We start from the raw sequence: 144,179 nt of genomic DNA on the forward strand, positions 1-144,179 counted from the left end.
TTCTTTCTCTGACCACTCATTCTCAGCCTTCTTTTCTGGTTTCTCTTAGCCTCTCACCTGCCTGAATATTAGAATCACCTAGAGAATATAAAACTAGTAAATTAGTAAAAACTACCGAAGCCTGATCACTACTGCCAGCCTCATCGATATTTTTTAAAGGTTCATCAGGGATATTTTATGAATTGCCAGGGTTGAAAACCATTAACTTAATTGTTCTTCCTTGTGGAAAGAAACTTTTTGACTTTGCACACTTATTTAGTACCCCCAATTCTTCCATCGCCTCTTTTTCTCAGAGAACAATAGATGCCAATCCATGGAAGCACCTTCACCTCACTACCACCTCATCTACAAACTTGCTTTCACCCACCTTCTCTCCCTATTTTCATAAAGCAAAAGAAGTACAACTTTCCCCAATCAGGCTAATCTCTCCACCTGGTACTGGACTCTCCCTGTCATCTCGTGCCTCCCTAAGGACTAACTGTAGTTATCTGTTTATATATCACACTCATCTTATTCCCATTTACCAGTGTCTGGTTCATAGTAAATGTGGTAGAGACTTCTGTCTATTTAGCATCCATTCTCACATTCTTACTTTCTAACAGAACCTCTACATTATTGAAACAGCAATGGACCTCATTGAAAGACACATTTTCCAGCCTCTCTTCCCACTAAGTGTGGCCATGTGACTGAGTTCTGTCCAATGAGAACTACATAGAAGATGTTGCAGAAATTTCCAGGAGTTTTTTGAAAGGAGAGACAGACAAAGAGAGAAATATTTTCCTCTCTTTCTCCCCCTTCCTCCTTCCTGGAAAGCGGACATGATAGCTAGTACTCCAGCATCCAGATGGGACCATAAGGTAACCTGGAAGATAGGAGCCATGCATGCGCTGAGGATGATGGGGCAGGAAAATGGAAGAAGCCCACATCCCTGATGAGTCTGAGGAACTGCTCTAGAGCACTTGTCTCTACTTTTAGATGAGACTAATTTTTTAAATTAGTTATTTATCATCATGTTATTTGTATCTAAATTAATCCTGGTGGATGCAATAGGTAACCAGAAATTATTTTTTCAAAGAATGGATGGAGTACACCCTTATGGTGGTCATCTATTATCTCCTGAGTTCCTCTTTTCTGGGAACTATCCCATTCCACTTATCCATATGTTCCTTCAGTGTCACCATGGTCAGCTGACTGCAATTGGTTGGTATGAGGTATCCTAATCTAAGCCAACCCAATCAAAGGTCTTCCCAAGAACTTGCCTCTGGTCATAACAATTGGGCTAGGGTGCACATCTGACCTAAGCTGGACCAAAGGAAAGGCTTTCTCCAGGAATTCTGGAGAAACAGACTCTGTCTAGTGACAGGATTTTAGATGCAAAGTTCAGAAGCTATTGTCAGTCATGTTTTTCTCCATGTGACCAGAATAAAAGGAAGACGGTCTGCATACAGAGACCAAGAAGAATAAACAGATGAACAGAAAGGGGCGAAGAGGAGAGATGGAATGAGAATCTTAAATGAATCTGAGTACCTGGTTTTCATTGTTAATAATATTTGATCACATTCATGACTAACAGTTAAGAAGCCACCTTTATTATAGTATTCTTTTTGCTTAAGTTACTTAGAGTTGTATTTCTGTTATTTATAATCGAGGGTTCTAATTAACATAATCTCTTAGACTTAAAAAAAGAAAAAAAGCTTTGTATTTTGCTCCCAGGATCTATATGATTTTTTAAAATAATGATTAGCAATGATACTGTTTGTTTGTTTTATCTTATATATCAGTTTACCTGAAATTAAACAGGAACTACTACACAAACATATATTTGATGTTGCTTTCAATAAATTGTTACTAGAGTTAACCTCAAGCCATCCTGACAGCTTCTCCCCACATTAACCTCTTTGCAATTGCAGACAAAAGAATGGGCAATAAATGTAATTCAGCTTGCAGAAAACACTATAAATTTTAAAAGCCTGTGAGTACTGGATTGCATTATCACCTCATCGTGCAGCCTAATTAGAAGTCTAAACTGGAAATGAAGTTCTGTTTTTATTTTTTAAATGTTTACAATTTTTATTTTTTCCATCTCAATAACTATGCCTCAGTAAAGAGTTGCACATTACCTGAGAAGAGGACAATCTTTTAATTGCATGACTGAGTTTCACAATGTGAGTAAAGTATAGTTAACCAAACTGCTTAAGCGACCTGATGCAAATTTCCTTTCTATGACTACGTAAACAAAAATCTTTTGCACAATACCAAGTTTTATGTGGTATAGTATGTAAAAGAGAAAGCACCTTTTCTGTGTTTGTGCAGAAACTAGATAACCTTGTCATAAACCCGGGAAGAAATGACTTCAGTGTCACCTCCCACATTTCCTGCTGTGAATAGACTTAAGGGCTACTAGATGCCATAACCATTAACATACAAACTTGACAGAAACTAAATCTCAGTGCACAAATTGAAAAAAACAAGTATTTCCATACGTTATTTAATTTCCCAACAACTTGTGAGGTATTATCATCATCACTTGAAAGCTGAGGAAACTGAGTCAGAGAGATGAATCATTTTTCTAGGGTCACCTAACTGGTAAGTGTTTGAGTTTAGGTCACTTCACTCATACCACGTGCCTAAGTCAGCACTGTGCGCTACTGTGAATTCCTCAAGGTATGAAAGGTGCTGTTTAGATAGCGTCTTTAAATTAACATTTGCCATGCCATACTAGAATCTTGGTAGTAATAATGTATATACACCAAGAATATAGCAGTTAACCAAGAGTACGTTAAAGTCAGCAAGTGTGTGTAATAGAGGAATTACAAAAGGTACACCTGTGAAACATTTTCAGATTCAGCAATAATAAATCATTTAGAATTAGGCTTGACTGCCAAAATATTACACATGCACCTGGACGGAGTCCTATGCCAAGGGCAAGTATAAGGGGATATTTGCTCTCAAGATTATTATTGAGACATTTAATATAATTTTAACATGGGCTGTAGATTATTTTTAAAATGGTATAAACCTAAAAGCAGCAAATTAACAGGACAAACAAATAGAGACTCATGGACATGGACAATAGACTAGTGGTTACTAGAGGGTGGGGGGAAGGAGGAGGAGAGTGGCAGTGGGGTACAAGGGGTCAAACATGTGGTGACGGAAAGAAATCTAACTATGGGAGGCGAATGCACAATGCAATATATATATGCTTTATTGTTAAATTGTACACCTGAAACTTACTGGATTTTGTTAACCAATGCCACCATTAAAAAAATAATAAATCAATAAAAAATAAATAAAAAGTAAAATATAAAAAGATCATAAAAATAATAAATAATAAAAAATAAAATGCTATATTGATGTTAAATTCCCTGCATTTGATACCTGTACTGTAAATATTTAAAAACATATCTTTATATGAAAACACACTGGTATATTACAGCTAAAGGGCCATAACATGTGCGAGCAACCCCTCTCAACTAGTGAAGAAATTGTATCATGGGAGAGAGAGAGAAAAAAACAGAAATGACAAAATGTTAAAAATAATCTGGTAAAAGGTATATGGGAATTCTTCATATGTATTATTTTCACAATTTTTCTGTAAGTTTGAAATTATTTCAAAATATAAGGTTAATAAAAAAGAGCACTAGGCTTAGACCCAGGAGTCCCAAATCCCGGTTCAGATTTCCCTCTGTAAATCTGAGCGACATTTGTCATTTCATATAATCTCTGTTGTCTGTGAAAAATACAGCAGTTATTTGTTTTAACTATGGATTGGCATTTCTTTATACGAATAAAGCTCAGCTCACCCGTCCCCCTACAATAGGTTGGTTCAACTTTTCCTCTATCACAAGCAGTGTTACAGTGAGTAGCCGTATCCATGCTTCCTTGTGCTCATGTGCAAACTTATCCTAGAGTTGATCCTTGTGTATCAATGGGGATAACCTCAAGAATATACGATTGAGTGAAAAAAATCACAGTGCAAAATGACATATTAATATGATTCTATTTATGCAAATTTGAGACACATACATGATTAAAGTACAAAAACATACACTGGATTAATATATACCAACTTCACCTGAGCTTACCTCTAGGGGAAGGGAGGAGGAGGATAGGGTAGGGTGGGCTTTAGTTATATTTATGATATGTTATTTTTCTAGAGATAGGGCAAGAGTGAGAGCGAGAATGAGAACGAGCAAGAGAGAGAGAGAGAGAGAAGGGTTCAGCTAAAGAATCTCTCAATCCCTTCCAGCTCTAATGGTCCATATTTGAGTTAGATTTGTAACCTCAACAAACTTTATAAACTTTAGCCTGCTTACGAGTGTGCATAGACTTAAATAGAATTTAACAAGCACATATTAAGAAAATACTTTATAAAAGACACTTAGCTACCTACCAGGTAGTCAGAGATAAATAAAATGTGGTTTGGAATGCTTTGAAGGAAAAAAGACTTTGATGTTGTATTAAAGAAAAAGCTTGATTAATAATTTCCTTGAGGTAATGGAACTTAAGCTACAATGAAAAGCAGTAATGAACATGGGGGTAAGGGCGGGCTTTGGTTAGAAAAACGCTTTTAGCCATATATTCCTGATGTGAGAACAGGAGCTTTTCATCCTTAGCATTGTTGGCTCAGTGAATCGCCTAAGGAAGTTACACCCCAGAAGGAAACACATTGGAATTGACTGGTCTTCCATTAATAGCTACAATTGAATGGCATATTTTGAAACTGCAGAAAAACACGAGCAAAGAAAAAATATTTTCAACATAGGACTGATATAATTTAAACTAAAATAAGTGGAAATTTGGTAATTCTCCAGTGAATTTCTGCAACTCGATAACCAAACTGGATAGTTCAAGCAAAATATGCCTCTATCACAGCGGACACGCAATGACAGCAAAACATCTCTCTCTACCTCTGAGGGTCACTTCGTGAACAGAAGAGGGTTTTATTCTCAGGTCTCTTGTGGACAAAAGGGCAGAAAACCTGACTTAAATGAACTTAAATCATAATAGAAATTTATTGGATCAAGTAACTAAACATCCCAGGGGTAGATTTAACTTCAAATACACCTTGACCAAAATGCTAAGGCAATGGCATCAAGACTAAGTTTCTCCCCATCTTTTGGCTTGTGTTTCTGCGATGTTGGTTTCATTTTCAGGTTTTGTATGGTGACCACAACAACCCCAGACTCAGGTCACTCTTACTATTAGCAGCCCCAAAGGGGAAAAAAAAGATGATCTCAGCAGAGTAGCTCCTACACAGATTCCAATATTTAGGGTACTTGGCATAACCTGTGTCACATGCTTATCTCAAAACTAATTAATTACTGTTGCCAGGGACTGCAGTGCTCTTGTTGGCTAGGCCAAGTCACACGCCCACTGAAGGACTTAGAGGTAAGGGTTAGCACTGCTTTCAGTATGTATAGGCATGAGGTGTTCTCAATTAACATTTCTCATATTTGAATGAATTAAATTGCCAAGGTACTTTTAAAATGCAGATTTTTGATTCATTAGGTCCCCAGTATGCCCAGAGCATTTGCACTTACAAGGATCCTGGCCATATGAAACTATCTAGATGCATACCAAATTGCTCCTTAAGGCTTGCAAGTGTAGTTACTTGCAGGGTGGACCAGCTACGTAAATTAAAAGGCCCAGCGCAAAATGAAAATGTGAGGCCTCATGTTCAAAGGTTATTAAGGTGACAACAGCACATTAAATGAAGAAGAAGGCTCTTCTAAGCTTGGGGCCTGTGTAACTTCACAGGTCAGACACCCACAAAGGCGTCCTGATTGCAAGCTTCTGTTCCGGTGAGTTTGTGCCCACTATAGAATTGCTGTGAATACTAGGAGAGAGGCAGAGGCAGACCCCATGGTCCTTCTCTGTTCTTCTCCAAAACAGATTCGACATCATCTTTCAACAAATGTTGAACAGTTATTTGAAAACCATCTCCCTGAAGGAGCACCAGTTATTAGCCTGCTTGTGGAGCTCATGTATCTCAGTTCAATTCTCATCAGAAGAGCCCTGCAACACTTACCTCCCTTCTTACAGCCATTGATTTTACTCCCACATCAGGCTAGATATTCTTGCTGTGTGTCCCCAAAGCATTTTATACTGTCACAATCATAGAATTTAGTGCATATTATTTCTGTTAACTAGGTTAGTTGTCTGTCTTCCCTCCTGAACCATAAGTTCAAGGAGGGTAGAGACAGTGTCTACTCATTTATCTTTGAGGCTTCTTTCTCTACTGTGGTGCCTGGGACAATGTTTTATAAATACTGATTAACCGAGTCTACTATTATAGTAATAGTTAACGCTTTTGGCATTGTCATACATTTAAATGTTAGCCATATTAGTGGGTGAATGGTGCTATCTTATTGTGATTTTAATTTGCACTCCCTTGATGACTAATGAGATAGAACGCCTTTTTCTTTATTTATTTTCATATGACTACCATCTGTATTAGTTGGCTAGGGGTGCCATAACAAGTACTACAGACCGGGTTGGCTTAAAAAACAAAAACTTATTTTCTCACAATTTCAGAGGATAGAAGTTCAAAATCAAGGTATCAGTGGGACTGGTTTCTTCTGAGGCCTCTGTCTTTGACTTGCAGATGGCTGTGTGCTCTCCCTGTCTTCACATAGCCTTCTCTCTCTGTGTGTCTGTGTCCTAATGTCCTCTTCTTATAAGGACACCAGTCACATTGGATTAGGGCCCTCCCTGACGACTTCATTTTAATTTAGTTGCTTCTTTAAAGATTCTATCTCCAAATACCATTACATTCTATGGCACTAGGAGCTAAGACTTCAACATATGAATAACAGGGGTGACACAGACATGCATAACACCTTCTTTCAAATCTCTTGTCTATTTTTCTTTTGAATTGTCTGCTGTTAAGAGCTCTTTATATATCCTGGATTCTGTCCTATTTGGTCTCTTCTTTCTACATGTATAGTTGACCTTTTTATTTTGTTCCATATGTCTCTCTCCCTACTCTGATGTAGATATTTTATTCTGACCTATATTCAAACTTACTTATTTTCTATTTAGCTGCATCTAACCTATTACTAAATCAATCCATTCAGTTCTTACTCTGTACTTTTCAGTTCTAGAATTTCTATTTATTTTTATAGTTTTCAGCTCTCTGACAAAATTCTTCATTTTGTTATTTACTTTCTTAAATATATTCTCATTGTTATTTTAAAATAATGTTTAAAAACGCCAATATTTATATCTCCTGTGGCTCTGTTTCTATTTTCTTTCTCGTTTGAGTCTATTATTTTTGTAGGCTTCGTTACTTTTTATTGAATCCTAGATATGATACATAAAGAATTATAAAGGCAGTTTGAGGCTCTGTGTTGACTTTTATTGATGGCAGGAAGTTTGGCCACAGGTGAATCATCTTAATGCAATCTGAGGTTAAAATAATGCAAAGCTAGGCCTCAGTTCTTCTGAAGCCTATTTCCCATTCACATTTATTCTTAGAATGAAGCCCTTGAGAATCCCAACTGAATGCCTAGAGTATTTTCCAGGGAACCTTTTCCAAGCTCCATCTTTCTGTTCCTCTGTATTTTGTCCCTATAGCTCATGGGATTCCTTGTGGAACTTCTCAGTCAACACTTTTGTCAGGCATCTCTAAAAGGAAAGAGAGTCCAAATGCCAAGAACTCTGAGAAATAAGTGTCTGTAGTTTAAGCTATTCAGTCTGTGGAATTTTACTATAGAAGGCTGAGTTGCCTAAGACAGTTGACTTGCATATGAAAGAAGTGTTTGTAGGCAAATTGCTGTCTTAGGAATTGCCTATCCCTAGGAGGCAAAGTCTCTCCCTGGGTTTACAAAGCCCCCAAATGTCAAAACATCATAAAATACAGAAAATAAAAAATATGATTAATACAGACATATAGACAGAAGTAACCAGAAGCATAAACAGTAGATAGAAGTTGAGAGAGAAGGAGACAGATTCTGAAATTACTTCCTTCTTTTCAGAGCCAAATTTCTTGAGAGACTAACTTACATTTCCTGTTCATTTATTTCTCATTTACTCCTCACCAAATACAATTGATTTTTCCCCTTACCTCTAAAAACTCCTCTTATGCAGACAACTGACTTCCTTTATACCAATTCCAATTGATACTTTATGTCATCTTCTACATGAATCTTTTCTGTTCCCTCTCCTTCTACAGGTAGAATTGGTCTCTCTTGCACTTGGTGCTCTTTTGTACCTTAGGGAAATTTTAATCAAGCACCTTAAATACTTCACTGCATATATTTGTTTATGTATATACTTCTTTTAGTGGACTGTAAGCTGCCAAATTCTGAATTTCTATTGTTAATGTTTAGAATTGCTTCTATTCTGAATGTGTAGAACCTAACACAGAATGGGTTCCCAATAAATCTTTTACAAATGAATTTAATGACTAAAAGTACTCCTCTGAGGCAGAGCTTACCCTTTTGAACTGTTAAACTAGCCTTCTTAAACTACCTCCTCCCTCAGTTTCCATGGCCTCTTTTTCTTTCCAGTTTTAATACCTCTTACTTGTTCTTGTCTATCTCATTGGTTTTTCACATCCCTTAAACACTGGTGTTTCTACAAGTCCCAAGAACTTTATGAAATCTCCCTGGATGACCTCATATATTTTCATGTTTTCAATTATCATTTTCATACTGATTACTTCAACATCTATATGTCTTGGCTAAATCTCTCGTCAAAGTTCCAGACTTATATAGCCAGTTGCCTACCAAGCATCCCCCCGAGAGACCCCCGAACTGCCACAAACTCAGCATGTCCAAAGCTGAACTCATTATTCTCTTTCCCAGACCTCATCTTCCTGCAGGTTGTTTAATCTCCCAAATCATCCTAGACTCATTTTCTCTATGACATTCCATTCCATAATCTCATGGTCAAGTCTTATTTTAAAGTTTGTTCCTAAATGTCTCTTAATTCCGTACTCTTCTCTGCATCTCTCTGCTCCACTCTTAGAATACCCATTCTCTCCTTCCTCCAAGTTATTCTCCTCTCTATTTCAGGAGTGACTTAAAAAGATGATTAGGTCAATGTTTTCAGTACTTCAATAGCTCTCTATAGACTTCAGGATAATTATTCTTTTCTAAACATAACATGCCTCTTCCTTAGTCCTCTACGTGAAAGACCCTTCCCATCCTACCAGCCTGCCAGCCTCTTGCCCATGTAATCATTAAATTAACTTTGATGTGTGCCTTCTATGTGCAAAACTTTGGGCTCATGTATCCTTCTTCAAAAAACTTCTCTGATTTGTTTCCTCATTTCACAAGATGGTCACTTTTATAGAATTTATCAAATTCTTTATGATGATTATTTATTTATGTGTCTCTTTTTTCCCCTCAACTTTACTGAAGTGTAATTGAGAAATAAAATTGTAAGATATTTAAAGTATATAACATGATGATTTGATATACATACACATTGTGAAAGGATTCCACCCTCCATCTGAACTAATCTCACATATTTATTTATTTATTTATTTTTTGTGAAAATATGTAAATCTACTCTCTTATCCAATTTCATAATACTCAACACATACCAGGCATTTGACAAATTGTCATTAATGGAACGGATGGCTAACTCTTTCATGAGTTCTCACAAAGGAAAAATGAGTATGTCGCAATCTGACCCACTCTACATTTCAGCTCATTTCCCAGCATTCTACTACATGAATCCTTATGTTTCACAAAAATTATTCAAACCTTCACAAGATCAACCTGCACTTTGACTCCTTACTTCTAACCACACAATCTCATAGCTTTGGATGATATTTCCTTGTTCCTTCTAGCCTGCAAAATTCCTATTCATTCTTCCACACCCACCTGCATCTGTTAACATCCTGCATCTGTTTTTGATTTCCTCAGAATGAGTTATATACTTTTCTATTATTCCCATGGCAATGTGTACATTCTAAAATTTATTCTTGCACATTTGCTGGAGTTTCAAAACATATCTTTATATTTGTTTTCTTCACCAAAATGGGAAAAGATTGAGGACAAGAAATGTCTACCCATCTTGGTATTGTCAGCAACTGGCACTATAAATGAATGAGTGGTTGAACGGCTAAACAAAGGTTCAGATATGGGCTTTAGGAAGATTAAATTGGCTGATGAGTAATTAGAAGTATGATACAAAGGCAATGAAGACCTGAACTAGGATGCTAGCAGCAGTGATAGACGTACTAAATATGTCAAAGTAGCAAAGTTAAAAGGATTTGACAACCAAGCAAAAGTTAAGAAAACAAAAAAGAATTAACTCCAAGTCAATTTTATTCAGTTATAAATCTTTCGGAAAAATATAAAGAAAGCTAAGGATATTCATTCCTGAAAAAAAAATGCACATATGCTCATTCACAAAACCTTTCTTGCATATTGAATCAGGAGATTCCTTTCTTAAACATTCTCCACTCACATTGACACACAAGGACTTTAAAGTTGTGAGATTAACCAACCTCTCAACAACTTGAAAAATATCTCATGTAGAGGAATGGAGGGAAGTTGGGTTTTGAGAATACAGACTTTATAACATGCATGGTTTTGACTACTCTAGAGAGACCCTTGAGGAGCATGACGTGTGTAATTTCTAAGGTTGCTGAAACGTATTTGGATCCTGAGGCACTGCTATATAACAGCAAGTCACTTAGTGGTTAGCCCAGCTAAGTGCCTAGCAAATGAGACTAAACTTCTTTATACATGAGCCCTAACAAAGTGAAAAATATCAGCTGTGAGGTGGGTATATGCAAAAGAAACTCATGACTTTAAATTTAATTATGAATCCAGACAAGCATTTCCTTATGTGAGAATTAGTAGATATATTCATTCATCTTGAATATCCAAATTTATTGTATTAAGTTTGAAATTCTAATGGACCACAGAGGTAGAGATGCTCATTAGATGGTTGAAATTATTATTGGAAAAGAAACTGAAATTGAGATAAAGATTTGAGAGTTATTCCTGCCAAGAAGTGAATTTCATACTTCTAAGTATGATACTACCAAGCATGATAGGCAGAATTCTAAGGTAGCCCCATGATTCCCATTCCTTTGTATTCACACTTTTGTATAATCCTCTCCTCTTGAATGTGGGTGGAACTTGTAACCTGTTTCTAACCAACAGAATATGGTAGAAGTAATAAGATATCACTCTTGTAATTATGTTACCTTCTAGGGCAAAAGTGAAGGTATTTTGCAAATTTGTTAAGGTCCCAAATAAATTAACTTTGAGTTAATCAAAAGGGAGGTTATCTTGGTGAACCTGATCTAATCAGATGAGTGCTTTAAAAGAGGGACTAAGGCCCTGTCTGAGTTCAAAGAGATTCTCCTGCTGGCCCTGAAGAAACAAGCCACCTTGAGTTCTACGGCTGCATAGAAATTAATTTTGCCAACAATCCCGTGAGCTTGGAAGAGGACCCCAAACTTCTGATATCACAGCCCTACTCCAATAACTTGGCTACAGCCTTGTAAGACCCTGAACAGAGAACCTAGCTGAGCTGTGCCTGGACTACTAACCCACCCGAACTGTGAGATAATAAATATATGTTGTTTTAAACTGCTACATATGTGACAATTTGTGATGTGGCAGTATAATACTGGTGTACTAAGGGTAAAAGAATATGAAGAGAGCCGAAGATGGTCAAAAAAATTCTGACGTATATGCCTATATTTGAGTGACTGGGAAAAGAAATAGGGACAGTAATGCGTATGTAAAGGAGTGCCGGTCAGGTGGTGTCTTACTCAGTTTGAGATGCTATAACAAGAATATCAGACTTAAATGACAAGGATGTTTGAGTTATGGGTAGCTTAAACAACAACATTTATTTCTTACCGTTCTGGAGGTTGGAGGTTTGAGATCAGGGTGCCGGCCTGGTCAGGTTTTGGAGAGAACCTCTTCTTGGTTTCCTCACAATGAGAAGAGAATTGAGTCGCTTATAACAATTTACCAGAACAAGATTGGTATATAAAAATCATTACTGTCGCTCGGTTCCAGCAATATCCAATTAGAAAACATAATGAGAAGATTTCATTTATAATATCAATGAACAATAAACTAAGTTGGAATTAACATAATAAGAAATGCCAGACCTTCAATGTAAAAATTATTTATAAAATAACTATAGCATACATATAGCCTAAAATTTTTAAATACAGAAAGAAATGTTATTTAAAAATCCCTTTCCCCAGCCACTTAATTTCCTTCTTCAAGGGCAGCCATTCATGGTGCCTTATGCTTTCTTTCAAAGATATCCTAGGTATACACAGGCAAATATACATTATTCTCATTTTTTTACAAAATGATAGCATAGTAGCACATTGCTCAGCATTCCACTTTTCTGCACATATAAATATATCTTGGAGATAATTTCATATCAGAACATGTGAAATTGCCTCATTCTTTTAAAGTGTAGTACTGTATTCCATTTACATAATCAATCCCATATAAATGGAAATTGGTACAAAAAATGCTAGTGTGAAAATCCCTGTACAAACAGCATTTCCCACATTTCCATATGCAGAGTATCTCAAGTTCAAATTGATTGAAGATGAATTTTTAAGTCAAAGGATATGTATGTTTAAAATTTTGATAGAAAAGCTAAATAGGCCTCTACAGAGGTTGTAGTAATTCACTTTCCTACCAGAGATGTAAGCTGTTTTCCCTAATGTACTCTCCATCTTAGTGTTGTTTAAAAACTTGAACTTTACCTATATGTTAGGTAAAAAATGGTTTCATACAAATGAAAATCACAAAGATATTCGCATACTTCACATACGCTAGAATGGCTGTAATCTCTGTTCATGGTAGGAATTTTAAATGATGCAGCCACCTTGGAAAACAGATGGGCAGTTTCTCAAAAACTTAAACATAGAGTCACTATCTGACCCAACAATTTCACTCCTAGGAATATATCCAAGAGAAATGAGAACATATGTTTCCACAAAAATTTGCACACAAATGCTCATAGCAGCATCATTCCACCAAAAGAAAAAAACAAAATATCCATCAGCTGCTGAGTGGATAAACAAAATGTAGTATGTCAATACAACAGAATAACGTTATTTAACTATGAAAAGGAGTAAGATACTGATACATGCTATAATACAGATGAACCTTGAAAACGTTATGCTAAGTAAAAGAAACCAGTCACTAAAGACCACATATTATATGCTTCCATTTATATGAAGGTCCAGAACAGGCTAATCTATAGATGCAGAAAGTAGATTAGTTGTTGCTTAGGATCAGGAATGATGGAGGGGTTGGAATTGGTAGCTAAAGGTTACAGTGTTTCTTTGGGGGTTGATGAAAACTGTCTAAAATTGATTGTGGAGATGGTTGCACATCTCTGCAAACATATGAAAACCATTGAATTATACACTCAAAATGGGTAAATCATATGCATATGAACTATACTTCAATATATCTCAAGGTGTTACAAAAAATACTATATCTCAAAATGTTACAAAAAATGGTCTAAGTGTAGTTTTAATTTCTATTATTAGGAGTGAAGTTGAACATCTCTTCATATATTTATTAGCCTCTCAGATTTTTCTCTCTGTGAATTGTCTATTTATATTCATTACTAATTTTCTATTCATTTTTTTCCTCTTACGAATTTATAGGAGTTCTTTGTACATTTTGACTACACTGAGATGCTTTACAGATTGGCAAAAATTAGAAAGTAGGTGTGGTCAGCAGAAAAATGGCACCCCAAAGGTATCTACATTATGTAAATGAGTGTCAGTGGGGTGGGAAGGGGAATAGGACTGGAAATGAAGAATAAGTGAAGAAGAAAATACAACAGAACAAAAAGCGTAAGGGTGTATGAACTATACTTACAGAGAGAGAGAGAGAAAACAGAAATAAATTCAGAAATGAAAGTGGAGATGTTACAACTGATATCACAGAAATGAAAAGAATCATAAGACAGTACTTCAACAATTATACACCAAGAAAATGGAAAACATAGAAGAAATGAATAAATTCTAAAAACATACAACCTTCCAAGACTGAATCATGATAAAATAGAAAATCTGAACAAACTGATTACTAGTAAAGAGATTTAATCGGTTAAAAACAAACAAACAAACAACTTCCCAACAAACAAAAGTCCAGGACTATACAGCTTCACTAGTGAATTCTACCAAACGTTCAAAGAAGATTTAATACTAATCCTTTTCAAACGTCCAAAGAGCAGAAGAGGAAAGAACTCTTCCAAACACATTTTATAAAGCCAGCATACTAAAACCCTGATACTAAAACCAGACAAGGATACCGCAAGAAAAAATAATTACATGCCAATATTCCTGATGAACATAGATACAAAAATCCTCAACAAAATATTAGTAAACTGAATTCAACAATGCATTAAAAAAATCATACACTATAATCAAGTGAGGTTTATTCCAGGGATGCAAGGATGGTTTTAACATTTACAAATCAAACAATATGATACACCACATTAACAAAATGAAGGAAAAAACCATATGATCTTCTCAACAGATGCAGAAAAAGCATCTGACAAAACATCCATTCATGATAAAAACTCTCAACAAACTGGGTATAGAGGGACCATATCTTGACATGATAAAGGCTGTTTATGACAAGCCCACAGATAACATTATACGCAATGGCAAAAGGTTAAGAGCTTTTCTTCTAAAATCAGAACTAAGATAAGGATGTCAACTCTCACCATTTTTATTCAATGTAGTACTGGAAGTCCTAGCCAGACCAATAAAACAACAGAAAGCAATAAAAGTCATCCAAAGTCTCTACTTGCAGATGGTATAATATTATATACAGAAAACCTTGAAGACTCCACCAAAAAGTGTTAGAACTAATAAATGAATTCAGTAAAGTTGAAGGATACAAAGTTAATACACGATAGTCCCCACTTATCTGTGGGAGATACATTCCAAACCCACAGTGGATGCCTGAATTGATGAATAGTATCTAACCTTGTATATACTATATTTTTTCCTATACATACATACCTATGATAAAGTTTAATTTATAAGTTAGGCAGAGTAAGAGATTAACAACAATAACTAATAATGAAATAGAACAATTATAACAATATACTGTCATAAAAGTTATGTGAATGTGGCATTGTTAAATAAAATAAGGTTACTTGAACACAAATACTGCAATACAACAGTTGACATGATAACAGAGATGGCTACTAAGTGACCAACGGGCAGGCAGCATATACACTGTGGATATGCTGAACACAGGCACAATTCACATCCTGGGTAGCAGAACTGGATAGCATGAGATTTCATCATGCTACTCAGAATGCTACTCATTTAAAATTTATGAATTATTTTTGGAATTTTCTGCTTAATATTTTCAGACCACGTTGACCACAGGTAACTGAAACAGTGGAAAGTAAAACCATGGATAAGGAGGGACTAATGAACAAAAAATCAGTTAATTTTCCGTACACTAATAAGGAACTATCAGAATGAGAAATTAAGAAAACAATCCCATTTACAATTTCATCAGAGAGAATAAAATGTCTAGAAATAAATTTAATGAGGAGATGAAAGAGCTATACACTAAAAACTGTAAGACAGAAGAAACTGGAAAAGACACAAATAAATGGAAAGATATTCCGTGCTCATGGATTAGAAGAATTAATATTTTTAAATGTCCATACTATCCAAAGAAATCTACAGATTTAATGCAACCCCTATCAAAATTCCAATGGCATTTTTCAAAGAATAGAACAAAATAATCCTAACATGGTATGGAACCACAAAAGACACCCAAATAGCCAAAGCAATCTTGAGAAAGAACAAAGCTGGAGACATTGAGCTTCCTGGTTTCAAACAATATTCTATATTACAAAACTCTAGTAATCAAACAGTATAGTATTAACATAAAAACAGAGACATAGATCAATAGAACAGAATAAAAAGCCAAGAAATAAACCCATGCACATATGGTCAATTAATTTATGACAAAGGAGTCAAGAATATACAATGGGAAAAGAATAGTCTCTTTGAAAACTGCTGTTGGGAAAGCTGGACAGCCACATGTGAAACAATGAAACTAGATGGCTGTCTTATGCCATACACAAAAATTAACTTGAAATGGAGTAAAGACTTAAACATGAGACCTGAAACCATAAAAATATTCCCGTGAGAAAAGATACATGATAAGCTCCTTGACATCAGTCTCAGTAATGATTTTTTGGATTGGACACCAAAGCAAAGGCAATAAAAGCAAGAATAAACAAGCAGAACTACATCAAACTAAAAAGCCTCTACACAGCAAAGAAAACCATCGACAAAATGAAAAGTCAATTTACTGAATGGGAGAAAATATTTGCAAATCACATATCTGATAAAGGCTTTATTATCCAACATAAATTAAGAACTCACACAAATCAAAAGCAAAAAAAATCTAATTAAAGATTTGACAAAGATGTAGAGAAAAGGAAGCCTTGTGCACTGTTGGTAAGAATGTAAGTTAGTGTCAACACTATGAAAAACAGTATGGCGATTCCTCAAAAAATTAAAAATAAAACTACCATATGATCCAGAAATCCCATTTAGGGGTTTTTATCTGAAGAAAACAAAAACACTAACTTGAAATGATATCCGCACCCCCATGTTCACTGCAGCATTATTTATAATAGCCAAGATAAAGGAGCAACTTAAGTGTCCTTCGATGGATGAATGAATAAAGAAAATTTGGTATATATAGACAATGGAATATAATTCAGCCATAAAAAAGAAAGAAATCTTGCCATTTTCAACAACACGGATGCATCTTGAGAGTGTTATGCTAAATGAATTAAGTCAGACAGAATAAGACAAATACCATATAATCTCACTTATAGGTGGAAGCTAAGAAAAGCAATAAAGAAAATTTGATATATATAGACAATGGAATATAATTCCATCGCTCTTGGAAACAGAGAACAGATTGGTGGTTGCTAGAGGTGGGGGAATGAAGGGTGGGCAAAATAGGTGAAGTGGATTAAAAAGTACAAACTTCCAGCTATAAAATAAAAAAAGTCATGGGATGTAATACACAGTATGGTGACTATAGTTAATACTATTATATTGTATATTTGAAAGTTTGCCGATAGTAAATCTGGAAAGATCTCATTTTTTCTAATTGTGTGTGGTAATATTAACTATGTTAATTATGGTCATTGTTTCACTATATATGTACATCGAATTATTATGTTGTACACCTGAAACAAATATGTTATTTATCAATTATATATCAATTCAAAAAAAAAATCATAAACATGTACTTCCCTGATACTGAAATTCTACTTCCAAAATTTATTCCATGAAATAGCCACATATATTCAGAAATAAGTATATAAACTATATGAAGGGTGCTTCTGGCAATGTTATGGGTAATAATAGAAAATTACAAGTTAAAATATCCATTAAAATGGAAATAGTTTATGAATTGTGGCCTATTTCTACTACAGATGTGATGAAATTTTTAAAGAAAAGTATGAGGTAGACTTATACACCTTGACATGAAAAGAACTCCAAGGTGAATAATGCTAGTAAATGAATAATAAGTATATTATGATCTCAAATACACCCACATAAAGAAAGGTGTATATTTGTGAATACAATTAATAGAAAGTGAGTGTAGAGATTAAAAATTAACAGAAGATCCAGCTCAAAGTTGTGTTTGCTTGGAGTTTTGCAAAAATTGAAAAAATAGAAAGTGTCACTATCAAAGAATGGTGCAGAAGGACTGATAGAGATTATGAGAAGAATAAAATCTCCTTAAACTAAAAGTTGACAATTGCTGAGTTTGTGATGCAGGTGGAAAAAGGAATCGTTTCTATTTTGTTCTTCATTCTTTTGTATTCTTAACTGTTGCCCAACAGAAAAAATAATGTACTGATGTATTAATTTTTTAAAAAGGGGGGCATATAACTTTAAAAGACAATTGCATGCTGTGTACTCCATGTACTGACAATTATACTCAACATAATTCTACACATCTAGGGCAAGGTTAACAGACTTTTTCTGTTAAGGACCAGATAGCAAATATTTTAGCCTTTGTAGATCAAATAACACTTACAATATCTAGGATTCAGTAAAAAAAATTACTAGATGAGCAAAGAACCACAATTAATGTGGTTCATAAGTAGGAGAAAAATTAAGCAATAGAAATAAACCCAGAAATAGTAGAAGTGATAGCAATAGCAGACGAGGACTTACTACAACTATTATCATTGTACTGAATGATTTAAAGAAAAAATGGGTAATAAGAGAAATGGAAACTATAAAAAATGACCAAATGGGATTTCTAGAGCTGATAAATATTTTAACATCTTATGTAAAACTAATCGGATCCATTTAACAGATTTGACACTGCAGAAGAAAGAGCAATAAATTTGAAGACATAAGTGATAGAAACTATCCAAACTGAAGCAAAGAGAGGGGGAAAAAGTTGGAAAAAAAAATTAAAAAAAGAACAGAGCCTTATTGACCTGTGGGACAATATTAAGCACTCTAAATCTGTATAACTAGAATCCAGAAGAAGGAGCAAAAGAAACATTTTGAAGAAATAATGTCTGAAAATTTTTCCAAATTTGGCAAACACTAAAAAAAATCACAGCTCTAACAAGCTCGACAGACCCTAAGCATAATAAACACCGAAGAAACTACACAAAGGCACATTGTAATATAATGTTGAAATTCAGAAGACCTTTTTTTAAAATTTTATTTATTTATCTATCTATCTATCTATTTATTTATTTATTTAATGGTGACATTGGTTAATGAAATCCAATAAGTTTCAGCTGTACACTTTAACAGTAAGGCATATATATGTTTACACTGTGTGTTCACCTCCCATAGTTAGATTTCTTTCTGCCACCACATATTTGACCCCCTTTACCTCATCTACCTCCCCACTTCCCCCTCCCCTCTATCCTCTGGTAACCACTAGTCTATTGTCCATGTCCATGAGTCTCTGTTTGTCCTGTTCATTTGTTGCTTTTAGGTTTATATCCCACATACAAGTAATATCATTTGATTTTCAATTTTTTCCATCTGGCTTATTTTGCTTAGCATGATTATCTCGAGGTCCATCCATGTTGTCGCAAATAGCAGTATTTCATCTCTTCTCATGACTGAGTAATATTCCAATGTATATATGTACCACAGCTTCTTTAGTCAATCATCTATTGTTGGACACTTGGATTGTTTCCATGTCCTGTCCACTGTGAATAATGCTGCTATGAACATTGATGTACAAATATCTTTTTGGATATGGGTTTTCAAGTCTTTGGGGTAAACAACCAGTAGAGGGATTGCTGGATCGTATGGTAGGTCAATTCTTAGTTTTCTGAGGAACCTCCATACTGTTTTCCATAGCAGCTGTACCAATTTGCAGTCCCACCAGCAATGTATGAGGACTCCTTTTTCTCTACATCCTCATTTGTTATTACTTGTCCTGTTGATTATAGCTATTCTAACAGATGTGAGATGGTATCTCATTTCCCTAATAGCAAGCGATGTTGAGCTTCATTTCATATGTTTGTTGGCTATTTGTATGTCCTCTGGGGAGAAGTGTCTGTTCAGATCCTCTGCCCATTTTTTGATTGGATCATTTGTTTTCTTTGTTGTTATTGAGTCATATGAGTTCTTTGTACATATTGGATATTAGGCCCTTATCGAGGCATTGCTTGCAAATATATTTTCCCATTGAGATGGCTGTCTCTTTACCTTGTTGATGATTTCTTTGGCTGAGCAGAATTTTTTAGTTTGATGTAGTCCCATTCATTTATTTTTGCTTTTACTTCTCTTGCCTTTGAGGTCAAATTCATAAAATCCCCTTTAAGTCCAAGGTCCTTGAGTTTCTTTCCTATGTTTTCTTCTATGCATTTTATTGTTTCAGATATTATATTCAGATCCTTCATCTATTTTGAGTTAATTTTGGTGTGTGGTGATAGACAACAGTCTAGTTTCATTCTTTGCAGGTGGCTTTCCAGTTTTCCTAGCACCGTTTATTGAAGAGGCTTTCCTTTCTCTTCTGTATGTTTTTCGCTTTTTTGTCAAAAATTATTTGTCCATATAAATATAGGTTTACTTCTGGACTCTCAATTCTGTCCCACTGGTTCATGTGTCTGTTTTGCTGCCAATACCATGCCGTTTTGATTATTGTTGCTTTGTAATATAATTTGAAGTCAGGCATAGTGATGCCTCCAGCCTCATTCTTTTTTCTCAGGATGGCTTTGGCAATTTTGGGATCTTTTGTGCTTCCATACGAATCTGATGATTTTTTGTTCTATTTCTTTAAAAAATATTGATGAGATTTTGATGGGGATTTCGTTAAATCTGTATAATGCTTTAAGTAATATGGTCATTGTAACTATGTTGATTCTTCCAATCCAAGAACACGGAATAACTTTCCATTCCTTTTTATCTTCTTTAATTTCTTTTAATAGGGTCTTATATTATTCATAAGAGAAGATCTTGAAATCATCAAGAGGAAAAAGATATTATATACAGGAAAACAAGACAAGAGTTTAACTGACTTCTCTTCAGAAACAATATAAACCAGAAGACCATAGAATAGTATCTTTAATGTGCTGGTGAGAAAAAAAAAAATCTGCCATTTTATGTACAATAAAAAAATTCTTCAAAAATAAAAGTAAAATTAAGACATTTTTAGACAAATAAAAGCTGAGAAAATGTATCAGTGGCACACTTGCACTATAGAAAATGTTAAAACAATTTTTTTTAGGTGGAAGTGAAATGATACCCAGTGGAGACTTTGATCGATACAAAGGAATGAACAGTGCTGACAATCATAAATATGAGGGAAATTATTTTTTAAAAATTTTTCATTTTCTGGTTTTCAATTTCTTTGAAAGATAGTTAAAACAAACATAGTAGCAGTGTATTGTGGAGTTTATAATAACTATGAAAGTAAAATGTACAGTAGAATAGCACAGGAAATAGAAAAGCAGAAGTATACTGTTGTAAATTTCTTACATTATACACTATTCGAAGGTAGACTGAGAATAATGAATAATATCTATTTGTAAAAATTCTCAGACATGTGAAAAGATGTTCATAGTGAAGGTATATAGTTTGAAGCAGTGAGATAGCCTTTCTCATATGTTACAGTGATAAAAATTACATAAGATGGATAGTATTCACTGTTAGTGATAATGTGGTGTAGTAGTAGGAGTGTTAATTACTAAGTTTGGATAATAGTCTGGTATAATTCATTAAAGTGGAAAATCTCATATCCTTTCATTTAACAAGTCACATGTGGGATTCTATTGCACACAAATAAAAGCACTATATGTTTGTACATGTATATATGTAAGAATATTTTTATTTTGGTAAGTGTGTTGTATTTCTGTTTGTGAGAAAATTGGGAAAAACTTGAAAAACTATAAGTAAAAGAATAGTCAACTAATCTTAGTACATACATAAGATAGAATACTTGCAGTTATTGAAAAAATGAGTTAAATCTATTATGTATGTTATGGAATGAAGTTTATGTCATGTAGTAAATAAAATCAAAAGACAGATGGATAGAACGATGGAGAGCGTGGCTCAATTTTTCTTTAAAACAAAAAAGACTATCATGGTTTGATACACCTATAAATGCATGAAGAAAAAATGTGGACAGATTCTAACGAAACCATTACTAATCCTTTTCTACTAGTCAAACACAATGGAATAATATCAAATTTTAATAACACAATGGAATAATATCAAATTTTAATAATTTGATATTACTCCATTGTGTTTGACTAGTAGAAAAAGATACTTAATTGAGATTCTTTCTGTCTTAGGTTTAGCAGATTTCAAGCCAAAATCAAAAACTCTAATACATCGCCCAGTAGACAGTAGTGCTTCAGATCTGTAACTTCTGATGTCTCACGTTGTTCTCCCTTCCGAAGGGGAGCATTTATTGTTCCAGTTCTATCACTACACATTGTGGGTGTGGGAGTGGGATGCAGGTAATGTGTGTTCAGGGATTATAAGCAGTGGACCAAAGTAGTCATATCTCACTAGCTGCTGCTGCTCACTACTCAGAGAGCTTAACTCTGAGCTGGATGCAGTGACAAGACAGAATTTGGGGTAGTCTCACTTGGGAAATCAGAGAGTATTTTCTGTGTATGGGTAGCATGAAGTTAAGGGATATTTGGAGCCTAAAATACTGAAATATAGGAAGGAATGTTAATGCTCACTAAGCATCCATGTTCTAGAGTGTTCTCCATTAGGCTTTCATTGAAGACCTCTCTAACAAAATAAATTTATAAATTAAGGAACATATGCGTGGTTTTGTGTAAGAATGTGAGAAATTTATCTTTTACATGAATCACTCTCCTCTTTATAAGAAACTACAAAACACTTTCTCTTGGGCAACCAAAAGTTCTGCCTCTGATGATCAGGTTACAAGCCATTAAATCATGAAATCTCTGAATCTTATAACTCATATGTCTCTTAGATTTAGCTGTTGAATATAGCAGAGCTAGATTGTGAATCAAGCTTATATTATGTGCAACCTTGTGGCTGTCAGAGTTTTATGAATATGTATTTATAACTGGTTATAATGTCAGTGTTTTAAATTTGCTTCATGTTCTCATTTTACTTTTTAACCTTTATTTTCATTTAATAAGGTCTCTGGCAACCTAGAAATGCATTGCTCCTACCCAAGACATGGCATTTTCCATGTGGTTTGTTCATCTATAAACATCTGTGCTTGCTGAATGTCAGTTGCGAGAAAATTACAACTCTGCATTTAAGAATCTTTGAGGGTTATCGGTAGTCTAAGAATCTATCTCTATACTATTTTATATAAGTCTTTCAACAGATGACACTTCAAATATATTTAGTAGTTAAAGTGGTGTTCCATAAGTGTAACGCTTTAGACAGATGAGTAAAATAATTGAGTGAAAACTTTTAGAAATAAAACTTTTGTAAAGTGAAGCAGCAAAGATGAATAATTAATCTTAGATTCTGATCTTTTTATTAAAAGTAAAAAGTTAAAATGCATGTAAAACCTTACCAAGCTTAGCTGGTGCCAGCATTTGTCCAATGCCCTTAATCCCTATGCTGGCAACCGTCTCTTAATAATTTATTCTGACAAATGACACTTAGTTGTTCACAGTACAGTGTGAGTAAGTATTTTCAGAACTTTTGGTATCAACAGTAAACAAAAATAGACATTCAAAGGAATGGAAAAGTACCAGAAATGGAAACTGAACTCGTATTTCCTTGAAAAGACTTCATTACTGTTACTGTGGTTATTCACTTAATTAAGCTTTTGATTTGCAAGTACAGTCATCTAGCTACAGCTGTGTTGAAGGCCATCTCATACCCATAGACTTAAAAATCATCATCTTAATAATCACAGGTTGGTACTTAGTTTGTTTGTTAGGCTCTTGCTTCAGGAGGCATTCTTCAGTGTCTAGGGCTTGTTCTCAGAAAACACAGAAGCAAGATCTTCTTTTTCTCTAAATAGACAGGCAAGCACTGACAACAACTATGTATCTTCTAGGGAAACTCCTCAGATATTAAAAAAAGGAAGAGGAGAAGGAAGAGAAAGAAGAAAATAGAAAGGCCTCTACAGATAGTTAAATTCCATGTGAAGGATCACTGACTTGCTAAGAAAAACTATCATTTTCCACCAACATTTTTAAAACTGTTGAAAGTTTTAAAGATTCAGCACCACTTATAACCATGGATGACCAAAGACAGTGAGATCTCTCCAGAACAAGTCAATTTGACTCAGTAAATATTTGTTGAGCACCTGTCTTGTGTCACTCACTGTATCAGGCGCTGGAGATAAGGAAGCAAACTTGACAGATGTGGTCCTTGCTCTTGCAGAGCTTACAATACAGAAAAGATGGCGGGGGTGAGATAACTACTGTTATTAATAGCTATTAGCACAAGTCTTCCTTTGGTATTTAATCTTAAATAGGATGATATATTGATGGACCTAGAAGATGTTAATTCCTCTAAAAATATTTATGTAAGATGGTCATCTTCTGACTTATCTTCATCTAGGGAAAAAAAATAGAGAATAATGAAGGCTATTGTTGCCTGCAGCTTATTGTATTTTCATAACTCATTTTTCTTGCTTAACAATCAGATTCAAGTTCAATACCTCTCATCTGTCCCCTTAAAGAAAGTTGTGCAAATGCATTTGGAACACCATCTTGTACCTGAGTTAGCACTTTTGTAAGATACTGCAATAAAAGTTAATAGACCAGTGGTCTTTAAACATTTTAGATTGTGCACTCTTTCAGTTTATGTGACAGTTCTTTTTATTTCTTACTGGTACATAAAGAATGGTATGTCTATTAGTTGATGAAGTCCTAGATTCAATAAAATATTGTCATAAGGGCATCGCTGTCATCCCCACTGCATTTTGTGTCGTTTTCCCTCTTTCTTTAGAATCCCACTTACACGGGACCATTTAGGGTCGGTGACGTGCCCTCTGTTAAATGTTAATTTCTTTCTTATTTTTTAGACAGCTAACAAATGAAAGTTCTGATATTTTCTTCCCACAGTCCAGTCCTGCACACAGCTCACTTTGGAGACCATGACTTAGGGTGCAGTAAGAGCTGAGCGCTCCAGAGAGCACAGAGGAAGAACCTCTCTGAGGATAGTCCTCTAATGAATGTCAACAAAGTGTCACTTTTCTGTGGCTGTGAAAGCCGAGAACATGATTTTGGCATGCTTATCGTACTTTGGTGCAGTCCCTGCTCACTCTTAAGAGACAGACTTTACTCTCCGCAGAAGAACCTAGGTGTGGAGACAGACTGATTACCTTGCTCAAAGCGACACCAGCACAACCCATCGGCGGCGGAACGGGTCCCTGGCCCGCTTGCCCCGCTGCGTGGAAACCGCAGGCGCCGGCGGGCCGAGCGTCAGACAGCCGAGCGCTGCAGCTGCTCCCCCTGCGCCCGGCCCCACGCGCCGCCACGTCGGTTCGCCCCCGCACCGGAGCGCCCACCCCTGGGCTCTCCTAGGCGGGCGCGGCGGCCGGAGATGGGGCGCTGTCACCGAGACGCCCCAAAAGCCCACGTGCGTCCCAGAGCACCTGGGCCACCAGGGCCGTGTGGGCCCTCGGCCCGCAGGCAGACGACGCGCGGTGAGTGACCAAGGGCTGGGGTAGGGCGGGGGTGCTGGGGACTCCAGGATACCCGCCCAGGCTTCAGTGCTCCGCTTCTTCGCTTTCTCCGAGGGCGGGGTCAGGGTGGTGGTAATGATGGCCTCTTCTCATTAAGATCCTCACTTTCTGAGCGCTGATGTTCACTTGAGGGTGCTGAGTTTGGATTTGGCCAGATAGAGGAGAGGAGGTGCTGGGATTGAACTATGGACGCAGAATCATGGGAGGGATTGCGTCTAGCAAAGGGAAGAGGGCATCCCTCAGGGTTCAGCCTTGGTCCAGGCCCGCAAGCGTGACTCGCATCTTGAAAATGGACCTTCTATAAGGTATTGAGGATCTTACTTAGTCTTAGGTGGGGATGAATTATCCCTTTCTCAGCAGCACTTTCCTGTGGCCTCTTTAGACAGACCAGGAGTCCCTGCATGGTCGGTTCCTTGGAGAATGCCCTGGGGCAAGCCGCCTGGCCAGCCTCAGTTTTCTCATCTGTGAAATGTTTCTTTAGGGAGGCCTTTCTCACCTGGTTGAAGGGCACTAAATATAAGCATTGTAGAAGATTAAAGTCTTATATATATTAAGGTCTAGATATAGGTCTTACAGCAGTAACCCAAAAGCACGTGAAAAGACCTGTCCCTGGTATGTCTAAAGAATAGGGCACAATTAGTCTTTACCCTTTTTTTTAACGAGATAATTGTTACAATCACCTATGTGTATATCCTGTGTACATAAAATTTGTTGAGCATCTGTTATGTGCCTGGCCCTTGGGCATACATTGTTATCCTATTTAACTCTTTCAACCCCAATGAAGTGGTTATTAGTATTCTCATTTTACAGATGTGGAAACGTTTGAACTTTCACCAAGAGAGTCTTACAGTTTTCTGGCTCCAAACTCTGTGTTCTTTGCCTTCGCACCTCAGGCTTATAACATTATAGCCACCTCCACTTGGGCAAACAAACATTAGGTTATCATTTCCCATTAACAAGGAATGGTAGAGTGTCCTATTTCTCTGCCCAGCATGTAACTGAAAAGGCCTTAGTGGCTAACATCAGAGACTCTCCTCCCCATTTTAATGTGAAATCTTCAATTTAGTACTATCACTTTTTAGGCAGAAAAGGCTCTGGTAGAGTTTGCAACATTCTTTTTTTCTTGTCTCGTGTTTCTTGAATATCATGATGTTTACATAGGATGGTAAATTCCCAAATTTTGGCAAACACTGAATCTTTCCTGGATTAGAATGAGTTCTTGTGTGAAAAAATTCTGAAGCACATGTAGGATTTTTATGGAAGAAGAAGCTTGTAAGTACAGCAGATGTTGCATATCATTTCTTGGTTGTGGACTTATTTTTGTAGTACTGCATCTACTTTGTTCTCTAGTTAATTGCTTGCCATCTTTGTAGTTATACTCACAGCAGTGCTCTCAACTTCTACCTGTGAATTTGTGCAGACTAACCTGTAAAGAAACCCAAATTCCAAAGAAACTTTGCTCTTGGAAACTTGTAGTGCTCTTTGCTAATAGTAACAATGGTTTTTAAAAATACAATATGTGTTGAACAACTATTATGTTCAATACATTGTGCAGGTCACTGTAGTGAATATAAAGAAATATAAAACCCAGTCCCTGTTGTCAGGAAGTTAAAACTGTTTGGGGAGACAATTATGAGAACACTTAGTGTGTCACAAATAATAAGTGGCATGAAGTCACTTATTATATAGGAGTTATGAGTTTTAATCAACTTAATCTTTCAGTCATGAGCCAGATGAATGGGCAAAGAGAGAAGTCAAAAAGTAAGGCTGTCTAACTTAATCCTAACAATATTCTTGAAAAGTAAATGATATTATCCGTTTTCTGTAATAATAGCAGATGATAATTTTGCTGTATACCGGGCACTGTGATAAGAGTTTCTCACTTAACCCCCATTAGTAATCCTGTGGTGTAAGTGCTATATTTATTTTAATTTTACAGAAAAGGAAACTCAGATATGAAAGTAGTTCTAATTCTAAATTCTTCTCCTCCTCCTCCTCCTCCTCCTGTGTGTGTGTGTGTGTGTGTGTGTGTGTGCGCGCGTGCGCGTGTGTGTGCGTATTATCTTGGTCACCTTGCAGATTTTTCCTCCTGTACAATAGAGATACCAATAATTATGTAGTAGAAGACCAAACATTAACAACTCAATTATATGTTCTGAATTGTGATAAATTGCTAGGTAAATGCCTATAAAAGATTAAGATTAGAATCTTAATTTACTTGGTTAGTACTTGGATGGGAGACCACCTAGGAAGACCAGGTGCTGTAGAAGTTTAAAAAAAATTACAAAAAAAAAAAATCTTAATTTATATCTCTTTTGCAGTGATATGTAGAGGAAAAGAAAAACATTAAGTAAAATGTCAGGCAGAGGTGCTGAGACCTGGGGTTGTTAGTGTAGATAATGCAGTTGACTTCTCACTTTATGAAAGAAACCTTGAGAAGCATTGCAGGATGGCAATCACTAGTAATAGTCCGTATTCCATCCCTGTTCCCACAGGGTCCCTCCAATTATCTTAAGATAATTGTGAAATTCCTAGAAAACTCTAAAGACAAAGTAATTGTGATGTGCTCTAATAGTTCTAAACGTATCCTATCATTTTATGAAAAGAGTCAAGGGTTGATGTTGCATCATAAAGCAGAACTTGCTAGGATTTCACAATTTTACCCAAGATCCAAGGGTAAACCCCTGAACCTCAGATAGAGACCTCAAGGTTCAAGATGTCCGAGGAGACACCTTTCTAATAAACTAAGGAAGAAAAGTTAGTGAAAGAGATTTAATTTTCTCAATAAATGTTTTGTCATTTTTCAATCAAGGAAAAGAGACTCTGAAACGTGAAGTCACTTGCAATAGTGAAATGTGAATTGAAATGTGAAGTCACTTGTGATAGTGAAATGTAAAGTCACTTACGATAGAAGTAGAGGAACAAAAATGACGCCCAGGCCGTCTGGCCCCAAACACTATGCTCTTTCTAGTTTTGTCATCCTTTGCAGTAGAAGTTGGCTTATTGTTTTTATAGCTCTCAAAGGGTGCAGAGGGTGAAAATAGAGAAGGTTGGATTGTTAAAACTTAATTGAACAAGTGTCGTGAATATTGATGTCTTGTGGAGCTAATCAAAGAAGGGAAGGAGAAAATGTACCAAATAATATCAGTTGATTTGAAAGTACCTTGTTTCTTCAAGACTCCATCCATGTCCTGTTTCTTCTTTCTTTATTTCTTTTTTATTGTTCTATTGTGGGAATGCTTGTTCGATTTATAAGGCAGTTCACAGTACAAATGATTCAGGGGTTGGGGCAGAATAACATCTCTAATACATTTTAAGTTTAACTTGTTTATACACAACATTTCAGGTGCCTGTTTATTGTGTCCAGTGTGACATATCTGATATGGAGATAAAGACAAACGGAATCAATAGAAAGAACATTCCAGAAAGACAGAAAAGAAAGAATCAAAGTATAAAGGGATCTTTGTTGAGAAGAATTAGAATGAGGTCATAAAGAGGGAAAAGGGAAAACATTCTTACTGAAATAAAAATGTTTTAAAGTGCCAAAATTACCCAAACTTTAGACGTCTACTGAAATTGAGCAAGAGAAGAAAGTTCCTGTACATGGTAAAATGAGGACTCAGTGAGATGAGAGAAAATTCAAGAGAGCCTCAACAGCTGCATACAAAAGGAAAACAGGTGTGTGTCCAATTCTGCTCATGCAAAGAGTCTTGGGACTATTGGGTAGAAAGATTAAAAAAACAGAGATGGTTGATGTGGTATTACTTTCTCTTCCCCTTCAAGCCATCTAACATGGCATGAAGGGGCTGATTTGATCAGGGACTGACATTTGCCAGGATTTGTCTATATGCCACAGCATGTTAGATTTTTCACCAAATGGTAGACTCAGGAAGGAAAAAGGAGACGTTGCTTCAGTCTTTTTTTTTTTTAATGACATAGCTCATGAAAAGTCATAGAGAACAGAAGGTTGGCCCTAATGGCTAAGTTGTAAGTTAGCTCCTTGGTGGATTTGGTTTTCCTTTTCCATCCTCGTAGTGGAATGGATCACTAGATATGCACTGGGTTTTGTTGTTTCATCCTCTTTGGGTATCAGAAATAACAGTTCAAGCTTCTGAAGATTAAAGCATTAGGCATTATAAATGCTTTACTAAGTGGCTGTCATTAAGATTGTGTGTAATACACATGGTGCCTGGAACATAGAGATCAACAAAGTGTAGCATTACTATAAAAGGTAGTAGTAACATTAGCTTTATTTTCAATATTATGCTGCTACTGTTGCTACTGGTCAGAAGCAGTCACATGTGCATATCAGAAGTAACGTTGGATTAAAAATCTGGAGACCTACGTTCTGATCTGGATTCTGCTATTAATATGACCCTGGACAAGTTTCCTCTTTTCTCTAGGCCTCGATTCATCTGTAGAATGGGAAAGGTAGAAGAGATTACCTCCAAGTGTTGTCTTTATACTGACATGGTACCAGTAAGATGTGTGTAAGTACTTTTGCCAGAAGGGAAGGATTTTGTACCCTGCCTCATTGAGTCAAGTGGGTAATTAACAGCATGCCTTTGTAAGGCAGCCAGCCTTGCCGCACATTCAGAACACTCGTTGGGTTGTTCTGCAATGGCCCAGACTCAAATGCCAGCTGTTGAGAGGGGAGGGGAGCAGCAGGCACATGATAGTTAATAGCCAACCTTTGAAGTTCCTTCTTCCTCTGACTTATTAAATTATTTGATAGCCAGGGTTAAGAATAAAGAGTGACTAACATATGATCTTTTACCTAGCCTAACAAAACATGCAATTCCAGCGCACTGAAAGCAGTGATTTAAAAAAGAAATGCAAAACAGGACGCTTATTACTCTTCCCCAGACTTTGTCCAGGTCTGTATTTCTTACTGTACCCATTGCACGAATGAGGAAATGGCACTCTTACAGTTACTAACACACAGTGGAACTGAGATTCACTAGGCTTTCTCCCACAATACCATGCTGCCCCTTCAACTTAATATGATGCTACAGAAGAAAAGTAATGTGGAAGTAGAAAGTGTTTCTGCCTACATGAAATTATCACCTGTGGTAAGGGTTTTTCCTAGCCTGGTAAAATAAGATTTTGAAGTAGTTGCATATTTTGAGCTTCCTGGAGCAGTGGGGGAAGAGACGCACTGATGGATAATTGTTGCCTCTGCCTCCTGCCAGTATCTCTATTTCTGGCTATTCCCACCCTCCTCATTGAGACATTGTTTTCACTGTCTGGAAACTGTCATAATTTGAGTAATGAGTCAATGACATAGCACACTCATATTTTTTATGATTCAAGATAGAGTTGTAGTTTTAATATCGACCCTCCAAGCAGGCTGTATGAAGGATGTTTACAGTTGATAGGAGGTTTCATTTTATTGGAAGATACCTCATTTACTTGAAGGTCTTTTGGGGTTCTGAGTTTCTTATAAATGGAGAAGCTATTTTACCTAATAATCGGAGAAAATGAGCAAGTTTGTGTTTAGATCAAGGTACTATGTAAACTCAAATTTATCCTCTATTTTGCCTATTTCATATATAGCTATGTATATATACATACATGTTTCACATATACTCATTGAAAAATTTTTCATAATAACCAATTCAATATTTTATTTTATTTTTTAGGCGAGGCAACCCTTAGTTGACCTCACAGATTGCAAGGACTTTGTCAACTTACAATCTCTTATTTTTTATTTTATTTTTTACACCTGCAGCACCTGGTCTTCCTAGGTAGTCTCCCATCCAAGTACTAACCAGGCCTGACCTTGCTTAGCTTCCGAGATCAGACGGGATCAGGCTTGTTCAAGGTGGCATGGCCGTAGACACCAAATGAATATTTTACTATTTGGAGAATGTTACATCTTTATAAATTGCAATGCACATTGAAAGATACCTAGCAGATACCCTTTACAGTTAGAAAGCGGAAACCTATTTGATCCCTATGTATCTGTTCATTCAGTTATCTTCTAGTTTAATTCATAATTTTCTTTATGGAGAATATTCCAAATTTTAATGAAGCAGCTAAGGTAACAATAAACAAAAACTTATTAATGGCATCAGCCACAATGTAGCAGAATAAGATTTAATATAGTTTTAACATAGTTACATTAAGCTAAACAAGAAGTAAAATAGATGAACACAGAAAAATCATTTAAGTTTCATTCAGTTCAGTACATGCTTACTATGTACTACAAAGTGTGGCCTCTGCCCATGAAGAGTTTGCAAACTAATGAAGGAGACAGGTAGATACCTAAATAAATTAGTTCTACTTATGGCAGACACTAAGATAATAGAATTCAGGATGCTATGGAGATCCTAGTAGGAGGCTTCAGTCTTAACATGAAGTCATAAGTAAGGCTTTCTAAAATCCGACAACTTCTTTCTATCTCTACTATTATAACTGTGGTCCACATCACCATTGTTTCTTACCTGGGTCTATGCAATTGCTTCCTATCTGCTGTGCTTGCTTCCACTCTGACCTCCATACGAAGGGCCAAGACTAGCTTTTTGTTTGTTGTTTTTGTGTATGTGTGTTTAATGTAATTCATATCTTGTAACACCCCCAATCCAAACTCATAAATAAATAAATAAAATCTCTAATTAAACATCAATGGTTTTCCATAGATCTCAAGGTAAAATCCAGGCTCCCTTCCATGGCAAACAAGCGCATAGTAGATCTAGTTCCTGCCTTCTCCAGTTTCATTTCATGCCATTCTCCCCAGAGTCCTTTCCCTAGCCACTCTGACCTTATTTCTGTGCCTCACCCACAGCAAGCTTGTTGCTCTGCCTCTGGCTTTGCACTCACCATTTTCTGTCAGGAAAATTCTGAGTTTTCATTGGCCTGCGCCAATCTCAGCCGAAGCTTCACCCCCTAGAAACACCTTCATTGATCAGCTTCTCTCCTTTCCAGCCTCTTTCTCCCTTTAGCCTCTCTTATGTTCTTCTTCTATTATTATCCGAATTTCTTTTTTATTTATTTCTTTGTCTGTCTTCCTACTCCAGAATGGTTCCATGAGAGCCAAAACCCTGTCTGTCTTCTTCTGCACTCTGTCCCAAGCTCCTGACATATAGAAACTGCCTAACACATATTTGTTGGATGAACGACTGAATAAAAGGTTGTCTGAGCTGTGTTGGGATGGATTGAATAAGACTCAACCAGTTGAAGAACAGTGAAAAGGTAAGAAAGAGAATGGCACAAGCAAAGACACATAAGCATGAATTAGCATTCAATGTGCAGAGAAACAATAAGCAGCTCAGTGTTACTAGACAGTTGAGCGTCAGCAGAGAATGATGGTAGATGTGTCTGATGATGAAGACAGGAATTAGCTCATAGAGGCCATTGCAAGCCATGACCTTGGACTTTATGGATTAGAGAGAAAGAAACTCGGAATTCTATTTAGTTCAGTGTTTCTCAAACATTTTTAACCAAGACCCACAAGAAATACATATTATCTGCAAATTGAGATCCATTCCCAGACTTTAGAGGCCACCGTATTTCTTGGCTCAGGGCCCCTTTCTCCATCTTCAAAGCCTACAGCAGAAGGTCCAGTCCTTCACACATCACAGCTCTCTGCCTTCCTCATCCACTTTAAAGGGCCCATGTAATTAAATAGATTGAGCCTTTTTGGATAATCCAGGACAATCTCCCCATCTCAAGATCCTTAATTTTAATCACATCTCCAAAGTTCCTTTGTTATGTAATGTAATATATTCACAAATTCTGGGGATTAGTGCATAGACATTTTTGGTGGGCCATTATTATTGCTACCACAGAGATACAGGGAGGTTTAGGGAATTTACTATAGTTCTTATTCTTCCCTTCCTCCCTCACTCCCTCCTTTACTCCCTTCTTTCTCTTAATAATCGTTTATTGAGTATTCTTTCCCCGTGCTAAGTGCTGGCACACAGCAGTGAGCAAGACAGTCAACGTCCTACTCTCATGGTAGCTTAAATTCTAGCACAAAGATAGATAACAAGCAAGTAATCAAAAAATAAACAGAGTAGTTACAGATTATACAATGAAGGCAATAAACAAAGTAATGAGTAGAAAGTAGCTAGCTGGGCAGGACCACTATGGCTAGGTGGTCAGGGAGGGGCTCTTTGAGGAAGTAACACATGATATGAGATCTGAGGGATGCAAATAAGTCAGCCACTAAGAAGGGGGGTGGTGGAGGATTCTAGCAGAGGAAATGGAAAGTACAGAGTCCCCTGAACAGCAAAAGGCATGTCTTATTCAAGGAACAGTCTGAAGGCCAGCATGAATGGAGCAAAGTGAGCAGGGCAAAAAAAGCAGAGCGAATAATGGTGGCCAGACGGGAGAGGTGAAGCCACGTAGTGGTTGAGCAGTCGTGTGTGGTAAGGCCTTCGGATTTTATTCTAACAGCAATGGGGACCCATTAAAATGTTTTACATAGTGGTGGTATGAAGAGGTAACATAATCTGATTTATATTTTTAAAAGGTGGTCAGCTATATGAAAATGACTTAGAAAGGGGCTACTTTAGTCATCTGGGGAGAGAGAACAGTGGTTTGGACTAGGGTGAGGATGGTAGAAAAGGAGAGAAGTGGATTGATCTCTGATATATCTAGGAGGTTAAAATTGACAGGACTTAATGTTGGTTTGGTTGTAGGAAATGGGGAAGAGGGTAGAATCAAGGATGACTTGTAGGTTTTTGAGCAACTAGGGATAAAAATGTTATTGACTGAGTTAGAAAAGGCTGAGGAAAGAACCACTTTGGAGAAGGGAGACTTAAAATTTGAACTGAACACATTAATTTTGAGTAGTCTGTTAGACATCCAAGAAGTGATGCCAAGAAGACAGATATGTGAGACTGAAGCTCAGAGTGATTGATGTCTGAGTTGAGGATATGCATCTGAGAGACTTTAGCATACGGATGATATCTAGCACTGGGTGAAGAAGAGATCCCCTGGGAGAGAGTAGAAATAGAGAAAAAATAATGTCTTGAGTGAGCTGAGGTCCTGCAAGAGTTAAACATCAGAAGGAGAAGGAATAGCAACCTACAAAGACAATTGAAAAGATGCTGGTATTATTGGGGGCTACCCTGAGTGATGACAAGGCTAGAGGTAGAGGAGTCAAAGGAGCAAGTGGGCACTTTATTAGAAGCCCACAAGAGCAAGACTGTTGTGTCTCTAGTACTTAATGTTGTGACTGGCACATGAAAGGTAACCACCACTGTTGAATGAATAAGTGAATTTAATGTTGTGACTGGCACATGAAAGGTAACCACCACTGTTGAATGAATAAGTGAATTTTTCTCTCTCGTATGTTCTGGCACATTACTAGGTTATGGGAATAAGTGAATATTTGTATTGGCTGGTTCCCGATGGCGTGGCATCACAGAACTTTCCAGCCTACTTTATGAATTTTTGGTTCACCTTTAATAGAATTTAGGGAATTTGCTGATGACTAGTAGAGCCATTCCTTAGGTTTATATTTGGAAATAGTCGGAAATCACCAGTTTGCATTTTCCAAACCACTTAAGATGACAATACTTAGTAAAATGGTAAATAATAAATAAGCAAGCAAAGACACAAATAAAATTGAACTTCTATAGAAAACCCAAACAACCCCCTTAGTACCCTTGGAATTCTTTTCTTACTGCCAAAGAGATCAGTCTTTTACTAATTTCAAGGGGAATTATGAGCCACTTTTTAATCTCCTGCTACTTCCAGAAGCTCATGACTAGATAAAAAATTCTCATTAGTCTTGAGATTTCACACTACTGTTTTGACTATGATAATGCAGCCTGTTTGGAAAAAAATAGTGTAGAATTGAGGTTCAGAAGGTTAAGTAACTTGCCAGTAGTCTCAAAGTATTTAAACCCATAGGCCATGTCTCTTCTCCTACCCTTTACTGACCCCAAGAAGCTTAAGTGACAGGGATTAGAGGTGGCTAAAATGTTCAATTTATTAATTTTAAAGGTATATTTCATTATTTTAAAATAATGAACAAAATCTTAACAATATGGAGAAAATTAAAGGGGCATTTTAAGCCCTTCTGAATGATGTTGGTACTAGTATTTTCTGAATATATCTAACATGAGTACATCTGTCTTCTCTTACAAGGAAAAATATAGAACTATTCCGGAGGTGACAGTTCATGGCACATACAGTTAGAGTGTGCTATTTGGAACTTATTCTTAACATCATGTTGCTGGTGGTTAAAGGAAAAATAGGTAAGATATTTCTGTAATTAAATTTATGGAAGGCTTAGGGGTTTCAATTCTCAGTTACAGATGAAATATGCATTTGTGGTAAATGATCTGATAGTTGGTCTTTTATAGTCAGTCTTTTGTTATGTGAGCAGATAAGTCTGGTTCTATGTATGTAACTAATATGTATTTTATTTAATTTATACTAATGAGTAATGTATGAGTCTGATCATAATATTTCCTCTTAAGAAAGTGACTAACTAGGTAATTAAGCTCAGCATCATGAATGAATGTTTTACATTATAGTATGTTTTAAAAGAGGATTTTCATGGGTGAATTAAGCTATGCTAAATAATGATAATAATGGCATTTTCTTTGCTTTCTCTATTGGGAGCTTTTTGACTTTCTGGCTCATTAGAATTAAAGATCAAAGAAGCAGAAAACAAACATATAAGTGAGATAAGAGAGAGAAAGAACTTAGTTTTAGTTCTGAAAATAGAAGAACTTATTTTAAATGAATTCAGTACTTCCTTTATTTGATTTAAATAACTTTTTTTTTTAATTAATTCCTATCTATGGTAGTTGATTAAAGCAATTTTACAATTATCCCAAAAAGACTTTCAGTGGAGGCTTTGATCACATCTAAAACTTCATAGTGAGTCTCTATTCCTGAGGTTCTTTCATGGGCAATTACTAAGTACTACCCAAAACTGTTAATTCTGAATAGCTGTCATATTTATTTATACAAAAACTTCTGGAGAGTAAAAATGACCTTTCTTTGAAATAAGAGTCGAATGTGGTAACTTGCGTATAGTATATATTATGGAGCACTCTTTTAAAAAGTAGAATACATTAATATAATTTCATATTAGCTGTGTCGGGTAATGGTTCATCCAGCCCAGGGCCTTATATCTTAAAGGAATACAAAAACATAGCATGATGAGACCTAATTTCCAGCCTTGTTGCCAACTACAAACATGCCAGAGCCCCGGAATATTTTCTGTTATAAAATAATGTTATAGATTACACATACTTGATGCCACTGATATAGCAAAAGAGAGAATAATTCCAAAATCTGCCCCTTAAAGTTTGTAATGGCCTTTTTAAAATGGTCTCTTTTTTTCTTTTTTGGTATGAATATTGAAGTAAGCATTGTAAATCATAAATGGTGATGGAAAGAAATGTGATTTATTCTGGGAAGTACATTTTAGTAGTCTGGTGAATAATTTACATATAGAGAGATTGGCTTTTCCTGGAACCGTTCTTGCATGTTCTTCCAACCCTATTTTCTCACCACTTTTCTATTTATAGCTCTGGTTATAGTATCATTGTTTTGAGAAGGATGCATATTTGAATTCAGATACAGTTAGACTCTAATATGGTTGCCTTCTGTTCTCATTGTGCATCACCAATATAGCCAGAACAATGGAGGTTATGTATATTTCCATGATTTAATGAGGGTAATTTTATGGGAAATTGCACAAACCCTCCATTTTGAAATGGTTTTCTTATGTGCCAACTGTGTTGCATTTGTGTCTTACTGCAGATGTGTGTAAGAGAGGAGATGTGACTGTGAAGCCTTCCCATGTAATTTCCCTTGGATCAGCTGTCAATATTTCGTGCTCTTTGAAGCCCAAACAAGGCTGCTCTCAGTATTCCAGTTTTAACAGGTTAATCCTTTACAAATTCGACAGAAGAATCAAGTTACAGCATGGTTACTCTCTCAGTTCTCAAGTCTCCGGTCTTCCTCTGGGTACAACATTGTTTGTCTGCAAACTAGCCTGTAGCAGTAGTGATGAGATTCGAATATGTGGAGCAGAGATCTCAGTTGGTGGTGAGCATTCCATTCTGAATTCTTAAAAATTGGTGATCTTTTGGTATTCGTCATGTGTTAAGCAGAAATCCAAATATAGACAGTGTCCTTTCTTCTCCCACCACATGGATATATTTTATCTTGGTAGCAACATAAGCATCTCAATGTGAGAAGTCCAAAAATCAATAAAATTGGAGACTTATTTGGCAAGCCTTTATTCTCATAGCCCCCCTCTCGCTCTCAATCTCTCAATTTCTCTATGTCTCAATCTCTCTCTCTCTCTCCCCCTCCCCCCCACCCCACCCCATCCCCCCACCCCTCTCCCCCTGCACTTTTGGCCATTAAGACCTTTAGCTGTTGTGCTTGGACTCCAGTGGCAGGAAAATAGAACTCCGCAGCTGAGTCTTCTTGCCTTCTTGACTTAAGAGAATTTGTACAAAGCTATAACCTCCTAAAAAGAAGAAGGAGATGTCTCTTTTGACCTATGCAACCCAGGCTGACTACTCAAGACTGAGAGCACTTCTTCTCTCTCTAATTTAATGGACAAAAAATAGTTCTTCCATCCACACTCATTCCTGACCGCAGGTTATCATACTTAGCAGAGGTTAAAAGAAAACTATCATTATATTTATTATCTTTATCTGGGTTTTCTAGAAAACTGTCTGAAGCAAAATGGGTGTGCTAATACTTCATGAGGGGAGGGGAGTTGTACCGCTCCAAGGAAGCAAGAGTGAGGGAGTGACCGAGGAAAGTAGCAGAGCAAATACAAGATGCTTAAGTTACTGAGCGGGTCACAGAGTCAACAGAAAATATAGCTGATTGCTTGTTCACTACAGACGGTCTCAGGAAGAACGTATGGAAATACAATGACAGAGGAAAGAGAAAAGAATTTAACTGTTTGGTATTGGTCAAAATTCACCCACAGGGCATCGGCTCCCCCATACTGCTGGCTTACACTGCTTGTCCCTCCAGGTAGCTTCTGGGGTTGAGAATAAGATGTCAGAGTTGCCATCTGCAGCTTAAGCCACAATGCACAGGGCGAGCTAGCAGAACACCTTCCTTCAGCTTGCAGCCTGCAACCTTATAAGCTCAGCCAAGCAAACCAGTGAGCATGCTCTGTGGTTTCAGGGAATCTCCAGAGTGGCAGGTGAGAGGCATGAGGAGAGTAGGAGGAATTGCTACAATAGACTGGCCAGGGTACAAGGACAGGGTCCCTGTCATAAAGATAGTGATATAGGCCTCAATGAGGCCCTTTTCGGGAAAAAATAGGAACTTCTTTGTGACCTGTAAGGATATGGTTGGTGCCAGGCAGTCTTCCTGGAGGGTCACTAGAAGCATTGAACAGAACACCAACCAATGGCCAAGCAAATCATTGCGGGATAAGGAGACATAAACTATGTCCAGTACTCCTCTTCCAGCTCAAGGACTCCTGTTTACACCCCTTATGGGTCATGTGCTCTCAGCTCAGAGTCTGTGATGTCCTCAAAGGAGCCTGAGCTTTGAATTCCAACCCTGTCACTAGCAGTGCACCCTTAGACAATTTCAATTCTCTGAGCCTCAGTTTCCCCATCTCTGTTCCTCATCTCTGTTATGATCCTATAATAACTGCAGTTATTAGATGACACTTAGTTACAAAGTGCTTAATCTGGTACCAGGCGCATAGGAGGTACTTAGGTGAGTGCTAGGGTTTCTCTTTCATCTAGTTTTACTCTTCTTCATGTGTGTGGCATGCTAGGTAGCATGCCTCCCTTAAAAGAAAGTATAAGCATTGGTTATAGACAAAATGAAAAATTTTCTAAAAAAACACCAATGGTCCTCAGCTCCTTCATTCTAAGAACACCTGAATATTTCACCCAGGTAATTTGTCATTTTACTGAACCAGCATTACATATTTGTGTTAGGCATTCCCCGTCCTGTGATGTCAATTCCAGGGGTCCACAGTGCTGTTGGTGTTTTGGGGTTTTTGTTGTTGTTGTTGTTTTATTGTGTTTTTTTTAGTAGGCTAACAATATCCTTGGAAGTCTGTATCGTTGCTGATGTCCTTAGCCATTTTGTTCTATTTCCTATCTTTGCTCAGATACATTAGAGTGCTACAACTCCTTTTCATTTTTTACTTTTCCATCCAGAGAAAGCAGATGTATTTGTTACAGTTTGCAGCACTGGACGATCTAGGGAGATGGTGAAGGGTATCTGTCGTGGTGCAGCTCAGCTGGGTGGAGCTGCCTGAATGTTGCTTGAGCAATGTGCTCAAGTCATAACCACACCATCAAATGGCTGCTCTTTGAGCAAGTTTAGCACCTTTGAGGTCAAGGACTGACTGGAAGCAACACTTTTTTCTGAGTATGGCTAGTCATTCCAAGAAAAGACACAATGAATGTTGGTTTCACCTACTATAGTAAGCTTAATCCTATTCAATGAGGGAGTAAGCAGCCCATTTTCTTTTTTGTGATAGTCCATAGTGCCATTGCATATCTTGAGAAGGCCTCTCATAAAGTTGGCTAGCTCTTCAGCACTGGAAATGGGGAAACAGCTTTTAAGCCTTTTCTTCCTTGTCCCCTTCTGTGCTTATGTTGCTCTGCTGCCCAAAGCTCATCCAGACTGTGTAGAAACTAAGCAATCAGTACTCTAGTTTAACCTCATAGGATGGCTCCACAAACTTATTTAGGTATTCAAGGCAATAAACAAAAGACAATGGAACTTTACTTGGTTGTTTCTAATATATGTTTGGCTGTTGATTATTTCTAAAATCTATTTTTCTAATACTTTTTATTTCTCATAATAAGTGGGCTTTTAAAAATAATAACAATTTATTGTATTATAAACTATTTTAATTGTCAGAGGCTTTGATTTCTGTCCTTTCCTTGGCATCAGCTATCATACATTTGCATTGAGGAGAATTAGGTCTGGTTCCCCTGGAACAGACAGTCTCTGCCAAAACCAAGTCCTGGGCTGAAGCAGATGCCTTGATTTCATTGTCCAGGGAATCCAGATTGAGAAAAGTGATTTGTGGGTTAAAACTGTTGTCTTTAAAATGAGAGTCTCTGCAAAATTTTAGGAGTAAAGGTGAGAATGAGGACTAACTTTGTCATTATGTAAAAGTATCAAGTATTTTATATCTCATTTGGTCATCAAAAGACCATATGAAGGGTTAGGGTAAAGATGGTAGTTTTGAATATGTGCATTTACTTTCATTCTCCCTGAAATAAAGCCAAGATGTAATAAGGAAAGTTTTCTAAAGGCACAAACCCTAAAGAACAAAAGAATGGGAGGAGAGACACATCAACAATATTTCAGAAGATGGAAGCAGATGAATCAGTGACAACTGGCTTAGCCCTCAGCTGGCAGTGAGAAAGGTCAAGATGCAGCCTGATTTCATGCAGAAGCTTCTACCTGAGAAAGACTCAGAAATTGATGATATACTTCTGGGAGTAAGTAAAAGTGGGGCTAAAAATGAGAATGTTGATTGAAAATCGATTTACAACACAGATTCTTAGATCCCCTTCCCAATTCTATGGAGCCAGACAGTTATTGCTCATTAGCATAAGACTAGAAGCTTGGTATAAGAGGGTCTCTGAACAAGCTTCAGCCAGCTTGGTTGAAATTGGTAGTACCATACTGAAAAACAGAGGTTCTAAAGGGATATTTACATACAGTTCCCTTCAGGCTTGTAACCTCCTCCAGGCAGATTTGAAAATTCTTTTTAGGCCAAGAGGAGATATCTAAAATTATTGACAAGAGTGGTTCTCCAGAAAACCTAACCAGATCATCCTGGAGTGAAACCCAGAGACAGCAAATGCCCCTCAACTGACACAAACTCAGAGCTCCAGTCTGTAATTTAGTGTCTCGCTCCTATATATGAGTAAAAATACAAGAATCTAAGGAAAATATCTAACACAAAAGACAGAAATCAAAACAAGCATGTGGAACAAAGTATATAAGCAAGGTGGAAGAAATAAAGTATATTCAGGGAGAAGAAGTGTTAAAAAACAAAAAGCTATCCTTGATACCCTTAGAGAATTAAGAGAAAATATTGCATACAGAACAAAAATAGAATGCTATAGAAAAGGAGATATTCAGAGAATAGAATATGTTTCTCCACACTGCCCCCCCCAAAAAAACAGAAATGAAAAACTCAATAGGAGAATAGAAATCTAAACTGAGGAGGTTTATCCCTCATAGTAGAGCAAAAAGATCAAGAATTTTTAAATATAAGAGATAAAATATAAAATTAGAGGAAAGTCCAATCAATAGAACTAGGGATTTTTAGAAAAAAAAAAAGGAGAGAATCTCAGAAAAATAAAGCAAGAATGCTTCTCATTCTAAAGGAAAAAAGTTCCCATAATGTATGAACTCTGAGAATCCATAAGAATGAATGAAAATGGTCCCTCATTAGGCACATCTTTATGAAAATTCAGAATAATGGGGACAAAGAGAAGATTCTACAATCTTCCGAAGAGAAAAAATAGACCATTACAATGGTTCAAGAATCAGAATGGCTATAGGCTTCTCAACAGCAACCTAGAATATAGAAGACAAAAGAGCATAGTCTTCAAAATCCTGAATGAAAATGCCTTTAAACCTAGAATTATATACTCAGCCAAAGTATCAGTAGAGTGTAAGGATAAAATAAAGACATCTTTAGCCAAGCTCAAAATATTTCCTCCCCTGCACCTTTTCCCAGGTAACTACTGAAAGATATATTCCATTAACACATATAATTAAATCAAGAAAGAAGAAAACATTAGTTCTAAGAAACAGAAGCTCCAACACAGAAAAAAGAAAGCATTTCTGGGACATTGAAGATTGGCAACCCCAGAATGACAGCTGTGTACCAGGTGTAGAGACAAACTCATTGTACTGGAAAGTTCACAAGGCTCCAAGAAAGAGCTCTTCAAGAAGATGAAACTGATAGAATTCTCAATGCATCTGAAGACGTCGAACAATGATTCAGATAATTGGCTCGAGAGTTTGGAACCATACTACTACTAATAAAAAAAAACTAAACAGTGGAAAACAAGAGAATTCATTATCAACTCAAAGATTTTAAAAAGTACATAAAATTAAAAGTTAATGTAGTATTTAATGTGGCTCAGTCATAAGTGGTATATACAGATGTATAAAGTATATATATAAACATATATAATACACACACAGAAAAGTTTATTCTAGGAAAATAAAATAAACAAATAAACAAAACTATGTGAGCCACATATTATTATGGCTATTTTATTGATAAAGAAACCAAAGGCCTGAGAATTTAACTTGGCCAAGGTCACACAGTACCTGATCTCTGGTGTATGCTAAGACCAAAACAAAAAAACTAAAACCAAAACAAAACAAAACACTTGTTCCATCAATTACAGCTTTTTTTTCAGTGCAGACAATATCTAGGGCTTCAGTGGTATACTTGTTTTATCTCACTCAGAGGAAACCTCTCGCTACATGTGGGTCTAAGTATGAGGGTAAAATAAGATGACTGTTATATCTGAGAAACTCTTAGCTTTGGGTCCTGTCTTTGACTGTAAAATGTCTTCATTTAAAAATGTGCACCTTATGGTAGAAAGGATTATGTCTACTTGTACACCTTGTTATTTCCACAGCTAGCACTGTGCCTACTTCACAGAAGGTACTCAGAATCTATGTACATAAAGAATTAATTTGTAAATGTTTATAAAGTACTCCAAATGATGATGCAGAAATTAAATTTAGGTGGTACAGTCTGGATATGACTAGAGCCAGTGAGCAGAAATGTCTTGGCTGCAAATTTCAGGTCAATAGAGAAAAAGAGCCCCTAATTTTTAAAGATTCCTAATATTTTAGTAGGCATCAATTTGAAAAAATAAACTCATCATCACTAGGATAGTGGACTTAGTACTGGATGTTCAACTGTCAAGGAGAATAGTAGAATACAGTGGTGAAAGGCTTGGACTCAAGTCAGCTGCACCTTGGCTGGAGCCTTCGTTCTGCCACTTTGTTGTTTTGTAATTTTGGGCAAGATGCTTAACTTCTAAGTTTTAGTTTCCTCTTTGATAAAATGAGAGTAATAATAATATGTACTGGATGTAGCTTACTATGAGGTCTAACTGAGAAAAACCATACATAAAACACTTAGCATAGGACGGCATGCAGTAAGTGTTTGATCCATGTTCACTGTTATGACTCTTGTTAGTAAAAGAAATTCATGTCTCAAGGCAGATCTGAACTTGTTAGAATTTAAAATAGTTTTCACATTGTCTGGGTATGGGAGACTTAGGGAAAGTATTGTTATCTTGTTGACAAATAATAACAATGTGATTGAAATACCACTTGTGTGCCATTTAAAATATAAAGTTTTGCTCTTTATTTTTAAAGTTGTTCCAGAACAGCCTCAAAACTTATCCTGTATACAAAAGGGAGAACGTGGAACTGTGGCCTGCACCTGGGACAGAGGACAAGACACTCACCTATATACTGCATATACTTTACAGTGAGTGAGAGGCTGTTTTTGCAGCTTTTTTTCTGTTAGATGACATTTAGAAATATCTAACAGTTCTACTTTTACCAAGAAGAAGCAATAAACACCTCTAGATAATTAGATACTTAAAAAAAAAAAACCCTAGTGTTCATCAGCTAAAACAGATTCATTCATATAAAGTGTGAGAACTGATGTCTTAGGTCTGACGTCTAACTCAGTTCTCTTCAGGGCATTCGAGGCCCACATTATGAATGTTCTTCCCTGCTCTAGTAGGGTTAAACTGGCTGCATTATACTCCTTCCCTCTTTTGCCTTTGCAAGCTCATGGGTCATGATATATAGACTCTTCCTTGTGGTAGCTTTCCATTAGCTTTGCAGGAGTTTCTTTTCAAAGCACCTTTGTCTGACCTGAGAGTTCACAAAGAGAGTCTGGGAGATTCTGTTCCTTGGAGTTGATTCCATAATCCCACCCAAAGATCCAGCTGTGCTGCACTATGCCTAAGTGAGCAGGAGATGGGGGAAAGGAAGTAGGGCCCAGGGTTCTTGTCTGTGCTGGGAACTGGCACTTCTGTGCAGTAAATGCCAAGGTGGCCTTGGAGCCTTTGGAGAATGACTGCGTCTGCTCTAAGGAGCCAAGATATCAGCCAGGGTTTTGGGAATTCGGGCAGTGTAGGTATGGTTATTCATCTATACGAACATCAAAAAAACAATCTCAGTCCTACCAAAAAACGGGTGAGAAAATAAATATGGTCCTGTTTATGAGCACAGAATATAAAAATTCCCATAGCGTATCTCTTTGTAATAACACTGACCTTAAAAAAAAAAGTCTAGAACTTTAAATATTTGAACATTTTGTTCTTTTGTAACAAAAGGAGAAAATAGCACAGAGTATTCTGCTAAACATAATTGTCTTTTATTTACAGGTTAAATGGACCCCAAAATTTAACTTGGCAGAAGCCATGTAATGACCATTATTGTGACCATTTGGACCTTGGAATCAACTTAACCCCTCAGTCACCTGAATCCAGCTACATAGCCAGAGTTACTGCTATCAACAGTCTTGGAAGTGCTTCTTCACCTCCATCCACATTTACATTCTTAGACATAGGTACATTTTATTTCGCTTTTTGTGTGTGTCATACCTTGGCATATGAACATTATTTTTAAAATCATTCAAATGTTCTCTATGTGATTATTCCAAAAGGGGTAGTCATTGATTGAAAGTGGCCAGCAGGCATAGACAAAGAATAGACATTACTTTGATACAAGTAAAAGCATGTATGATCCTAGAGCTATATAGACATGGCTGTGTAAAATGGGATATTCAACATTATTCTATCTATTGGAGAAATAAGAGCCCCCAGCTTCAAATCCCATGAAAGCACCAGCTGCCAGTGATACCATCTGACTGAGGCAAGGGTCCTGTGAGGTTATTCAAGAAGCTCGGTGTGGGCCCTTCTTGGCAGAGGTGTTTTTTACCCCCATAGCTACTCCATTGTTCTGAGTTTGGTTACATATAGGTCTACTGGGCTAGAGCAGCTGGTGCAAACTGTAAATAAAATGTATCAAAATTTAAATGCATCTTACTCTGAGAATACTTACCTCCACTCCTCTCATCAGCTCAGTTGCTGGAATGAGCCAGGCCCAGCACATTTCTGAGCAAATATAACTGGCCCAGTTGAATCAAAGGCCAGTTTTAGGCATTCCCAAATTCTGCCCATCCCAAGTAGGACTGGGCTTTTGGGTGGCTGAAGTTTCAGCCTCACACTGTGTGTTTCTCTTCTGTCTTCCTATAGCATCTCTTTGCATACATACTGCTAACTATAAGTCTTGACATAGGCATTTACTATGCATTTTCCTATGACACTTCTTCCCATCCTACCTTCATCACTTTACATAAACTATTCGTCTCTAAGCCACCTTCTTTTCCTCTTACTCTTTTCTTCTATCCTTCTATTGCTATGTCCCTTTTCTGTGACTTTTCCTACCGATATTTCTTCTCCTCCTAAGGCGATCACCACAAGCCACCTCTGCCTTCTCAGCCATTGGAATTCTCAAGTTTGGCACACTGGTTTTCTTTAAATCATTGGATTAAATGGAATCAACATGATCACCAGTGTTGGTGGTGGGCCCTACTTCCTTTTCCCCATCTCCTGCTCACTTAGGCATAGTGTAACCCAGGTGGATCGTAGGATGGAATTATTTATTTGGTAAAAATGAAGGTAGATTAAGGGCAATTATTTTAATGATTTAGAAGATCAAACTTTTTTCTAAAAGCCAGGGACTTCTCTCTTGTTTATTTCACCAAATGTGATGGCTGTGCATCTTAGAAATGAGTTTTGTTCAACTCTTCATAGCTCATTTCAATACATAAGGCAATTTCCAATCCTGGAGCCTGAATCACACTTTTTTGTTTGTCCTGGTTACCAGTGAGGCCTCTTCCTCCGTGGGACATCAGAATCAAATTTGTAAATGCTTCTGTGAGCAGATGCACTCTTCAGTGGAGAGATGAGAGGCTGGTGCTGCTTAATCGACTCCGATATCGGCCCTGTAGCAGCAGGTCCTGGAATATGGTAATGGTCTTTAGACTTATGGGGGGAAACAAGGAGGGGTTTTTAGTATTACTGCACAGATCTCTGACTTTTTGTACCAGCAAAATATGGACTTTAAGAATATTTATCCCAAAAGTATATACTGGAGATATACCGGAAATTCATATACACCTCAATTTATTTAAGAAATATCTTAAAATCTAATCATTGATTTTAAAATTTTTTAAGACACAAGCAGTATTAATTTTTTATAATTTATTTCTAGTGAAGGACGAATTTCTCCTTATTATTCTACTCCCTGCCTCATGATTACTTTTTAGTAATTTTTTAACATATTGGAAAGAGAAACATTAGAGAATGTCCACAGAGGCTTATATGGAATTTAATATTCCAAAGATAAAGCCACACACTTTGATATAATACTAGATATTATTTTTTTTACAGTAAAAAGTATAGGATTATAATTCCTTCCAAGGCTTTTGTAAAAATATAATAGCTTATAATGACAAAGGATTAGTTTCATGTATAGCTGGTGCTCGAGAAGTATAGTAATTAAACTTTTCTTACATAATTATTCTTTTATAATTATTCTTATATAATTAAAATTTTCTGTTTGAACCCAAGTTCTTAATCTGTGTTAAAATTTGCATCACATTTGAATTGTGACCAAATAAAATAGAATCTCTAGTATAGGAACTTCAACAAGGCCTTTTTGAAAATTTGTGGTTTTCAACCTTTACTCCTTTTTCAACTGGTCTCATGATCCCCCTTGGAGCTCATATAGATGGTTCTTAATCTCAGGAGGTTTTTGGTTTTGTTTTTTTGAGAAACTTTTATTTCAGTTTAACATTATGTGCATTCGATAACCCAGTCATTGATATTTCTTCTCATTGAATGACAGATCTGAAAAAATAAAAAGCGTTATCTGATCTAGTTTTTTATCTTTATGTTAAAATTCTTTAATTAATTTAATATTAATAGGAACCTTTAAAAATCTTGTCTGATCCAAGGTTAATACTACAAATGCTAAAGGAAGACATGATTTGTGGGATCTGAAACCGTTTACGGAATATGAATTTCAGGTGTCCTCCAGGCTACATCTTTATAAAGGTAGCTGGAGTGACTGGAGTGAATCGTTGAGAGTACAGACACCAGAAGAAGGTATGTGTCGAGAAAACAATTATAAAGTGAGACAAGGGGGATGGAAAGGAGGGCAAGAGGAAGGTGCAGGAATTTCCTTGGAGAATCTCTGATTCACTGATAGGGAATCAAAAAGTATGATTGTACTGATTAACAAGCTAATTTTGACATGAACTTAAGGACTGAAACTGTCCAGGGAAATATGTTTATATTGCTAAGAAATTTTTAACATTACGTAAGTCTTACTCCTGTTTGCCACATGTTGTCATGTTAGTTAAAAACTGATGCCTCAGTAATGTTTGATTATAATTTATTTCTATTTCATTTACTACCTCAGTAACTCTTATGCCACAAAGCAAAATCAATAATTCATTTAATTCTCTTATTGTTAAACCTTGGTAAATTTTACCTTTTGGATTCTATAAATACTATTATGGCTTTATAAGCCAAACCAAAAGCTAGAAAGAAGGATGACTCTGGAGACATTAACATTTTAAAGTAAAACTTGACATCTAGCCACCTTTCTCCTCCAAATATTGCAGCATTGTACCTCTTTGATAGTCACCGCTCAGACAAGTGCCATCAGACTGCCCAAAGCTATGAAAAAGATATCAAATATATTTTTCAGTCTTTTGGACTTTTCTTTTTAGTAATTATTGGGGAGATAATTTATTGAAGTCTAGTTAAATATTTTTTGAAGTAAAAGTGCTTATGTAAACTTTATGCCAGTGTTAACAAATCTTTGGAGACACAAAAAATAGCCATCTGAATATTAGTTTTCAGAAGCTCTCAATTAGTGATATAGCATGGAGCTTTTCATAATTTATATAAATTTAAGAAATTATTGACAATCCATTGCTTTATTATCTGGAGATTTTGTAACATTAATGCTTATTCGTGAAACTCATGGGTGTGTGCATATGAGCTAGCCTTGTGATTAAGTTACATTTATTTTTTGTGAGGTACTAATGGTTTTTGGTAACTGATGATACTTATCAATGATACCTCAATAACATTCAAGGACCTAAAGGGCCTATTAATAAAATATAAGTTGTAGAATAATTGCACATTCTTCCTTTCTCTATAAATCGCATTTCTCTATTTTAAAAAATAATGTTTAAAAATGAATTCATTCAACAAATTAGAATTATTTCTTCTTATTTTATGATAAAAATCTCAATGTTGAGTCATTTTCCTCTCTGCTTAAATGTATGCCATTTTTATAATCCAGGGCTTATTCTTATTATCCTTTTATTACACATAGTCAAAATAATGTGTTTTTAAAAATAATTTATAGATTATATTTTGTTTATATATAGTACAGATAAAATTCTTGAAAATGGGCCATATTTTATGTCCAAGTCCAAAGCAGTAAATTGGCTGAGGAATATTTAAGTTATATCACATTAGGCTAAACAAGGGAAACTCTGGGCTTATTGATTCTTGTCTTTTTTACTCATATTTGATAATGACCTGTTTAGAGATGTGTGAAAAGGTTTTTCTTTTCTTTTAAGTGTTTATCTGTTGCATTAAAAACCCTCCAAGGTAGGAGGGTAACTTTCTCATATACTATGAAACAAATTACTATCATAACAATGAGTGTAACATTTTAGGGTTATGAACTCGCAGATGATTGTGAATTGAATTAAGGGAGCTTGGCTTATTCAGAGTAAGCACAGGCATTCATAAAGAAAGAAACCCATCCTCTGAGATATACCACTGTTACCAAGCCCTGTTGGCTTCCTTTCAATGTCTGAATCTCCCTTTTTGGTGTTTGATCTTCCTGTGGGTTGTTGTAGGATCTCTTTTCTCTTACTCTAAGCTACATGGTTGTCATCACTTACCACTATTTCTGTCATCAGTTTCTTTATGAAACACCAAAAGATGTAAACCTAAAAGTGTGAAATTTTTTTAACACGTCCTTTAATTCTTTAAATATGTACTCATATATAACTTGGCATTTAAAAAAATTACTAGTAAGCTTTTTTTTTTTTTAGTTACTCCTTAAAACTGAATGATCCTTTGCTAACAAAACAGAGCAAAACTGTCTCCTGGTGGATTGGGCACAGTTACTTATGTCAGCAGAGAATGAGGCCAATATTTACGCCATGTGGCCCTTTCCTGTGTCATTAAATTTATCTCCGGGCATGATCCTCCATGAAAAACACTTTTTGAATGACCACTAGGTAAGGGGCAAGAAGAGAGAAACCACTTTCTGCGTTTGGAAAGACAGTCCCACAATCAGTATCCGTCAAAGGCAGGCCTAATACAGGGAAGTGAGCAACCATATTTCGCTTCTATTGGGAAAGCATTCTTGAGTTTGGGCTCCATAGTGTTCAGACTTGCCTGAGAACGCACCCAGGTACTGGAGGAAGGTGATCTCTCACCACTCAGAACACCTAGAAAGGGTCTCCAAAATAAAGATGAAGGAACCATTCCTAAGAACTGTTATTATCAATTAGGCGTTGTCTATTCATTCACTAATTTAAAAGTCTTATTTGCATGTTTTGGTCTTGCTAAACTCTGCTGTGGACACAATAAAGAAAGTGTTACATGCTCATATTTGTGCCAGAGCTGTAAAGGAGGAGCCCTTCCCCATCACGGGTGACCAGTGAGAGATCCCCAAAGAGGGAGAATATACAGAATTACCAGCTGCAGCCACCTCTCCTCATATGGAGAAGCTAGGCAATTTGTTCATTTGTCATTTAAAAATACTGCGAAAATTGGTTAAGTGTGAACGATTAAATGTTAGATGTTATTTTACCACCTTGGTTAGCAAGCATTTCATAATAGTCTAGCTTAGGGATTAGCAAATATTTTCCCTAAAGGCCCAGATAGTAAGTATTTTTGGCTTTGTGGACCATACAATCTCTGTCACAACTACCAAAATTTGCTATTGTAGTGTGTGGGCAACTATTGACAATATATAAATACTCAGACAAAGCTGAGTTTCAATAAAATTTTATTTATGGACACTGATATTTTAATTTCACATAATTTTCACATTACAGTAAAAATGATTCTTCCTTTGATTTGTTTTCAACCATTTAAAAATGTAAAAACCATTATTATTAGTTCACAGGCTGTACAAAAAGAAGGAATGTTCAAGATTTGGCTCGTGGGCCATAGTTTGCTGACTCCTAAACTAGCTAAACTTGAAAGTATCATTCTTAGGTATTTTTGCCTAAGGCTTGAGGGAATGAAGATCAATGGCTATTTACCCTTCTGAAGAGATTAATGTGCAAATATTTTTACTTAGATGTCAACAGACATCCCAAACCTCACATAGCCTAAGCAAAAACTTAATTTTTCTCCAAAGGAAAATGTTTCCAAAATACTTCTGTTTTGCTCTTTTCTAGCTCAGTAAATGACACCACATCTTCCTAATTACTCAAGTCAAAAATCAAGAAATCATCCTTAAATTTTGTTTTTCTCCCATTTCCCCACATGTTCAGTTGACTCTCTTTACGGAACATATTCAAAATTTGTTCATTCCTTCCATGGCCGCTATTATCATTCTAGTTTAAGCTACTTTCTCATTGCAGAGTATAACAACAAAATGAACAAACATTATGAACACTTATGAACCGACTATTCAACTTAAATATTGTAAAATTACCAGTATATTGTTACCTGTGTTATGTCCCCTGGAGGTAACCACTATCCTGGATTGTATATTTATCATCTTCATGCTTTTTTCATAGCTTTCAGAAATGTATGTATCTCTAAACAATGATTAGTTTTGCTTGTTTTTCAGCTTAACCAAAATTACATCCTATGTGTAATCTTTTGCAACTCACGTTTTTTCCCATCAGCACTCTAACACAATGCCTCCATTGACTTTAGTGTGGATGCAACATCCCTCTTTCTATAACAAGCTCACTCTTCACTTGTGATCTGGATGTTAAAAGGTTACGTTTCTAAAATAAAAATAAAATAGATGGAGGCGAGTACTCAACCATGTCAGATGTTGCTGAGGAGTCCAATGAAATAAGAACAGAGAAGTGGCCATTAGATTTGTCAACACAGAGTTTATTGCCAACCAGGAGCAGTGTCAGCAGAGTGATGGGCACAAAATCTCAGCTGGTATGGGTCGAGAGTGAGTGTGACGTGAGGGAATAAAGACTGACAGTTCATAACTCTTCAAGAAGTTTTGTGAAGGGGAGCAGAGATGCAGGGCAGTAGCTAGAATAGGATGTGGTATTAGAAAATCCTTTGTCTCTCTTTGTTTTTGTTTTTAGGATCTGAGACAATATAGTATGTTTGTAAGGTGATGATAAGGGCCCAGGAGAAAGGGAGAAATTAATGATACAGGAAGAGTGGGAGAGAGGTCCTTGATAAAGCAAGAGAGGATGGAATCTAAAACTCAGGTTACTGGATTGAACTTTGATGGAAGTAGAGATGCTTCATTAACAGTAAAATCAGTGGGGGTGCTGGGTTAGGAAATTGATGGAGAAGTTTGAAAGTTTTGTTGGTGGGAAGATGAGAGAATCCCTGCCTGACTACTTTCTTTTGCTCAGTGAAGCATGAGGCAAAGTATTAGTTGAGAGAAAGAAAGAAATTGAATGTGGGTAGGTGGAGGGACTCACAGTACAGCCTTTGAGAAGGAATGCCCATGTGGATGATAGGCCATCAAAAATAGTGACAGAAAGAAATGAAAAGAGTTAAAAAGTGTTAAAACTCATCGATCAAAGGGAGGGATGGAGGAGTCTGTATAGGTCTTCCCAAGGAGGCACAGCAGATGATAACATCCGAAGGTGAGAACCCTCCCACTTTTAATCAAGTAGGTGTTTGTAAGATCTGTTTGAATTGAATTGTTTGGCACTAGATTTTAGATAAATATATCAAACCTAAAGAGTAGACATCAAGGAACCAAGGCAGTGAATGACTTATCTCTCTCTTTTGCCCTACTTAGAACATGACTTGGACCACAAAATTTGTGTGCATTTCATTTAGTCCACTACTTGGAACCACTCGAGATATGCCTTTTCCATATTTACTTTTTGTTAAATTCTCCAATTTCATTGTTTTCAGAGATCTTTATTCTTCTCTTCACTGCCTGCTAAAACCTCTGTGAAGGGTTGGCTTTCCATCCTGATTCGATTGCTCTTGTCCACACCCCTACACTTCAGATGTGACTGCTAATCTGAGAAGCAAAACATGGCTTGGATCTGATTTGTTTAATGTACATATTGTTTCATAGAATCCTAGAATCTTGAGATTTTAGAGTTGAAGAACCTTCAAGGTCATTTAAGTCATTTAATCCAACCTCTTGCTTAATTTAGGATCTTCCTTTTTTTTCCTATTAGTGACTCTATTTAACCCCACAGTATTTCCCTTTACATAGGAAGTAGTTTCTCCTCAGAAGAGCTGACTTCTATTTCTCAATATTTGTATATTTAATCATTTGTGCCCATTTGTTTTGTAATCTCTTGGGCATATTGGCCTTTGACTTTCCTTTTCTCACCTGTCTATAATAGTTTTGTCCTCTCACTAGAAAACACTGTGGTTAGAACTTTAAGTGATTTTGTGACAGATGAATATCAAAGATTCTCTTTAATATTAGCCCTTACTTAGCTTTAAGCAGCAGTGGTTTGACACCTCTGGTCATAAAATTCTACACTTTGAAGCTCATCCAGATTCAACTAATGATTTCTCTCCCATAGCGGCTTACACTGCAGGTGGGCACCATTCAGATTTCACTTTCACTTGCAATTTTTCCTTTGAAGAGAGTATGATTCTAGAATTCGATTCTCAGTGTTATAATAATATGGTAGGTTGTAGATCTTTAATGAGACAATGAGTGTTCCCTTTAAATTTCTTACCAACATGTAATTAACTGAAGACATTTAACTCTGTGGACAAGTAAACTGGCTTTGACATTGAGCACAGCCAAGTTTCCATATCCTGGTCATGTGTCAATGTCTGGATTACCTGGTTTGTGAAGTGTTCAGATCTTTACTCAATATAGTGAACTATAATGTAAGAGCAAGGTCTTTGGAGACCTGGACTCAGCTCTTAGTTTTGCCATTTACCAGCTGTATGTCTTTTGTAAATCATTTAACTTTTGTCAGCTATAAAACAGGTAGAATCACATGCACCCCCTGCAATGTATGAGGATTGAGATAATGCACATGAAGTGTCCAACTATTACCTAGCACATGATAAGTGGTTAATAAATGTCAGGTTCCCTGTCCTTCTGTTGCCTGTGCATTTTTTCTTTTCTGCATCTGGACTAGCAAAAAAAAAAAAAAGTCTTGACTTGATTCCTGGGTCACTCTTCATAATCTTGAAGAACTGAGAGCATTTTCAGGATATCTTATGTTATGTATTTCTTACCTCTAAGTCCTCACTGCAAGGGTAAATACTACTGCTGATGGAAGGAGAGGGGGAAGAAAAGAAGTAAATGTTTAGAGATAAGAAAAGAGGATGAGAGAGACAGGAAAAGGAAGTAACAAAGGAAGAGAATAGAACATGAAAGAGGCACACCTAATGGGTGATGGAAATTTAGGTAGAGAAATCATATGCCTTCTCATTGTACATAGTGAAGGCTACGGGCTACGAAATTAAACAGACTTGTGTTCAAAGCCTGGCTTCTCTGATTATTAGTTCTCGGACCTTGAACAATTTCTTTGCCTCTCAGCAGTTCAGTTTTCAAATGAAGAAAATGACAGAAAAATGTACTGAGTGCTTACCAAACGTCAGCACTCTTCATTAAAATTTTCACAATAGCCTCATGTACAGAATTATGATCTTCATTTGACAGATGAGGAAACTGGCTTAAGGACATAGTTAGCATTTGTTTAAGATCACAGATTTACCCATAGATGGTCTGCCTGTGGAGCTCACACTATAACCACTGCATTAAAGCTATGTACGTCACCGGGGTGAAGAGGACATGAGATGTGACTGTGAATGAGCCCACACGGGACCTGCCCATAATACGTACTGGTACATGCTCCCTTCCTTTCTCTCTTTCGCTTCTCCTCTCCTTGGGGACTTGTCTTCTGTTATTCAGGTAGGACTTACTCTTCTGGACATATCCATCTGGTCAAATAGAATTTGCTACTCCAAGAGGAAACCTATTGTAACCTCGCCTGAAATGCACTATTAAATGTCACCATTAAACAAGTTACATTAGTACAATTGAAGCCTGTTTTCAGGGGTTGCTTCTGTTGATTCCACCCCTGGCTATAAATCAAAAAAAAAAAAAAAAAATCTGATAATGGGAGGAGAAATAAAACTACTTCTTTTTTCTCTGTCTCTCTTTTGTCTGTCTGTCTCTGTCTGTCTATGTGTCTCTGACTCTGTCTTGCCCTGTCTCTGTCTCTGTCTCTGTCTCTCTCTCTCTCTCTCTCTCTCTGTCTCTCTCTGTCACACACACACTCTCACTTACAGGAGTCAATTATTCAGTTTCCTTTCAAGTATATTTAACTTTCTCCTATTAAATTAGGACCTATTTGACCATTGTCTTACAGATTGCTGGTTATTTCTTCTATCATGTCATCCTGTGTTTTAACATCAAGTAGATAATATTGCCTGATTTGTTTATTAATCATTTAACAAAGAGTTCCTGGGAGCCTATTAAATTCTAAGCACCGTGTTAGGTAGGAGAAATATTAAGATACATGAGCTAGGCCTTCTGTTCAAGTAGATCATTGTCTAATGATCATAAAACCAAATAATTATCCTACAACATAAGGTCAAGAATGGCGATAAACACAAAGTTTATCATTTGTATTTTGTACTTTTACAGGATCAAAAAATGTTTTCCTTATGATTTTTGTCTTAATTTTTGGCTGAGAATTTTTCCTGCATTTTAATAAAAAAGAAATAACCACACATACTTTCTGTGAGTTATTTTATTAATACATGTTTTAAGAGTAAGCTGGGTATCTGATTTCTGCATCATCATTTTTTAAAAATTTGTTTTTCAAATAACTATGTGCTTTCTATGGCCAAAGATATACATACGTGTTCATTGTTTAACAAAAGAAAAAGAAAAACGCTGAGACACAAAGGATATTATATTCCTACTCTCCCAGAATCATTTATTAAGTAACTTTTAAAGGTTTCATATTGTATATGGAGATATGTATGTGTGTGTGTGTGTGTGTGTGTGTGTGTATATATGAAAATATGTTTTTCCCCTTCAAAACAGAGCCTACTGGGACATTAGATGTCTGGTACATGAAACAGAACATTGGCTACAACAGACAACAGATTTCTCTTTTCTGGAAGGTAAGTTTTCAGTGTCAACTTAAAATTCAGGAGAATTATATATTTGTTTGTTTTTATTGAGATATCATTGACATGTGAAGAGAACTGTGTATTTGAACGATACCTTTCAAGGACAGAAAAAGACCTTTTATTTCCATAGTGGCTTTCACGTGAGGCTTCACAGACCTTGTTGGAGCTCATTTTCTCAGCCATATCCTCATGATACTTGATTCCGTATCATTTACTTTTTCCAGATCAGGATGAGCGCTCTGATTGAGTCCCTTCCTCCACACAACACACCTTTTGCTCATCCACTTTCTCATCTTTTTCCCATCAAGGTCCTTTTCCATCACCAAGCATGTCCGCTCTCTCATCCTATTACACCATCTCTTCTGACTCTTGTCCCCTCTCTGCCCACCCCTCTCTCCCCTACATACAATGGCCCCGGCAGTAACCATGCCACCTGACTTATTCGCTTTTGGTGAAATTAAACATGGGAAGTCTGCACATATGGCTATTTAAGAATATATTTGTTGTGGTCACAAATGATAGCAGAAAACAATACAAATAGGAAAAGGAAAGCAGTTCTTCCTTGAGGATAGTAGTAAAACAGTAGAAATCGAACAGCCTTCCGGAAAACAGTGTGGCCTAATGTTATGACAGGATGTGAACATTTCACAGAGTGCTGAAAGCTGGCATTGTCGTTCCATTTAATCCGCACAAAAACCCTGCAGGTGGGTACTAGGCAACCCAACTTAACAAATACAAAAACTGAGGGTCAGAGAGAGGAAGTTCTTCCCAAAGTCACCCAGCAACTAAGTGCAGAGCTGGGACCAAAACCCCATCCAGAGCTCTTCCTGTCACATCATGACTCATCTTTGTTGAAAGAAAATTCTATTTGAATTCAGCTACTGATTGGCATACTCATAATAAGAGTTTTCAGGTGAGCGCTACTCCTCTGTATTTCCTTATTTCCCCCAAACCTCTCACTACACCTCTTCCAGTTAAGGGTAAACAAATAGTTTTGGAATTATGAAGCTGATGAGCACAAAACCAGAAGAGTCAGAGTAATGAATATATAGTCCTATGATGGGGTTAGCATTATAGGTTCTGATAGTTGCAATCTTCTTCAGATTTAAGACATGAGCTAGGGAACAAATGAGCTTTCTCCCTTTTCCTGTATCTCACATGAAAAAATGTCTGGTAGAAGAGGAGACTTCTATAAATAGCTTGGTGAGTCATAATCAAGTTCTTCACTTTGAAACTAAAACTGCAGCTTAAAATTTATTTTGAAATAAAACCATTTTTAATAGCAAGGCGATTCTCAAAGCAAGAAACTTAGAGCAGTCATATCCATGAATATTACAGAAGAACCAGCTCAATTCTTGGCTATAAGTTTTCATTTTCACAGGCAAGCGACTGGTTAAACCCCAGATTCCTCCTCCCATAGTGATTCCTCCTCCCAAAATCTCCTCAGCAGTGATCTGAAAAGATAAGCTGTTTTAGTCCCATCTCACTCCACTCTACTCCAGGGTTTCTCTCTACAGAATGAGATTAATGATACTGGTACTTGAACTAAAATGAGAGGACGCAAATGTAGAAAAATTACCGGGGCCACCAAAGGAAAATTACTACATCATAAATTTTTATCCTAACAATGAAAGCTACACATCCAGTGTCGTGCTTCTCACCGTAACTGAGATTAAACAGGCGTGATCATGGTACTATCAGAGCTAAGTCAGAATAAACAGTTATTAGCCACAGGTAATGTTTAGTAAACGTGCATGTGCAAATTATTCTCTGCTTCTCATTTTGATCTTGTTCCTAATCCTCACAAAGCTTTGATTCTACAATGAGGTTTTGGAATTCAAAGAGATTTTAATCCTCTTCTAGTCCACTCTTCTCATAAACATTGGCCCCACTCCAGCCAGGACAGACAGATGTCTCTGCTGAGACGGGGAGAATTCCACTTTGTAGGCAATCCGTGACAGGATGGGCATCTCTTATCGTTAGAAAACCTTTCCTTATGTGGAGCCAGAATTGTAGATGCTTTGGACTGAGACTGGCTTGATAAGAAACCAAAAATGCAAATTCTAGAAGTTTCTATAACTTGAAGCCAGATAGCGGTCAAGACAGGGCAGCTTTAAAAACCTTCCTTGACTGTCCAACCTGAGAGACTCCTTAAGGAAAGTTGAACCTAGTCCTCAGTTTTGCAGGGCTCTTAGAGGATTAAATCCTTTCCTGCCAAATCCCGGGCTTCTTCAATGGCCCCAAACAGGCCACTCACCTGAAGTGAGAATAAAACACTGACCAGAGTTACCGAGATGAGCAGGACTGCTGTGGACCACAAAACCACAGAATCACAGACTTCTAGAGCCAAAGGAAATTTAAGCAGTATGCAGTCCCACCACCCGTTTTACAAATGCAGGTCTAGGGAGAGGATATGATTTCCAATGAGAGGATTTCGGGCAATATGGTGCTTGTTACTGGGAGCCTTTCCCAGGCAGAAATCACTGCCCTTTCTGTTTAGAACCGCTTCTGTCCCACTTGTCTGACTGAGGATTCCCCATGCCAGTCTCAGGCAGGCTTGGGAATTTGACAGGGTGGTACCATGGCACAAGGGACTCATCTAATTGTCAGACTAGAAAGAAACGCTGCAGCCACATCAGGTGTTTTGTGGTGAGGCCCAAGTCAGACCTCACTGAGGAAAGGAAGCAAAGATGTATGTGTGGTGGGGTTGCTTCCCCCTCTGCACCCCCCGCTGCGATTAATACTGGGAAACCCAATGAGGGGACACCCCACATTACAGAGAGGGGGAATTTCAGGTCTTAGCCCCAAAGGAAGCCCCAAATAAAACCCCATTACCTATTCTCCTGTGAACAAAGTGAGAGCACGTTTCTCTTGCAGTTGGGGAAATATGAGGCGACCTTTCATTGTTGCAGGATGTTTACATTAGAGGAGAACAACCAGGTGCCTAATGGGCATAGCCCCTGTGTGTGGGGTGAGTATGTGTGTCAGTGTGGGTGTGAAAGTATGTGGGAATGTGTATGTGAATGATGCCTGTGCATGTGTGTTATATATGTGTGAGTACAAAGGGTATGTGTGAATATGTGTGTGAGTGTGTGTGAGTCTTTTATATGTGTGAGGGATGTGAGTGAGTGTGGGTATGAATATATGAGTATGTGTGTAAGTGCATGTATGCAAATGTCTTAGTCCATTTGGGCTACTATAACAAAATACTATAGACTGGGTGGTTTCTAAACAACAAATCTATTGTGTGAAGTTCTGAGGCTAGAAGTTCAAGATCAGGATGCCCACATGGTCTGGTGAAGGGCCTCCTCTGGGTTGCAGACTTCTTGTTGTATCTTCACACGGTGGAAAGGGCTAGGGAGCCCTGTGAGGTCTCTTTGTAAAAGTACTAATCCCATTCATGAGGGTTCTACTTTCATGATCTTTTCACCTCCTAGAGGTCCCACTTCTAATGCCATCACACTGGGCATTAGGATTCCAACATGTGAACCTTGAGGACAAACGAACATTCCGACCATAGCAGTGAGTGAGTGTGAGTGTGTGAAAGGTGCATATGTGGATATATGTGGGTGTGAGTGTGGGTGTGAATGTGTGTAAATATCAGTGTGTACATGAATGTGAGTATGTGAGTGAGTATGTGAGTTACTTATTTTCCCACACCTTAGGTTTTTCTAAAAGCTTCATTTCCTCAAAAATATCCTGTACTATTTTTTTGCCATAGTTAATTTTAAAAGAAAAAAATACTTTATGTCAAAGCCAAAAAGTACAACCTAATCCATGAAATACAATAATAAACACCTAGATGTTGTTAAAGCGATAAATGCAGTAACCAGTAGAAATTACTGCACTGTCACAAACAACCCATTTTGTATGAGAGCCTGTCACGGGCGGGGTTAGCAGTCCTGTCTCTCAGATTCCCTCTATCATCTCCTTCTGTGCAGAGTTTCATATTGTTTCCTTTGCTTTGATTAAGCATTTCAATCCCTGAGTTCAGTACACTTTGCTTCCAGTTAACAATATGTATCCTTTAAGAAGAAAATCACGTCATGTACACACGCACACATGCACACACATATGTGATGTATGAAAAGATATGATAATGGGCAAAGCCACATTAACCTTTCCCATTTCCTCTGTTAATTTCTTCAAAGTCCTCTCACTGTTTTGATCATAGCAAATCACAGACTTTCTGAAATTAATGCGTGAGGCCATGGGCCTGGGAGAGGAATATCCGTATGAATGAGGTGAATTTATTCATTCATTAATTCATTCTTCATTCATTCAAACTAATCTATTACAGCTACTCTTTAGTACTAGACAGTGCCACATGCCAGGGATACGGAAGTGAGCAAGACAAATCCAGTCCTCATCCTTAAACTCACAGTCTAGCAGGACAGGAATGAGGGGGGATGATGAGGACACTCAGGCATGTAGGAAGCATTCAGGATTCAGCTGGGGGATGATGATAGGGCTCACACAGTAGAGCAGGGGAACGGATGAGGAATCAGAGAGGACCTCTCAGAAGATAGTACTGGAGCCGGCCCCAGAGAAGCAGGTGAGCCAGGACAAGGGTGGGAGCACATTCAGCAGGAGACCCTCTGGGATCTTTGGATCCAGCATATAAAGGATCACTGCAGTGAAGCGCCATCCCATAGAAATATAAAACAAGCCACAAATGTGAGCCATATTTTTTAAAAAAATTAAACAGGTGGAATTCATTTTAAAAAGATATTTTATTTAACCCAAATATTTCTGGAATGGTTTCTATTCCAACACATAATGGGTATTTTAAAATTATTGGTGAGCTAGCTATTTTACACTTTCTTTTTCCTACTAAGTATTTGAAAACTAGTGTGTCTACTAAGCATCAGCCCGGTACAGCAGCTGAGAGCTCACCTTCCAGAGAGCAGCATGTCTCAGTTTGGACTGGCCACACTTCAGGGGCTCCATGGCTTCCTGTGGCTAGTGGTGCCCTGCTGTAATAGATAGCTCTAGGGCTTTGACAAGCAACACAGAAGACAATGGGGGGACTCTTGGTTACAAAAGTGGTGAAAAGATGTGTCTTCTTAATCATTTGTTAAATGAATTAATTCATTTTGATAAACAGCTACCCTCAAACCACAGAGGGCAAGAAGAGAAAGTAATAAGCCCATACACCAGCTACAGAAAGACTTTTGGGACCAGAGGCAGCTTATTCAGTACATTCACTTTGTCTATTTCTCCCTATATTTCTCTATGTCATATGAAGACTATTCCAACCTATATCACATTGAACTGAAGAGATGAATTCTTTGTCCTCATATGAAAGAGATTCAGTAAAAGTGGACAGTATTATTTGTAACCTGATTTATATTGATGTAGGACAAAGGCCTACTGTAAATCCTAGAGAAGACTGTCTGCCAGGAGGCTGAGGCCCTTATATAATTATAGGAGATATCCAATCTCAGAATCAATATTTAAATACAAAAGCAGCAGATGGAAAGATTTCAGTAGTTTTATTGCAATAATCAGCTCTATGTCCTTCCCTTTCCCAAAACTTGTCCCACCACAGGCTGGCACAGCATTTCAGAAGATAGTTTCAGAAAGGACAGATTGCTTTCCTTTACTTAGTGTCACACATATTATACCAGCCATAATGTAGAGATTTTTGGTTGGAAAGCAGAAAAGGGTCAATGACAAAGATAGGAGCGTATGTAGCAGAGAATTAACAGAAGATAGAAAACAGAGGTAGAAGGAGAGTTAAAATTTTGCCCTTACAAAAGTTTCCATTATTTTGCTGTTTTTTTTTTTTAGCTGAAAGCAAGATAGAAATTATACAAGGTAACTATAACTACCATCAGGTATGACTATCAGTTAAATCAATTCAGTGAAACAAAACACCCAGGGAATATCTGCTGAGTGCTAGCATGACAGTGGTTAATAGTTCATCCTCTAGATAGAGCTGTGCTGAGTTCAAGGTTCAGTTTTACTACTTAATGGCTGTTTGTTCCTGAGCACGGTGCTTAACCTTATTTTCCTCACAAGTAAAGTGCAGATGATAAAGTATATAGCACATGAGCTTGTTGTTAAGATTAAGGAGAGAATTGTGAAAAGTGTTTGCTAAGTCATGGTTAGGAGGCAAACATTGCACATGACACAGGATGCAAAGATGAGCTGACAGGCTAGTGGGAAGATAGATGCATAGATAGATCATGTCAATACAGTGATTTTTAAAAACTTCCAGATGAGGGTTGTCTTTTGAGTCACTCCTTCGCTTGGACTGGGGTTGCTGAAGGCAGTCATGAGTTCTGAAATTAAGGTACCCAGACTCAAACCCATAAAATTATATGTACTTCGTAATCAACTGTATGACAATGGTGAGCTGTGGTATATGCCAGTTGAGGTGGCCTGGCTCTCCATAGGTTGACAGAAGAGGAATATGAGTAGGATGGAGAAAATGTCAATTATGATGATTTTTATATTAGAGTAACTGAGAGAAGGGAACTCACCCACTGTCTTTAACATCTGACATGCACCAAGCACTCTTTAAAACAGTTTACTCCCCACAGTCCATTGAATCCTCCAAGAAGTCTATGCTGTGCATAGAATTATCCTCCTTTTACAGATCATGAAATTGAACCTCAGAGAAGTAAAATAATTTGTCCAATGTCACGCAGCTGCTACATGGTGGAGCAAGAAAGCAAAGGATGTGCCCACCCCACCCCCCAAGTAAAAGGTCTTCACAGACAAAGCTGAACGAATAAGTGTGTTCAAATTCTTCAGCTTTCTAAGGGGTCTTGATTATAGACTTTTATTTGAGACAGGCTAAGATCTAGCTGGTTTTGTTTTTGTTTTCATCAGGGGAAGTTCAAAGTAAAATATTACTTCATGACAAGTACAGTAGTTTTTAAAAAGTTTTAAGTAGAAATAATTTATCAATTTACAGAAACACCCTTCCTCCAATCTCCAATGTACTTCAAAACAAAACAAAAAACAGAGGCCCACTTTTCTGACATGTGTTAGATTTCGTCCTATCATGGGTTACATTCATCAAGTTATTTTTGATGCTAAAAGCCTTTTCAGGCAGCAGAGCTCTTAGAACAGGTTTATGAGGGAGCCGTTCACTCTCTGCTTCTCAGATAAACCTGAAAGGCTAAGTTTACTAACTTAAATCAGAAAGGCTAAGTTTACTAACTTAAATCATTTCCCACAGGACAGAGCAGAAAGAAAACTGAAGAAGAGGGGCAGTAGGAAAGCTTTTCCTTTGTAGCATACTCCTACCAATAGGAGAAAGTGACAATGACAGTAGAAACAGTGGCTTGAGACCAGCTTCAGCACTGCCCACGTAGGTACAACAAGTACCTGGTCTTTCAGACACTCTCAGAGATGCCAAAAAAGGTCCAGACATCCCCTTCCTCACTCAATCCACCAGGGGGCGCACTAAAATATCACATTACTTTTCTGGGGACGACTCGAGTCCGTTTCTTAACCACTCGAAGCTTCAGCACCCTCATCGGAATAGGGAGTGATAAGGACTAAATGTAGCAGTAGATGTAAAGCTCCTGGCTCATGGTATGGCCTAATACATAATAGCTTATCCCTTATCACCCACCCAAATAAACGAACACTGGAGTAAAAATAAGTTCACCTGGAAAGATCCAGCTTGCTCCTCAGGTCACAGTTCTTCCGGGTTCACAGCTTGTCTCCTTGTGACTCAAGGCTTGTTGTCTCAGGAAAAAAAAAGTTCTGGATTTCCATCTTCCCCAAATTTGCTGACCTCGCATCTGCTTTTGCTGCTACACATCAGAATGAACCACAATCTCATAATGAGAGGAGTTCCTTTGCAACTTTGTGCCAGAAAGGTGACTGGAGATCCCAGCTGTGAAACATGGCAGCCCATACTTACCAGTCCGTCATCTCGGGCTCGCCACTATAAGGGGTAGAGGAGTCACTAATCTAGAAGTCGGGAGCCCTGGATTCCACTCTCACCTCCCTCAACTATCCCTTGCATGTCCTTAAGTCATTTCATGTCCTTGGGACATAGTTTCCCCATTGATAAAATGAAATGTTGAATTAATTGTTAACCTATAGAATCCCTTTAGGTTCGGATGTCCTGATGAAATAGAATACTATCAGAGCCAGGTATAATCTGGGAATGATGGATTACATACATTATTTGCAAACTTTATGTTTCTATTATTATTTTTTTAAACCAAACTAATTATACTGTTGTCAGTTGCTTCAGTTGCTATGAGCCTAGCTAGATAAATACTTGTTTTCTTATTGGCTCATTGGATTTTTTTTTTGTTCTATAGACCTTGTTAAACAAGTTAGGCCTGTTTTCAAATTTGGTTAAGGAGACCAGTTAACCTGAGAGATGTTAAGCTTTATCCCAAAACTTGAGCTTGATATTTTATACAAGCATAACTCATGGGATACCATATTTATTTGTCTGACTACCTCAACCCCACCCTCTCCTTCTCACTAATATTTTCGACTCTAAAATTTAGGATATGGAGGGGAAAATGCAAGAGTATGGGTCCAGGCCCTTCACTATCCTCTGGGAACCTTCCCTCATCTTTTGGATCCATACCTCTGTGTACTAAATCACTATGATTAGCTAGATTTCCACAGAAGTCCCGAGGCAAGTTCATTGGATCCAAGATGGTGGGATATTTCCCCGCTTCTTTCAGCACTCTACCATGGGGTCAAACAAGATTGGCTGAGGTGTCTATGTAGAACAAGGAGAGGAAGATAATAAAGGCTGATGTGCAAGGTGTTTTTTCTAATTAGGACTCTGTTTCCTTAGTTGTCAGAGTGGCACCAAAGCCTCTTGGGTCCCTGGCAAGAATGGGGGGCTTGGTGAACTCAGCTAACTCTGCGAGGGTGCCTTAGGGTGGGGGTGCATGGGGAGAGTGGTAATAGTCCTACCTCTGGACCTCCAGAGAAGACATAAGGAAGGACAGAGTGATAGACAACTGAGGGAAAGGCTTCCCTAGTCACCTTTTGTTTTAATTTATCCAGTTTTTCTCCTAAGACAAAGGGTATGTATTAATAACAGTTTAGAACACCGCAATTTCAAGAGCATTCAGTTATTCTAATTCGCAAACAACAGGCCTTTGAGATCAGCTGTGGTGGACATTTGAAACACTAATTTTCTTGATTCTTGCCAGTACACAAAGATGTCTTCTAGAGAAAGGCTGAATGTGCACCCAAAGAGCCCTCAGCAACATGGCATTTACCTGGTGCATTGATCATGGTGTAAGAGCTAGTCTTGGGCCGCGTGGATCCAGAGAAGAACCTAGGATAGGATCAGCATTAATCAAGTTCTCAGAGACTAAATATAATAAAAACTTCATGGATTAATTTATAGTGAAAAATACAGCTGTTGGGCCAACCAGAAGGCTTGAGTCAGCAGATAGGAACATTCTCTCTCAGTATGCTAATTATTTTGGAAGCCAAATTATAAGCAGAAGAGTAATCTATTCATTTAAAGTGAAAAATACACATTTTAAGTGAACCAGATGTTCATGTTAGCCCAGCTTCTCCTGAAAAATAAACTACATAGGAAACCAAATTAGTAGAAGATTGCTTAGGCAGTAAAGAATCAAAGAAAGGGGTATTTGCCAATCCTAAGGTGTGTCTTTCTGCAGCTTGAGGCCACCCCACGCCCCATGGAAGGAATAGTCTTGCCAAGAAAACTAGAATGCTCAAGTCTGGTGAGCTAAGCCTTTCTCTCCCTGCACTAGGCATGGATAGGCACTGCCAGTGCTGGCCCTGGCAGCTCTCCATTTTCATTGCTTCTGTTTCCTATGGTCTTTATCCAAGCAGGGTTAAAATACCAATAATTAGTTTTCTGCTTACTTTCTGGGATTATTCTCAAATGATCTCCATTGGAATTTTTGCAGCTCCAAAAACTCATTAGTTACACATTATAAACAATGTCTTAGTTTCCTAGCACAGACAGCTAATCCAATTCACTAAGGAGGGATTTTACTAGTTTAGCTCTTGAAAACGTTTTTAATTTTGTGAGCAGCGTTCCACTACTGAAAAAATTATACATGTGTGTGTCACAAATTTAGAAATGGAGATTCAGAGGAGCTGAGTGCCTTGCCCTGGGTCACTCAACTGGTGATTAGTAGAGCTGGAACTCAAAGCCCAATCTTCTGAGTTTAAATCCCACCTTTGTTCCATTGGGTGTAATTCAGTTTTCTACTATTAGGAAGTTTCATTTTGAAACAGGAAAGGAAATTCAATGTGGTTTTAAGAATTAACTTTAAAAACGTTAAGCGATATTTTTTTTCTAAATGGTGGGGGTGCATGAACGCGTAAAGTATGCAGTGGAGGAGATGAGAAGATGTAAATAAAAAGATCCCTCAGATGGCCTGCTGCAAGGGGCCACAAAGTCCAGGCACAGAGCGTCCAGAGACCTTGTCTGAGCATACACAGTAAGTGAATGTGTTTTGTTGCAGAATCTGAGTGTATTGGAGGCAAGAGGAAAAATCCTCCACTATCAAGTGACCTTGCTAGAGGTGGCAGGGGGGAAAACTACACTACAGAATATCACAGAACATACCTCCTGGACTTGGGTCATTCCCAGAACTGAGAGCTGGGCTGTGGCTGTGTCTGCAGCTAACTCAAAAGGCAGTTCCCTGCCCACTCGTATTAACATAACGGATCTGTGTGGGGCAAGTAAGTACCAACTTTTCTTTAATATTGCCTTTGGGAAACTGTGTCTTATCTCTTATCTTCTGCGGGCTCAGCTCAGGGCCTGGCATGAGTAGGATAGGAATTTAGACTTTGGAGTCACTAGGTTTCAGAATCTGTCTTTTCCACTCAGACTATGAGTAAGTAGCCTTGGACAAGTGAATTAACACCTCTGAGCTTCAACTTTTGCCTCTCTAAAGTAGGGATTATATTACCTGCCTTGCAGGTCATTGTAAGATTAAATACAGAGACTAATACATAGCAAGCGCTTAATAAATGTTCATTAAGGAAATATTAGTTATATTACATCAAACACTAATATCTGGCTTATTTTTCTAGAAGCAAGAATAATATGTGTTGTTAAATTCTAGAGAAAAAACATTTTACACCTACAAACAAAATATATTTTGCCAATAGTATTAAAATAAAATTCTGGCTGTAATAAAACTATGGTAAAAATTTTCTGTACTACAGCTCTTTATTACACAAATTTAGATATGTATCTCATTATCTACACTGAAAACCTCCCAACTAGCTGTATACATTTTATAATTGCATTCTTTGAAAAATAACTTCTCCAGATAAAAGCCCATAGTCAAGAAGATGAGTACTAATGCTATTTATCAAGATCTGTGTTATAAAAGGATTTCATGTCAAGATTATTGGCCTAACTTTTTTCAAAAATGAATAACAGAATAAAACTATAATTAGATCCTCCCTTAAAATTCAGTGTAATGATTTTATCTACATGTGAATCTAGCAATCATTTTGAAGAAGCTTCTACGAAAATATGATTATTTTATACACAGTGTTAAACCTCATATATCTTTTCAGTTGCATATCTATAAACTCTATTATCTATAGATATGATAGAGTAGATGAAAATAACTAGAAGAAAATACAAGTAAATATTGATATAATATTGGGTTGGTATATGAGTTATGAATCGTTCTTAGGAGTAAGGGTTGCTTTTACTAGAGGCCTGACTACAGTGATTTATTTATTCTCACACATAAAAAAAGGTCAGAGGTAGACAAGCCAGGGCTGGTGTGACAGCTTTGTGACAGCATCAGGACTCCAGGCTCCTTCTTTCTGTTCCCTCTGCCAAATTGGCTTTCATCCTTCAAGATGAAAATGGTCCATGATGGCTGCCAGAGCTCTAGCTATTTCCATCTAAGAAGCAGAAAAGAAGGAAAAGAGAAGGGCTCACTTCTCACTGTTGAGGAGCTTTACCCCAGGTCACACAACACACTTGCAGTCATTGAGTCTAACTGGTCACCTGGCCACAACCAGCTGCAAAGGAGGCTCAGAAATATGTTTCAGACTGCAACATTCCCTTGCTAAAGAAGATGAGGAGAGAATATTCGATAAGCAACTGGTAATCTCTGCCTCATGTGGGGTAGGCACTAAAGACAGAAACCTGAAGGAAAAAATGGATTAACTATGGGGGGAAAAAGCTTAAACTTTCTGCATAGTAAAATAAAATTTTTTAAAACACTATAAATTAAGCATTAAATATAAATAGCAATTTAAGAAAAGTATATATCTCATTTATGGCAAAAGGAGAGTTATCCATCCATCCATCCAACTTTTTAAATAAATAAGAAATAAAGGGATATGGATAGGCAATTCTAATAATAAATATGAAAGGAGCAATAAAGATACGAAAATATGTTCAGCCTAACTAGCAATCAATGAGATGCAAATTTTGAAAAAACAGGAGAAACCAAATCAAACTAAGGAAGAGTAGGTAGAATCAGTGTAACCCGTATTGGTGAGAGTGTTGGAAAAAGATAATCTGTACCCTACTGGTGTGTGTGTGAATTGGTACAACTTTCTGAAGAACAGTTTGACCATATATAACAAACTTTAAATATGAATGAATCTTTTGACCAAGAAATGTTACCATTAGAAACGTATACTTAGCATATAATAGGATAAGTGCTTAAAAATGCAGGTGAAAATACGTTTGTTGAAACAATTTTTTAAAAAAGTAAAATACCACAAACAACCTAAATGTGAAATAATAGAGAATGAACTGGTTTAATATATCCTGACTCTCACCTGCCTTAATTCTACACTAGCATTAAAGTGATGCTGTAGTGGTGTTTTTATTAACATGAAAAGGAAGCCATAAATTTTCAATAGTGTATACAGGACGATGCCATTTAAAATATATATTTACAGGAGTATACATTTTTTACACAGTAAAAAATCTAGTAGAATATATATAAAAATGTTAACAGAGGTCATCACTGCATCATGGAATTACAGGTGATTTTCTTTCCCTGTTGCTTTTTATATTTTTAATTTTTTTCTTCAGTGGATAAGTACTACAGGTATGATTTTTAAAGTAAATTCTGTGGGGGAATCTGAACTCATACCACTGTTTAGTATCCTGCCGTTGTTAAAATGTAATATATCAGAATACTTCAAACCTCACTACAGATGAGTCTTAGGGATATAAACCTCCTGAATTTTCTGGGCCCCTCCCAAGTTCTTTATTTAAATTTAGTAACAACTTCTCAAAACGACATATTCATTATTTTTGAGTTGGCCTCTACTTTATTCATTCAGTTGTCCTTTACTAGAATCCAGCAATAGGTGAAAAATACTGTTGAGGTTCTCCAGTTATATTTAACCTAGTGGGAGGGGCAAACATATAAGCAAGTTGACTGTAGTATAGTATAAGTGTGAGATCAGAGGTATGCACAGCGAGCTCTGGGATAGAAAAAACTGAAGCATGGGCTTGGAGAGGAGGTGACATGTGAACAGTGCATGGAGGGACAAGTTGGTGTTAGCCAGGTGAGAGAGTGCAGGCGTGCAGGCCTGAGGGTTTGTTTTAAAGGGGGATCTGATCAAGCATATAAGTTGAAAAAAAGAATCAGGAGTGGGGAAGAGTTGAAGATAAAGGGGAGAGGGAATAATTGATGGAATGAGGCCCCCGGGGAGCTTGAAAAATGATGACATCCAGCGACGAAAAGAGTTTAAGAAACACTTCTTCCGCTCAGAATGGGCAGGTGTTAAGTAAGGATGAGGCTCACTAAGCATGAACACATAGGGGAGGTAAGGTAGGACACTGAAACCATTCTCTACAACTGAGCTGTCGCTACGAAGGTCCTAGTCCTGGAAATCTTGTATTCTTAAGAGCCTTTTGCCTCTCCTAAGACCATACCTGACCCATCCAATACTAGTTGTTGTGCATCTCGGAGTTTCCTGGAGAACAAATTGTAAATCAATCGCATAATCCTATCCTCAGTCACTCATCTCACACGTATTCTGAATGATCTGTAGGAATAGCATACCTTGATTTTGTGTCTCCCTTTTAATATATGTTCACACTACTCACATATATTACTTTCCTTTTAGGAAGGGGAAAATAATGCCCCAACAGGCAGAATTATGTTGATTTTAAGAAAGTAGAGACAACTATATTGTAAAAGGCACCTGGCATAGCATTGATTATCAAGAAGCACAAGAATGATTTTGTTGATTTGTGATGAAAATTGAATGTGTGCTAAACCCACCAGCCAACAAGTAACACATAATTAATATTTCAGATGAGTCCCTGTGCTCCAGAATTCTTGAAACTATGGGAAAAGTTAGAAGCCAGTAGAATCATAAACGGGGCCCACACAGATGTCAGAGACTGAGAGCCCAGGAGGTGAAGTAACTTAGCTAAGATCATACATCTAATCGGTGGACAGAAAAACTCGGCCACCTGTCTCTTAGGCACTTTTCAAACTACCTTACAAATTTCATAATTCTATTTAGAAGCTCTCAGTGAAGATGGAGATGGGAAGTTGAATGATTGAGGCTAAAGAATTACTGTTAAAAGGTCCCAGAGAGACAGTGAGTCGTGAGCAGAGATCTGAAGGAGAGAACAAGCCCTGGCAGACATCGTAGGGGAGGAAATCCAGGCTGGCTCCTGGCGAGTGTGGTGACTCAGAGGCAGGGCAATGCCACATTGATTTGCTTGGCTAATTCCAGAGAAAGCAGTGGTTAGAAAGGCTTGTTGGCTATTTTAGCCCATCACCTGCAAAGGGTCTTATGAACCATAGGTGCTCAATAAATATTCACCGAATAAATGCGTTTCATTCAAAAAAAGTTCCTGGCATAGCCAAGACATCAGATATCAAGGCAAATGAAGATAAAGGAAACATGGCTGTGGAATTCCAGTTCCTGAGAGCCAGTACGTAGGTTACAGGCTCTCACCACAAGCCCAGTCCTAAGGATGCCACAGGATGGCTGAGTGCCGTCAGTAGTGATAAAGGCAGAGGGAGGAATTAGCACTTTCCGATTGCACTCCTTTTTCTTGCCCATGTTGCTCTGATACGGTCATTGTCTGGGCATTTCTACTATGAGGCAGAGAAGTCCTGAGAGCAGAGTAGAGCATCTTCTAAGAAGCCCTGGAAACTAACTGGGGAGGGAAGATGAGAGCAAAGAGTGTCTGTGAGTGGGCTGGCCCTTGAGATTTCTCTTGTCATCCACCCCATGAGCCTGGCAATTATAAAAGAAAACAACAGCTCTACTCCCCCATGAAGAGTAGTCCCAGAATGGAAAGGTTAATTGTTGAAATAAAGAACTCAGCCATTAGGCTGGATAGCAGAAAGGACTCAACAGAAGATCGAATGAGTGAGTGGAAGATTGGGTGAGAAACTCTTCCTAAGGGCAGAAAAGCAGGGAAAGTAGTTGAAAAATGAGAAAACTTAAAACACTGAAAGAATTGAAAGAGAAGTAATGACAACCACCTAAAAGGAGTCCCAGTAAGAGAATAAAGTAAATAAAAGAGAAAAGAATACTTGAAAACACTTATCAAGAATCTTACAGAATGTGCCCCTCTGGTGCAGGATGTTGGTAGTCAGGGAGGTTGTGGGGGGCAGTAGAGGGTGGGAGGGGTCACATGGAAAACCTCTGTGCCTTCTGTTCATTTTGCTGTACCCCTAGAACTGCTCTAAAAAGTCTATTTTTTAAAAGCCTCTGCAAAAAAAATAAAAACAATGCAGAATAATCGAGCAAGATTGATTCTAAGAATATAAAGATGTAACATATCAGAAAAATACATCAATGTAATATATCACATTAATACTGAAAAGAAAAAATGGGACACGTTCTTAACAAATGTAGAAAAAAGATCAAGTTTTTAAATTTTAGAAAATAAACAGTATTTTATAAAACTATAACCTATATGGGAACTATGCATTTAAAAAACTTTTTATTTTTTAAGACTTTCTAGCAAAAAACATGCAGCAAACATCAACTTAGTAAAGATATATGGGCACATTCTCTTTTAAATGAGCAACAAGATAAAAACAAAAAAGAAAAGACTTCAAGATTGGACGGAAGAGATATTTTAACTATGCAGCTAATAAGATATTACATGGAGAATTCAACAAGGGCAGTAGAAAAATTATTAGAACTAATTAGAGAGATTAGCAGGTTTGCCAGAAAAAAGAATAACACATATATATTAATAATAGAAAAAGCGGTGGAAAATCAGATGCCGTTTATATAGCAAACTAAAAGTGTAAAGTGTCTGGAAATTAACAAAGAATTCATGAAAACTTTAAGAAGGAATTTTTAAACTCCATTAAAAGATATAAAAGGAGAGCTGAATAATTTCAATGAAACGGCATGTTTATGAATGGAACATTTAACATTTAGCAGCATCAATTCTCCCTGAAATACACTATGAATCTAACTTATTCTAGCAAAAAAAAAAATACCAGCTGGAATTTGGGGAGATAAACTGATTCTAAAAGCTACATGGAATAAGAAAGTTTTATGAATATCTAAAATCATTTTGAAAAAATAAGAGCAAAATGAGAAGAGGATTTTCCCCACCAAAATGTCAGACATCGCAAAGCCCAGTAATGTGAACAGTGTGTTCTGGTGAAGAAGCTGACCCAGACACAAATCCAGTGATATACATGGAACATGGCGTATGTTAGGGATGGTATCACACTTGGAAAAATTGACTCACCGAGTGGAAAAAAATAATAAAATTTGTTTCCTTAAAAAAACCTTTGAGCTGCATTTAGATTAAAAAATTAAATGTGAAAGGTAAAACCAAAAGCCAGTAAGAGAAAATGTGGTTAAGTATCTTTGTGAACCCAGGATGGAAGGATTTCTTTCATAAACAAGACTCGAACTGCACAAACCATAGATTTACCTACATCAGAGTAAGTATTTATGTGCAACGAACACATCATAAAGTTATCAGAGAGTTATCAGGCGAAAAATTGGAGTAAGATATTTTTAGTTTTGACAACTGACAAGTGACGAATACCTAGAACATAAAAGCTATTTCTGCTAATCAGAGAGAAGACAGGAAACTCAGAAAAAAATGAACAAAATATATGAACAGGCAGTTCACAGAAGGAAAAAGTCAGATGACTAGTAATATGTGAAGAGAAGCTCAGTCTCATAAGAAATCAGAAAATGAAAATAAAACCACAGTTAAAATACCACTTTGTACGTACCAGATTGTCAAAAATTAGAAAGTCAGAAAATACCAAGTGTTGGTGGGGAAATAAGAACTCTCAGGCTTTTCTTGGATTGTCACTGATTGGCTATTTTAGAGATCAGTCTGGCCATATTTGGTGACGTAAATGAATTTACTCTATAATTGAGCAATTCTGTACATATATAGCCAGAGACACTCTTGCACAGGCACACATGAGGACATACAAGAGAGTATTCATTACATTCTTGTTTGTGTTAGTGTCAATGTAAGAAAGTCCAAACCCGTAGAGAATTTTTATGAGTTTATTTGAGCCAAACTGATGACTCAAGCCAGGCAGCAAGATCTCAGATGCTCCTGAAAATAAGTTTTGCAGCTTCTTTTATGCATTTGAAATTAAGGAGGGAATGTAAGGAAGATTACATGAAGATGGGAGAAAACAAGGCGAGAACTGGATTAGAAGATTATGGGCTTTCTTAAGGATGGTTATGCCATCAAAGGTTCTTAATCCTGGCATCTCAAAGGTGTGTTAGCCTAGATGCACAAGAATAATGAGCAGGGCTTGCTCAAAATCTTTCACTTAAGAAGTTTTAGATCCGGGGCGTGACCTGCCCAGTTGAGAATTTATGATTTATTACAGCACCCCTTTTCATCCACATTAGTAAAAGGTTGGAGAGAACCTCTTGTCACTTGGAGACTAGACAAAGTAGGGGTTGAGGCAGCAGTCTAAAGGAATGAGCTGAATTTACATATAGCAGCAGGAGGGCTATATCCTAGAAACATAATGTTCATGGAAAAAAAGTTAGAAAAAGCATTAGATTTACTCCCAAAGCAGTTCATGAAAATACAGTACACAAGCACAAAGCAACATTAAGTTTCAAGGATACATATATGTCTAAACATATAGAAAGTGGGTTAGAAGGATGCATATTACATTCACTAGAGTAGGTAACTCTGGGGACACAGAAATGGAAAGTGAACAAATAACACTACATAGAGTCCTTGCGCAAGCTGACGATGCCAGTTCTCTAAGAACTGAAAAGTAGGATCAACTTAAATCTGTAAACCCGAAGTCTTTAAAAAGAAATTGATTCTTCCTAAAACTTTGCTAAGATGAATCGGTGTGTTTTAGATCTTTATCCGCTGTGGTTTGTTTTCGTCCCTTCCCCTTTTCCCCCATAAAGGCCTGCTGACTCCTGGCCAAGTCTCTGCAAACTCAGAGGGTGCGGACAACATTATGGTGACCTGGGATCCTCCCGGAAAAGCTGCCTCTGCTGTCAAGGAGTACGTGGTGGAGTGGAGGGCGCTCCACTCAGGGGTCGTCCCGCAGCCCGCTCTGAACTGGCTGCGGAGCCCCCCCCACAACATGGCTGCTTCGATTTCCGGTATTTAATTGCTCACCTTCCTTCTGGAGGGTTACTAAATTCACATTTATTGAGGAAATTGCAGGCAGTAACCTAAAACCCTGCCTTGAATTATGGGTAGCTACGTGAGAAGAAGGGTAGGTATGACCTAGGGTCCATCAGGACAGCACCTCAAAATACAACACCGCAGCTATAGACCAGGCAGTTGACTAAAAACTCTAGTATTTATGTGCCTGGCACAGTGCCATGTAAGGCGAATGAATAAATCAAATGAGCATGGCTGAGAGCCAAGTAGTAACCAGTCGGTGTGATGGGCACCTTACATTTGGAAGTTCATTTAATTCTCAGAATGATCATGTGCAGCAAGAGTTATGCCCAATACATAGGTGAGGAAGTCTGAACTTTCATTCCCAATTCTGCTACTTATTTTTTGTGTGATAATAAATCCAGAATCATCTATATGATGATTGGTGCCTCTAATCCTCAAATGCCAGATCTGTCAGTGGTTACAATCGAGTTATTAAAAGCATCTGAAAACATATTAAAATGATTGGGCAGAACTTAGTGTCATTTTTAAGTTCAGCATCATGGTTAAAAGTGCTGGTTCAGCAACCAGACTGTCTGGGTTTGAGTTCTGGTTCTGTCACTTACTAGGTCGTGTGATCTAGGGCAGATTACTTCTCTCTGCTGTGGTTTCCCTGTCTATAAAATGGCGATAATGATATTATCTAACTCATTGGGTTATTGTAAGAACTAACCGAATTAATACAGAAAAAAAACATTTTGAACAGTGCCTAACACACTTTGTTTGATAACTTAGCTATCATCGCTATTATATGTAACGGAGCTAAATTATTATATGTAATAGAGCCAAAATGAAATAAACAGAGCACACCACATGATAATACATGAGCTGGTCCTTGACTGTGTGCCTCTTTCATAGTCTAGCTGCTCAGACTAGTGGGTTGTGTTTAATTTTAATCACTACACTTAAAGAGAATACTGCCCAGTGAGAAACAAAGGAAGGTAAGCAAGACACTGGGGTTCTGGAACTTTTAATGTGGAAAGCACATAGCCTGTGGAAAAGAATTCTAGGTAGGGGTGGGGTGGTTTGATGGCTGTTGCTGGCTTTGACGTGCACATAACAAAGAGTATGTGTTCTTTGTTGTCTTGGAGGATAAAACTAAGGCCTCTGCATTGAAATTAGAAGAAGGCAGATGTCGGTTCAGTTTTGATAAAGAATTATCCTCACCTGTTATGGTCTCTAATAGGACAATTGATTGTCCCTAGAGGTGTTGCAGTAGAACCAATTTTCCTGTAGGGCTGTTATGCCATCAAATCAGATGAAACAGTGGATAGAAAAGACATTTAGTGAACTCTAAACGGCTGCAAAATTGTAAGTGCTTACTATAAACTAGGATTTACCCTTGTGAGATAGTTTGAACCCTGTAGTCTGTACAGTGCCTTCCTTTTAGAAACTATAATTCTACACAAATACTATAAAATACATGACAAGACAGAATGTTTTTCATATTTAGAAAACTAAAATGTTTTTAAGCATTTTAGAAATATTCATTTGAATAAAATCAATATGATAGTGGGTGAAATAACTTTATTAATCGAAGTTATTCTCCTACTTGAAAATACTATTAGTTTGTGTTGATCTTACATTCTTGAAATAAACTCATAAAAAATTAAGTAATTCACACTTATCATGAATTCAAAATGGCCCTCTCCAGTCAATAAGATGACTCATTACTGTCGTACCCTCAGCATCTGGCTGGGGCAGAGCAGGGTGTTTTAGAGTGGACCAGAATACAATCCAGCTCCAGGATTATAGGTTGGTGGGGCCTAGGCGAGAGATCATCAGTCCTGTCCTGTCTGGATGAAAATGATTCTGACCATATAGAGCCACTCCTTTTATAACCAGGTAGACATCCCCGTGTCTAGATGCCTAGCCTATTTGAGCCCCTCTTCTGCATGCTCTCTCATACTTCCTCTATGATTACTCCTCATTACTGATCATTTAATGTTAGTCTTTTTCCCACATGTAATAGATGAAATCGTTTTCTGTAGAAAATCCATCCAAGAGCTGGTTTATAAACATGGAAACAGAGCTTTTGCCCAGGGGTGCCAGGTATATATGCATGCATGGGAGCAGTGGGAAATGAGCCAGAAGTTGAGGCCAGACTGGAGAAAAAATGAAAATCTTAGGAGTGTGGGCTACAGCCACTGGGCAGCAGGGCTAAGGAATTTTTGAGGTGGGGAGCAGACACGATTAAGGAGAGTTCATTTAAGACTTAGCCAGTAAAACAGGAGTCCTTAAGACTCCACTAAGGATAGGCTGTTCACAAGAAGAAACCCTCAGCCTATGATGCAGTAGTTCCCCACTCTGAACTCACATTTTGCACGGTAAAATGCAATGAAACACTTGCCTCGTGAGCTCATCTGGAACTCCCACGCGTCCACATGGCACAGTGGTTGGTTCAGCCCTTCCATGACTAGTGGCAGAACAGCCAGGCACTATGACATGCCCTTGGGGCTTCTGGGTCTGGATGTCGCCCATGAAGAATCTTTGGATTACTGGACTAAGCTGACTGCATCCTTTTCCCCTTTTCACTTGGTTCATAAATATGAATTGGAACTCACCCAGTGGCCTTATTCTTATCTCCTTATGGTCTCTCTGACAAAACAGTTTGTGTGTTTCAGCTTTATATGCTGCCGGTTGGGTTTTCATGTAAAACACACACGATTTAGTAAATTATTCTGTGAAGTAAAATTCCTCTTCTCAAAAAAGAAAATGTTAAATCTTGACCAACTGTCAGTGGAAGGGGACCAGACCCACTTATGGCAGGGCATCAAACAATATAGGAGAGAGTCCTTTCTTTGACCACATGATACTGTAGTTACTTAGTAAGGATTATCTTTTTCCTTTAAATTTTCATTGGAAATTTAAAGATACGTCATGGGCAGTATCTCAGAGAGGAGCCTTTTCTTTATAGGAAGTAGAAATCCTGTAAATGAGTTTGGGCAGGGAAGAGTGACTTGCCAGTAAATTTCCTGATTGATAGAACATTTCAAAGTGTGGTGCTTTAAAAGCTAGGAAGGAGCATTCCCATTCTCAGGTATCTTCCAAATCTTCCAGGCTATGAAGCAGCTGAGGTCTAACTGGAACGTGGTGGTGAGAAGTAGAGGAGAAGGAACAAGGGGTCGGATTGCACTGAGCGTGCTTTGGTTAGTCACGCCTGAATGTGTCATCCTGCCCTGTCAGATCCTGATAAGCATCTATGGAATTAGAAGAGCCTTCCAGGTTCTAAGCCTGCAAAACCCCAGCCTCACTTTTCTGTAAACAGCAAATGATTTATTTATAGAAGTCAAAGTTTTTCCTTGAAAAAGAGTTTTGTTTCAAAAGCTGCCTGTACAGTTAAATTGAAATTCTCATTGGAACTAAAATAACTTTTGTCTCCTTAATCATGATGACCCTGGGCGGTGGACAAAACCCCTCAGATTTGATTATTTGTTCACCATTAGGTGAATTTGGGAGTTGGGAGCAGTCGCTTCCAGAAGCTGGTGCCACGGCAAATAGGATAACTGAGATTTTGTAACTTAGGTCATCCCTTTACCCTCAGTCCAAATTGTACTTGAGCCATCTTCAAACTAAGGCGAGGCAAGGAACGCCTTGAATGCGTCTGTATCGGCTATTAAAATGGCTCCTTTAGTGACTCACATGTGATGCCACACCTGTTATAAGAACTTCTTTTTCCTTGCAGAGAACATAAGACCCTACGTCTGTTATGAAATCCGTGTGCATGCATTGTCAGGGGACCAGGGAGGATGCAGCTCCATCCGGGGTAACTCTAAGCACAAAGGTGAGTCTTGGGATCTTTTGCCAAATTCTGCTTTAGTTTAATGATTTGGAATTGGAGGATGACAAAAAGGCTCCTGTGTTTTATTTTATAGCACCAGTGAGTGGCCCTCACATTAATGCCATCATAGAGGAAAAGGGGAGCATTTTAATTTCGTGGGACGAAATCCCAGCCCAGGAGCAAATGGGCTGCATCCTCCATTACAGGATATACTGGAAGGAACAGAACTCCAGTTCTCAGCCTCAACTTTGTGGTATGTGTGAGAAACAAATGCCATGGGGCCTTTGTTGTTCAGATGCCAGGAGAACACAAGCGTATGCATGTGCATACATACACAAAGTGCTAGTACTATGCCTCACACTTAGTAGGTGCTCAATAAATATTGTGAAATTAATTGAATGAAGAAAAATAAAAGACATCTAAACACACAGTTACCGAATATATTTTATGTGCCAGGCAGATTGAAGGAATGAAGCTAATGGACTGGGCTCTCGAGGAGCTTACTTATATGGGGAGACAGCGTCTCAAAAAGCAATAAAGGCACTTCAGTCCTATTATTAGACCCTTGAGGTTTGCAAGGAATGTGTTTGGAGGATTTTTGAGTCCCTGCATTTGCAAATACCATCACAGCATAGTCTTTTCTCCTCAAAATGGATACAATGCAATGCAATTTAAGTAATTCCTTATGACCTATAATTATTCTATAAGACTAAAGCCATTAAAATAAATATTGGCTGGAGTATTATCTCAGATGGCTTCACGGATCACTCATTCATGTAACAGCTCCAAGTCACTTGCCAGAGTTGATGTTCTAATCTTTTATTTATTCAGATTCCCCTCCCCTCTACCTCCGGCTTTCCCTTTGCCTTCTTTCATAGGGCAGCTTTCTTTCTTTCAGGAGAATTTAGCTTAAGAAGCAACATTTTCATTTCTTCAGGAGAGCTAGATCCAAGAAGACTGTAACAAAGCCACTGTGAGACGTGGGTGCAGAATGCTGCCTGCAAGAGTGATTTTTACTTGGGAGACTTTAGGAATTGGTCCCTTCTCTTGACCTTAGAAGATCTGCAGTGTTGCTTTTCTGAGTTATGACTTTTGGTAAAAACATTCAAATAGTTCAGTAAGATATAAAATCAAAATTACCCCTTTCTGTATACTTAGGCTGTTAGTAGTTCTTTGTGTGTTCTTCCAGAAAAAATTTAATGCATATATGAGTATATATTTAGAGTAATCATCTGTATTCTGATCTGCACCTTGCTTTTATCTCTCAGTAATACATACTGAAGGTCTTTCCACGTCAGTCCATATGGATTCGCCTCATTCTTTTTAACAGCTCTCTAGTATTCCATTGTAAGACTTTTCTGCCATTCATTCAACTAATCCACCATTGATAAATAGAATGTATCATTGAACATAACTGCTTCCCACTGGGCCTGACAGGGTAATTCAGTTCTGAAAAGCCCTTTAAAAGGTAATGAATCGGTTGACCTCTTTGTGAGCCATTTCGAATTCTTCATGTGGAATTTGCTCCCTGTCACCATTTTCATTTTGGCAGCACTTAAACTGAGATGCCTATTCACACCCAGACAGACCAACATGGTCGTTTGGTTCTTAAAGCTGCTCTTGCAGATATTGAAGAAAATACTGACCTTATTTTGCCAAAAATCTGATGAATATAAAGTCTATATAAGAGTATTTTTAAATAAGTTAAAAGAGAAGAAGGCATCGATTCAAAGTTCTGTTTTATACAGGTTTCAATTAAATTTTCCTTCGATTCATTAAGCACTTATAGATGAATGAGACCCATTCCCAGAGCTCACAATCTATTGAAGAAGAAGGAAAAGTACATAAAAGTGATGTAATTGTTATAATCAAGGATTGACAGCTATCTATTGCATTTGGCCACCAGAAATCACAGGTGAATTCACAAGTGCAGCTTCTAGAGAGTGATAGGGGGCAGAAGGTTGAGGGCAGAAGACACCAGGAAAAAGAGGCACCACGAGAGCAAAGGGGGATGGAGTTCCAAGGAGGAAGGGGCACTGTCGTACCTGTCTCGCAGCACCGTCCGCCAGGTCGCAGTACTAATGGCACATGCGGGAGCATCTAGCTCTGCCTGGGCAGGAGGAGAGAGGTGTAGACTGGGATGGGGCCCAGGAACCTGCATTTTAGTGCATTCCACAGGTGATTCTGGTACACAGCCTCTCCTCTGGAAATTTGTTGGTACTGCTGTGTGCACCAATGGCAAGGGCCCTTCTCTACTGGTGCATGCATTATACTTTGTTACTGCTTGGCTGTTTTTGCCCCCAGCAGACACCATGGCAATTCGTTACCACTGTCTCTGCTGTACTTACAATACAGCCAGGCACACAGTAGGTGCTTAATAAAAACAGTATTTGTTGAATAATTTGTTGATTACCTCCCTACACTTTGTCAAACCAATGTAGATCATTAGGGAAAACCTAATTTTCAGTAACAATGCAGCTGTTTTGCCCGATACCACTTGGCCTTCTTACCCATTGCCTGTCAGGTGATTGGCAACTATCACATCTTCCTAAACTGGTGCCTTTGTCCTTTAACAACCCTGAGCCTAAAGTATCAGATGACCAAGGATTGAATGCCCCCTTTTATCTGTTCCTGAGATCACAGCCCAGACCAAGGCAGTAGAACCAGTATTTCCTGTATATTTTTTTTCCCCATTACTCAACTCAACCTATTTTGCCAACCAAACTGCTGACACCATCACCCTCCCTGCTGCTTCTCTCATCGAATTTCCACTTTTATTCTTCAAATATACATGTGTGTGTAAGTGTGTTTATAAACTTTTTGGCCCAGCAAACTGTTGAAATCCCTTCCCTTCTGTTCTGACATCTCATTTTGCTCCTGGAGCTAAGGATGCCCTGACACAGTCACACAGTTGACTCTGATGCTCACTGATGCTTTGCTGCCACAAAATGAGCAGAAGCTCTCTCCAAAATTAATTTTTTAATCTCCTGCCTTAGGAATAAGAGATTTTTTAAGTTTAATCATATGGCTTAAGTCTGCGGAAGCAATTTTATCAGGTTATAGTAGGCTTGGGAATTTTCCACACTACTTTCTCAACGGGATGTAAAATACAGAAATTGCTCTGATAGTCACAGCTGTTAAATGATCTGCTCAAACCTCAGTCCCTTTAGGTAGAGTGGATATGATATTACAGGGCTCTACTTTGCTGGTCATCCACAGTAAGCAGGGCTGGGAAGGATAGAGAGTCTGTTTTCTCCACTAGATGTGAACTCTTTGAGGCAGATACTGTATTTTTGTATACTTGGTGCCTTGTGCAGAGCAGAGACCCAATAAATATTTGTGACTGTTGAAATAAATTCAGGGAATGGGCATCATCTGACTGGCCTTTGGGTTCGTGAGCCAGTAAATGATGCTGAGGCACAAAGTGCCGAGTTCTAGTTTCCACTTTGATCACCAGCACAGGTGCAAGTCTGCTTGCCCAGCAAGCCAGAGATTACTCCTGCTGTAGTTCTGGCCTTGACTTTATAGTCTCCCCCCACCACACACGCACACACATACACAGCTTTTGAGAGGCCACTCAAGCTCACATCCAGCAGATCACTGGAGGAGAAGTTTGTCTTTTTACTGAAGACTACTGACCCTCATGTTTCTTGGAGTAGAAAAACATCAGTGCATTGCTTAAAAAAAACCAAAATCTTCCCTGCTGAGAACCTGCAGGGGTGTTGAGAGCATAAGGAACGGATGATTTAGGCTTAAACTGCCAAAATAAATCTAATCTTAAGTACCATTGTTCTGCATTTTAGATTTTGTCGGATTGTAGCAGATCATCATTTTAAGCCCACTAAGCCCAGTACTCAGAGCCTACAAAAAAAGTAGAAAATCAAAATTAATAAATGTTGCTTAAATATCTATTTCATTAATTGCTAAACTTAGCTTTCTTAAAAATTTCACTGAAAACTATTTGTACATTTAATTTCCACCCCAAGACTTCTCAAATATACCTGTTAAATGCTAGAAACATTATAGTCATAGGAAATAAAAAGAGTTAACTACAGCTAAATTTCAAAAGCAAAATGATAAAAATTCTTTCAAACGATTTTACCACAGGAAAAATATTTAATTCTTCTGATATGCTGTGAAGTGGGGCCTCTGTAAATGAGTGTCTAGAGTCAACTAAAGTGTTAAGTACTAATGAATTAAGATTGTTTTAAACAGTAATGTGCTTTTCTCTTTCAAATTAAATGAAGCATTAACGAATAAAAATGAGTAAAATCCTACATTCAAATATATCCTTTAATATGTGCCTTACTTCCTTTGTCTTTATTTTCCTTTCAGAAATTCCCTATGGGGTCTCTCCAAATTCACATCCAATAGACAGCCTACAGCCCAGAGTCACCTACGTCCTGTGGATGACAGCTCTGACAGCTGCTGGCGAAAGCCCCCAAGGAAATGAGAAAGAATTTTGTATGCAAGGTAAGAAACAACTTTAGAGATGGAGGGTCTACCCTGGATTCTAACACAAGTTTATGCTCCCACTGCTTCTGGCATAGAGGTTATCAGATTTTCAGTTATCAGATTTTCTTTAATTCACTCATTACTTTCTTGCTGCTACACCTTTGTACTTGTTTCCTCTAAGTGGACTTCCCTGCCATGTCATTGTCTGCCTGGAGACAGTGTCTTCTCATTTTTCAAAACTCAGTGTAATTGATTCTTCCTCCAGGAAGCCATCCTAAATGTACCTCCATATTTCCTTTATAATGTATTACATTTGACCCATATTCAAAACTCTAAATCCAATAGGCAGGGACTGGAATCTGTTTATCTTCAAAGTCTAGAATGGTGCCCAGCACATAGTACTTGTTCACTAAATGTCTGTTTAATGAATGATGAGAATTATCTCCACAATAACAATAGCAGCCATTGCATATCAAATAGTTATTATGTACCACTGTGTTAAGTGCTTTGCTGGGGCTTCTGTAACAAAGTATCACAAACTGAGTGGCTTAAACAATAGAAATTTATTTTCTCACAGTTCCGGAGGCTGTAAACCCAAGATCAAGGTGTCAACAGAGTTGGTGTCTTCTGAGGGTTATGAGAGACCGTTTCATGCCTCTCATCTTGCATCTGGTGGAAATCTTTGGCATTCCTTGGCTTGTGGATCTCTGCCTTCATCTTCACATTGAGTTTTCCTGGTGCATATCTCTGTGTTCAGATTTCCCCCTTTCATAAGAACACCAGTCATTTTGGATTAGTGGCCACCCTAGTCTAGTCTGACCTCATCTTAATTACATTTACAATGACCCTATTTCCAAACAAGGTCACGTTCTGAGGTGCTGGTGGTTAGGACTTCAACATATGAACTGAGGGGAAAAGGGAGAGGACAAAATTCAACCCACACAATACACACTTTTACTCATTTAATCCTGACCACAACCATGTAAAGTGCCTGCTTTACATGATTGTACCTGGTTACACTACCAAGTACTCAACATGAAATGAATACAGGAATCAGGGATTAGGACGACTTCTTACAAGTGTAAGGTACAGAAAGATTACCCAGGGTCATAGAGGTGACAAGTAGAACTACAGATCAAACTTAGATTTGAATTAAATTAAATTTGAGTATATGAAGAAGTTACCCTGTTCTCATGGGCTTCCACCAGCTAAATCATACTGTTCTGATGGCACCCATTTGCATTGTTCCAAGCATAAAACAAGCTGTCCTTTCTTTGTAACATGGAGTATCAAGTTGGTCATTCGGGACTCTGTTGTCCTGTGCCAGAGACTTCTCCACAGGGAAAACTGAAAAGCCCTCTTCTCATCTCCCAGCTACTCCTATGAAAGTTAACTTGTGAGCAATTAATTGAATTAAGAACTCAGCAGCTTTCTACTTGCACTCGAGACTTGTCCCATCTGCTCAGGAAGGAAGGCAGATGCTGAAGAAATGTCAGCATTGTGCTGATTGTATGGGGTGGTAACAAGCCTGCTGTGTTAACTCCCTCTGTTCAGCTTTGGTAACACATCTTCTACTGTGTCTAGAAGGTCTCTGTCTCTTAGTTCCCCCTTTACACCTTCTCCTCCAAACCTGTTCTTCTATCAGAAGAATCTTTCTGCAGGACACCTGATGCTGACATTCCACTTCTTGTTGCAACTCATCAGTGGTTCCCCCAAGAACTTTCAAGCTAGAATTCAAACTTCATTACCAGGCCTGGCATGACCTGGTCTGTTCACCCATCCGGCTTTGTCCTCTGCCACACTCATTCATACTCAAAAACAATAGTATCTGTAGTTCTGTGAAGGTGTTGTGCTGTATCCCGCCTTCCAATTATTTGCATAGTTCTAGTCTGTGCTTCCCTAACTTGTCTACTTACCCAACTCCTATCCATCCAACTCTAAACTTCTGACATTCCTTTTGGGAAACTTTCTTGAGCTGCTCGAGACCACTTCCCATGCTGTTCTCTGCTACAGTACCTCATATATGCCTTTATATGTTTTTATGTGCATGTTTTTACTGCTGTTTACATGTTTACACATCTATTTCCTGGGCTACATTCATGATTTCTGAAGATAGCAGAGCCCATGCCCTATTCATCTTTGTATCTCAGCACCTAATATAGCCTGAAAATGTTTAATAATGGATACTGGGTGAATAAATGAATAATTGTGACACATAGTAAAGTGCATGTAAATAGGAAGAAATCAAAAGAATTTCAAAGACCCTAGTTAGAGGGCTTATCCAATGGCTGGTTTGGTAAAATTACTAGCTGCTATTTCTCAAAGGCCTCCGACATCGCCATGCGCTTTAAACACACCATCTCTAATCTTCACAACAATTTGAAAGGCAGATGTCATTATTCATCTTCTGTAGATCAAGAATCTGAGGTCCACAGATCATATCGGTCAGTGGAAGGTCCAGTACTAGAATTCGGGGCTTCTAGTTCACAACCAGTGCTTTGTATACCACACCCCCTTTCCTTCTGCTCATTAAAGGGCTGGAACTCCTCCCAGAACTATAGAATTGGCCCCCTTAGGGCCCCTTCTCCCTAACCAAATGGACAGAAATTAGCCTTGTTCCTGGGACCAGCTACCCAGGAGCTGTGGGTAGGGTCCAGAGGGCTCACACAAGTATTTTGAAATGTTCATTGAAGATAACTCAGTCACAGGGTTTGCTATCTTTTCAGGTAAAGCCAATTGGAGCACGATCGTGGCACCAAGCATTTGCATTGCTATTATCATGGTGGGCATTTTCTCAATGTGTTACTTCCGGCAAAAGTGAGTTGGTTACGCCTGCGTGTGTGTGTGTGTGTGTTTCATAATAGCTGTTGCTATGAGTCAAAGAAATGATACTCATAATTGCTGGTGGCATATTAAATTTATTCCTTTATAGGTGACAGTAAATTATGTTAAATGTTTAAAAATATTCTACCATTGACCTAGTAATTCCTAAGTAGAAATCTATTCTATCATAGGTATGTGCAGATATTCTGTGGCAAATATGTTCACTGAAATATTGTTCATAAAAGGAAAACAATACGAAACCACCTAAATGCCCAATTACATGGGATTAACTAAATCACAGTATGTCTCATACTGTATAGCAATATTATGCATCCATTAAAGATATAGAAAAAAATAAATTGCATATTTGCTATCTTACATTTTAAAAGCAGCTTGAAAAACATGTACTTGTTTTTTTAAAAATACTACATACACACACATACAAAATAGTTATTATTAAATTTGATCGTAACATAAAAAGCCAAAATAATATGACTTAAACTAGTTAACAGTTTCTCACCTGGGTAAGGGAAGTAAACTCAGATGAAGGGCTGGTGTAGTAGCTCCACAGTCATCAAGGACCTAGGTTCTTTATCTTTCTGCTCCACTATCCTGACATTGGCTTCCATCAATTTCACCTCATGGTCCAATGGCTGCAGGAATTACAGCCATCATGCCTGCATTCTACAACTTCCGGGAAAAGGTGCCCACACTTCCATTTCAGATTACTTCACATGAAGAGGTCACACAGGATACTTTTGTTTACATCTCCTTGGCCAGAACTTGGTGAGGCAGTGAGGTTTAAAATTATGGTCTTATAGCTGGGCTTATTGTCATCCCAATAAATTAGGGTCCTCTTCCTAAGAAGGAGGGAAAATATGTATGATGGCACTTAACACTCTCTGCCCCATGAATGTACACCAAAATATTACTGGCAGTTATATCAGGGAATAAAATCATAGGTGATTTTAGTTTTATTTAACTGTATTTTCTAAAATTTCTTTAAATTGTATTATGAGAACTTTTTAATGAGTTAGTTATGCAATACAAAGTTTTCTTCAGATGTTGCGTAAAGTAAGAGAAGAGGTAAAAATAAAACTAGCTCAAAGTCATCCTGCTAGTCATTGAACTTGTCTGAAAGCTTTACATTTATTTAAACTCCCATGTGTGATAGGTACTTCAAAGCAGAGCTCTCTTTAGTGAGATTTTGAAAAAGTTTAACTCAAAAAAGAGTTAACTAGGATCACATGCATTCTCTTCAAGGAAATAGTATCAGTCGGGGTCAAGGCTTCTGCTGTTTAAAAAAAAGAAAAGAAAGAAAGAAAGAAAAAAAGAAGCCCCAAATTTTAGTGGCTTTAATAAAATAGTTTATTTCTCTCCCATATGAGTCCTGAGGTAAGTCATCCAGGTTGGTTGGTAACTCTGCTCCACATAGTCATTTAGGGACCCAGTTTTCTTCCATTTTATTGACCCATCATTCCTTGGGTACTGTCCTCAACTACATGATCTATACTAGGTCACAGGTACCTCCGCTCACATTTCTTTGGAGAAAAACTAGTCACATGGCCATATCTCTTGCTTCAAAGGGCTAAACATATCCCAGAAGCTTACCATTTTTATTAAACATCAAAGCTTATTAAAGTTTTTAAAGATGTTTCATATTAGTCTTGATTTTTAAAATATAGCCAAAATATTTAAGGCACATGCATTTATAACAGCTTAAGGATATTTCTTCCTTCCACGTCATAAAAGTAATATAAACTTATTAAAAAACCGAGATATGTAGGAAAAACACAAGTACTTGGTAACAGTTTGGATGTTTCTCTATGGTACTTTTTTCTTGGAGTTTTTTTTACATAGTTTATGTTGAAGTTATTTATATCATTTGTATCTTTTTTCTTTTAGCATAATAATTTACCTGTCATTATAAACTCCTTATAAACATTGTAATTAACTAAGTACTAAGCCCCCAAAGGTAGGCTTCTTGTTTGCTGTTCTATCTCAGCACTATGCTGGTCATATATTAGGGGTTTGATCCATGTCTTGCTGAATGAGTGCATAGTTGGATAGTGACAGCTGAAAGTTCCATCGTTTATTTAGCAAACCCCAAGTGGTTGCATCACGACTCTTTATTGTCTATCCAAACTTCACAAAAAACTAGTCCAGCCTTGGATGATGCATCATCTTTTTCAGTGTTTACAGTTTACTCATTTGCATAACTCTACACTGAACCCCTCCACTGAAATCACAGCACTAAGAACCTGTGCTTCCATGCCACCGCATACACAATTAACCAGCTGTCAATGTTTTCTTCATCTACAGGGTATTTGTTCTCCTTTCAGCCCTCAGACCTCAGTGGTGCAGCAGACAAATTCCAGACCCAGCGAATAGCACTTGGGCCAAGAAATATCCCATTGTGGAGGTAAGGTATAAAGCCTCAGTGGTCAGTTGATGGGGTTCCAGAGAGCAGCAAATCTGAGTTTCCCATCGCAGTTGGGAAGAAACCTGGGTACTTAGATCCTATGAAGAAGCTGAAGTCATTCACGCCTAGGTTACAGTCTGAGTCATCACTCCCAGGTACAGGAATTTTCTGAAGCTTATGACCGAAAGACTAAGACTCATAGCTTTTCATTTCTCTCTATGCCTTATGTTCCCCTCCTCACAGAACTTCAAAAGAAATAAAACAGCAAGTATTTTTGCCATTTGCTGAGCACTAGCCTGAGAACTGACTCATCCAAATTCAAGAGAATTGAAGCTTTACCATGACGTTCCCAGTCCTGTCTGAGCATGGAACAGATAGAGCCCAGACTATTTTGGTTTTGGCAGGAAGCCAGTAAGTCATTCCATTGTGCTTGGAAAAGGTTTTAAAGGAGGCTGCTAAGCTGGCAAATGAGAGAGCTAGAGTAAAGAAAGCGAAGGGAGCTGCCGCTGTGCAATCTAAGGAGGTTAAGAACAGCTCACAGTGGGCACGGTGGCCTATCTCTGGCGGAAGGTCTGGAAGTTGAAGGCATCTGAATATGGAGCAAGACTGCATTTACAGAGAGCAGAGGAGGATAAAAGTGGTACGCCAATACTCTTCCCATTGCTGGGGAGTTGGCAGCCCCATACTCCCTTTCTCAAACCTTATAGCCCTTCTCCAAAGATTCTTCTCAATTACCCAGTGCATTCTATCATCCACACCTTTCTGCTGGTCAGAAGCCGGTGGGACCAGCCACTGCTCAGAGCTGGTCTCAGCCATGTCTGCCTCAGTAGGAATTTAAGTCATTGCAGTTTAGTGCCTTTGAAACAAGGCTTGGATGCAAACTCCACCTCTGTCACTATGTGGATGACTCTCAGGCAATTTGCCTGATATCTGAACCCTAGTTTCATCCTCTGTAAAACAGGAATTGACGTTATCTCCCATGTATGCTGTTGTGAAGATTAAGTAAGATGCCATGTAAAGCACATAGTCATACAAGGCAAAGATAACTCACTTTCTTCCCAGGAAGACGCATATTCGACGTCTCTTCTGTTGAGGGGTTTTGTCCCTGTTAAGTTATAATAGCGAGAACAGTAATAACAGTAGCTTATATAAATACATGTGTATGTATTTTTAATTATTTTTATATGTACCTACATGATCTATAATTATATATATGGTATATGTGTTTATACATACATATGATATATATTTTTATATGTGCCATTATATTAAGTTGTACTATTATCATTTTTCAGATGAGGAAACTGAGGCACAGAGGACTAAGTAACTTGCCTAACGTTAGTCAGCTCATAAATGGTGGTTCCTGAATTCACATAGAGTAGAAGGTGCTGGCCACCATTGTACTTTACATTCTAAAAGATCTTTAAGCACAGGTATGAGGGGAGTCTTTCTAAAAGTCAGCACCTCCACACTGAATAGACTAAAGAGGTGTTCACATACAGGGCCCTCGCTTAGTGGCAGTATTGTGATGACCTGTGGGAATGCACTTTGTAAGGACACCACTGCTAGTTTAGAGGGGATTCAAGTACTAGTTGTTGAACCAGCTAAGCTTTAAGATCTCACTCTTCCAATGCTAAGATTCCACAGTCCCTTGTCCTAAAATCCTGAAATAGCAGAGTGGGAGGCAGCTCTGGGTCAGTCACAGACACCTGGCTTTCAAGCTAGTAGCTTTGGGATCATGAGCTCCATTTGCCTCTGCCTGAGCATGATTAGGGCCCATAAAAAGCCTAGAAAAAAATGCTATGAAAGACAAAGGGTTAGAGAAAAGAACATAAGGAAAAGGCAACAGAAGCCATACACAAACCTAAAGCTATATAGTATAAACATGTTCATTGCAACATTATAAATAGAAGCCAAAAATTAGGCATAATGTAATCTGCCACCAAGGGGGCAGGTTAAACATTTGAGTATATCCATACAATAGGATATTATGCAACTATTAAAAAAAACGGATCTATGATCTATGTGTTTCTAAAAATCTCTAAGATATTTAAAAGTAAAAAAGCAGTTTGTAATAACTGTCTAAAGTGAATTCTTATTTATATAAGGAGGGAAGATTTTATATACACATATACACATTTTTGCATGTGAAGATGTTTCCGAAAGGCTACATATGAAACTAATAATTGTTGTTGCCTTTGGGGAGAGGGTTGGAAATATGAGGGCCATTTAATTTTCATTGCTAATTTCCTTTGAACTTTTAAGTTTTCTCACAAAATTGCATATTTCTTTTGCAAAAATAACCAGTAAATTAGAAAAAAAATTTAACTTAAACAAGGCATCTGCAACAAAGGCCTTGAGGCAGCCTCAGAACCCTATGTTGCTTGACCCTTGAAGAGACTAGACTGTGAAGATGGCTCTCTTGGTAGGCTGAGGCCACGATAATCTTTCTCCAACAAAACATGTTTTCAGTTCTCAGACCTTAAATCCCCCATTTCTTAAGCTGTGGGTAAAAAAAAAAAACACGTGTCTTAAGGCTCTGCAGGAAAAGACCAAATCATAAAGGGCACCACCATAACGTCATCCATTTTGAATTTGTAAAAGCTTAAAAACGTGTCAGTGAGGTAGCTGAGGGAAAGGTGGTCTAAGAAGCCTTGCCCAAGGACTTATCAGCTAGGGGGCCTGCTTTATAAAAGCTCTGAGGAACAGCCTTTATCAATACTGCCAAAGCTTTCAAGAAGGCAGGATGAACACCTTATCTTGTGATAAGGAGCCATTTCCACACCCTGTGCAATCTTTCTTACATCTGTGACAGCAGCGCTCTGGCAGCTGTGCTTCCCTTCCCTCTGTGTTGCAAGCCACACAAACGTGCCAGGACCAGTCTGCGCAGCAATCGGAAGAGTAGGTCCCCCAGAGAAATACATACATACCATCTAGCTTGTCAGGGCCCCTTGCGGAAGTCTGTCCTAAGACAGCATCATCATTCACTTTCTGGAAACTTCTCATGCTCAAGGCAAGGGAGGGGATATCAGAACCAATCCAGATCAAATCACTCTTGCACAACTTGGCATTTGACAGATAAGGCAACTGAAGGCCAGAGAGGTTGTTTTCTCAAGATGTAGTGTCAGAGTTGAGACTAGTTGTTGGAGTTGCCCTGTCCCGAGGCTATTTTTTTTTGGTCATTCTACTCCTCCTGGAAGACAAGATGACTTATGGAAATGCAAACAAAGTGACAGTATAAAGCATCATGTGCCAAGACCCTATCGTTGGTGTCTTCACTGCTGTAGTGAGGAACAGTCACTAGAGGCTTCGTAAGGTGTCAAGCAGGGGGTGGTGCAGCAAACAGAAGCAGGTAAACAAGCATGGTGGTGGCACAGAGAAAAAGGTGTTTAGTTAGGAAAGGATAGTGTGTGCCTGAAATAGTTTCTGAATGAAAACATGGGGGAGTAGAAAGTGCAGGAACCTGATTGTCAGGCTAAGGGCTGGAAACTTTACTGCATATGTAAGCCTGAGTTGTTAAAGGCTTTGGAGCTTTGCTTTAGAAAGATCAGTTGAAAGATTATTTCCAAGATGTAAGGAGTGCCCAATAAAGCCCATTAAGTGTTAATAAAGTGCTTGGTGCTGGACTTGGGAATCAGCAGTAAGTTTGGAAAGGAGATGACAGACACTGAAGAGCTGACAACTGATGCGCTGCTGAGAAAGTAAGCAAGAGAAGTAACAGAAAAATTTAAATGTAGGGAAAAAAAAATGAAAATTTCTTCCAAAGAAGTTATTCCACTAAGAGCAGAACTGACGAAGATATTACCCTGCCTATAACCTTTCAATAGTTGAACCTTTGGATCCTTTAAAAGTCCCTTTAACACATGACCTCCAATTTCCAAAGCCTCACTTTCCTAAGAACTAGCAGGTTACAGAATAGACCAGTCTTCCCTGCCCACAACTTTCCTATCTGGAAAATATACCTCTCAGGATTCCGCTCTAGTGTGACCCTTTTAAAGTTACCTTTTAAAGTCTCCTTCCCCAGAGACAAGCTCAGCCTTTCCTTTGCAACCAGTGCACCCTCTGTCCTTAAGGAAGAGCAGCTAGTGCAGTTTGACTCGCCATCAAGTCTGGTTGAAGGATCACTCACTGGCTGGGGATTGAGGGGACCATGGCTCCTGACTCCCTGACAATGTTAACTACTTTAACTCACGAAGTTAAGGGCTCAGTGTCCCACCTCGAGCTGACTAGGCAGTGCAGGCTGTGAGGTCTTTTGGAACCCTGGAGAAGTGGGTTCTAACATAGCCACATGAGCCTTTCCCTCCTCTTTCTCAGAAAATGCAGCTGCCCATGGACTGGCCCACTTCTGAAGAACCTGAGCCCCTGGTCATCGATGAAGTCTTTCAAGTGACCCCAGTCTTCAGACGTCCCCTTCATTCCATCTGGCCAGAAAAGGGACGAGTCCAAGATCACTATACTTCTGAGGAAGACAGTGTCTCAAGCCCACCACCTCAAAGAGCTCTCACAGCGGAGACAGGACTAGTGGATCTGTATAAGGTGCTGGAGAGCAGGGACTCTCACTCAAAGCCAGTAAAACCAGCGAGCTCCATTACAGTCCTCCCTGTGGACTACCTTCCTACCCATGAAGGTTACTTACCCTCCAACACAGATTATCTCCCTTCACAAGAGGCTCCTATAACTGACTCCCTGGAAGAACTGGAGCCTCAGCACATTTCTCTCTCTGTTTTCTCAAGTTCCCTTCACCCACTCACCTTCTCCTGTGGTGAAAAGCTGACTCTGGATCAGTTAAAAATGGGGTGCGGCTCCCTCATGCTTTGAGTGGTCAGTGTACCCCACATCAGCACACAGCATGCCCATGTACCCAGTCCCCTGCTCCAGTTGTCATCACCTCTAGGTGCTACCATGTCTGGTTGCAGCTAGAGAGCAGTCAAGCCAGCTCAGGGTGAATCTCAGGAACTGAAAATTGGCTGTAACCCAGATACCTCATCTTGCCTTCTCCAAAGCCTTAAGATTATATCCTGCACTATGTGGACCTAGACTCCAATCTAAGTTCCTACAACTTTGCTACCAGAAAGGGGAAAGGGGCAAGTGGAAACCAACTCTTACTAGCAATGACACACAGTCCAGAGGACTATTCATGCAACTGTTTATAAAACAGCTACTATATACCAGGTCTTATATTTCTAGATTAGCACTGTCCAATAGGCCTTTCTGAAATAGACATCTTCTATATATATATTTCTAGATTAGCACTGTCCAATAGGCCTTTCTGAAATAGACATCATATATATATATATATATATATATATATGTGTGCAATAGTGTGTGTGTGTGTGTGTACTGTTCAATACAGCAGACAGTAACCACATTGGCTGCTGGCACTTTAGAATGTGTCTAGTATTACTGAGGAACTGAATTTTGATTCTAATGAAAAGTCATGCATGATTAGTGGCTGCAAGTATTAGAAACAAGAATCTAGGTGGTGGATACACTAGCAAGAATTACAGGGGAACCGTCAAAACAGATCAGCCGTTTTACAAATCAGGTCATAAAAGGCCCTGGTGAGTGGAAGGGATTAAGTAAATTGGTAGTTACAAAAGAGGGGAATGTAAAGTACAACATCGATACTATAGTCAACAATACTGTAATAACTATGTATAGTTCCAGGTGGGTACTAATCGGAGGGGATCAATTCATAAATTATATAAATGTCTAACCACTATGCTGTATACTTGAAACTAATGTTGTCAATTAAAAAAAGACCCAGGTGAACACCAAAATAAAAGGACTCCCAAGATAGCCATGACTGTCATTCATGGAAGCCTAAGAATGTACCTTTTCCCTAGTTTTGTCTTCACCGTTCAGTGAATCGAGAGCAGCTAGATGGTGGAAAGCCACCATAAACCCACCTTAGGACCTTGAGTAAGCAGCCTCCCTCTGAAATGTCTTGAAAAGGAGTGAGACAAAGGCTCTCTGACCCACGTTTCTTTAAGGACTAGGGCTGTCTTAGGGCTCAAGACCCAAACTGCCACAGTTGCACTTGTTAGTCCCCTGTACCCAAAGGCTTCCTGCCCTTTCCTCAAGAAGACTCTGAGCCGGTCCTGAAACAGTTCAAGTTGAGCCTGGAAAATAATTCTCCTTTCCCCAACACAAATTTGGAACATAATACATTTTACTCCTTTAGAGCTGTGGCCCCTGGCTTGTCACCCTCCCCTCGCCCACCAATGCCTCTAACCTTTCCCTATAGGCACTTCTGCTACGCAGGTGGGGAAGAGTCTTGGTCTAAATGCTAATAGCATCCTTGCTAAAAATAGAAAGAATGGCCCAGAATTTTTTCTTAAATCCCTACCCCCATCCCACCCAAACGCTGGAATTGAGGCAGCTTTGGTTTACCAGACAGATGTCCCTCAGAGCTCTAGAAATTGAACACTGCTCTACTTATTCACGTTTAACTCTTTCCATGCTTCCTGACATTCCAGACTTAATGTAATTGGTTTTCCCAGGCTTTGAAAAGCTCAAGCTCTTTCCTTACATCTTTATTCTACTCTATTTAGCGGCTGTGCAGCACCCCACTGCAGTCCCTTCTCTCTCAGCAGCTTCAGCATTGGCTTGTCCGCACCCATGATGTGGTGCCTTGTTTGCAATGAGCAAAGGCAAAAAAGGCCAGATACTCAGAAACCCAACATCCTATCACCTTTCTTGCAATACCCATTTTCCTAGCCTTTTCTTTTGATGACCTGATATCCATCTTAGTCACTCTTCCCTTTCCCACTGGTCCCCATAGACCAGTTCCCAGTCTCCCTTTTACCCTCCCACACCCTTTCTCTTCTCTTTAAGCCCCCGGGGATAATGCAGTCAAGTACTTGTTTTCCTTAAGTTTTTTTTTTTTTTTAAGAGATACTTCTTTAACTCTAAAGGCTCCTTATAAGGTTTAGAGGCTTCCTCAGTGCTCCCCAGCACGATGCCCATTAACACGTACTTCCTACACTGAACTGTAAATAACTTGAAAGCAGGAACCATGCAATCTATTTCTCCAGTACCATGCCTGGTGCATAGTAGGATATCAATAAAAAGTAAAAGATATCACCTGCCACTTCTTTCATCTTGTTCCTTTTGTTCCAGAAGCCCACTCAGCTGTGCTCACTTCCTCTTTATTGGGACAACTAAGTTTGCATTTGTTCTTCATTCTCAGCCCTCATTTGACCCCCACTGTTAACTGACAGCACTGCTATAATATATGTAGCAGTTTCTTATTTTAAAAACATATTTGAGCAAGACTGGCTACTCACTCTGCCAGATAAACTGTCCTCTTTCCATAAAGGACAGGTAACCTTGTTCTGCCCTTTCCCCAAGCAGTCTGCACACTCCCTCTTCCTGCCCACACATAAAATTCCAAATCACATTACCTCATTTACCAGGACTTAGGTGGAGCTCACCAATATTCATACAGCCAGATTTTCATTTCTCAAGAAAATTCACAACGATTTAAATCCTCTCAATACACATCCAAAGGCAACCTAGAAACCTATGCTCTGAACACATCAAATTCCTTGATTCTCTGGGACCTAAATACTACTAAATAAAGTTCACTTAATGGATTCATAGGACTCTCCACCATTATTAATTCTTGTGTATAAATTCTTACTTCGAATTGTTTCTTGAAAGGGCCTTCTTACCCAGAAACCAGAGATTCTACTTCCTGGGATTGTTTTACGGACAATAGGAAAAGTCAAACTAATGTCATCTAGTTCTTTCCTTTCACTGCCTTTTCTCCTCCAATCTGTCCTGACTTCTCAACGTCCATTAACAGCCTACAGCTGCAACTTATCAATGCCTGGAAGCCAGTGAAAGAGATGCCAAGATAGGCACATTCTATTCTGATCAATCTCCCATGTTCGATTCTTGGTTTTTCTCCATCGAGCTCTTTTCTTTCACCTGACGCAGTTGTCATCTGTCCCAATATCATTGCTCAAACCCTCCAAAAGAGCCCTGTTTTTCCTCTTCCTAACCTGCAGGACTCATGAATGTTCACATTAACCAACCTTATAAAAGGCTGATAGGTTGAATCCTCAAGTAAATCACTTTCTGAGATCAGAAAGGTTTCTTCTTCCCCCTAATTCAATCAACAGGCTGACAATGAAAAGAACAAGTTGGATCTCCACATCAGCTTGTACTGGAATAAATTTCCCATTAAAACTGTAAAATACACTCACACCAAGTTAGATAAAAAAAATTTCCAACATATGCCAAAATAACTTACTTAATAAGGTACTCTTACAGATCAGTATGAAAAAAGCCAAGACTTAGTCAAAATAGACCAAGTGACAAACACAAAATACATTAAATGCCCAATATGCATGACCAATCACCTGTAATTAAAGAAATGAAAATTAAACACCATTGTTCACTTACCAAATTAGCAAAATTAAAGGAAAAATTAGCCAGTATTAATCAAAGAAACTGGTGTTCACAATCAGGTATGTTAGCTGGCTCCTTTCTGGAGGCACTTGGGCAATATTTTAAAAAATTTGAGTAAGCAACTCCACTCCTAGGAATATAGACTAAAAACAGTATAAAAACCTGAATAAGATCACAGCACTGATTAAAATGGGGAGGTCTATATGCCCTTTAGTACGGAGTTGGTCAAATTACCTATAAACAAAACACTGAATTTTAAGGAATCTAAGACTACCAATTTTTAAAACACCCATTACATGATGTTCTGAATAGGAAAAGATGCTAATTAAACTGTACTATGCCACTGATTTTATGGCATGCCCCCCATTTTAACATGCCTGAAATTGGGATGGATCTTACAATTGATGAAAAGCCTAGTATGCAATCTTTTAAAAAGTATGACAAATTTGACATGGAAATGAGTCAGTTACAATACGCTAAAAAGAATCATCTCAACTTAATGTATCAATGCAAAATTTTTTTTGAAAGCATACATACATCGAAATGCTAACAGTGGTTACTTCCAGGCATAGGTTTTTAAATTATATTTCTGCATTCTTTTCATTACAAATATTCATGACTCTTATAATTGGGTACTCAATTAAATATTACCAATTTTTCCCCAAAGACCTGAGACAATGGGTCTAGACACAGACACTACCAACCACTTTCTTTATGGACTGTATCTTTCATCCTCTACCTTGTCTGGCACTTTCACTTGTTCTCAGTACTCCTGTCGGTAAAAAAAAAATGCAGAGTAGATGACACACTAGAGTGGGGATTGGGGATATTAAGGTAATAACAATTGGAAATACAAAGTTTATATAACAAGTCAATTTTTGCCAAATTCTCATTCTAACAGGAATTGTTAATAATGATCATTTAACAGTACCATTGTCTCTCAGTATTCTCAGGGAATTAGTTCCAGGAATGCCCCCACATACCAAAATCCTCAAATGTTCAAGTCCCTTATATAAAATGGTTCAGTATTTCCATGAATTGTATGTAATTTAAATCTATATGTGTTCAGTACAGATGCAACCATTCTAGGCCTAACTACATAGTAGATGTCAGAAACAATGTAACGTTTTTTCCAAATATTTTTAATTCCCAGTTGGCTGAATCTGCAGATTCGGCACCTGCGGATACTGAGGGGCGACTGTTCGTGCTGTTTTAAGATATGTTAACTCAGGCCTCACCACTTATCCACACTATAGAGACGAGGAAACCGACAAAAGTAACGGAACCAGAACTGAAGTCACACAATTAGTACCTGATACCAACCTTGTTTCAGAGCATTACAATTCCTTTCTACTCAAATGACAGATGTACAAATTTACGTAAGATGGGATTCTGACTGTAGTTGACTGAAACTGTAATTCCATAAAAATCTTTGAAGCTGTTTTTACTAAGTAACCAAAAACTAGCATTTCCATACATCTAAAGTTCTAGGTTTTTATGAGATCTACCTAATACACCAGGTAAATGTTCAAACAAATGACACCAGGACAAATCTGGTAGTCCTGAACTTCCTAATTTGGCTACCTAGCTAATCTAAACTGCAAGGCACAGGTAGGCCACAGAAAAGAGTTATTTCTTTTTAAGGAAATTGGTAAAATGGAGTAAAGCTACAAAAACATTAAGCGTTTTAAATAGAAAAGTACTCAGAGCAATAAGTTCTCTCTAATGAAAATAGCTATCACTATACCCAATTTACCTAATTTTTTTCCTCAAACATGAAGGTTTATTTCTTAAAAAGTAGGGCTGCAGAATTCAAATTTTGTTGCTTGTATTAACTGTTGAAACATATATGCCTTTCCTTTACCTGTGGTATCGGGCTTCACATTTTGTAATCATTTATTTAAAAATAGTTATGGTTCTACTGAGATTTCAATCACATTTCTAAGAAACAAACCTATTATGCGCTGCTATGGGGTTCCTTTAAGTCAACTGAGGCCACTTTTTAATTTCCACAACTTTAATTATTCCATAAAAGACCCTGTCCTTGTCTAGGCAAGAGAATGCAGATGAGGTTTAAAATATCCTCCCTTGCCAATTCAGATATTTTACTACCTATAGGTAATAGGACCCAAGGGCATACTATAAAAGCTATTATGAGACACTCAAAAGAAAAACTGCTCCAAAGGCCCTAAATTTTCAGGGAAAAGGCATGAACACCCAACAGGACATTTCCACTAAATTCAAAGTGGCAAAAACATTCTTTCAAAATTAGGTTTAAATAATAAAAACACTTCTTCCTTTATGAAAGAAAATCTCAATTCACTTACTAAAATGGCTTTACGTCTCCCTGCACATTAGCTGAGACTATGGCCTGTGTTAATCTGAATATATTTTGTGCTGTCTAAACCAAGACTAGAGTCCCCTGCCCCAACCCTGCACCTAACCAGCCCAAAAAATCTCTCAAGGTGTAAACAGAACTCTGCAAGATTTCATTTAGAAACAGAAATCTAACTTTATTCTATCACAAAGGGACTAAAAGACCATTTGCCCACTGCAAAATATTTTAACTTTTTCTCCTCTCATACTTGTACTACAACCCCATGACTAATTCCTTTGCATTCCTATACCTTTAGTTTACCCTCTCTGGTCTATAGCAGTGCAGCTGAGGAGACAGTTTAAAAAACAAACAAAAAAGACCGAAAAAAACCCCCACTTTGACATGCTTGCAATAGATTAAAATAACTTACAAGAATAATTAAGTTAATAAAGTCTATTCTCCAGCTACAGAAGCAATCTTCAAATCATAGTCTTCCCTCCAAAATTTTAAAGTTTAAGAACTCTAAGTAACAAAAGATTGGTGATCCTGAACCAAAAAAGGAACATTAATGTTCTCCTGTAACTGAGAGGCATTATGTTCCTCAATCAACAGTGGCAATTTTCTCTTAATAAACATCCTTTTTACCTGAAAATAACTACTTTCTCAGATGACTTTAAGTATTTTTACTTAGCATTATACAGCAAAGCACTTCTCTACCTCCGTCAACATGACTTCTAGCTCTACCTTTTGACTCAAGCAGGGGGGTCAATTGTTAAAAATATAATCTACTGGATTTTGTTGATATAGAGTGACTGCCACTCAATCCTCAAAAGTTTAATAAAATAAAGTGGTCTGAAGTACATACTGTGCCTATTAGGTATGCTGATGACTGATGAGTCTTAAAAGTTGCCTTATCCAACCCAGTCTTTCTATGCCTTAGACTTCAACACCTAAGTGAAGCCTTGTACATTTTGTATACACGTACAGTATATCAAGTTGAAACCAAACTATCTAGTTTGTAGAAAAATTTTTACTGAAAAAAGTGGAAATATCACTGAAAATTCAGAATTTCCAGAGAAGGCAAACCAACTGCCTATCTCTGAAAAGAAAGTTATCTGTATTTAGTTTAATTCACCAATCATGAAATCCTAAACATTTTCAGCCATGAAATTGAGGAGGTGGGAATCTACCAACTTCTTTGAGGTACAGTCTTCAGTTTCCAAACCCCTGGAAGTCTGAGCACTAAATGTGTAAATGTGCTCCTCCTCTGAGTACTGCCAGAGTGTGGTTGCCAGAGCAACATTTCACTATGGATTATTATACCCAAGGTAACATTACTTATCAGCTAATAAAAAATATTAGTTACAAACTGACAAAATTCTAGGCAGTCAAATGTCAAAAACCAAGTTCAGCCAGACTACTTGATACAGAATCTTCATTCTAAGTACATGAAATCCAATGCCATTTCTTCAAATTCAAGGTCTTTAAGTTCCTAAAATCTGTTGAGAAATATCAGCTACAATTGCAATTAAGGTGATATAAATATTATCCAAAGATAAGCTACTTCCCATTTTCCCTACACAGTTCACCAAATATTAAAAAAATGAATATTAACCCTTCAATTCTCACATTTCCATACGGGTAACACTTAATGCAGCTATATAAGGAATAAAGCCACAGCAAGATTAGTTAAGAGCAATTCTCATCTGATATGAATTACCTAGATTTGAAAATCCATAACGAAAATTGTCAGATACTAGCTGTCACCAGGTATCTTTCATGTCTTCCATGCACAAGGCTTAGAACACATACAAGCGCACTAGAATTGCCACCCTCCCACCACATGAGCAGCAAAAGGGACAAACATTACTTACTTGATTTAAAACATAATTAACACCTCAAATAAAAACATAATTTGGTAAATTTTGCATTTTTCTTATTTGTATGAGCCATTTCTCATCTTTTCTTTCTTTCCATTTACAAGTTAAAAACTGACTCCCAGTTACTCAAATCAGAAGTAATCAATGGCACAAAAGCTAAAACTCTGCCAAATGGATAGTCTCCTGATAAAGCACAGAGAAATGCAGTCCTCAGAAACATTCTTGTCCCAGCTCAACTTATGGAGTTAATCAAAATATTAGTTTTCTTACCTATACAAAATGTTCAGAATTATCATCATGTAAAAATCAATCAGCACAATAGAAAGATCTCAGCACTAAGTTGCCAGAGTGCCACTAAACATGAAACATTAAACTATAATCACGGCATTAAGCTTACTTATAGCAAATTTATACTTAACAGCTTTCAGAACATTTTAAGTTGCAAGCCACATAATCTTTTCTTAAAATAACAAGACCATCTCTATCAAGAGGCTCTCATATTTTGTCTTTATTCTGATTATAGCAGTAAGAGGGAAAAACTTTGCTTTAAAGTAATTCTGATTTCACAATTTCCCATGGGGTAAGATGATTTGTACCTAAAACTTTAAAAGAATTATATGTTGCCCTTAGAGTAAAAGCTTATATCACAGGTCAGCAAACATTTTCTGTGAAGAGCCAGATGTTTTATGCTTTGTGGACTATACACATCTTTGTAGAATATTGTTTTTAACCCTTTAAAAATGTAGAAGCTATTAACTCAGGGACTGAACGAAAACAAGCCATAGGCTGAAATTTGCTTAGATACAGCACTTATTTAAATGACACTCATTTCCATGTTAGTAACTTTCCTCTGTGGCCAAAATCTTGATGGCTTTAATAATTTACCTTCATATACTACTTTCTCAAATTAAGCTTCTTATCATTTAGGTCACAATCTTTCTTTACCTATATTCTTTGATTTAGTAAATCCCTTCTCAGCTTGAAACAGATCTTATTTCAATTACTTATGATGTACACTCCGTTATTTTTCTAACTTCAAAATCAAGTAAGATCAAGTTGTGAGAACATGAGCAAAAAGTAAATGAACCCAAATTTCTGAAAGCTGACACAATATATATCTCAATGACAAAACCTGATAATTTTGCAAATGATGATATTTCACTAATTACTAGGTCTGTAAGTTGATTAGAGATCATTTTACTTGTTACTAGATATACTATGCAAAGCAAACTGGTAATCAAGTTCTGGGCTTTCTCCAGTTAACTTGGAGACATGCTACACTTATTTACATATTAATTTCAGTAAAATTACAAATCTTCGGGTTAGATTCTATTTTCTAAACATTTACTTTCTTTAGAAAGTAGAATTTACACTTGAAATTTACTGGATTTTGTTGATCAATCTCACCCCAATAATTAAAAAAACAAAAAACTGCATGCTCCTGAGAGCTGTAGAATGTTATATCAGTTACCTCAATGTTGAGATAGATGTCCAATATACCTGATATAATCTTACCTTAAAGTCAAAATCACTCAGGTTCCAGAAGCTTCATACTTCTCCAAAAGGTTCTTTAAACCTTTTAATACTTGTTGATTCTTTCTACATAATGCTACTGCTCTTAAAGATATATTTTTAAAATCCAATATACAATATTTAGACTTTGTACACAACTCCCTAATGGTTTAACATTTTCCTATTTAGTGTGACCGTCTCTAGCAATTAGAAGAACACAATCAGAATAAACTCCCTCCAAACCCATACCAAAAAATAAGCCCTGGAACATATGTCCTGCTTTCACTTTTAAAGTAAAACTGAGTAAACTAACTAGATGTATGGTGCCTAGTGACACATTTTAAATCTTTCAGGTCCACACAGGTCTCAAAATATTTAACTAAAAAAGAAATGACAGCCCTATCTTTTCAAAGCAAGCTGAAAATATCCTCAGAAATATCAACTCTGGCATTATTTCTATTTAAAAGCATCAAATTTCACTAAAAGTCCATCAGCCATCATTATTACTTAGAGATCTGTATCAAGCATTTTCTTTTGAGTATTATACCTTGTTTGTCCCTCTAACCCCACTCCAAAAAAAACGAAAACCAAGAAACAAAAAAACAGTGGCATTCAGTATGATTAACCTTCACACTCAAAACGTGGTCTGCTAAGAGAAATGCCAATTGTTCGGTCAGTCCCTGAAATTCATTTTATAAGGATTCGACTTTCCAATTATAATACTCATTAAAACAGGAATGCCTCCCAAATGTATTAGAAAGCCTGGTTTGACAAGAACCCCACATAAAATCTAAGCTTAAAGGGAAAAAATGAAATATGAGCATTATCTTGGGAGTGTACGAACAGATCAGAAAACACATGACGATAAATGGGCTCCTATCTGAGTGTTTTTATGACTTTTAAGAAGTGAGCATGAAAATAAAATCTTTATTTTCAGTTATTACCCACCAGTAAAAGAAAGTTAGGTTCACAGTTTTAGCTCTTGACAGAAAGTGATCTAAGAGGCAAATTTACATCCATCAGATACAACTAATGGACCCAACTTTTTAAAGTTCAGGCTATCTTGAAAGCTTGCAACATATCAGATATTGCTGTGTATTCTCAAGTGACAGAATGCCAGCAATGGCTGACAGTGGATAGAACTTGTAAAGTATTTTAATAGCAGGTGTTTTCTATATGTTGCTAGAAATCAAGAGGTTTATAAACATGTTACACATACAGATATGAGTTAAGATACTTTTAAAGGCTAAACGAACTGAGGAAATGAATGTTGCAATCTTGAGGGGTCAGTAGTCCATATGGACTAAATTAATACTTGCCTCTGGGTAGCAGGTATGTTTGTAAATATAAAATTATATTAGACATTAGCACCAGTGCAGAACACGCTTAGCATCATAAGATCCAAAACACCAGCACAGGTTTATCCATCATTAAAAAACCAATTACCTCCTTCCTAAGATGTCAAACTAGTAGGTAACTAGATTAATATCTCTAATCCAAATGAATAAGTTTTGTACTATACAACTTCTCTTAGAAGTATATGGGAGAACTAATCAGCTAAAGAGCAGACATTCTATGACTTAAGATCTTTTTAAAAATTGGACGTTACCATACATAGATAGAAAATTACTGAAAATGAATGACAAAAAATCTTTAAAACTTAAGTAAAATTTCTTTCCTGCTTATTAATAAATGTGGCAGAAGACTTTAAAGAAAAAAGGAGCCTAGAAAACCTGTTTATTGATCATTCTCTCTTCATAAATGTTTTACTAAGTGGAGATGCTCTGGTTCAGGAATTATTAACCTAATTTTCTAATGGAGAAAGAGGTAAAAGATACTTATCACTTTCTGTGGAATAGTCATCTATCAACTTAAGACCAAAATTAATAACAATATAGGAAATTCAGAAACAATTTAGATTTTTGGTTTATATTTCATGGATGGTGCTGTTGTTCCAATCTTATAAAGTAAAGCTGTCTGCTTTCCAAATTCCAAAATTAACATACTCCCCTCATCTCACCTTACTAACCAGTGTGACCTTTGGTTTCTTTAGGACAAGGAAGGATTAAAGGGTTGTTGATTATGGGTGTACAATTTTGATTTGGGACCTGTCACATACACAAATCATACTGAGTGGCCAGACACAGTTCAAATATTATGCATCAGCCAAATCAACTTTGTTCCACCCACCCTGTTCAAGGGGGGAAAGCCCAACTTCCATAAACTATTTCACCTGACAGAATGTGTCTATCAACAATAAGTAGCTTAAACAACTTTCACCAGTAAGGTGTCGTGTTTGGTTTTTAAAATGGGAAAGTCACATTTTAAAAGCAAATATAGTTGAAACTGTGACTCAATTATAATTGGATCCTAATGAACCATGCAGGAACAAGGGTTAATATACCAATGTGCTCTGAATTTGTTCAAGTCTGATATTTCTGTATATAAAGATTTAGCATATAACAACTATCATGAGAAGTGAAAAGATTTTTTCCCCAGAAATGAAAATATTAAAACTAAGTTAAAATACATAAAGTAGTTAGTATTCCACACAGCATAAAATTTGACAATCAAAGTTTACATGTCCCAGGTTGACCACGTGTGAAAATGCAAAGCGGGTATTAAAACTGATATTATGTCCAATATTTAAAACCAGTTTGTCATTGGGGGAACATCTAAATCCTTAATTAAAAAACACAAATGAAGTGAAAGCTTTAAACTGGTACACACTGTTCACACCTATATTTCAAGTTTGGAAATGCATATTTGCAAGCAGCAATACAAAATATTCATGAAGAATGCATAATCTCTGAAAATTATGAAAACATCCCTGCTACCAATACATTTCTAAATACAAAACTGACTACCATATTGTTACTTCTGTGTAGCGAGAGAAGTTCATTTTCAAAACAGATAAAATTCAGTCTGTAGGTGTGAATGGTATGAATGACAGTCTTTTTTTTTTTTTTTAAATTTCTTAGTTGTTTGGGATCCTTAAGCATGCAAAACCTCAGAGAGGAGGGTCCACAAAGGAACCAGGGTGGTTTTATGGCATCCAGTTAAGCCAGAGCTGGGAATGCCTCTGGGTCATCTACATCAGGAGCAGAAGCACTTGACTGAAAAAGAAACAAACCAAAATTAATAATTCTCAATTCTTGAAAATGAATTGCCAGTGTCTACATTCAGACACAGAACTCTAAAAAAATCTTCAAGTTATTAAAAATACTAAGTAAAACGTGTCAAAGGTTTTACTTTAAGGCAAAATAATGGATCGGAATAAGACTACAAATACTTGCAAATGAGCTTTGTCCTGACAGTCTATCAAGACCTAAGGAAATTCCATAGTAGTCACAACACGGTTATTTCACTTTTCTAATAAATCACATTAAGTAGAGTAATATGGGATATGAAGATCCTTACTTTCTTAAGTATTCCTATATTTTCCCCACGTGCTAAATAAGAATGGCATCAATTTGAAAGCAGGCTAAGAAATTGATTATGATTATAATTACTTAAGCAGCACTTTTATCAATGTTAGAAAGGGACCCAACTGCCGAGTGCTATTTACAAAGTACAACAAAAAAAAGTATTTAAAGGTCCACATACAACACTGGCTCTTAAAAACACCTGATATCAGATGAAGAACAAAAACACAGTATCACTACACTGTTCCGTAAAATCTGTAACATTAAGTTACCATTATAATCAAACACTGAGACTCAAGCAGGTATGTCCCCCAATTTGTTTATCAGGTGTTGAGAATTCAGGGGAACATTATGGTTGTATCCTAGATAGACCACAAGAGACAATGAACTAACCCAAAGGTTAGCTCTATTAACTTTAATAATGTCTACACATTCAAAGCATGGACTTTGGCATCAGAGCAGAGTTCAAATCAATCCTCAGGGCTTCTATCAAAATATTTCTTAAGAACTTAAGTTTTTTGTTGCACAGTGCAACGGAGGCATGGAAGACTACAAAATCAAGGACAAAAAAAAAGAAAAAAGGTGTCTACTAGACAATCATCTACTGTAGGGGTGCCGAACCCCTGGGCCGCCGACTAGTACTGGTCTGTGGCCTGTTAGGAACCGGGCCGCACAGTAGAAGGTGAGCAGTGGGAGAGCAAGTGAAGCTTCATCTGTATTTGTAGCCACTCCCTAGCACTAACATCATCGCCTCAGCTCCACCTCAAATCATCCATCAGGCATTAGATTGCATAGGAGCACTGGTCCCTGATGCCAAAAAGACTGGGGACCACTGATCTAGTAAGTGTAACACAATTATATAACAGATACAAGCTGAGACCTAAAAAGCAGTGAAGAGTCAGAGCAAAGGTAGTAAGTAGTTGGCATTTCAGGTAGACCCTGGCAAAGGCCAAGAGTTAACTTGGTTCTCTGTACCTGAATTTCCTCTTCTGTAAAATGGAGTATCTACGCAGTAACAAGAGTTAGATGAGAGTACATAAAATGCCTAGCACAGCACCATGACCAGCACTTAGTAGTCAAGAAATGGTGATAGTCATTCAAGTGCTTTAAACAAAAATATAATCTAAAATGCAGTTCCTTGAAATGTCTACCTCTTCTTCTACTACTCATGCTCCCAAAGGACCTTGAGCAGTGATTTGCCAGAAGTCGTCTTCAAATTACTTAAAAGGACAACATAAGTCAAAATTACCTTGTCAGTCCTGCTGCCACGGTTTGGACGTCCACCACGCCCACGGCCACCTCGTCCTCCCCTGCCACCACGTCCTGGGCGGCCAAGGTCTCCAAAATTGATCTCCAGCTGAGACGTTATATCATTTGCTGGTTTCCGGAAATGATGGTCCATAACCGAATCTTCAGCATGAGCCTAAATATTTAAGTGAAGGCCACTCGGTGATTAATAGGAAAGCAATGTTGCAAATTTCTAAATGAGCCAAATATCCAACCTGAACTTTGTGTAAACAAATACATCAACACTACTACAGATAATAAGCTTTGAGATCGATCAGCTATAGTGTGATCTTGAGGAAGAATTCCTTTCTCTTTCATATTCCCAACTCAAAGTCTGGATAAGTACATTTAAACTGTCCTTCAGATTAGAACCCCATAAAGAAATCCCTCATAAAGAGACATAGATAGATGACATATAAAGTTTCTAATATTGGTAATACTAAATTTCATAATTTATAAGTTATAAAGGAAACTTGCTCTATATTCTTCCAATCATGACTTGGGAAGAAAAATTGTATAAAGACTTCTCGGAATGCTTTTCTGTTTATATACAACTTTTACATGTTCCTCCATATAAACAAGAGCTACCAATTCAAGTGAAACACAACTTTACACAAGGAAATCTTGAACAGCTGCACGTAAATAAAACCACACTTTAAATATACCAAAGGAATCATCTTAAAAATGAAGTCATGTTTGTGAAATCTAGATCCTACTTTGTGTTAATGTGTAAGCTACACGACCCAGTCTGCAAAAGCCCAAGAATTTTATACTGCTTAATGCCTAATTTCTTATATGTTTGGGATGAACTTCAATCTTCGAGTTAGACTTTTCTCATACTACTTTAAAGCAGGTTTTAATTTTTAAAAATGAATGTATAATCTTTTAGAAAGAAATAATATTTTGTTCTATTACAACTATTAATAACTACCTTTAAAGTACAAATGAGTTTTGTATTTGTATCCATGTTTTCATCCCCTTAACCAGTGGTCCCCAACCTTTGTGGCACCAGGGACTGGTGCTCCTATGAGAATCTAATGCCTGATAGATGATCACCAGGAGCCAAGGCAGTAATGCTAGCTAGCGCTGGGAAATGGCTGCAAATACAGATGAAGCTTCGCTTGCTCGCCTGCTGCTCACCTCCTTCCGTGCAGCCTCGTTCCTAACTAGCCACTGACCAGTACTGGTCTGTGGCCTAGGGGCTGGGGACCCCTGCTTTAAGCATTTAGTATCTGAATTAAATATCATCTCTTAGTGCCAGATCAACCTAATTTAAATAGAGAATTTTTCTAAATATTAATTTTAAAGAATTCTAAAACAAAATGTAAATCCACAAGACCACTAGCAAATTAAAGTTAATGATATATACTTTCTAATTTTTAAATGTTTGCTATTGCAAAGCAACGATAACCATTAATTAGAAGCTCTTGTACATTTCTAGAGCACAGACGTAAAATAAAAAGTTGATATACTACTGAACCACCTCAAAGATTTTACAATAAAGAAAAAGGAAGTCTGGATGGATGTTCAAGGCACATCCCTAACCTTTAAGGTAACTAGCAAGATAAACTGGAGAAAAGTTTTTTCTAGAGCAGGAAACAAACAGGAAATAAGGTCTCTGGTCTCAGTTCTGTCAATAACACTCAGTTCTTCACTTCTAAAACATTTCTTTTCCCTAAATACTTCATATTTGTTGTGGACTTGAAGATAAGTAAAACAAAAAGAACACTTAAAATAATGTACACAACAAACTTGAAGACATACGTATATCAAATGCAAGGGCCATAATGTGCCAATAAGGCGAGATTTAAACAAGAACTCACATCACAAAGGCAATATAACACGAAGAGCCCAAACACCTTTAAGTGTCTTAATAATGAAAAAGTGTCCTGGTTTCGAAGCTATTCATGACCAATTTTGCCTTTTAAAATTTTTAAAAATTTCTAATCATATACATCATCTCATATGATTATTTCTGAAAAGCTCAATGTAAAATACTTAAAACTGGGTTACCTAACGTGATGTCTATAAAATACATGCAGAAGCTTCAGGGTGTTAATGAATCGTCTAAAATTGTATCAGCATTTTGTATATGCATCTTTTTCAAAGAAAAGTTCTGTAGGGACCCCAAAAAATTTACAAATAATCGTCTCAAAGGTGTCTAATAAATTTTTTTTCATGTTAACCTTAGCAGTTTAACTAGTTCAAATGAACAATCTTCCCAAGATGAACTTTCAAGGTCTTTAATCAGGAATCCTACTTGTTTTACCGACACCAAAACATTATCTGCAAAAGGTATGAAAAAATAATCAAGTGCTTTAATGAAGTAAAATGTGTTTTTCCATAGGCCTTGACACTTAAAAAACAATGTCTTCATTTATATTATTTTTATAGTCAATGTTTAAAACGTCACCTCTAAACCCAGAAGAATAAGTCTCTTCATCCTGTTTTATTTCATAATGTTTCCAACTTTGTTTTGGAGTTATTTTTTTGTTTAGAAAATTAAAATGTAATAAAATCCTATTGAATCTTTTTATTACAGGTTGACTTCATAACATTTCAATTCAACTTACTTTATGACTAAAATTTCATACTTACACAAGCTATAAAAGGATGCAGCACTGGGACATTCCTCTAAGAATGTGCACCAAGGCTTAAAATCAAAAACCAACAACATATCTTTCTCAAAAATTTTCATTAGTTTCCCCGTCTCATAAATAAAATTGTAAATTAATTCTCTTGTTTTTATATCAATCCTCAGTACTACCATTTACTGAAAAGTCTTAAGCATTATATACAACATAGGCAGACAGTTTCAAAAATTGACCAGTGAATGAAGCCACTCATTTTATTTTAGATTAAGCTACATGAAAATGCCAATCTTCAATCTAATACAAGTCTCTGAATGATTATTAGTTAGGCAAGATTAAAAAAAAAAAAAACCATCACAACTTTGAAAAGACCTACCATATATTTTAAACAATAATAATTGTATGATATACAACTAATCTTTTTTTGGGAAGGAACTACCGCATTAAATATAATTATGAACTGACTGAAGGACTAAATTTTTGGTATACATAATAATGTAGTTTATTTTCCTTTCTGAACAATTTATCGGCCCGAAATAATACTATGTAAGCTTTCCTTCTTTATAAATAAATTATCCATATGAAATTTTAAACCAAAAATTATAAACATAATTCAAGACACATCTGAACATTTTTGAACACCACAAAACTTAACCTTACCTCTTCACTCTTTGACTTATGAAGAACAAACCCCTTCTTCCACTGCCCATCAGCCCCTTCATTTGGTTTTCGGATATTAAATTCTACTTTTGCCCGGTCCTTATTTTGAATAGCTTTCCACTCATCCAAAGTCATTTCTTTTGGACCCTCTTCCTTTACTTCTTCAACTTCGTTCTCCCTGTGAAAAGATGTTTAAATTTTACATCAGGTAGGGGTTGACAAAAATCTACATTATTTATTATGATTATTGAGTAAGTTAATCTTGGCTGGTTGGTAATCTTTTAGGGAAGATGGTATCCAAGGACTGGAGGAACATAGTTTTCTTTGTAACCCAATGGCTAACATGTAATTTGGTAGAGACCAGGAATTCAAATCTTGTTGAATTAGTGAAAGTATGGATACCTGAAGAAAATACAATTCACCTTCATAAACTTTTAAAATGTTCATCTGTCAGTAAGACAATCTGGAACCGGCTTTACTAAACCTAAAATATACATGTCTTAAAACACTGCTTTAAAATTGTACCCTTGTTATTAAACATTGGCCCAGCTTCTCTTAAACCACATTTTTAATTTCTATAATTTCCCATAGTGTTAACTATAACATATATGAGAGTAATCACCTAGGATGCCTGTGAAACCAAGTTTCACATTCTAGAATATAAAAGCACTGTTTCTCTATGCTTTAATTCAACAACACTTAAACTTTAAACGCCAAGTTTCTACCAATCCTAAATTCTATGTACTCCAACTTTCAAACCAACCTGTGTATCGCCAGGAGACAGTTTTCACTAGTAATGAAACTGCACAAAACACACTGATTTCAATATGTAATACTAAATTAGTTATTTCCAACTATACTTCTCAGGTTCTATTATATATTATCCTTTTCACTTTTTGAAGAAAGCAAGCATGGGCCTAGGAATCCATTATTTTAGTCTAATCTCAATTTCCAATTGTTACCAAACAAGTTGTTTGCTATTCTGGGAGCCCTGCTTCTTTCCAAAGATAGCAGGTGATTCAGTTAGCTTTACAGCTCAAATATCTCCCTCCCACACTACTCTTCACAGTTTGACAAATTCCATCTTAAAACTTCCTAGAGCAAGTTTACACTGACTTGATGAGGTAGATCTTGGCTATCAAGTCCAACTCTTGTCAGTTTATAGATAAAAAAAAAGGTCCTAGTTACTTATAAGTTATGACACAATCCAGAACAGAACTCAGTATAGTTTATTATATCATGAAACCATTAACATCTATCTTTAAAGGTTATTTTTAAAGATCAAATGAAACAAAACAGAAGCTCTGGAAACAATACATAAGGGAATAAAAGCTGTGTTTCTTAAAATTATCCTTCCATTACAAGATGTGATCCTGTTCTGATTTTTCCCTACTCTGGAGTAAGTAAGAGTGGAGACTACTCTAATGTCATCATCATGATCTTTAGACCAAATACCCTCAATTTCATTTCTGGGCCCTGAGTTAAGGATTTGCTTCCTATCTCCTATTAATACATGATTTCCTTCTGGTAAACATTTATAATCCTTATAGCTCACTCTCAAGCTTATTTAAACACAGATTCTTTATTAAAGAAACAAAGTTGTGTTGAGCATCATGAAGTACGTATGTCACGTAAGGTTCGTTTAACTCACCTATGACACTTTACCACACGAAATTATGATTTTTGTTAGTTTCATATAAATGAATTCATATTACCCCAAGTTAAACCGATCACTTAACACCAGGTATTTTTATCTACTCTCTCCAAGAATAAATCTATTATTCCTAATTCCAACAAATCCATGAAATAGGATATTCCAGTAATTATTGGTGGTTCACCGTAAGAGCAATTCTTCCTGGAGAAAAAGCAAAGTTTAGAAAAATATCCCCTCTGTGACTGATCTGAATATGCTCTGGTTAAGAATTATTGACCTAAATAATCTATTATGCAAGACTTTAAACCACAAAACTATAAAAAATGACAGCCATGTAACTGCTGCTTGGATTGATGGAAACTAGAAGGTATTAAATTTCTATCAGTATAACATTAATTTTGAAAACCCTCACACCCCTGAATAAACAAAAACGCCAAAACTCAGTCTTTCACCTAAAAACTCAGAAAATAAAAAAGATTAAGAAAACTAGTGAATATTCTGGCCCTTTGCTCTACTCATACATTTTAAAACATGCCAATAATGCTATGCTCTAAATTCTACGTTGTTGGAAAAAAATTTTCAAAGAGACAGAGAAATTAATTCTAATGTGGTCACGTTTTCTAGTTTTAATCTGTCTCAGAATAAAATTTGTGTAACAGAATCCAAAGTTACTTTGAACTATGAGGTCTAAATACTATAATTTCTCTTATTTCAACTACTTGGTCTAATTTTTAGAAATTCCCATTTCAGATTCCAGTTCCCACTTATCCAATCTCTAGACAGCTATCACTTGAATTATACCCTTACTTATATTATCATTACCATTTCCCCTACTAAATGAGGTAGTTAGATAAAATACGTATCTTATTCCTACTCTCTAGTCTCAGGTTAAAATAGTTAATTTTTGTGCTTAGGACTAATAGGTTTTACTATTTTCCTTATCTTTTTAAGACAACAATGATAATTTCAAATAATTTTTTTCTTTCAAACCATTAGAGTCCAGTATATACATGTGCAAGACACTCCTCCTAATAGATACTCTATGAGGGACTGGGATACAATAAAAATCTATTCTGTTAAAATACCATCAAGTAATAGCATTACACCTACAGGTTTTTTTCATGGTAAAAACCAAAACTGATGTCCATGCTGGAGCATTATCACTATACATAAAACCACTTACTTATTTTCAGTGTCTGCAACTGGATGTTCTTCACCTTCAGGTGTTTCCTCAGTCACATTTGACTGCTCCAAGTCACTGCAATTATAAGATATTTGTTTCTGAATGTATTTTGGGGACTCTCTAAGGAAAGAAAGAAAAAGAAAAGCATCTAGGTCCATTTACATGTAGCCGAAGAATTCTTTATACAAAAATATTTTAAAATCCTCACATTCCCTAAGAGCTTTCTCCTACTAAAGTTATGCACTAATAGACCTTTAAGAGAAAACAATTTTAAAATGTACACAGATCCAAGTTATAGAACAAGTATTTTACTCAGTGTAGCACAACAGCTCTAAAACGAAGTTCCACTGACTGATCAAATTTTTTTAATGACCAAAAGGGTCAATATCTAGAAACTATTAAAAGACGCACAAGAAATCAGATTATTCAAACAGCATCAATGCAGGGTTTCACATATCCATATGAAAAGAAAAACTGTTATCACATATATTAAAATATAGAAAAATTGGTCACTTGATACACTATATACTAAACATATCCAACAAGATACTATCCTGTAAGGAAGCAGCTCTGAGATGAAAGCATCCATTCTTGTCCCAGGGACAAATAAAATTTAATAGTTATGGGTGAACCTCTATTAAGGTATAGGATTAATTTTTTATAATTATTTATAAAAAAACAAACAAACAAATAGAATACCAACGTTAATTCATCTTTGACAGTTCCCCAGTTGTGAGATCCGCTACCTCCACGTTTGTCCTCGTGCTTCAAGCCACTGTAATGTGAAAAAGAACTAACAAAACTGAGTTAACATAATACTCTTTAGTTCTGAAAATTCAAATTTTGTTTTAGTAAAGTAGTAGATTCAAATACAAAAATAAAAGGAAAACCAATATAAGACTTACGATCTATCACTTCCACTATGCCTATCAAATTCACGTTTGCCACGAGAATCAAATCCATCTCCTCGGCCCATTCCACGTCCACGGCCTCCTCGACCCCTTCCAAGACCACCACGGCCTCGAATAGGCCGGTCAATGATTGGTCTACAACAAATGAAAAATATTATACAAGCCCCAGGTTTCTAGAACAAAGAATAAAGGGAATTCATTCAAAGGCTCAAAAATACAGACACATACTTACTGGGTCATAACCCAATAGTTAAATGTGTTTCTAGGAAATAGTTAAAATAGTCTATTTCTAAACATATAAAAGGAAATCAAAACTAGGAAACTCCAAAAACAAGAAAATTATTTTGACATTCTCTATAATTTACTAGTGCATACTTTTTCATTGTTATTCAATTCACATTATAATCCAGTAAAACTGCTATTCGCCAATACATTTAATAGTTAAAATAAACACATCTAACCTGCATAATGAGTTATCAATCTGTTTTGCTATAAACAATTACCCCATAGGGGTTTCCTGTTAACGTATCATCTGGGGATAGCAAGGAAAAGAAACTGGTCATCATTTCAACTGAAGTGTTTCACTACAAGAAATATAAATTTGAACACTAAAATCTGTTACCAAAATGTCTGAAATATAGTAATGCAAACATTCAGAGGTTTCTTTGAAAAACTGATAAATGTAACCACCCAGTTACCTGGCAAATATGACCAATATATAGCTTTGCGTTAAGATGCGACTCTACAAACTGACAAAACATGAAGACATTAAAAAATCTTGCCTATCAACTGAAAATTCTCCTCCTTCACCCTTTTCTTCAAGTGGCTTTTCAAATCGTCGTTCACGAGGTGGTCGCCTTTCGGGTCTCCTATCAATTATTTTCCCTTCTCCCTGAAGCTGTTGATCAGGTCTTCTTCCAACACGTCTTATTCCTAAAATGATAAATAAACACCATAAGCAAATTATTTTGCAACACAAAAAAACTTAGGCCTAAACTGTTAAAAGAAAAAAAAGTTGCTACTCTTTTCAGTCCACTAAGCACTTCCTGTTGAAAAACTGGGCATCTCTAAACTTAACAAAGAACTTTACAGAAATTCCTATTTAAAGACAAACTTTTCAAACTACTATTTAGTTTGCCAAGTCAGTTTTCCCTCTAAAGCATTCTCTGTAGCTGACTTGGAAGTCACTTGCACAGGTAGCTATTATTCCTCACTTTTCAAGACGAGTCTCTTATAATTTAAAATTCTAAATTTAAAGATGTTTTAGGGAAAAGATACATTTTGGCTTTAAAGATACCAAAGATAATAACCAAGCAATCCCACACATTTGCTAGATAAGAACTGACCAAAAAAACAAAACAAAAAGTCACACTATTTTATTTTATATAATCTGGGAAGAAAAAAACAACACAATGAAAGGCTGCTAATTTTATGAAATTTCAAAACTGAAAGGAAAACAAATGGCACTTGGGAATACAACTCTGTAGTTTCTGCTATTTAACCAGAAAAAAGCACAATCCACCATCTTCTATTAATTTTTATATACATGTATACATATACACAACACACTTAACTTTAAAAAATAATCTCATGTAACCACTAGGAAATACTCATTATTTTATTATTATGGATAGAGAGCTTTTTCTTTTGGTTTGTGCTTACAAGTATCTGTTTCTAAAGGATCTTTAAGTTGATCCACCCTGGTTCTTTCTAAGAAAGTGGAGCACCATCAGGACCCACACAGTTGTTCAGGTGCTCGTAACTAGAACCAAATGGTAAATATCAACAAACTCTTCAATGAAATTTTAAAGTCCATTCCACATAAACTCTCAGGACATACCACAATTGTTAGATCTTACACCAAGGCATTTTAAATATATTTCATCAGATGTATAGTGTGTTGGGGCGGGGCTATGTAACCAGTCCTTATAATGATATCCAAGCCAAACACACCCAAATGAACAATGTCTTGCTTCTCCACCCAATATTCAGGATTAGACTTACAGAAAAGTAACTTACTACATCTACCCAATAATTGACACTTAAAAACGCAAACTTCTAGATTAATTTATCTGTATTCACAAGCTCACTTGATTTTCACTAGATTCCAGGCTTTTAATATTAAAATAAACAAAAACACCCTGGTCTACTCAGTGATAATCTGTGGTGTCAATTCTTAAATTCTTCAACTGACAAAAGATAAGCTACAAAACTAATTCTTATAAATATTAAATATATATCTAATATACATCTAGCACTGTGCCAGCAATTATATTCAAAGGCAAGGAACACATGATCAGGGTAACAATCCTTCCCACAAGAGGAAGAGATTATTTGCAGGTCTATCCCCAATGCCTAGAACATCGACTCACCTCAGGATCTCAAAACGAGTACTTTACCACTCAACATTCTCCCTTTATAAATTTGTTTTAGGAAATTTAAGGTCAATGTGCTCTGCAACACTGATCTAAAGAAAATGCTGGTAGTCAATATGGAAGATTTCCCAAAGAAAGACTACTGAATAGCAAACTCAGTCCTGGTTATAAATTTAGAAAATAATCTCCTACCTACATAAATTAAAACACTAGTTTCCAGGTAAGTGCTCATTTAGAAGGTGTGCTTTAAGACCAAAACTGAGGGATTTAAACTATGCTTTATGCTCTGAACATTCAAAATGGGTGACACACCTACCTGGAAGATTTTAGATTTATACTCACTCAATTTTTTCATGTGCTTTCTTTGGATTAGTGTGATCAAAAACGTAAAGTCGAGCATAGTTTAAATAAGTACAGTAGCCAATGCTCCTTAACACAGAAATTAAATGATTTATTCAGTTGTGCTACAGGTGGCTATAAAGCTTAGCTGACTAAATAGATATTTGGCCTAAGCATGTATACATGCTTTCTAATACTCCAACTCGTGCTTAATCCCAACCTGTAATTTTAATACAAGAATTCTTGTTTTAGTCACTACCTCAGTTCATTCCAAGCCTCACAAAAATTCTATTAAAAAAAAATCCTAAACCAAAACCTAACACAGTTGTTTTGATTTTAGTTGAATGCTCACTAAAGCTAAGAAAACTTTCAGGAACACGTGCCAGTAAAGGGTAATTTCAACTTTAATCACAGAAAAACAATTTTAAAGATTGAGTTTTGGTCCTACACCTACTTGTTATGTATGTTTTTCTCATCCTCAACTGTTCTACTTTTTCATTCACAAGACAAACATGTAGTGAGTAAAAACGCAAAAAATCGAGCTTAAGACAATCCTGTGAAGTTTACAGTGGCCTAGAAGCAACTATTACCCGCCAATGAAATCCTGACCATGCTTCACGCACATGTAGAGAAAAAAACCACAGTCAAAAGAACTCTACTTGAGCTAACGTGACAGCCTGTCTGCACTCATTTCACCACGAGGCCTGGGCCAAGCCACATCATATGAAAAAAGAGTGCGGGGGATCGGGAGAAAAGATCGTGACACGAGGAACGATCCTCAGAATTTCCTGCAACCACCAATCTTCATTCAGAATTCTCGCAATCGAGTGTAGTCAAATTTCTCTATTTTCCCAACAGTAAACTCGCTCTAGTGACTTTTAAAGTTTAACAGTTGAGGGGTAATGGGGGGGCAGGCCAATAAAGAACACGTGGCACTTAAAACAGCAGCTTATTCCAGAATATCACATAGCGTCGAACACTTTAGGAGCGTGGTGTAAACTCCGACTCCAGCTTTTCACTAGGGTGCTCACCGCCATCGTGGGACAAGATGGCTGGACAGAAATCTAAAACAGACAAAAGCACCTCAAAGCAGCACTCTGAGGGAGACCTCTGGGCAGGAAGAAGCTGGGGACCCCACGCTTCCCCATAACCTCCGTCCATGCGCTGGCTTGCGGAATCCCGCGGGAAGGCAACAACCTCCTGGGATCCCGAGCACGCTTGAAGAGCGGCTTATCTACGGACCACGCTCCTCCGCTCAGAACCTGAGGCGGGAAGGGGGTGGCTCCAGGAACCCTGCAGGCGGTGGTTTGAACTTGGGGCTAGCACGCTCGCGGGACCCGGCTTTTGTCGTGTGGGGAAAACCTGAGGAAATCGGCGGCAAAATATCCCGCGGACGCTCGGAGCTCGAGACGCAAAAGATAGGCGCAAGTCTCCCCCGCTCCTTCTCTCTTTCCCTGGTCTCCCCCACCTTCTACCACAGATTTACCTTCTTTCTTAAGCGCCACAGGCGGCTGCGTCTCCTCTTTCTTGTCAGCCACGCCAACGTTGGGGGGCAACGGGTTCTTGCGATCTTTCTGGGACTCTTTACGCAGCTGTTTGCCTGCCGCATTGGAGTTGGTCTGGGCTGCGGCCTGAGCTGCGCTCTTGGCCCCAGGGCCCCCAACGCCGCCCCCGCCGGCTTCTTTTTTCTTGTTCTCGGCTGCCTTCAGCACCTCGAAAGGGTCTGATTCGTCGTCAAATAACTGGTCGAATCGGTTGGTGACCACGCAGCCGAAGCCTTCCTGTAAATGCCCAGGCATGATGGTGGCTCGGCGGCGCGTTCCTCCACGGATTGCAGCGGGCCGCGCCAAGCCAAGAGCGCCTGCTTCAGCTCTTCCCACAAGATGGCCGGGCCGAGAGAGGGGGGCCGTCTTCTCTTCCGGTGCCAGGCACACATCCGGGAGCGGCCAGCGCCGCACGGCACCATGGGGTATGTAGGCCACTGTTGCTTCCATTTAGAAGGCTCGGGCCGTCGGAACTACAATTCCCAGAATGCACGGCGCTGCAACTCTTCGCGCGCGCTTAAGAGGCGGGACCTCAGAGAGAGTGGAGCGTGCGAGCTGAGGGAGGGGAAGCGTGGTGGTGGGCGGAGTCCTGCCACCTGCTCTTGCCTCCTTTAAACTCTGGGTCTCGAGCTGTCCTGAAAACAGGAAAACGTGAGGGCGTGTTTTGCTCTCGAGAGTACCTCTGTCTTTGGTTTTACTCACCCTGCCTCCGTCCCAGGGCTTACTTTCACTACCTCTCCGAGAGGGTCAAGGTGACTCCCAGATCTCACAACTGGAGACTCACAAACTTCCGGGGCTGGGATTGGGGTGAGGTTACTGAAGTGCCGCATTGGCCTCACCAAGGCAGCACACGATCTCTTTCAAGTCCCTAGCTGCTCAGTTGCTGGAGTCGCCTTTTTCTACCCCTAGTAATGAATCGAGACTCCAGTTTAATGTGAGGCAGAAAACGCTTCCTTTCGCAAGGACGTGAACTTGGGTAGCGGAATTAAGCAAAAAGATAAGTTGAACTGTCACTTGAGAGTGTCGCGCGCCTTTCCTGGGTGAGAAATGCTGTTTTGCGAAGGATGTTTTAATTACTGTTAACTCCTGACAGTGTAGCACTTCCTAGACACTGGACAAGCCTTGAAAATGCACTGTTTGTAGAAACACTTTCTAGAGTCAATTCAATTGTCTGTTAGTGTCCGGTGTGCCAAAAGTTAGGTGTTAGTAAAATGTGCTCAAGAAATAACATGTTAGAACATGAGTTTGTGTGCTGAGAGGTGCAATGAAGGAAGGAAAATATGTCAGTGAATTGTCATTTACTAAAAGCATTGATATTAGTTGAGAATATTAACGACTATTAAAGTAATAGAATGTTTAACAGTGCATATTCAAGCACATTTGGTAACACTATAAGTATTTAAATATAACTTTTAAACCTTTTTCCATTAACACAAAATATAATAGAAAATGCATCTCTGTGTTCCAGGTGCTGTGTTCCAGAAATAACCTTAATCTCAGCAACTTCTCAGGTAAGTACTTTCCTCCTTTCACAGATACCGAAACTGTTTGAAGTGAAATGACTTATCAAGTTCACATCTCTATAAATGCTAGTGCCAGGAGTTAACTCAGTCTTCCAACTCCACTATGAGACTGTTGACATCAACTTTTTAATCCAAACTCTGCCTTCTGATAGAAGTCAGTCAATTCTTAATTAATATTCAATATTTAATAAGATTTAAATATTGTTGCATGCCCAGCAGGTATGTAACATGGCTGAATGTAATCTTAATTTCTGAGTAAATTTTAAATTAATTCCTTAACAGAGAAAATAAAAAACACAGTCATATTACAGGCATGTGGCAGCAAGCCTGGTGGATTTGTTCCTAAATCCAGCCCCTATTCCTCAAAGTTACCTGTTTTTCTGTTGCCTCAGTCCCTGCCACACACAGTTCCAGCTCACACATACACCCCGTCCACTTCCACAAGCTCTGGCTTTTGTGGCTTGTACCAAAACAAAAGACAAGGAGTTTTTGACCATACTCCTCATGCCCCTTTGAAAATAGCTCAAGTGCAATTTGGGAGATCTCCACGCTTTAACAAGACTTTTCTCTTTACCAAGGGCTGTTAATAGCTACATTTTTGAGATATCTGCAGCTTACCTCTTTTGGGCCATTGCCACAACAATAATTTTGAGAGCTAAAACTTGATAGTTTACTATGTGCTTGGTGTATTTTACATGTATGACCTCATTTAATCCTCACGTCAACTCTGCGAGAAAGATACTTCCTTTTTAATGTGAGGAAAATGAAGCATAAAGGGACTAAGTAATACTTACTCTTAACTATACTCTGGCCTGTCTTTAGTCATTTTTACCGTGTGTACAGATCTCTGATTTCCTTAAACAGATCTTTATGACCACCAAACATTATTACAATAAAAATATTTAAAGTTAAGCTACACATAGGGAATTGTATGGTCTTGAATTTACGAGGTTCATTTATGCTCCTCAGAGAATTACTTATTAATATATTATTATTATGTTAACATGGAAATATGAATAAACATTTAGAGACAGGGGGAATCTTGTAAGCACTTTCAACTTCCTTCTCTCCTTTTTTTCTCTCTTGGAATTTTGGTTAATCCAGGAGAGTTTTAAAGCCCATTTTTAAAGTATACAAATAAAGCTCAAAATGGTAATTCTTTTACATCTCAAATCAATTATTATATTATAAGTAACTATTTTCACTAATGTTCCCTTTCTCCTAAGAAGTTAAAATAGTTTTAAAAAATATTTAAATGTACCTCCTACTCTCAATAGAAAAAATATTACGGAATAAACCTCAAGGAGGAGGAAAGGAGACTTCTTGGCAGACTTATTTAAATTAAAGGCATGAGTTGTAAAGTGACAAGTTATAAGATACCACTGATTAGAAATGTAGCCTACATTATCAGTTCTCTGTAGCAATGCTTGAATCACATATTGTTCTCTGAAAAATACTTATGCAACTTTACAGCCTTATCTATAGCAAGTTCTCTAGAGTTTTCTAGCAGTGAATGCTGAAAACTAAATATCTAGATTAACTATCCATACAGTTGCCTAATGTTAATGAAACTGATAAACATAAATTTTACCTCCTTCCAGTCCTCACTTGCTTTTAGGATGCTAATACTCATTTCTCAACCACAATACAACTTGTTTTTACACATTTCTTAATCATCTCAATCCCTTATTACTATCGCTATATTATAATAATAATTACTAACAACTACTACAATTTGAGTATTTGCTGTACACTTGGCCTGTGCTAAGTATCTTACATGCATTATTTCTTTAATCCTTAGAACATTATGAAATAAGTAGTATTACTATCTTTACCCTCATTTTACAGGTAGGAAAACTGAGGTTAAGTGCCTCTCCCAAATTCATATTGCCTGAAAGAGTCCAGGCATTCTGATCTCACAGGCTGGACACCCAACTATTATTATACTTGTGAGGGACATGGTAGAGGGAACAATGTCTTTCACCCTTATATTGCTACCACCTGTAGCAAAAGAAAATTATTATTCTGTTATAACACTTTGGGGATACTAGATACAGGCACCACATAAATGTAAATTAGAGACTCTAATTTTTATTGTACCCTAAATATATTATGTATTTTTAAAACAAAAGCAAGAAAAGTGGTTCTTGTGAAGAAAAGGGAAAAACCTCTATGTAAGAGGATGGAATGCTAAGTATAATCTTGCAAGTCTAGGCTCTTGCTAAAGTTAGAATATCGAAGCTAGAAATAGAAATATTACACTATTTTGCTACCTCAAACTTACCCTGAAGGTTGATCTTCTTGATTTTAAACTCTCCTTTTTCTCCCTGCATTGTATTCTTAAACAAACAGCTTTATTGAGATATAATTCGCATGCCATCTAATTCACTCCTTTAAAGGGTGATAGTCTAAGGTTTTTAGTATATTTACAGTGTTGTACATCACCACTAATTGCAGAACATTTTTATCACCCTCGAAAGAAACCCATACCAATTAACAGTCACTGCTCATTCTCTCCAACCCCAGCCCTAGGTAACCACTAATCTACTTTCTGTCTCACAGATTTGCCTATTCTTGACACTTTATATAAATAGAATCACATGACATATGGTCTTTTGTGACTGGCTTCTTTCACTCAGCACGTTTTCTAGGTTCATCCATGTTGTAGCATGTATCAGTACTTTACTCCTTTTTATGACCGACTAATATTCCATTACATGGATAGACAACATTTTATTTATCTATTCACTAGTTAATGCATATTTGGATTATTTCTGCTTTTGGGCTGTTATGAATATTTGTAGAGCTTGTGTGGACATATGTTTTCATTTCTCTTGGATATATATTTAGGAATGGAATTTCTGAGTCATATGGTAACTTTATGTTTAACATTTTGAGGAGGCAAACTTTTCCAAAGAGGCTGCACCATATTACAATTCCACCAACAATTATGAGGGTTCCAGTTTCTCCACATCCTTACTGATGCTTGTTATTGTCTTGTCTTTTTGCATGTAGTCATCCTAGTGGATGAGAAGTGGTATCACATTATAATTTTGATTTGTATTTCCCTAATGGCTAAGGGTGTTAAGCATCTTTTCATGGGCTATTGGCCATTTTTATACCTTCTTTGGAGAATGTCTTTTTAGATCCTTTGCTATTTTCTAACTGATATATTTTTCTTTTTATTGTAAGAATTCTTCATATATTCTAGATTGAAGTGCCTTTATCAGTTATATGATCTACAAATATTTTATCCCATTCTGTTGGCTGAATTTTCACTTTCTTGGTGGTATCCTTTGCAGCATAAAAACTTTACATTTTATATGGTCTTTTGTGATTAAGTCCAGTTTATCTATTTTTCTTGTCACTTGCTCTTTTGTCATTTCTAACAAGACTTTACCTAACCCAAGATCACAAAGATTTACTTCTATGTTTTCTTCTAAAAATTATGTTGGTTTTAAAATAGTTTTAGCTCTTACATTTAGGCCTTCAATCCATTTAAAATTAATTTTATGTCCAATGTATTTCTCTTTTAATTTAAATTAATTTTGAATGTTAAACCAAAAAGAAAAATTTAGAACAAAAAGAAAAACTACTGCTATTATTCATCTGATTCTTGTTTTAAAAATATGTTATTTTGGACATAATAATAACTAGCAAGTTTTTAGGTTTTAACACATCCAATGATATTCCAAATGCATTTGTATAAACTCTTTTGAAAATAGAAAATGTATTTCACACTTAATACTATTTCTCTATTCATTATAATAGTAAACATTTAATTCAACAACTATTTATTGACCATCTACCTGTGTGTCCAGCACTGTTCTGAGCCTTGAGGATTCTGCAGTTAACAAAACAGGCAAGACCCTCATTTTCATAGAGTTTACATGCTGGTGGAAAGAAACAAAGAGTAAACAAATAAATACATCACCAAGATAATTTTCAGAGAGTGGTAAGTATCATGATAGTGTAACATGAGGGAGGAACGTTTTTGAGTTGTATGGTCAGAAAGCCTTCTGCACTATGGCTTGAATGACAAGAAGAAACCAGCCTTGCTAAGATTTGAAGAAAAAGCAGAAGCAGCATCAAGAAAGAGAACATGCAGTAGGAAGGAGCTTCAAGATTCCAAGACAAAAAATAAAAGCAAAAACAAAAATATCTGAGTGTCTGTGGTCAAATGAGCATGAGGTTGGGATGGCAAATTGGAAGGCAGATCCTGTAGAATACAAAAGTAATTAAGTCTGCGTGTGCTTTCAAGCTGCTTCCAGTTTCCTTTTTCAAGAAGAATCCCTCAACTAATATGGTAATAAGGTATAAAACTTAAACCAGGAAAATATTCTGTAATTAAAATTCTCATTTGTTATTCTAAAAGAAGCCAGCTCAACACATTCTTGAAGTTCTAACTGTTAGCTGAGGCATTGAGAGTGCAAAAACGTTACTACTTGATTCAATAGGAGCTCAAACATTGCTCGTTTTTGCTATGGAAGAGAAAAGTCCCCTCTCTGCACTCCAACTGTTCTTGGCTTCTGTGAAGTGGATTAGAGGCAACAATAACAAACAAATATTGTTGGCAGAAGCTTTCTTCATGGTGATATATTGTTTACCAGGAGCTACAGGAGAGCCGAAATAAAACATTTCCAGGTGGTATTCCTAAAACTGAAAAATCGGAAGCGATAATTACTTGTAAGCACAATGCTCAGACATAATAGCTGAATGACTGAATGGTAACCCTTATCTCAATAGCTTGAACTGATCTTCAGAGATACTACTCTTGATTACTGGCTGGAATCTCTTAGGTTTCTGCTGCTCCCAGAGGAAACAAATAGTAAGGTTGAAGGAGACAGAGGCTTCATGGCTGACATTCACAGGTATAGATTGTGTAGAAATGTTGGAACAAAGTGTATGTGCATGCAGATAGGTCAGGCAGAGATACAGAAGTGGGGGCTACAAGGGCTGGCTGCCCACCACTATCACCACCCGGAGTTTGTTACCCTAGTGCCAACTTTGTAGAGATTGGGTATCTCTTTTTAATTTTAATCTAGGGTCTGATTTCCATGAAATTCTATACAAAATTTTGCATATTCCCAAGATATAAGTTACTCTCATCAGATTTTCTGAAATACTTAAGAGCAAATCTACAGAAACAGAAAGTAGATTACTAGCTGCCGAGGACTATGGAGGAACAGTGAGGAACAATGGGCAGTGACTGCTATTGGATATAGAATTTATTTTAGGGATGATTAAATTGTTCTAAAACTAGATTGTGATGGTCGTATAACTCCGAATATTATAAAAAGCATTGAATTGTAAACTTTAAATGGGTGAATTGATGGTATATGAATTATAACAATAAAGTTCTTTTAAAATAAAAAGCATCTATGCGTCAAAAGACTAAGAATCACTGCTATCTGGCATGAACCTCTGATCATGTCCTATTTTCTAATCCCAGTATACTCACATCTATCATGTACTGAATGCTTATGTACCAGGCACAGTACTAGGTGTACTACTATATTATTATATAACAAAATTTGAGGTAGGATTGTTATCCACACTAAACATGAAACCAACAAATTTGAGGTAGGATTATTATCCACACTAAACATGAAACCAACAAATGGTAGAGACTGGATTTGAATTGAATTCTCTCTAGCTCCAAAAACTCATGTTCTTTCCATTAGGCCACCAGTACTTCTTAAATTTTTCTAAGTACCCATAATGGCTAGAGGGATACCACTTTTGAGGGCAATGTAGTATATTACTGCCCTTCTGTTTTGATCAGTCATTAACATTCTAACAGTTCTTCCTATTATCTCCCAAACATCTCTTCTCCATTCCCATGGCCAGCACTCCAATGCAGGCCTTCATTTCTCTGTAGGAGTATCACTGTACCTGATGGCATATCTTTAAATCTCATCTGGTCTGGATTATCTAATCATATCATTCCAAGACTTAACAGCTTTTAATGGCTCCCCGTTATGTACAGGATAAAGTCCAAAATCCTCTAGCAAAGCACTGAAGGCCCTTAATAATCTGCTGGAAAGAAGATGACAGTATATTACTAAGGGCTTGCCATCTTCTTTCCAGACTCCTCACCTTCCTGCCACCCTGTCCTGCACCCTAGTCCTCAAGCCATAGAGAACTCTCATTCCACCCCATGCACATGCACATGCTCCATGACCTTCATATACCTTACAATTCACATCCTGTTCTAGTAATTCACATGGCAAATATCTTATCATTTACCAGATCTTACCTTGAGTTCACTTCCTGTAAGAAGCCCCCTGTGACCCTCAAACATCACGTCTCCCTATCCTCCCTTGTATCTAATGTTACCCATTTCTACCCCATTTGCGATACTTATCACACTGCATTGTCATGATATGTCATGTCTATTTATCTCTTTTAGTAGTTTGTAAATATTCACAGTGAGGGTGTTTTGTTTAGCTATTATGCTCCCAGTGCCTGATGCTTAGCACATAAATAGATCTATTGAAGGAATGTGTCCGTATTTTCCACTACTTTACAAGTTCTTTTATTTCCAGTACCTAGCGTACTTATATTTTCTAAAGATCTGTTTAATGATACTTTATGCTTATTGAACATTTACTGTGTGCCAGGCATGGTTCTAAACATTTAATATGGATTAACTCATTTAAAACTAATAATAACTGTTGTCAGTTCAGTGTTATCATTAACTCATTTTACATTAGAGACTTGATGCACAGAAAGGTTCAATAATAAGCTGTGTGACCTCGAGCACATAAATAGCAAAGCTACAATTCAAAGTAGTCTGGTTCCAGTCTCTGTGCTCTGACACTATGCCATATTGCCTTTGTGTGAGTGTCTGTCAAGTGAGGGAATGAATAAATAGGGTCCCTTCCAACCTCTACAGGAGCCCGTGGAAGGAGGGAGGATAGAAAGTGCATTAGGAACTAGAATGCACTTAATTTCTCATGGGAGTAATGTCATAGATTTCACTGAGATTAGTTGAAATACATACTGTGAGAACTTAAGACACATTATAGGCAGTGTAAGCAATTATGAGTTGGCCAGTCATGCTAGGAGGTGGTCTTGATCTGGGGCTGTGTGAACTTGACTCTAGTGGGCTGCTATCGAATAAAGACCCTCCAATCAAGCTGTCAGCCCACTTAATATTTATGTAGACTGAGCTTGTTTCTTAACCTTTCTAAGCCTATTTCCTTATCTGTTAATAGGGATATAATTGTTAGGGATCTCTTAGGATTGTGAGGATTCAAGGAGTTCATCCATGTAAAACACTTTAAAAAGAGAAGGGCATGTAGTAAAAAAAAAAGAAAGAAAGAAAAAGTGTTCCCCTTGGGGAGGGCCGCTAAAGCCAGGTAATCATTTCAGTGGTTTGTGAATAGCTGCCAGTACCTTTTCTAAGTGAGTAGCAGAGGGAAGAGAAAGGGTCCAAACTTAAGCCAATTCTGCTACTTTAGGAATTAAATGTTAAGAAAGAGAAGGCCATTATAAATGTTTGCTAAAAGGAAATATTGGGAATACAACACAAATAAATAATCACCTTAGGGCTCATTAGAGGTGTCTGACCATATATTTATAGAGAACACCTCTCTTTTGAGGAATTTAAGCATCTTTTAAAATTAGAATCTTTCTAGCTCAAGGGGATTCTTTTTCTCCCTCTTCTAGCTACAGATTTCTTTCACAACAGCTTTTTAAAATTCATTTCCATTGATAAATCCCTGAGTCCATTGTTGTTTATGTTGAGAGGAAATGGTTAATGAAAGTAAAAGAAAACAGAGAAATACTCAGTCCTTATGATTGCCTGCCAGGAAAAATGCCAAATGGCAGAGGCCTTGCTGAAAACTACCCAGCCACAAGCATGAGGGATTGGCCTACCACAAGGTAATCCTCCGAGGGCATTTATACCAACAGCCTAAAAATTGGATTGCTTTAGAAACTCTTCCCCAACGAGGTGCTACAATCAGACTTGATAGTAAAATATTAGGATCTTAAGTTCCCAAATCAGTCACTTATAAACAAGAGTCTGGAATCTCAACTCATGGGTGAAGGATTAGGATATGGGAATGCTTTCATCTATCTGGGAGGCCATATAGCAGGATAGTGAAGCACAGGCAGACACTGGGGCCAGAGAGACCTCAGTCTGGATTCTGGCCCACTACTTACCACCTTGGTGATTTTGCACAAATTGCTTATTCTCACCAAATTATGATTTCTTCATCTTTAATATGAGGAATAAAATAGTACCCACCTCACAGGGCTGTAGTAAAAATAAAATTAAAAGTTCCTAACACATTTCAAATACCCTACTCAGTAAATGTTAATAACCACTACTACTAGTTTCACCGGCCTTCAACATCGACATGTGGAAATCAACACCTCATACTACACTTTCTAGTACAGAGGCTGCAGGACTGTGCCATTTTTAGTTGTTCTCATTATGTCTACACTGGTATGTCATCCCAGAGGATCTAGGTGGGTCTAAGAACTCAACCATGAATTTCCAGGGTAAAGAAAACCTAAATGGGAGCAACTTAAATCAAGGACAAGTAATATACTTATTCATAACAGTACCTATTTGAGCACCTAATACATTATCCTACTGAATCATCAAAATAGTCCTTATGGGAGTATCATTAGTCCCACTTTATAAATAAAGAAACTGAAGCTTTCAGAGGTTTACCTACCTTGTAAGTGGTGGAATTGGGATTTATCCCAAGACTATCAAATACAAAATCTTCTTCTCTTTCATCTTTACTATCTTGTATCTGAAGGCTTCAAGATTTAGCAATGTAAGATACAAAAGCTCAATATTTTTACTTCAATATGAGCTGTAGCAAAAGCTCAAAAGGTAGTTCCTCCCAACAGCCCCTTACTCCACCTCAAGGACAGAATTCCCCTTAAGCACTCCTCTCATAGACACATGCTTGGTTTGAAGATATTCTGAGCAAGATCCATTTAAATCATATTCGAAAGACACTAAAACACAGGGCTGATACCCTGAGGCTGTCTTGTCTATCCACACTTGCTAATGAATGCCTATCAACAGGGCAGAGCTTGTAGGGAAGCCTGAGAGAGGCAGAGCTCCCAAGCAAAGCAATGGCGTGCCCCAAATAACCCTATGGCAGAATATTATTCTCCAAAGATGAACAAAACAACGTCTCATCCCACACGCTCTTCTGCAAACGTAATCTTGCAACTCACCACAGAGGTGGAGTCCATTGCTATTACCCTTCAGTCAGGGCTGGTCTTAATAACAGGCTTCACCAATCGAATGTGTTGCAAGTGACAAGATATTCTGGGTCTTCTGAGATGGGAGTCAGAAGAAGCATTTCGGCTTCTGTTTGCACCTCTTGGACTACGCACTCTTGAAATACTGTCTCTGATAAGCTCAGGCCACTCAGAGAAGTCATGTGTGGGCACCCCCAGTAGAGCTTCCAGCTGCGAGCCTTGTGAGGGAGGCATCTTGGACAGTCGGCCTAATCAGAGTTTTCAAATGACTGCAGCTTCATCCAAGACCAGCTCCATAATTTGCAGGGCCCAGAACAAAATGAATATTCTGGGCTACCTGTACAAACAATATTAAAAGGTTCAAGAGAGCAGCAGCAAGGCATTGAACCAAGTGTGAGGCCCTTTTAAACAAGGGGCCCTGTCTGACCACACAGGTCACTTGCCAGAAAGCCTGCCCTGGCCATAGTAGGCTCTCTGCAACCAGCTGAAAGGCCCACAAGTCCAAACTTCTCAGTTGAGCCCAGTCAACCCATAGTACTATGAGACATGTTGATACATTGTTATTTCAGTTTACTAAGCCTTGGGGTGGTTTGTTATGCAGCAATAAGAAGTCAGAAAATTTCCACAAAACAGCCACAGGTAACCCTAACCAGAAAAATGCTAAAGCCAGCAAGTCTACAAAAGGATCCTCTGTTCAAATACACACAGGAGGTCATTTTATACAATAAAACACATAAATCCCAGATCCAGGATTGAGGCTTCCCTGGGGTCAGAGAGATTTTTCTCATTTGGGCAAATACTGAGAGAAGGCAGCCTCAGTAATAGCTAAAAGAAGATGCCATTAAAAATGAAAATCAATCACAAATAAAAGAAGATGCCATTAAAAATGAAAATCAATCACAAATATAATTGCCATTAAAAATGAAAATCAATCACAAATATAGAGGATAATTTGGTGACAGACAGAGGTGATGGGAGGGTTGGGGAACTGGAAGAATGGATGAAGAGTTAAAGTACAAATTAGCAATTGATAGATGGTCATGGGGATGAGGAGCACGGCATAGGGAATGCAGTTAGCATTAATATATTGGCTAAGTGGAAACCAGAGGAAAGAAGGAGCGATTAGGGGGATCGTTTTATAAACTATATAAATGTCTAATCAATACACTGTATACTTGAAACTAATAACAAACATTAAAAAAATAAAAAGAAATAATTTTAAAAATTAAAAATAAATAAAAGTCAAGCAAAATATGCATAAAGTTGTACTCTGTAATTAGATTTGTTGGATCAATGAAAAGAAGTTAAAAATGAGGGTGCTGAACCACTCTGATTATCTCCCTGAGGTATTTGGAAGAATGAGGAAAGTTTCCTGGATATGTATAAATAGTTTGATTTTTTTTAAGTGAAAAAGTTGGATTCTGCAAACTACAGCTTAGTTATTTCAATGTACATCCTGGGCTAGATTCTTGGAATAGCATGTTAAAGCAATAGTTTGTGACTTATCAAAAGGAAGAATTGATCACTAGGATCCCACATCAATTCACTTGAATAAATCATGGTAAACAGAGGGCTTAGTACACAGTAGGTAATCAAGACGTACTTGTATTATGAATTAATCTTTCTTTTTGTGATGGAGTTACCACACATTTCATAAGGAATTCAAGGCATCTAGCAAAGCATTTCATGAATTCTTTGAGGGAAAGAGAGAGAAATGTGGGCCACAGAATAGTGAAGTTAGGTGATTTATAACTGATTGTTGAATCAGTTACAAATGCTTTATAAAAGTCAGAAGTAGACCACCTGGCCTATCTAGCATAGGAATAAAGCATGCATCTTGATGTCATTGCTCTGCCACTTGTTAGCAATAAGAATTTGAGCAAATTATATAACCTCTCTCAACCTCAGTCTCCTTGCCTGCAGAGAGGGAATAATAGCCCATATGGGACAGGCTTGAAGTAGTTAAAGAGAAAACTCCAGGTCAGTTGGCTACATTCAGCCCCCAGAGAACCAGAGCAGGTGGTTCCTCTGCCAGGGAGACAATTGCAGTGAGAGGCAGGAAACAACCAAAGAGGAAAAGGTTTTTGAATAAGAGGAGAGTCTTCCGGGCAGTACTTGGCTCAAAAGACAGCCTTCTTTCCAACAGTCTTTATTTAGGCACATAGGTCCCTAATAGCCTGTCTTTCCACCATAGGTCTGAGAAGCATCACTGACATTTCAGAGATTTTAGAAGGATTTTGACCAGAGGGAGAGTCATTGCTCATATATGTGGGTCTTTTCTATAACTATTAGGTATAGAAACAAAACATAAAATAATATAAATTCAGTAACAGAAGTATATAATACACAGGGAAGCCCCATGCTTGAAAGACCCAACTTTGGGCAGCTTCAGAGACTGAGTGTTTGGTACAGTTGGGAGATAAGCATTAAAATAGGAAAATAAACAATCCAAGGACAGTCCAGGAGGCCTGACACAGGGCCTGAGCCTCATTTTCAAAGACCTCCGGTATAGAATTTTAATGTTATCTCCAAATGAGATTACATATTTGGCTGTCTTGGAAATAAACTAACAGACTTGAAAGAGGGTCACATTCATTATACCAGGGGTCCCTAACCCCTTGGGCCGGTACTGATCCACATCCTGTTAGGAACTGGGCCACACAGCAAGAGGTAAGCCGCAAGCAAGCTAGCAAAGCTTCATCTGTATTTGCAGCCGCTCTCCAGCGCTAGCATCACTGCCTCAGCACCACCTCAGATCATCAGGCATTAGATTCTCATAGGAGCATTGGTCCCTGGTGCCAAAAATGTTGGGGACTGCTGCATTATGCAATTTTAGACGTGCTTTTCATTGCTGGACCATACCACCTATAATATATTATTAATAAAACTAAATTTACTAAGGTGACCTATAATTAGCAAAAATAATTACAAAATTAGCAAAAATAATTTTGTGCATAACAAAGATAAATTAATTTTATAATGTTATAAATTAATTTTATAATGTTAAAAAACCATTACTAGAAACCACTTAATGTAAGCCTGACCACAATTTTTGTAACTCCATTTTAGCATTTTAAAACGCATACTAAGATTCTCAAAAACCATGCATAGCCTGTCCTCTCAGCCTCTGAGAGAAAGTAGATGAAAGCCAGGTTCAGAATCATGACAGTGAAAGTTTTCTGGTCAGGAATTTCTCCAGAATCAGAGATATGACTTGGTGACGCTGATCCTAACTTTATGGGGTACTGTTAGTGTGTTTGAAAGTGCTTCCTATGCAGACTTTAGTTTTCACCTTTTAAAAAGGGAAAGATGTTGGACTTAATGATCTCTAGGCTATTTTCTTTCTTTTTTCTTTTTCTTTTCTTTCTTTCTTTCTTTTTTTTTTTAACAATTTCAAGTAGCTATTATTACCTGAGTCGAGAAAAGTGGTCCTCAATTCTTTATCTCAAACTTTAGGAACCAGAGGTTTTCAGAATTAAGAATTTTTCAGATTTAAGTAAAATAATATGTGCATATAAATTATATCATATAACACTCTGGTGGGGTATATAGCAGACCCGCAATCATAATCAAATATTACTTCTGTAGTGAAACATATGAATATTCCTACTAAGACTATAAATAGCCACATAACATGTGAGCTCAGTTCAAGTTTTGCCACTAAATGAATTCAGGTCAAGTTAAGTCTTGCCAGGAATAAGTTGTAAATCAAAATAAAACAAAACAAAAAAACAAGAAAACTACCACCAACTTTCAGCTTTTAGAACTTTTCAAAAGATTTGAGTTATGCAGTTAACCCCAGTACTACTCTAAAGATATGTCTTCACATTAAATGAAATGTATACATTTCTAAATACATTTCAACAATTCCTACCAAACTGTAAATTGTTCATGTTATAATGTGCCTTGCCCTTTGCTTTTTCATCACTGATAATCTTTTTTTTTTTTTTTTCCTATAAGGTCACAAGGTAAAAGAAGTCCTTCAAATATGGAAAAAGATAGCTAGTAATTGCAAAACTTGTTTTTCATATATAAAGATACCATGTTATTTTTAAGTACCAAAACACCAGTATATTTGTTGGTATATTTTTTAAAAACCTTTCAGGTTTTAAACCGTTTGTTTTTTGGGGGTGTATCCAAAAAATTATACACTGCATTAAAATCTTCAATCAAACAAAGGTGCATGTTTAGAAAATGTTCTGACCACATCCCTCCCCTGTTTTAAATCCCTTCCAAGGTTTGTTAGCTTTGTTTTAAATTTCCATTTCCCAGGTTTCCAGAGAGGTTGGCAGCTTTTCTTATGTTTATTAGACATTTGTACTTCCCCCAGAGCCTGTTTCTGTCTGAGAGAGTACTTTTAGAAAGCAGGATTCAGGGCGGGGAGGGTGGGAAGTGGGTGGTGGTAGATACAGAAAGTGTGTAAGATAGTGGTCAAGGGAATTGAGGGGCAGAGATTAGGAGAGGAGATGGGGGTGAATTTAGAGAGTGGGAGGAAAGTGTCAGGTTTAATTCCAGTCCCATCCCTGGAGGCTAACCACCTGCCCTTCCTTAGGGCTGCATTCCCTCAATACTCCTTCCCTTTTGTCTTTCAGAATCAGATACATTTTCTCACATCTTGACTCTACCTTACTCCTGGGTTAACCTCTTTTAACCAGGATCTTCTTCCCTAGGCACAGACATCCTACCTGGAGACAGTAAAGGCTTAAAGGTGGAGAATGCCCAGCCCTGGACCCTGGTCTTTCCCACGTAGAAGAACATCTGAGGACCAAGCGTGGAGGACAACGAAGACATATCTAAACCAAGTACAGAGATACCAGTCTTGTCATTTTGCTCTGTGGTTGCAATCCCTGCATTTTGAGGATTTACTGTACTCTAGAACTGGCATTTGTCATCAATTTCCTACCTAGTAGACCAAATGAGATCCTAGTAGGAAAATCCCAGTGGGTTTACTCCAGTCTCTGTCTTCACTAATCTATATAGACAAAGAGCATGAGCTTTGCAGTCAGGCTGAGACCCCTTGGAATAGGTATTTATTGAGTCTCAGTTTTCTCACCTATAAAATGTGATTTTAAAATACCCACTACTTGCAAATCAGTTTGCAGTAGAGATAAAGAAGGCAGCAAGTCCAATGCAGTGGTGATGCATATTAAATCTTAGTAAATGTTATTTCCCTTTTTTCTCTTTATAGGAACTTGCGGCCCCAGCAAACTGATAGAGAGATTAAAGAAAGTAGACAAGAGAGAAGAGAGATGAGGGGCCCCTTAAATTACAGGTCTTCTTAGCCACACCTGAAGAGACAGTTGACTGATATATCTTTTTTAGCTCTGAAAGGTTGTAGAAAGGGAGAAAGGGACAATTTATTGGAACTCAATTATTTCCCCCAGTTTTCTGACACTTTAGACACATCTCCTATCTTTATCTCATTTCTGTTGCCTTCATGACTTCTCTGACAGAAACATGCCACACCAACAAATTATCATCTTTGTAATAACTTCTGAAGGTAGCAGGGCACGAGGTCAATGGTTACAGACCAGGAAGCCTCTATTGCATCATGAGTAAAATGATATAATCTTAACTAACTCATAGGGTTATTAATTTGCTCACAAATATTTTTTTTGAGTGCCCATGATGTGCCAGGCACTGTATTAGATGTTGAGGATAGACAGTTAACAAAACAAAATTCCACCCTTATAGACCTTGCATTCTATTGGGAGAGATAGAATATACAAAAAAAAAAAATATGTAATTATATCAGACGATGACTAAGTCAGATAGATGGTTGACTATGGAGAAAAATTAAGCCAGGTAAAAGGGCTGGTGGTAAGGGAGCAGGTCACTCCTTCACATTGGGTGGTCTGAAAAGCCTCCCTAAGTAGGCGCCCTTTGAGTAGAGACTAAAAAAAGTAAGACAGTGAAGTGTATTCTAGGCTGTTGTAAGATTTAAATGAGATAATACAGATAAAAAGCACAGTACCTGGAATACACTGGGCACTGTATCAATGTTAGTTGTTCATAGTATTAAAGAAGGTATTACATTACAGCAAAAGCTACAGGTAGGTGAAAATCTTTCTGGTTCAACCTAAGACACTCCCTGAGGGACACTTAACCATTGTGAAAGACAGGGGTGATGGCTCAGGGGACTTGTAGACACACATTTTATTGCTGGCAATAAAATGCCAATTCTACAAGCAAAGGTACTTCTGTGTGAGTGAGATGTTTAAAACCAGCAAAAAAGAGTGGGGAAAGAGATACTCCATAGGAAAGTCTTCAGATTATATTCTCTGTAACAAATATTCCTAAATCTGAAGTTTGTGTATGTGTTGAACTATTCCCCATCATCAACAATAATAATGGTGGTGATGATATTTAATTATTCCATTTATAGGTTTGTAAAACCTTTTCTTTCAAAGATCTCAAGTGTTTCATGGACATGACCTAATTCACCCTCACAACTTCCCTAAAGACTGGTCTTGTCCCATTTAATAAATGAGGAAACTACGGTGTAAAGGAGCTAAGTAATTTCTTCGAGGGCAAACAATTACCTAGGCAACTCCAGTTTGGACCCCAGACTTAATTTTCAGGTCAGTTCCCTTTTTGCCTGACTCTTCATCTCTCTGGATCTCTGAGATGACAATGCGGGTGCAATGAAAGGAAACCATGATGTCAGATGTCAACATGCCCACCCGCTGCTCGTCGCATGGTCAGTGATCAGTAAATGTTGGTTTTTTAAAGAAGTTCTTGAAGAAGAGTTTCTTTAGTGCTACCAAAATGTTAAGTATCTAGCATTCCTTTCTAGTCTCTAATAGCCATGCTCTGCTTATATGTCAAGATTGTATCAACAAATGCAAACTTTGGTTGATAAGAGAAGCCTAGTCTGCAAATACCCATACACTTAAGTACAGATATTTGGTTTTTCTCTCTGAAAATCAACAGGAACATAGAAAGGGAACTCATTTTTGTTGATCACCTTCTCTACATATGTTACATGTTATTTAATCCTGAAAACAAACTTTTGCAGGAAAAATGATTGAGCATACTTTAAAATTAAAAAACAAAGTATCCAAAAAGTTAAAGGATTTATTTAATGTCACATGGCTCATAAATAGCAATGCTAGGCTTTAACCTATACCCATCTGATATCCAAGTCTTGACTTCGTAAGACCAAGCTGCCAACTCATGTTTCCTCACTCAGAGTACCTGCAGCCCAGTGATCCAATGTGAGTCATTTATGACCCATTTCTCCCTTCACACCAAATACTAGCAAAAGAATAAAATCAGCAGGTGAAATATGTGTATGTAATTTTGCTATTTTTAAATTTTCCTCCTAAAAGTTTAACAGATTGGCATATACGGCTAAAATTTGGAATTTTGGAAGTTTAATCTGGGTTTTAATGATCTATTCTATCCATTTGCTTATCAGCATGAACAATTGGTAACTTTCTAGATAAATATTTTGGTGAACTTCTTTTTCCTGTGAAGGTAACAGCCTGGATTTCATAGGCAAACACCTCTGGAGACTCAAAGAAGTTCTGAAATCTGGACCTCAATGACATCAAGAGCTTCTTAGGTGCCAGAGGTGATGTCTTGTAATTAAGTGTTACAGACTTAGGAAAGAATTTCATTTATAATTCAATCACTCATATCATTCAAATTGTAAAGTGATAATGCAAGTAGTTAAGTTGTGTGCATATAATACTTTAACCACTAAAGGCTATACAAATAAATTTATTCAAATGATACTAAAAAATGCTATAGATTATTAAAACAGAAAGATTATAGAAAAATATTTAAGCACTTGGCAACAAAACAAAAACCATTTAAATAATATGTGGGTTAAAAAGGAAGTCTTAAGAGAAAAAAGATGTACATTGAAATAAATGAAAATTTAACATACTCAAAAATGGTCAAGTAACTAAAAAAAGGCATGAAAAAAGAAAATAGAAATGAGACAGAATAAATGGAAAATAAAGATAAAATGGCAAACTGTGCCCTCACATAGCAATAATTACATTAAATGTAAATGGTCTAAATACACCATTCACATGACAGATTGGCAGAGTGAATTAAAAACCATTATCTGGCTATATGTTGTGTACAAGAAATTCACTTCAATATGACAATATAGGCAGGTTGAAAGTAAAGAGATAGAAAAACATATGTTATATAAACATTAATCAAAAGAAAACATACGGCCATATTAATACCAGATAAAGTAGACTCAAGTAAAAAGAAAACTACAATAGAGAGACAATATAGATCTAAGAGACACCGCACCAAAAGCAACCCTAAATATGTATGCACCAAACAGCAGAGCTGCAAAAACTGAAAAGAGAAATAAATTCACAATTATAGTTGAAGAGTTTAATATACCTCTCTCAACAATTGATAGAACAACTAGACAAAAATTAGGAAGGATATAGGATAACTCAGCAACACCATCAACCAACAATATCTAATCAACATTTATAGACTATTCCACTCCACAACACTAGGATACACATGTTTTTCAATTCCCATTGATCATATACCAAGATAGCCCATATTCGGGGCTATAAAATAAACTTCTACAAAATTAAAAGAATTAAAATCATACAGAGTGTGTTTTCCAATCACAATGAAATTAAATTAGAATAACAGAAAGATTATAGAAAAATGTTTACGCACTTGGCAACAAAACAAAAACCATCTAAATAATATGTGGGTTAAAAAGGAAGTCTTAAGAGAAAAGAAAAGTACATTGAAATAAATGAAAATTTAACATACCAAAATTTGTGGGACACAACTAAGGAATGCTTGGAGGCACTCCTGCCCTCTGAATCACCCAGCACTTTGCATGTTTCTTTAACAAAACACAAACTTTTGGTTTTAAAACCATTCCCTCCATATCTTTCTTCTTTCTTAGACAGTGAGTGGATAATATTTACTTATTTTTCTATGCCAGCAATCTATCTTAGTGCTCAGTAAAAGCTGTTTGAACAAATAAACGACTAGACAGAGCAAGCTACTTAGCTGAATGGAATTGTGGCCAAATCAATTTCTGCCTGGGATCAGAAAGTGTTTATGGTAATCCAGTGCAAGTTACATGGGCCCTTACACAGAGAAGGTCATTTCACAGGCATAGTTTTGAGCAACTGCCTAGTTTGTCTCACAGGAGAGCCTCCTTGGACCAATAGATGCCAAAAGTGGTATTTGCCTATGAACAATGAAAGTAGAGAAAATTCAACATAGATAATACCAATTTCTGTACTATGTAAAAATAATTTCTTCAGTTAATTAAATCAAATTTGGCCCTTATTCACCTGCCTCAACTACCCAACTTTTCACACCTCCTTCTTCATCCCTCTGTGACTAGATTCGTAGAACCATAAAACCATAGAATTCAGAAGTACCATAAAGGTCATCTAGTACAGCTTTCCATTCGATAACTGCATACAATATAGTCAGTACAGGAATGAGCTGCCAGTTTTTCTTACAATTGACTCAACTCAGAACTCTCTGAGAACGTTAGTGAAAATAAATAAAAAATGTAAGGCATAAGCTCAGGAAATGACATAAGAGAGAATCTCTAAACCCCTTCTAAAATAAACATTTCTACTAACCACATAAAGGCAGACCTATTTTTGAAAACTAGTTAAAATTTTTTTTAAAAAGTTGGAAACATGTGCCAAAAGGTGATGTGCTAAAATCGCTCAATAGTTTTATGTGTTATGAGGCTAGGTCTATTCCTAGAAAACTAAAAGGATGATAAAATCCCTAACCAAACACAATCTTGACAGTATATTTCTAAGATTCTGCAGATATTATTAAATCTTGTTCTTTTCCCTCATAATTGATAATGTAGTCAATCGGTTGACATATCCTATATTCTGTGTAGTTATATTTCTCAGTGGGAAAGAGTAAGTGGTGCATTCTCTCTCTCTCTCTCTCTCTCTCTCTCTCTCTCTCTCTTCTCTATATATATATATATATATACACACACACACACACATATATATGTGTGTATATATATATATAAATGTATAATATATAATGTCTTTCATGAGTTTGGTGAATTAGCCTTCTGTGTTTGAACATACCTTAATGTATTTAGAATTCAATTTATGAGCCTTTATTTTTTTATTTTTTAGGTGAGGCAACCTTTGGTTGACCTCAAGATTACAAGGACCTTGTCAGCTTACAATCTTTTATTTTTTATTTTTTACACCTATAGCACCTGATCTTCCTAGGTGGTCTCCCATCCTCAATTTATGAGCCTTTAAAGGGGATAAAACCTTCCTGGAAACTTGGTGACTATACCTAATTAATACCACCATCTGGTAAACTCTCTAGATGGTCAACTTTCTTGTGTTGCCCAAGTCACATCTGACTTTACCCCAGGCCTTTCTATTCAGATGACAACATCCTAACAAAAGATGCCACTGCCCATACAGATGCTTCTTGATTTATGATGTCCCATCATAAATTGAAAATATTGTAAGTCAAAAAAGCATTTAATACACCTAAATTACCAAACATTAAAGCTTAGCTTAGCTTACCTTACATTAAACATACTCAGAACGTAATATCCAAAAAATGCTAGCAACACAGTATACTATAAAGTATCGGTTGTTTATTTTCATGATCAAGTGACAGACTGGGAGCTGTGGGCTCGCTGCTTGGCTTCTGCTAGAGGGAGCACAGTATTCATGAGGCTAATTTTCAGCCTTTGGTTTCTTCCTTTATAAATGCTAAAACTTGCCTCCTTTTCCTTTTCTTCTCTTTGATCCTTGTTCTATCCCTTGGGACTATACTGAAAAAATTTAAGCTTTAATTTAGTTAAATCAATGTTAAAAACCTAAAATGGCAAGGTGAAATTAAATAAAATAACCAAGTAGCAGCAACAATATTATCTCTGCACTCTTATGTTTCTTTTGTGATAATGAAAAAGAACAAGAAGTACAGATACGGCAATCATCGCCCTTATCGAAAACCTCACCAGAGGGACAATTTCAGGGAGGAGTATCCTCTGGGACTCTAAAGTTTCAAGTCAGCTGCAATTACCCTCCCACTCTGAAGTAAGCAGGGCCAAAGGCTTACGTTGTCTTCACCAGCCCCATTTAAGGTGCATAAAAACTGGTATTAGTACAGCCTACTTAATAGCACAGCTATCTATCAGGATACTAAATTAAGAAAGAAAGGACCAGTGGGACCTGTTTGCCAAGGTCTTAAAATGAGAATTTTTCTGGTTATGCACACAACAGTGAGTATTAACAACATTAATACTGGTAAGAGCGACAGGATCAAAAGCTTGACTCTTGGTCTGCTGTTAATTATTAGATGGTATACCCCCAAAGCAGGCTCAGAGAATTCACATTTCTAACTTAGAAACAGTCTACAGCTTACCTTAGCCTTAAGATGTATGTTTGGTTCAAGTTACATTCTGTTGAAGCTGATTTTGCATTAATTAGAGTGTTTAAACCTTAAGAAGGTTATGAGTAAGTTTACAGGCAATGTAGATTCCATAGCTAAAATGTTCTGAGCAGCTGCTTGGAGGTGATGATTGAAAACTTTAAAGTCCTCAAATAGGTGAGTCAGTCTTTTCTACATTTGAATTGTCTCCCTCCCGCTCATCTTTTAATTCCTGTTGAGATGCTGAAGTGGTCTGAGTTTGGGATACTAAACGTTGCATCTGGGAGGCTAACTGTAGGCTTTTAAGCGCTGTAACTGTATCTCCTAGAATCATGATTATAATTGACAAAAGATGACCACCATGGCCTAATGGACTAAACATCTTCCCTAGTTCTCTTCCTCACCTGAGTCCCATGGGTTATTCCATGAGACACCTCCCTTCCAATCACCCAGGCGAAAAGACTGGGGCTAATTTTCTTCACTCTCCTGTTTTCCCACCTCCTGTTGATTTTTTTGAAATGTTGTTTTGGTATGTTTGTATCTGTCTCCTCCGGTACTATCAGTAGTCCACCTTTCCCATGAATCATTGTAAGAGCCTCCAAACTAAAAGCAAACAAACAAACTAACTAAAACATCAATGTTAATAGCTCTTATCTCTGGGCTAGAGATTTAGAGGTACTTTTTCATTTCTAGCTATATATTTATACAGTCTTTAAAACTTTTAACTGGTAGGAACTGCTCTAGTAATCAGAAAAAAAATGTTTAAAAAAGGACATAGGAGTGGGATATGTTAGTCAAAAGAAGCTTCTTTGATATGAGCGGACAAGAGTGGGAGGGCAGCATTTCAGAGCAAGCACATTTCTGTAAGTTTTTCATGTGTAACATAACCTGGAACAAAACTTTAGTTCCTGCAGTGGCTAAAGCAGCACAACTGTCTTCTATAAATAGAAAAACTCAGTCTGGATTCTTATATAATATCATCTGACAGACAAGATGGAAAAGGCATGTTAGTCAGGGACTAACAGGGGAGTGAAGAAATTAAGGAAAAGAAAGTCCTAAACAACTCATAAAATGAATTCATTCTTAAAGGGACTCCTTAGTGTTGGACCTATGTAATAGGAAATATCTTTTTTCTAAGACTCATCATTTAGACGCACTGGTTTACCTTCACCTAGGAGAGTCAGCATGTTTTCTCGACCCACCTCCCCTTTTACATATCACAGGTGCTATTTATGGAGCTGCCTGGGTGAGCTCTCTGTCTTAGGAGTCCATCCTCAGTGAGGCCCTGTGTACTTTGTGACGCACTCTCCTAAGGCTGGGCAATTTTCAAGACTAGCCAACAGCTGCTAATACTTTTGAAGGAAAAAATGTTAACAAGGCAAGGGAGAGGACAACACAGAAAACTTCTGCGGAAAAAAAGAGTCTGGCTTTCTCACTTTTGATTGGACCCAGGCTAGAAATGTAGCACACCAGCTTCTCACGAGCTCAAAGCCTGAATGAATGCTGAGCATGTCGTTGAGCTGTGCGTCAGGCTCCTCTTGGTTCATCTTCCCTGCAATTAGTGCTTATGGAGACTCTGGAATTAGGCCACACGATTGTGTTTACTGAGGTACGGAGAGGGTCCTAGAAGCCTTTACCAAGCATGCTTCCACTAACTAGTACCTGCCTCAGCAAGAGCACATGGGTTACATTTACAATGAGCAGGGAACTAAGAAAACAAGACACACTAGTAGAACACGGTGGTCAAAAGCATAAGCTCAGGAAGCAGCCTCACTGGGATTCCAGTCCTCCTAAGCTGTGTGACCTTTGCAAAGTTGGAGCTGTCTAAGAACACCTGGTTTCTAGACCTAACTCTAATAACTGAATGTGCTCGGTCAAATCATTTTACTTCTCTACATCTCGGTTTTCTCATCCGTAAAGTGGGATAATTATACTTGTCTTGTCTACCTTACAGGGTTGTCAGGGGGATCAAATGAGATAGTGTCATAAAAGCTCTTTGTAAATTATACTATACAAATGCAAGCTATTATTATAGTTAATTCTAGTGACTACTGAATAATAAACTAGTAGAACCAACAATCCCATTGTCACCAACCTGATCTCACAGAGCAATTTCCCAATTCTACGCACTTTACCTTCTAGGCACTTCCACCTACCTCCTCCCAATGACCTTAGTCAAAGACAAGATAAAGAGAGTAATAATTTTCCTAATTAAGTTTCTCAGAGCCCTACGAAAATGTATCCAAAAGAAAAGGGGAATGTGTAGCAGAGTGTGTACTGTTTCTTTTAGGCCAGCTCTTTATTTTTCCAGATATTTTTGATTTTGTTAGTTTGTTTCAGTGCTCTGAGTCTGAGGTTATTTTCCCACCATCATTTAGGTGTATATCAGCAGGCGAGGCTCTGGTCTCCTGTTTGCTACAGTTGACTAAGTGAGCATTCACAAGTTGTTTTCCCCTCATGCCCTCACTCTCTCCCATCTGTAAATTTAAGAGTTAAAGTAGATGACCCATGGCTCCCTTCCAGTCCTTAGGTTGTATAATTCATCTGGAATTGGGTTCCCTCTGCCCATTCATGACAACTTTCTTCAACTTTTTGGTATTGGACATGTGGAATTTATACTGGGATGAGATTAAGAGCCAAGGAAAAAGTTACAAACACAGTAATCACAAGTGGTATCTGCTAAGCTTCTTTCCAGATCCTCTTCCCATTTCCTCTTAAAGCTCTTCTCCGGAGTGGTTTTAAAAGGCCCCTTTTAAAGAGATGGAAGGTTGGAGAGAGTTGAGGAGTTGAATTAGTCAGAAACTGGATTAGTTCCTCAGCTCCATTTATATTTTCTGCAACTTTAGATGAGCGAATTAGCTCTGGTCTCAGTTTCCCCATCCTTAAAATGAGGCTAACATCTGCTTTATTTACTTTATAGGCTTATTAGAAGTAAAAGAAACTGCTAATGTCAAAGTGCTTTGTTGTTACTTACAATACAGCAAAGATTGATTCTAGAGTCTGAGGGCATAATGGGGAACTAAGATCCATACAGATGGAAACCCAAAATAGAATCACAATTGCCCAGAGCCTAGAATAAAAACATTACTAGCTGCCTGCCTGTCCTTCCCTTCTCCACAGCAAATTCTTCCCAGGACCTTTGTGTTGAGTTAGTTGCTGAATTTTCCCATTCTCAGATGATTCGGGCTTACTTTCCTTAAAATACCTCAGATGTCTAACACATAACTACCACTGTATTTAGAAACCTCTAAGAAGAGCCATGGAATTTGGAACTGCTTCCCGCAGCTGAGCTCCATAGGTGCAAGGCACAACTGCCAGCCACTTCTTATTGTAAATCAGCTCAATCCAATGGCACTGACAGCAACAGGCCGAATATAGGTCTGTAGCAGGAGTTCACATGGGCTAGGGTAAACCAGCTCGCATATTTGAGGAGGACTAGCTAGGACAAGTCACGTCACCACTTAGCCTAATTCTCTTAATGGGTTTAGGGCTGCCTCCCTGAAGAAAGAGCTTTCAAAATTCTGTGAACAAATTTTCCTCTTTGCACTCCACACTCTCTTCCCTGGGTTATCTCATCCATTCCTACCCATTTTTGATGACTTCTAAATCTCTATCTTCAAACCTAGGTGTTGTACCAGAGGTTTTATCTACCATGTGTTTACTGCTCATCTCACTTGGATATCCCATTGGCTCCTCAAACTCAACAAATCCCAGGTTGAGGTCCTCACCCATGCACCCACAGATCAGCTGCTCCCCTCCTGCTGTGTCCCCTCCAGTGAGCCCAGTCTTAGTCAATGACACTCCATCCACTCAACTGTCTAAAATTCCAAAACAAAGATAGTCCTTGACATCTTCCCACCAATTTTTCATCAAGCCCTAGCAGTTCTACTTTCTAAATATCTCTGGAATCCATCTACTTCTCGCCATTCCTGCTGCCACTCGCCCAATTCAGGCTGTGATTATCTTTCTCCTGAATTACCACAAGAGCCTCCCAACTGGTTTTCTGACTTCTATTCCTGCCCCCCTTCTAATCCATATTCCACAACAAGGATGTTCTGAAGTCTGCAAGTTTTAACATGCCACTCGTTCCCTTGCTTAAATGTTAAAATAGCTTCCCAGTGCTCAGAAAAGAAAACTCAAGCTCCTTGACATGGTCTTCCAGACCCTGCGTGATCTAGCCAAGCTCACATCTCTAGGCTCACCTCACCACTCCCTCCCTTTCATCCCATATTCTGGTCCAGTGGCTTTCATCCCTGGCTACACATTAAAGTCACCTGGGAAGCTTTTAAAACATACCCAAG

At 37.5% G+C, this 144,179-nt stretch overlaps 2 protein-coding genes and 1 pseudogene across 6 annotated transcripts; 1 reads left to right on the top strand and 2 right to left on the bottom strand.

Moving 5' to 3' along the window:
* Positions 1-25,007: 25,007 nt before the first annotated feature.
* On the top strand, positions 25,008-92,872 carry IL12RB2 (interleukin 12 receptor subunit beta 2). 2 transcript variants are annotated; one of them, XM_039838536.1, is made up of 16 exons: positions 32,799-33,532; positions 35,262-35,371; positions 36,894-37,181; positions 43,512-43,626; positions 44,537-44,721; positions 46,044-46,186; positions 47,176-47,326; positions 55,467-55,546; positions 66,007-66,226; positions 73,889-74,089; positions 77,839-77,937; positions 78,029-78,187; positions 82,270-82,407; positions 85,116-85,206; positions 87,535-87,634; positions 91,949-92,872. In XM_039838536.1, exons 2-16 carry the CDS (start codon positions 35,296-35,298, stop codon positions 92,450-92,452), a joined length of 2,550 nt encoding a protein of 849 aa, XP_039694470.1. In that variant the 5' UTR covers positions 32,799-33,532; positions 35,262-35,295; the 3' UTR covers positions 92,453-92,872. The 2 variants fall into 2 exon arrangements, with proteins under 2 accessions (XP_039694469.1, XP_039694470.1); XM_039838535.1 differs by lacking the exons at positions 32,799-33,532; positions 91,949-92,872 and adding an exon at positions 25,008-25,121 and having other exon boundaries at positions 85,116-89,635.
* LOC120583601 (uncharacterized) lies at positions 30,883-31,001 on the bottom strand (annotated as a pseudogene).
* Positions 92,873-102,898: 10,026 nt separating the features above from the next.
* On the bottom strand, positions 102,899-118,094 carry SERBP1 (SERPINE1 mRNA binding protein 1). Of its 4 annotated transcripts, none has more exons than XM_039838541.1 (8): positions 117,673-118,094; positions 114,255-114,405; positions 113,467-113,607; positions 113,265-113,336; positions 112,562-112,636; positions 109,725-109,902; positions 106,436-106,609; positions 102,899-104,877 (listed from the first exon to the last, which is right to left on the bottom strand). In XM_039838541.1, the coding sequence occupies exons 1-8, from the start codon at positions 117,983-117,985 to the stop codon at positions 104,821-104,823; spliced, it is 1,161 nt and encodes a 386-aa protein (XP_039694475.1). In that variant the 5' UTR covers positions 117,986-118,094; the 3' UTR covers positions 102,899-104,820. The 4 variants fall into 4 exon arrangements, with proteins under 4 accessions (XP_039694475.1, XP_039694472.1, XP_039694473.1 ...); XM_039838538.1 differs by having other exon boundaries at positions 112,562-112,681; positions 117,673-118,082; XM_039838539.1 differs by having other exon boundaries at positions 113,265-113,354; positions 117,673-118,081.
* Positions 118,095-144,179: the final 26,085 nt, after the last annotated feature.

Source organism: Pteropus medius, unplaced genomic scaffold (genome assembly GCF_902729225.1).
Source record: "Pteropus medius unplaced genomic scaffold, Ma_sr-lr_union100, whole genome shotgun sequence".
NCBI lineage: Eukaryota > Metazoa > Chordata > Mammalia > Chiroptera > Pteropodidae > Pteropus > Pteropus medius.

Coding starts and splice junctions, on each gene's coding strand:
- IL12RB2 (XM_039838536.1), top strand. CDS start 35,296: ATGGCACATACAGTTAGAGTGTGCTATTTGGAACTTATTCTTAACATC. Junction 66,227..73,888: donor AACGGATCTGTGTGGGGCAA/GTAAGTACCAAC, acceptor TCCCCCATAAAG/GCCTGCTGACTCCTGGCCAA. Junction 78,188..82,269: donor TTCTCAGCCTCAACTTTGTG/GTATGTGTGAGA, acceptor TTTTCCTTTCAG/AAATTCCCTATGGGGTCTCT.
- SERBP1 (XM_039838537.1), bottom strand. CDS start 117,985: ATGCCTGGGCATTTACAGGAAGGCTTCGGCTGCGTGGTCACCAACCGA. Junction 112,682..113,264: donor ACTGTCAAAGATGAATTAAC/GTTGGTATTCTA, acceptor TTCTTTCCTTAG/AGAGTCCCCAAAATACATTC. Junction 104,878..106,435: donor GTGGCAGCAGGACTGACAAG/GTAATTTTGACT, acceptor TTTCTTTTTCAG/TCAAGTGCTTCTGCTCCTGA.